Source organism: Leucopleurus acutus (assembly GCF_964270905.1).
Source record: "Leucopleurus acutus genome assembly, chromosome: 2".
Lineage (NCBI taxonomy): Eukaryota > Metazoa > Chordata > Mammalia > Artiodactyla > Delphinidae > Leucopleurus > Leucopleurus acutus.
The window spans coordinates 53,520,875-53,665,053 of NC_139143.1; the positions used below are offsets into that span (position 1 = coordinate 53,520,875).

The 144,179-nt window shown below is 37.7% G+C and overlaps 1 protein-coding gene across 4 annotated transcripts; it reads left to right on the forward strand.

Moving 5' to 3' along the window:
- Nucleotides 1-201: 201 nt before the first annotated feature.
- Nucleotides 202-97,234, forward strand: EDEM3 (ER degradation enhancing alpha-mannosidase like protein 3). 4 transcript variants are annotated; one of them, XM_082833488.1, is made up of 21 exons: nucleotides 202-530; nucleotides 4,848-4,893; nucleotides 17,936-18,036; nucleotides 18,569-18,608; nucleotides 22,881-22,993; nucleotides 23,967-24,120; nucleotides 28,790-28,924; nucleotides 31,656-31,761; nucleotides 44,298-44,395; nucleotides 46,013-46,138; nucleotides 46,344-46,427; nucleotides 47,508-47,591; nucleotides 48,131-48,255; nucleotides 51,936-52,101; nucleotides 52,354-52,508; nucleotides 53,786-53,942; nucleotides 55,992-56,183; nucleotides 57,493-57,658; nucleotides 59,739-59,924; nucleotides 93,298-93,728; nucleotides 94,325-97,234. In XM_082833488.1, the coding sequence occupies exons 1-20, from the start codon at nucleotides 370-372 to the stop codon at nucleotides 93,705-93,707; spliced, it is 2,805 nt and encodes a 934-aa protein (XP_082689614.1). In that variant the 5' UTR covers nucleotides 202-369; the 3' UTR covers nucleotides 93,708-93,728; nucleotides 94,325-97,234. The 4 variants fall into 4 exon arrangements, with proteins under 4 accessions (XP_082689614.1, XP_082689613.1, XP_082689615.1 ...); XM_082833487.1 differs by having other exon boundaries at nucleotides 93,298-97,234; XM_082833489.1 differs by having other exon boundaries at nucleotides 53,789-53,942; nucleotides 93,298-97,234.
- Nucleotides 97,235-144,179: the final 46,945 nt, after the last annotated feature.

Consider the following 144,179-nt stretch of genomic DNA (forward strand, 5'->3'; position numbering starts at 1 on the left):
AGTTCTCCCAGCCAATGCTCTCTCCTGTCCCCCGGGCCAGCCCCTCTCCGATCCGGCCCCCATTGGCCTTGAGGCTCAGCGTCTTGGGCCCTACCCGGAAGTAGCGTTTGGGGAGGTGGTTTCCTAGACTACGACACCGGAAAGCTGGGGGAGGCGCTCTGGGCTGCTGAGAGCGGAGGGCGGTGGCAGCGCTGGCGCTGGGGACCGGCTCAGTGGCTTCGGGAAGCAGCTCGGCGACGGCGGCCGCTCGCGTTCCTCCGCATCCCGGCCTCGACACGGCTCGCAGCTCCTTTGCCACCGGCGTCCGGCAATGTGTCCCACCGGCCGGGCGTAGCAGCTGCGCGTGCGCGTGCGCGGAACCGCGGGGCCATGAGCGAAGCCGGCGGCGGCCGGGGTTTTGGGTACTCGGTCCCCCAGCGAGCGCCATGGAGCCTGGTGGCGGCGACGGCCGCGCTCTGCCTGGTGGCGGCCACGTCCGTGTGGACGGCGGGGGCCTCGCCCATGAGTAGGGAGGAGAAACAGAAGCTTGGGTAAGGGTGCTTGGAAGCCTGGGGTGGGTTTCCTCGTGAGGCTGACCACGGGCCAGGTGCCTGTCATTGCGACCCGGGCGCCCAGTGGCCTCTCCTGTCGCGATTGGGACGGCTGTTGCCTCGAGAGAACCCTGGCGGGGTGGACAGGGTCCGGGAAAGTGGGGGTCGCCGCCCGCGATGCTACCTCGCGGGACTGTCGGGGTGTCGCCCGGGCCGTCTGTGACACGTGCAGGCTCCTTAAGGCCAGCCGCGGTGTGTCAACGCGGCTGCCATGTCACTGGCCCGTGAAGGGGGCTACACACCGTTTCCCTGCGCGCGAGAGTTCCGAGGTTGCCTTTCATCAGAGACGTGGTTAGATTTCTTGCACAAGTGAGCTCCCAGGTGGGAAATGTTGCTGATCTCACAGCAGTTAAGGAAATCATGTTTACACCTGTTACGGAATAGGGGGCGTTCATTGGAACTTGAACTTTACACATTTTACCATTTCCTTGCAGTGGTTTTTTGCACTGCATTTTCATAGTAGAACAATATTTGATGGTAGTATTGAAAAGCCTCAATTAAATATACCTATTCACTTTACTCAAAGTAGTTTTATCAGTCTTGAAAGTCATGAAATCATCCGTTATATGTACAGCATTTAATTTAGAGTAAGTGTTCCTAATACACACCAGGTCCCACAAATGAATAAGGAAAAAGCCAAGAACCAGTAGAAAATGGGCAAAGGGCGTAAAGAGTTAATTCACACAAGAGGAAATGCAAATGGTCAATAAACATGAAGTTACTCAACCTCATAAATGTGAGAGATGCAGACTAAAACAATGAAATAGCTGGGTTTTTTGCCATCAGGCTGGTAAATACAAAACACAATACATGGATGGAGTACTGACTGGATAGTTGAGGTGTGAGAAGAAACTTGGTGGGAGTGTAAATTGCTGTAATTTATTGACAGTCTCCTAAAATTTAAATTGTATGTATTCTTTGATTCATTAATCCCATCTCAGGGAATCTATCCTACAGAAATAAAAGCACTGTTAAAGTGGAGATAGGTGTACAGGGATGTGCATTTTGAAAGAACAGAGCTGTTCCTTGGAGCATCCATATTATGGAATAATATTCAGATATTAAGGAGGAGTTAGGTCATCGGAAGGCTACCCAGAATATACTCCCAAGGCCAAAAAGATGTAAGCTGTAGAATACTATCTGTAGTATCCCATGTTTAAAAAAAAACACAAAAAAACGGAGAAGAAATTGCTTAAGCTGAGAAAAACATGGAAAGATGACTACCTCCCAGAGTTACAATGGAGGTGAGGTCAAACCATCAGGTTTTATTTTATCGACATATACAGACTTCCATATTGTTTAAATTGTTGCAAGAGTCTTGTATTAGTTTTTAAATAAAACAGCAGTAAAAGACACTAGTTGGAAAATTTAAAGTGTCAGTTATCAAAACAAAATTACCAGTAAACTCTAATAAGTGTCTTAAATTTTCTCTTTGTGAATTTAATGTATCACTGATAACTGCTTTACTGAATACCCTACTCTGTGCCAGGCACTTTACATATACTATCTCTGTAATCCTCTCTACTTCTTAATGAGGTGGATGCGATCCCCATTTTGCAGATGAGGAAATTGAGACTCAAGGTTGACTTGTTCAACGTTACAGAGCTAAGTAAATGGTGGAGCCAGTATTCAAACCCGGGTCTGTATGACTTCAGAGCCTGTGCTCACTCCACTCTGCTACACTTCCATAAGACTTGGAGAGAGAAGCTTCAAGTCTGTTAAGGACAGCAAGTATTTTTATTTGATCACGACTCCCCTTCCTCCTTTTTTTGTTAAAAATGTTTGTTTGAAGAAAAGTCATTGGATAACTCATTTTTGACCAAAATAAATTTTTAACTGTAGAGCTCCAACCAAATTGGCTTGAGATTTCAGCTCAAATTTTGAGATCATTTATGAAAGTGAAGTTACAATTATTTAGGCTTGTTAATTTAGATTGCCTTACTCTAGGGTAAGAGTAGAATAAGAGTCTATAGCTACAAACCACAAATAAACATTGCTTGACTGCTTTCTCATCCAGGAATTTTCAGGAAACGGAACTATGATTTATTAGGTTTACCTGTACAATTTTTTTTGAAAATCCAAATAATGATTTGTGATAAAAAACAGAAAATGCCTATCCCTTTCCCTACCCCCTGCCCAAACTAAACTGATGATAAAGACTGAAATTATCATGAATAGTAATAGCAATTGCTCGGTTGCTTGCAGTTTATAGTTTATGGAATTATTTACCTGGTTATATGTAGTCTTATACTTCCTGGAATTCATTTTTTGTTTTTGTGTTTTAAATGTTACAAAAGTTGTTAATGTTTTTACTTAAAAAAATGAAGTATAAAACAGTTCAATTTCTGTAGCATGTTGGCAAGCAATGTAACTATAGAAAAAGATGATTTATAGATCTAATTTCCAATACATTTTTATCCAGTTGTTGAATAGATATAAAACCTTATAGAAAAAAAATCTCTGTATAATATAGTAATTATTCTACCATTCTGTATTTAAATGAGTGTTAGGACTTATATGTGTAATTAGGAAAGAGAGAGAGCTCAACTGGATATTAAATACCTCCACTTTGAAGTATTTGTTGTGAAATTTGATGATCATGTGCTACATAAATGTAAGGATTGGAAAATAGTGTGTCCTTGTTTGCAGTCGTGATTTATTCATAGTCTTGAAGCTTGAATGCTTGCAAAGTTGGGTTAACAAGTTAAAGCTTATGTTACCTGTAATACACGTGTCTAGGCACTACTATTACCAGTTACAGAAATTTACTTCTTGACAATAATTTTGTATTCTATTTCAGGGGAAGGAAAAAAGAATTTCCATATTCCATTTATTGATATCAGTGCTTGAAGGGAAAATTTAGCTCCTTTTATTTGTTTGTTTATTAGCTAATTTGAGAGCTCTTTATCACCTGCAATATAATAAAAAAAAAGTCTAGAAGGATTTTTTGAGATACTCTGTAATTTTCTGAGATAACTTGATCCATATTCTATCATACATATAAACATATAAAGAATTAGTGTTTTGGCAAAGTGACTTATCACCTTGTTAATGATTAGGTGTTTTTAAATGATTATTATTTGTAAAAAGTTGTCAGGACTTAGCTTGTTCAGTTCACAAGTTTGAGTGTACTTGATTCTGCTGGTTATTATAGCCAGGATCTGGAAATAAGTCCTTTTCTGTCTGCTAGCTATATTATTACCAGTATTTCATCATCCATGATTACAATTTTTAAAATGATAATTGCAATATAACCGGAGGTAAAGTAAAAATATATCCAGCCATTTTCTTTAATATTCTCTTCAATTCTTGCCATTAGTGATTGGAACTTTGGGGGAATAATAGTAAGAATTAATAAAAGATTATTAAAATATTTTTCTTCTGCTAATTATTGAGAGACTTGGCCTTGCCTAGCCATAACATTTTTTGCAGTTTTTCCTATAACCCTCACTCCCCCAATTTGAGAGTGTTTAATTGAAAGACTGATTCCTTGGTCCCAATCTTGCAGGTTTTGACTTAGTAAATCTGGTGTGGGGATCAGAAATTTCCATTTTACACAGTCATTTTGGGGATTTTGAGAAACAGAGTTAGCCAAAATACACAGATCTCTTTTCGAGGATTAGTTTTCTCGTATCGGGGTGAATATTGTTTATTTGACTTTTGACAGAGTTTTTTAAAGGAGCCAAAGGTACATCATAAAATGTATCTTTTGGAAATACGACAAACATTAACAGAAATGTGTTAAACTAGGCATTAGTGATCTTATTCATTTAAGGGGAAAGGCAGAGGCTTCATAGAGTATCGTTATTTCATAGCAATACACACACCAACCCCTTTCTTTTGGTAGAATGTATAGTATAAGCAATAAATGGTAACAGTTATTTCTTTTGGGTCTCTTCAATATTTTCCCCTTTCAAGACATTTATGTTAAATAATTTTGTTAAGAGGTAATTGTTTTTCATCATCATATTTTCTTCTCTCTGCATGGCATGTATCATTCAGCAGTTTTCTTAGGAAATATTATAAAATGACTTTTACATAAATTGCTAGAATAGGAAAAGTTTGGCTCATCTCTGCGTGATTCATGAAAGCTTGTCTACTAACATAGGTGTATTTCCTGACCCTTTTTATGTTCCTTCCTAACTAAATTTTCTTTTGTTTCTTATTGGTATAAGTTTATGAAGGAGCATTAACTTTTTGAAAGACAATAAATAGAATATACTTAACTTTTTCCCATTTCTGCTCTTTTAAAATTAGGAATCAAGTACTGGAAATGTTTGATCATGCTTATGGTAACTACATGGTAAGTAGAAAGCTTATCTTTATATACCATTTATGAGAGCTGATTATTATGTGAGCACAGTCAACTGGGAATTTTAAAACCTGAATTAATAAGTTTTATTTCCTTTAAAAAATTGTTATTAATTTTTTAAAGGAAGTTTTTAAAAAATAGTACAAACATAGGCTAACAGAGTATTCCTGATATTGGTTCTTAGAGAACCAATTTATTGAATAGGTAAGAATAAATTGAATTAGATTATGAAACTTTGTATTTAAATAGTTTCCTTTGATGCTGTCAACAGTGTTTATTAAATATATAGTTAAGGTGGATGTAAACATGAATAAGATGTTATCTCTGGCCTTAAGGAAAATGATTCTCTTAATTAAAAAAAAAACTATTTACAAAATTACTTTATTCACTCTGAAAAAAACAATTGCTTAAGAGAGTCAAACTGTCACCTAGTTTCTGTCCAAATTATATCCTCATAGTATGCCTTGATTTGAATATATTTTGCTTTCTAGATATGCTGATCCATATTGTTTTAAAATGTCTTAGTGCTCACTTGAGATGAAGTAGCAAGTTCAGTTTTACAAGATGAAAAAGTTCTGGAGACCTGTTGCGCCATGGTGAATATACTTAATGCTGCTAAACTTACACTTAAAGATGGTAAATTTTCTGTTACATGTTTTGAACCACAATTAAAAATTTAATCCCCCTATAGTACAGGGGTAGGAGGTGGGGAAGGACATCTGTAGCTGCTCCCCCGCCCTGGCCACCTCTTGCCACTCAATAAAATGATCTTAAACTGCAAAAACATAGTGCTAATAATTTTTAAAAGATAACTAGCCAGCAAATTTTAGAGTTCAAGACATAATTTTACATGTAAATCTGTGTAATTTTGAAGAGTTTAATCAAATTATTCTGAGAATTACTTCTTATGCCTTGTTATGTCAGCAGATCTTCTTTTATGATTAAGGCCTATAAAATGTAGTTGGGAAAAGTTTGGCAGAGAACTAACTTTAATTGATTCTGCTTTAAGAATTTTTCAACTGATTCTGAGTCTATTTTTCTGTTACCCAAAAATCTTTATATATTGACATTATCTTTATGAACATGTAAGTACATATGCTTTTATGCATTTTTGTATTTTTTAAACATGTCTTATATTTGATAATTCTTATTCCCTTTTATACTGTACAGTTTTTAAGAGTACATACTGAGTTCTTAAATGTTTTTAGGACATGATGGAGATGAAGTTTCAGGTATTTTTAACCATGTTGAAAACACAGTTTTGAATTCATTTCTCAAGACTCAGCCATTCCCTTAACATTTCTTTCAAAATCATTTATCCCTGGTTAATTCAGTTCGGGCAAAGCATAATTTAACAAACCTAAGCTAGTAGTTTTAAGGCGGCCAAGTGGGTCCAGGATACACCCTCAAACCTAAGCCATGTCATAAATGCGTACTTTTCGTTCCACAGTTGAATGCAGTGGTGTACAGCTGGATTAATTCAATACATCTCACTCTGAATAGGGTCCTCTCTTTGTAAAGCACGGTATCTTTAACATCTTGTTCCTTATTAGGTAAACAGCTGAAAGTTATATCAGTACATTTTTTCCTACTATAGAAATGGGTTTCTGACAGAGCAGCTACCAAGGGCAGCCCTCAGAGGACTTCCTGGTCCAATTCCTATTTATTGGACCCTAACTGGGTAACTTTCTATTATACCTACCTGCCTACAAGATCTAAAAGAGAGGGATTTCAATTCCAAAGACTGGAAACTCCTGGAATTAACACCCCTCTCCATTTTTCCAGTGGAGTCACACCCATCTGCAGTCTACTGCAATATGTATTTTAAAATATTCAACTGTCTTACAACATGAGTGACTCTTGCAATGTACTTGTGCTATGCTCAATTTATGTGAGGTTTGTAACCCAAGATTTAGTCTAGAATTCACACTTCCCCTTTTCAAGTTCTCAACTAACATGAAACAGTTCTAAAATATTAAACAGAGACCAGGTGCCCTGTACTTGTTATATGAAGTCAGCTGAAAATTTTTTCTAGTTCCTATACTCAGAAACACTGTTAGCTTGCTGTAGAGTAAAAGTGTATAGAGGTTTTATAGTGAGACGGGTTTGAGTTCAAATCCTATCTCAGCTATTTAGCTTGGACCCTAAACAGATCATTTAATCCCCCTGAGCAGTGTCTTCCTATGTAAAATGGGGATAAGTACAAAGGATTATTGTAGATTCTAGGATTTTTGAGAACAAGAGACCATTTTCTTTAATTTTTAATAAATTCATCTTCTGTGCCTGTGCCTAGCTAGCATCATGCCTGGTACATAAATGTCTTATGTTTTGGTTTTTTGGTTTTGAAAGAACTGAATTGAATTCTTGTGAAGGTGTAATCAGATTTTTTTTTGCATTTGATTATTGTGATATATCTTTGCCTTTTAAAATCAAAGAAATCATTTAGTAAATTTTATTAAAAATACAAGTTAACGGTAAATTTGGGGATCTATAACTGTTTACTTTGGTGTAGTCAGTTGCCTAGTATGCTAAAATGTAAAATGCCTGGCACATGGTAGGCATTTAATAAATGTTGAAAACTTCATTTCTTACTAGTTTTTAAAAATATTTCTCTCCAGTCTAGTATACAATTACAGCAATTCCTTTTAACTTTCTTGGTTCCCGGGAAAACACTGTTATTTTCCAAAGATTAAGAGCAAGAACTCTGGAAATGAAGCAGGACACCCTGAGGTGGCTCTGCCACCTACCAGCTGGGTTACAATGGGAAAGTTACCAAATCTCCCTGAACCTATTTCTTCATCTCTCTAAAATGGTTCACCTGCCTCACAATGTTGTTGTAAGGATTAAACAAGTTAATGCAATTAAAGTGCTTAGAACTTGTGTCCAGCAAATAGGAAGCACTGTGTAAGAGTTTACTGCTACCAACTGCTGCTGCTACCATCACTGCTACTAGTAATTCATTCTCTACCTGAGATTGAAATTGCCCTCCTAAAATTTGTCGAGGCTTTAACTCAGAACTCATTCCCCAGATTGTGCATAGAACTTTCTTCAAACACACTCATTCTTTCCTTGTTCTAGGCATGCAGCCTTCGAGCTTTTTTTTTTTTAATGACTCCCCAGGTTCTATTAATGCTGTTTTTCAATAACAATGCCCTGCCAGCCTTAGGTAGATTACTGCATCTCTACCATCTCTTGGTGTTACATCCAGGAATTTCCTGATTTTATCAATTAATAGCATAAGTACCGACAATCGTAACAACTGTACTTGACAGATCTCTAGCCCCAATTAGACTGCAGTTTATCCACAATGAATTGCACAGATGGCTTTCTCTTTTCCCCAAATAGCATGAAATTAAATGTTTGTTTTGGCAGTTCTTGAGTGACCTTATTTACCTTAGACCACAGCTACTTTAGGGCTTCTATTAGCATGTTTTTAGTATTTGTACTGAGGTCTGTTTGCAGATTAATTTAGATGACAAAATACATGTATTTAGGCCACCAAATAACCATTTTTTATCTGAGCTCTCTGATCTGATCTTTGTCTTGTAATGTTTTTCCTGTCTACTGTAGATAACTCAGTTATTCACTGTTATAAGCAGAAACTACTTTGGTAGAGCCCTAAACATTATAAATAAACTCTAAAATCATTGGTAAGCACAGTTTCCTTTAACTAATAGCATCATACCAATAACCACTTTTAAGCTTGATTTTGTGAGTGCACAGTTCAGAGAAAGAGATCAGTCTTTATCATTTAAATAAAAGGAACTGTTTTAAAATGTAACTTTCTTGTGGATTTCTAGATTTATGTAAGTTTTCTTAGAATTATTTTTTTTCTAATTTTTTAAAAACATTTTTTATTGTGGTAAAATATACATAACATAAAATTTACCATTTTAACCGTTTTTAAGTGTACAGTCCTATGGCATTAATTACATTCACATTGTTGTGTAAATATCACCATCCATCTCTAGAACTCTTTCATATTTCCTTTTTGAAACTGTGTACCTAATGTTTCTTTTTGATAGTTTCTTCATCAAAAAGAGTACTTCTGTAAATAAAGTAGTTTAGAAGTGATATTAATAGTTGGGAGGAGGGAAGATATAAATGTATGTACATTTTTTTGCATAGACGATTGTAGGACTACCTTTTATTAACCATTGTTCCTTGGCCTCTACTTATAGAACATCCTAATAATCTGCCAAAATGACTTAAGAAATTCTCTAGTATCCTCTCATAGTTTTTGTTTTTTTAAATCACACTCTGATACTCCATGTAGGATTTTAATAGAACCAGGTCTTTCTATTTATTTAGGTAGAATTTATAGAGAAAAAGATTTCCAATTTCAAATGCATGGTTCTGAGTCAGACAGTTGTATATAGTTGTTTAACCACCACCACATTTATGATCTAGAACATTTCCATCACCCCAAAAAGCTTCCTCATGCTCCTATGCAGTCAGTTCCTTTTCTCCACCTCTGACCTCTAGCAACCATTGTGATTGGCTCTTTGTCACTAGTTTTCCCTTTTCTAGGATTTCATATCAGTGGCATCTTAAAATATGTATGTAGTGTTTTGGTTCACATTCTTTCCTGTAGCGTGCTGTTTTTGAGATTTGTCCATGTTGTTGGAGATATTGTAGTTCCTATTTATTGCTCAGTAGTATTCGTTGATTTGATAGAACACAGTTTATTTATTCATTCACCAGTTGATAAATATTTAGCTTGTTTCTGGTCTTTGGCTATTACTAAAAGACTGCTGTGAACCTGTGAATGCAAATTTTTATGTGGACATACATTTTCATACTTAGGAATGGGATTGCTAGGTCATATGGGAAGGTTAAGTTTAACTTTTTATAAGAAACTGCCAAACTTTTCTAAAGTGACTGTAACATTTTGCATTCCACACAAGCAATTATAAGAATTTTAGTTGCTCCACACCTTCTCCAACACTATGTATTTTCAGTCTTTTTAATTTTAGCCATTCTAGTGGGTGTGTAGTGGTATTTTGTTGTGATTTTAATTTGATTTTTTTCTGATGACTAATGATGTTGAAAATCTTTCCATGTGCTTAGTAAATCTTTTTTTGGTGAAACATCTGTTCAGATCTCTTGCCATTTTAAAATCAGGTCATTTGTCCTGTTATAACTGAGTCATAAGAGATATATACTTTCTGGATATCAGTCCTTTATCACATATGTGTTTTGCAGGTATTTTCTCCCCGTCTGTACTTTGCCTTTTAATTTCTTAATGTCTTTTGAAGTGCAAATGTTTTAAATTGTGACCAAGTCCAATTTATCCTTTTTCTTTTATGATTCATCTCTTTTATAGCCTACCTAAAAAAATATTTGCCTAGCCCAGGGTCACAAAGATTTTCTTGTTTTCTTCTAGCTGTTTTATAATTTTAGCTTTTTCAATGAGATCTGTTACCCATTTTGAGTTAATGTTTGTATATATGATGTGAGGTAAAGGTTTCTTTATATATATTTTTTTTCTATGTGGATATCCAATTATTCCAGCACTATTTGTTGAAAAAAGTATTTCCTTGCCCCACTGAATTACTTTGGCACCTTTGTAAAATCAATTAGCTGTATATGCATGGATCTGTTTGTAGACTCTGTATTTTTTTCCCACTGGTAAATATCTATTTGTACATCGATATCACCCTGTCTTGAGTTTCGTGATATTAAGTCCTGAAATCAGGCAATGTAAGTCTTTCAGCTTTGTTCTTTTTCAAAATTGTTTTGAATATTTTAGGTTCTTTGTATTTCCATGTAAATTTTAGAATCACGTTGTCAGTTTCTACAAAAAAAAGCCTATTGAGCTATTGATTGGGATTATGTTGAAATCTATAGATCAATTTGGAGAGATTGACTTCTTAACAGTATCAAGTCTTTCAATCCATGAACATGATGTCTCTGTCCATTTATTTAGTTCTTAATGTTAGCAATGGTTTGTACTTTCCAGTGTACAGGTCTTGCACATCTTTTGTTAAATTTATTCATAATTATTTCACATTTTTTATGCAATTGTAAATGGTAGTTTTTCAAATTTTAATTTCCAATTGTCCATGTTATACAGAAATACAACTTTTTTCTGATAACCTTAGATCCTTGCTAAATTCACTTATTTCTAGTAGCTTTTTTGGTAGATTCCTTAGGATTTCCCACATGGTCAATCATGTCATCTGCAAACAAAGACTTTTCGTTCTTCCTTCCTCCAAACTATGTGCCTTTTATTTCTTATTATAGCAGTGGCTAGGACTTACAGTATTATGTTGAAAAGAAGTGGTGAGATCCTTGTCTCATTCCTAATCTTATGGAGAAAGCCGTTAGCCTTTCACTGTTAAGTATGATATTGGCTGTAGGTTTTTCATAGATGCTCTATATTAAGTTCCTTTCTATTTCTAGTTTGCTGAGAATTTTCATCATCACAGGGTATTTATTGAATTATGCCAAATGCTTTTTCTGCATTATTGATAACAATCTTCCTAAAACAATCTGTTGGTAGCAGGACTTTATTTCATTATAACATTATTTATTATCATTTATTTATTTCATATAATATTATTTCATAAGTTCAATTAACTTTATCATTGATCAAAACCAAATTGATTAACATATATTGAAGAATTTGGAAACTTTTGTTCTCATCGTATTTTGATTAGAAACTTTTAAAGCATGCTAACACTCTACTCTGTTGTGATTAATTTAAAATTTTATGAGACAACTGCAGTTTTGTTACTTATTTCTCCTCAGCGCTGAGAAACATTCCAGAAAATATGTTACCTCCAAGGATCATATGTTCAATGTAGAAGTATTAATAATTTAATAGTTTAGATAAATGGAATCCTTAACACCTGAAAAATGGTTTAAGAAGTGAGTATAAATAGTGAACAAAAGGAAAAAGGAAAATTTGACTTGGAGTGAAAAGAGAACTGAGAAATTATGCAAGTTCAATCAGTAATTAGCATATGCTATCAATATATGATACATCTATCTTTTATTAAGTATCATTTAGTTTTTATTTTAGGAAGGAATACCTTACCTGCCTCAAGGAGGGAGGTGTTTAACAATAAGGATCTGGAATAAACCATTTGAAATGTATGTAACTTTATGGGAAATTAAATAGATTTGATATCTTCAATAACTCACTATTATAAATAATACTTTTGTCTTATTAGTAGAATGAAGTCTCTTTCCTTTGCCTAGTTTTTGGAATTGGTTTTACTAAAAAGTCAGTTTTGGATGCCACTTTGATTTGAGTGTTTTGAAGCAGAGTTACATCAAAGTGGCAGTAAATTTAGAATCTGATGTGGAGAGTCTACTATGTTTTGTTTTACTTTATGTTTTTGCTCTTACTTTTAGCTAGGCACCTGTTCTACTTAATTGATATAGGACTCTTTTATCACCTGAGTTTTATTTTGAGTGATAATTTTTAAAGGTTTTTTTTTTTTCTGGCTCTGAGTCATAGCAGTATGAATTTCTTATCCTTTGTCTTGGCAATACATTGTGAAGAGAAGGCATTACTGTAACCTCAAATAGCCAGGATGTTTGAAGTGTAATACAGCTGTTTATGTGCCATGTATGCATTTCTCTGAATTTATGCAAACCAACTGTAGTTAGCTTTGTGGTTAACCCAAAGAAAAGGCTGTGGTTTTGTTTCTATCGTTAATGTTGAAACAGGGACATAAAGTATTTTTACACCTGGTTCAGAACTCCCTTATTTGATTATTCTGGTTTGCAGTTGCTATTAATATTTTTCTTACCTGGATGAGCTTCGGGTTTGAGTTTATTTCAGACAAAGGTGTTTGTGTATGTTTGTGAGTGTTTTGCAAAACCCTAAAAATAGTAGTATTAAGCTTTATAAGCAGCAGTTGAAAAAGTCAAGAGCTCTTTACAATCAGATTAACATTTGAATGATCTCTTACAAAGTACCTTGCAAAATATATCAGCAAGTTTTAAAAAATATTACTTATCTTTAGTTACTTCTAAGTGTTGTTTATATGTGTTAGATATAAAACTATAAAGCAGGTGGGATAGGGAGGGTGGGAGGGAGACGCAAGAGGGAGGAGATATGGGAACATATGTATATGTATAACTGATTCACTTTGTTATAAAGCAGAAACTAACACCATTGTAAAGCAATTATACTCCAATAAAGATGTAAAAACAAAAACAAAACTATAAAGCAATAAAAACATTGTGCATTCTGATAAATCACGGTTCTATTGGAATTAACTGAAAAAGTAGTTAGGAACTTGACATCTAAAAGACACATGTAAAAGTAATTAGGAATTTATACTAAAAATATATGTATAGTATTAATATTATGAAATATTGAATTCAGAATTTAGTAGCTGCATGTGGATTCTAATTATATCAAAACATTTGTTGCCTGGAATCCTTTCCTCAGGAAATAAATCATTGTAGAGCACAAAACTTTTTAAAATACCTGAAGGATTGCAGTCTGCGGTGCTTTTTGTATTTAGTCTACTTTAATTAAAAAAATTTTTAAATTAATTTATTTTTGGCTGCATTGGGTCTTTGTTGCTGCACACAGGTTTTCTCTAGTCGCGGCGAGTGTGGGCTATTCCTCGTTGTGGTGTGCGGCCTTCTCATTGTGGTGGCTTCTCTTGTTGCAGAGCACGGGCTCTAGGCACGTGGGCTCTAGAGCGCAGGCTCAGCAGTTGTGGCACATGGGCCTAGGTGCTCCGTGGCATGTGGGATCTTCCTGGACCAGGGCTCGAACCCGTGTTCCCCGCATCGGCAGGCGGATTCTTAATCACTGCACCACCAGGGAAGCCCTTTAATTTAAAAAAATTATTTTTGATCTTTCCCTTTGTGTTCACCATGTGTTTAGTGTTCCTGACCTCTGTTCTGTTTTTCTGCTGCTAATGTGCTGTGAGTTTGGAATCTAGATAATCGAGTTTAGTGAGAGGCAGTAGGATAGAGTTGGACATTGGGAATCAGGAATATTTTTGCTGAATTTTAAGAATTAAGAATCATGTGGACATACAGGTATAGGAGGAACAAGTCATCTTCAAGGTACAAAAGATCAGACTAGTCTTAGAAACTTTGCCAAGGTGATACTTAATGAACAAGAAGGTTGTGGAATAGTATTTTCAAATTTCTGAAGCAAAGAACATATGTTGCAGGCATTTTATAACCATTCAGATTGTTCTTCAGGTATAAGGCAAGAGCCAGCCTAACCCAGAAGTACCAGAAAAATAACAGTACTGATGACACTATTTTAAAATAACTAAACAAAAATAACTTACATGAGAACAAAGTTCAGGCAACCAAGAGATGAATCAAAATAAAAACTCAAGAATGGAGAAAAGAAGCCAAAGAAAAATGGTGTGTGTTGACTCCATTTAAGTAGAATTCTAACACTAGCAACTGTGGGAATTATAGTTCAAGACCAGAATACAAATGTTATAAACCTTTTAAAATCTTTGTCAAACATTAAAACTTTTCTTTCTGATGAATATAAATGTACAGAGAAATTTTTTAAATAGCTGAAACTATTATTTAGTATACCATAATTCAAAATATTAGAGACTTTGAAATTTAAAATGTTATTTCTTTGCAAAAACTTCACTAAGTTAGAACAGTGCTTGCCTTGCTTGCCTTCTTCTCATTGTATAACTCAAGATATGGACCATACATCGCTGCTATACCTTGTATAGAAGGTATAAAAATTTCAATATTTGGATCAGCTTCAAAAATTTTATCCTTTGCCCTCTGTGTCATGAAATACCTCTGGGAATTCCTTTAATGGGGAGTTTTCTGCAGGCAATATTTCCTCTGCAATGTCTTTATCCTTTTATGTCACAACCAGTTTTTTCATCTACGTGGATAATTTGGCCTTCACTAAATTCCTCTGGCTGCATATCTAGATACTGTTTGAATGGCGGCAGTATCAACATTCCATGGTCAGCTGTTTCTTCTATAACCCCTTTTATGTTCAATTTGAATTTCACTTACAGTGTTATCACTTTTCATTTCTTTGTGAACTTTCATCCTCGTTGGTTAATTTCCTCTTTTGATTATTTATTTTTATAAATTGTCAAACTGTCATGTAGGATTATCACTAGGTGAAAGGAGGCACATAACTTCATGCTTGCTGTCTGTGAACTGAACAATAGATACACAGTGATCAGTCACTAATTCCACTTTGAAAGGAGTTGTGTGATTGATCACTGATTATTTACATAGTGATCTGTGGATTGAAGAACAAGCATCAAAGTTTGCATCCTGTGCAATTACTTAATAATACAGTGGTACCTGAGATTTGAACTATGTTTTTGAGAGTTTATTTAAGTAAATTGTGGATCTCAATTTTTAAGTGTATAGTGAAAACATGCAAAGTGAAAACTGCCTATAATAATATAATTGATAAAAATCCTGAGTTGAATTGGGGAAAGGTATGAGTATATTAATCCTATTATTCTTGTCAAGTAGTCAGTAAATAGTGTCTAAAGTTGAAATATGTAAATACAGTGATTCTAGCTTCTAAATGTTTCTCATAGTCACATTTTATTAATTTTAGAAGAATCTTTTAGGGACACTCCCCTGGTGAAGAAAATACAAACTTCAGCAGGTTTTTCTTATTTCCCTGCTTTTCTGTTAAGACCCTCAACCAGTAGGTGGAGATATTCTAGTCCAGTTTCATTGAAGCAACTACCCAACTTAAAGAACCTACTTCACTGGCTTATGGCCATGCATGCAGGGCCAACAGCATCAAATCTCATACCCTTTGGGCATTAACATATTTCCCACTAAGGCCTGTCTTTTTCTTCCTAATGCCCATGTTGTGGTCAGTGCAGCTTCACCTTCTACACTCAGCTGTTCAGTTTTAGTACTTGAACATTTCTTTCCTCATTCTCAAGCTCAGCTATGTATTAAAAAGAATTTTAAAAATTTATACAACATTTCACTGTGTGTAGTAGACAGGAGGGAGGATTCTTGCATGTGCTTCATTATCACCTAGACTAGAAGTACTGTGTCATGATCATTCATTAAAAAAATCTATTCAATAGTATGCCAGACTATAAAGTGCCTATTAGTTGAATCACTGTTGTACATCTGAAACTGACATAATTTTGTACATTAACCTATTTCAATAAAAGAGCACCTATTAAGAAATATTAAGAAATATGTGAGACCTATATGAGGAAACTGAATTCATAAAAGAAGATCTGAATTAATACATTGATGTAGTATTCCTAGATTGGAAGATTTAATTGGTAAAGATATCAATTCTCCCCAATTTAAGCTCTTCCAATTGAACTCTCAATGGAATTTTAAGGAAATTTTAAAGTTATCCAGAAGAGGAAACTTGAAAAAGTCGCTAAGAAAATTTAGAAGAAAATAATTGAGGGGAGTGAACTGCTTAACCAAGTAGCAAGGCATGTTGCAAAGATAGAATGATTAAGATAATGGTTTTGAAGCAGGAAGTAGGTTTGTGGAACAAAGTAGAGGCTACACAACTGTATGTTTGTGTAGACACTTTTGAACTAATAAGCTGTATTTCAAGCAATTAAGGAAAGGATGAATATTTTAAAAGGTGATATGTAAGAAATTGGCTATTTGGGGGAACAAATACAGTTACATCCCTATTTCACATCATAAACAAGATTAGATTCCAGGTGGAGTAAATATCTAGACATAATAAAAATAAAATTATAAGAGTACTGTTTTCAGAGACTCAAGATAGCCTTCTTAACCATACCTGAAATTTAGAAACTATGAAGAAAGAGACTAATAGATATAACTACCTATATAAAGCTTAAAGTAAAAAGTACCATAAACAAAGTCAAAAGCCAAATGAAAGACGGGAGAAAAATGCTTACTGTGTATAACAGTGTATAAGGAGTCTCTTGGCTAATAAGACAACCAATAGAAAATGAACAAAGGGTATAAACAGACATTTCAAAAAAAGAAATAGCAATGGCTAATACAAAAAGATATTTATCCTCATTAATAATGAAACTTGAGATACCATTTTTTATCCACGGTATTGGCAAAATGTAAACTATTGATCATCTCCTATGTTAGAGTATTGTAGGAGTGTAAATCGGTGTCTTCAGTTTGATAGTAGCTATCAAAAATTAAATATCCATACCTTCGACCCTGGGTCTGGCTTTAGGGATTTAATCCGTAGAAATACAAGCATATGTACAAAAGACATGGGCATATAGCTGTTTATTGAAGCATTTTTTATACAGTGAAAAATTGAGTTCAACCTGCACATTCATCAGTAGAGGAATAAATAAATAAATTTTAGCATATTCATTCTTTGGAATAGAATATGAGGAGCAAATACTATGAAGTAAGTGTATAGGCTCTGGAGTCAGGTTGCCAAGTTCGAATTCTGGATCCATCATTTACTAGTTGCATAACATAGGCTTACTTAACTTTTCTGGGCCTCAGTTTTCTCATCTATAAAATGGAAATAATTGAATCTGTTTCAGAGGGTTGTGTGATAAATAAAGTATATAGAACAGTGCTTAGCACATAAGTACTCAATAATACTAACTAATATTAAATTATCACTTTGCAGTTATTAAAAAGAATAAAATAACATCTGTAAAATTCCAGCGTGGAAAACCCCATAGTGATTTAAGTAAACAAATTTTAGGACAGTGTATGCATATGGCATGAGTACCTATTTGTAAATGAAATTTTTCAGTGATATATGTGCATGTATTTCAGTGTGTGTGGATAAATCTGGAGGGATAAATGCCAATTGTAACAGTAATTATCTCTGGGGAGTGAGATTAGGTGGAGGGGAAACGGATTGTCAGATTTTCAAAGAAATATTTTCCTGTATTTTTTTTCCAAGCATGTATTGTATTTATAGCTAAAAAGTTTTTTTTTTCTTTTAAGGTTCCATACACTGTAAGGATAGTAGAATTCTTGATTAACTTTTATTTTACTTAAAAAAAAAAAAAACCTGTGAAAAGTTGTGTTCTCTAAATGATGGGTGCTTTCTCTTGTTTTCCTTAGTGACTCACTGAGATTTTCCTTGCAGGAACATGCGTACCCAGCTGATGAACTCATGCCTTTGACCTGCAGAGGTCGAGTTAGAGGCCAAGAGCCAAGTCGGGGTGATGTTGATGATGCCTTGGGAAAGTGAGTATTAACAAAGGGATGGCATGGCATCTGAGAGTTCCCAAGTCTTAAGACATCTCAGAGGCAGTGTACAGTTGTGTATCTGGGGATTGGTTAAATTTCAAAGACTGCTTTAAGTATTACATTAAGTTCCTTTATTCCTTTCTGTTATCTTTTGTAAAATATTAATCAGTTTACCTCTTAGATCAGTGAAAAGTTGAGTAGTTTGTTAAGATGGTTGTAACTTTTAGAATGTATATAAAGTCATTGATGTGTTATAAGATGTTGATGCTTTAGTATTTTTATTTGCTTTTAAAAGAGCTAATGAATATTTCTGTTCATTTTGAAAGATATGTAGTTATGCTGAACATAAATGTGATGTTAAGGCTTTTCAGGTTCTTTCAGTGTTTTACAAGTTACACGGTACTGTAGGTTCATGGAAGTCCTAGTTAATGGAAGCTTCCAGTCAGTAGGATGTAGATATGTCTGCTTATACATTCATGGGTAAGATATTCAGAATTCTAATGTGTATCTTACTATACTTGTTTCTTAGATTTTCCCTGACACTGATTGATTCTTTGGACACTCTTGTGGTAGGTTTGATTCTTCTTGAATTATTTTATATATTTCTTAATATATGCACTCAAGTATTACGAATATAATTGTTACACAGTAAGTCTGAAATAGAAGCCTTCAAAATTTAAGATGATTTGATCTTTGCTTCTAAATAAATCTTTCACACTCTTGAATTGATAACGTCATGTGAATGTCAAGTGAAATTATGTAGAATCATGGAGATACTCAAATAATTTATAGGTATTGTCAGTTTATGTGATGGCCCCTTAATCAGGAAAGTTGTTTCCCTTTGGACAAGGAGGTTGATGATATTGGAAGAAAGTAATTCTAGAAAATGCCCTTGATATTCTTGTTCCAGAAAGACGTGCCACAATCATACTAAAATTGTTAAATTAGAATTTTTATGTGTTATGTTCATTAAAAATTAAATTTTTTATCAGAAGTGATTTTTAGCACCAAGTGATCACTACTTGGCACTCCTTTTAAACCTCATGGGATACAAAATCATTTAAATTAATTCTAGTTGGGGACAGTTTGTGATGGCAGAGGGGAATGATTGAATTCCAGATGTCATGATTTCTAAAGGTAGTATCTTTCTAGTTCTTCACTCTCAGATCATTTATGGTATAAAAATTAGGCTTGTTTCAGGATTTTCCTTAAGGCATAGTTCTCAACTTTGAGTTAATGTCTGAAGTATTGATTAATATTTTTTAAAAAAGACAAAAAACCTTTGTGGTGGCAGAAATTTTTCAGAACCTGGCTTCTCTTCCCAGTATTGATTCTACATTCTTCTTTCACTGGGTGATTCTTTTTTCTTTTTCTTTTTTAACCAGAGACTGTCAACTATATCAGCACCTTGGAAATATTACCTGTGAAGTTTTAAAAAATATACTTCTCTCCCAAGTTACTCTGATTTAATTTTCCTGGAGTGGGACTGGGCATTATTATTTATTCCTCTAAAGCTTCTTCTTGCTTATAAAATTCAGCCATGGTTGAGAAGACCTTTTTTGTTGAGAAGACCGTGGTTGTTTAGACCTTTTTAGCTGTATCAGGGCTTTGAAAGTTGTGACTTCATTTTTCAGAGATTAAAGGAACGTGTGAACCATGTTGTAATGGCTATGAGAATGAGAGAGAATATTGTGTACCTTATTTTTGGTTTAGTGGTCTTATTTTTGGTATAGTGTTCTGCTGTAATAGAAGAGAAAAAGATAAACAAGTATCCCAGGAGGCACAAATTACCACCCTGGGAGAAACTAAGTGGTGTTATTTGTTTATAAGGATAGCTGGATGATGCACATCAGCTCGATCTTGATATGGTAGGGTGAGTGAGGAGCAGTAGCTGTGTATTAGGAAAGACCATAGGTGGACTTAAGTTTGTTTCTCATTCTGTCATCCTTATATACAGTAGGTTCTCCATCATCTCTCTGTAAGCTCTTATTGATTTTTATGAACATGGACCTCAGATATTCTCTATGTTTTTAAAATTTTTATCAGAAATGAAGGAGAAAATGTGGTTCTAGGCTGCCTAACTTTCCTATATTTAGAAACCTATTGGTCTCTAATTGAGCAGCCATTATTATAAAGGTTCTATTCTGCTTTGAAGTTATACCACTTCGACATTGGTTCTCAAAATATGATTCCAGCACCACCAGCATCAGCATCACTTGGCAGCTAGTTAGAAATGCAAATTGTAGGGCCTCATCCCAGACATCATTGAATCAGAAAGTCTGGGAGTACGGCCCAGCAGTCTGTTTTTTTAACAAGCTTCCAGATGATTCTAACGTGTGCTAAACTTTGAGAACCACTGTGTAAAAATGCAGTGCTTTTTAAACTTCAGTGTACTACAAGTCATCTGGGGATCTTGCTAAAATAAAATGCAGATTGTGATCCAGTAGACTGAAGATGGGGCCCAAGGACATGTGTTTCTAGTAAGTTGCCACTTGGTGGTGCTGTTGCTGCTGGTCCGTGGACCACACTTTCAGTAATGTTTGGTGTAACTTGAGTTCTAACTCCTCGTAGCCGGGAGTACCAAGAAGTGATCACCTAATATTGATATGTGACCTTGGCCAAATTATTTAGCTTCTCTGGGCCCCTGTTTTCACTTCAGAAGGACCTAGATTAGATATCTAAGATATCTATCAATAGATACCTATTTAAACAGAAGTAGTAGAAGAAATTAAAGTAGTTTGGAAGTTGTTTCCTACGTTTAGAAGGAAAGTTATCTTGTACATTTTATCAATACAACTATTAATATTTCTAATTTACTTTGTGATCTTTTTTTTTAGATGTTGGGAATAGGATTTTATTAATTAATTAATTAATTATTGCTGTGTTGGGTCTTCGTTTCTGTGCAAGGGCTTTCTCTAGTTGTGGCAAGCGGGGGCCACTCTTCATCACGGTGTGCGGGCCTCTCACTATCGCGGCCTCTCTTGTTGCGGAGCACAGTCTCCAGACGCGCAGGCTCAGTAGTTGTGGCTCACGGGCCTAGTTGCTCCGCGACATGTGGGATCCTCCCAGACCAGGGCTCGAACCCGTGTCCCCTGCATTAGCAGGCAGATTCTCAACCACTGCGCCACCAGGGAAGCCCCTGTGATCATTTATTGATTTGTGGTTTGTTTATTTGAAAATCTTAGAGGACATATCACTTGGGACAGGATGCAACCTTATTGTTTTTATTTTGGTCATACCATAATATGTTAAGTAGAACTTGTCTTGTCATAGTTTGATCTTTCAATTTAAACTCTTGTTCATAATTCTAGCCATCTAGTTTCTATTGATTGTAATGAAGTCAAGCACTAAAACTTTAAATTTACCACTAAATTCAACATGGCCATGAAATCTACAGAAAGAAAGATATTGAACAAATTAAAGATAATAGGGGAAGGGAAGAGACCTGAATTTGTTCTTTGTTATCAGCTAGGTGCTTAAGAAACTCATCAACTAATGGAGATGTTAGAATGAATTTTTAGCTAATTATGGACAAAGAACTCTCTTCCCATTTTTATTCTCCTTTGAAACAAATAGCGTTGGTACTATTCTTGGGAACAGTTCTCGGGAGATAGACTTTGGAAGAATAAAATGAACAAAATGATACTAAGAAGGGGTGTGTGTGTAAGGAGTGAGTAGAACAGTTGTGTTTCCTTCTAGAAGTGATAGAGGGCTGTGCGCATCTGCATTTGTGGCTGCAGAATTTACACGGACTTTGAGATTAAGAAGGGAAAGCACTCAATTTAAAATCAGGTTTTATATTATATTTTACTCAAGGCTTACCCTAAATTTTACTTGAATTTTAGTCAGACGCTCTTATGGAATGTTTAATACCTAAATTAGAATTTTTAGTGAAGTATCAAATCAAGTGAGAAAGCACTATAAAATATTATCAAACAAAAAGATTAAACAGTCAAGTAAAGGGAAACCACTTTTAATGGACCTGGGATCTAAGTAACATCTACTTGTGCAGCCTTAATTTAGACTGAAAAGTTAAAGCAACCTGTGTAATGACAGTGACCCCCCCCCTCCCTTCATGGAGCTCATTGCAAGCATCCAGAGTTCTTAACTTAGGATTGTAGACCCTTATGGTAATAATGGTAATAATAGTAATGATATCAAGCACTTAACTAAGTCAGGTGCTCTACTAAAAGTACTTTACATACATTACCTCATTTAGGAAAACAAACCTATGAGAGTAGGTGTTCCCTCTTTTTGTAGATGAAGAAATAGGCTCAGAGATAGAAGTAAGAACCACAATTCAAATCAGGGCTTGGTCTTGACCCCAACATTGCACTGCCTCCTTAGTTAGGGGCTGCGGTATCCATGGGGTGAAGACGGCAAGTGGTGTGTGATTTAGGATCAGTTGAAGGATGTGCTTTCTTCTGAGACTAAGCAACTTTTTAAATGATGTTTGGTGAATAGGGCGGTTTTTGTTTTGTTTTGTTTTGACTTGGAAGCCAAATCCCAGTAGAGCTCACCTCTTGTAGCTCTAAGTCATGGGTCATACACACCAGCTAACAGTTCGGATGATGATTGTTTTAAAGTCCTAGTGATATTTCAGTGTGTCTAAAAAAAGAAGTGTGTCTAAATAAAGATTCCTTGCAATATAAATAAGCATTTAATTTTTTTCAGTTTTCGATAGTATCACATTTTTATAATAGGTTTAAGAGAAAAGTTTTTTGTATGTGTTACTTTTTAGAGTCTTAAGGTATTAACTTGCTATTAGCAGCTCATTTTGAGGGTATTTCTCTATGTCTTGGTCAAAAAAGACTTTGTTTTCAATAATTTTCTTCTCCTAGGTATTAAATAAAACTAAAGAATTTGAAGATGCGGTGAGAAAAGTTTTAAGAGATGTTAATTTAGATAATGATGTAGTTGTATCAGTCTTTGAAACAAACATCAGAGTTCTTGGGTAAGTATGTGAGACACTAAAGCTCTAATTTTAATAACAGAAAAGCCAAGGGTACACTCTTTATTTCTTGATGGTAATAAAGCAAGAAATTTCTTATGTTTAAAAGATAAAAGTTGGGGTATTATAAAACACAGAGGCTGTGGGATGACCCTGCATTATATGAGGCACAGAGAGCAACAGGCTTTGGGAATAGTTGTAGACTCAAATCAAAGGCAATCTTTGTTTGTTGTTAAAAAATGACTGACTATAGGTTGAATATTTGAGTATTAGCTATGTCGCAGGTTTTTCGCCAGATTATCTAGTTTACTAACCGTAAGCAGCACCGCTTCAAGCCAAATGAAACTGAATTTATAGGATTACCTTTGAACTAAACAGTTTGAAATATTCTTGGAACACAGGAATTACAGGATTTATTAGTTCACGTTTCAACATGTAGTTTTATATTTAATGGTTACTTTTGTGTTATTGTAACTCATTTCCTTTTTCAGACAAAGTGAATCTATTCTTCAGTTAAATTTAAGAAATAGCTTTGTAGTTTTTCACAGAGTGTATTAGTCTATTACATTTAATACAGAGTGGGGAGTTGTTTTTTTTTTTAATGTTATGCTAAGAGTCAGAGATTTCATGATACTATAATTAAATTTAAAATTTCTTAAAATCAAATCTGTTAAATTTGTTAAGATAAATGATTTCTAGGATGTTTTTTATTTTAAGAAAATTTAAGGTATTTAAGAATGCCAAACACTTTACAAGAGATAAAACATCTGATTTTTATTTTTATTTTTTTTTAATACTGGCTATGTAATATGGTTTGCCACAAAATGAGTAGCCAGAGTTAGGGAAAAAGTTAAGTTCTTCTGTGATCTTTGCTTATGTACTCTAAATTGTTGATAATAAGATACCCACATCTTTTTAGGTGATGATGTTTAAGTATCTGTACAATGTGGCTAATGTTTCACCTCTGTGATTTTAGGGGTCTTTTGGGTGGACACTCATTGGCCATCATGCTGAAAGAAAAAGGCGAGTACATGCAGTGGTACAATGATGAACTTCTCCAAATGGCAAAGCAATTGGGTTACAAACTTTTACCAGCTTTCAATACTACCAGTGGCCTTCCTTATCCAAGAGTAAGTAATTCTGAAAAATATGGCAGTCTTTGTATCCTTCTTCACTATTGTAAAAAAAAATCAATCTTTGTGATCCAGCCATTGTTCCTCACCTGCTTGAGGCTGGGAAAAAAATTCTTCAAGCTATATAAGAAATTTATATTGACATTTCAGTTAGTTTGCATTTGAATGGTGTGAGAATTTAGATTAGTTAAAGCCTTTTATGTGTCATTGCATAACACAATAGATTATGCTGCAGAAGGAAGAAACAGATGCCAGACTGGAATTTGGGCACAGAATTATTTGTGCAGGAGATACGGTGGAAGCGTAAGAGTAGGTGTTAACTCTCCAGAGGAGAGGGTATAAAGAGAATATAGAACAGAGAGGAATGAGGAGGAAGTAGAGCAGTGAAAAGGAGATTGTTCGGAGACTGAGGAGGAGAACCACGAAGTAGTGTAAGGTATTATAAATTCCTAAAAAGAGAGTTTCAAAAGGAGATGTTCCAGCAAACATTAGGAGAATTAGGTGCGAACAGAGCCTTGAAGGATATAATGTGGCAGAATAAAGGGGGAAGAAGGATTCAAAGTAGGTGGAATCTCATTTTGAGATTTCCTCTATGTTGGTAGTTAAAGAGAGTTGGCAGCAGAGTCAGTTGAGGGAGTTTTGTTGTTATCTGCCCAAGAAAATTGTATATTTAAGGCAGAGGGAAAGAAGCCATTGAGATGGAAAGAACGCTCTCCTGGTATATTTCATTCTTTATTAACACTATTACTCTTTCCCTCTTATCCAGGCCAGACACCTCAGCCATTACCAAGCTCTATTAATTTTTTTCTCTTCTTACTGCTGCTATGCTTGTTGAAACTAATATAATTTTATTCCTAAGCTATTATAAATACGTATTTTACTCTTTTCTCTCTGGTTTTTGCTTCAGAGACTTAAAAAATTAATCTTACTAAAACATAACTTTTATCAAGTTATACTACCCTCAGAATTTTACTGACTCTGCCTATTGCACTGAATGTCCTTTAGCTTTCAGGTTTCTTTATGGTTTGACAATAGACTTTCTTTCTGAAGTTCTTTCATACCCCATACTCCAATGAAATGAATGTCCCATTTCAGCCAGAATAATCTGTGTTCCCCAAAGCACCTAGGGATTTTTTGTTTTTGTTTTTGTTTTCATTTCCATGCCTTTTGGCTTGCTGGAGTAAATTCTCTACCAATATAAATAAGACTCATTTCCTCCATCAGGAAATCTCTGACTGGAGATCCAGCATGATATAGCGTGCTTTTCAAACGGGGAGGTCACAGCTCATTCGTTTACCCATTGATTTAGTGGATCGTGACCAACACCATTTTTTATTTTTTTTAAGAAACAGACTAGTATTAAATTTCTTATTTAAATTTCTAGTTTGTGATATTTTTAAACAGCTCTTCTTTGAATATCCTTATATACATCTTTTAAACTTATTTCTCCCTTAGGATAAATTACTAGAAGAGGAAATAATAAGTCATAAAACGGGGAGAGCTTTTTAAGGCTTTGTGTACTTACTGATCAGTTGCTCTCCAGAAAGGTTCTACTTTTATACTTCCTGTGTTGTGTAAAAGTGCATGTGTCGTACTGCTGCCCACACTGTATATTATCATTCTTTTGCGAATTTAAGGAGGAAAAAACTGGAAACATGTTCTAATTTGAAATTTCTTTGCTTGTGTGGTTTAAAATTTGAAATTTCTTTGCTTATTAGTGTGGTTTAAACTTGTTAATCTTTTTGTTTTCTTAGCATATTAAAATTGAAAGCAAAGTTATTTTAAACCATCTGATGTTTATTTAATTAAATTTACTTTTAGTAAATATATTTAGTTTTTGTTATAAATGGAGGCACTGAATTTTGAAGAATCTGGCATGTCTTCACTTTTGCCATAACATGAGAAGCAGACAAGAAATTGAAACAGAAGCTACTAAGAGCACTATAGTAAAACAAAGAAAATTGTATTATTTTCTTATCCTCTGAAGTATCAAGAAAATTTTTTTTTTATGAAACTCAATTTATCTATTTTTATTTTTTTTAACATCTTTATTGGGGTATAATTGCTTTACAATGGTGTGTTAGTTTCTGCTTTATAACAAAGTGAATCAGTTATACATATACATATTTTCCCATATCTCTTCCCTCTTGCATCTTCCTCCCTCCCACCTTCCCTATCCCACCCCTCCATGTGGTCACAAAGCACCGAGCTGATATCCCTGTGCTATGCGGCTGCTTCCCACTAGCTATCTACCTTACATTTGGTAGTGTATATATGTCCATGCCACTCTCTCACTTTGTCACAGCTCACCCTTCCCACTCCCCATATCCTCAAGTCCGTTCTCCAGTAGGTCTGTGTCTTTATTCCTGTCCTACCCCTAGATTCTTCATGACATTTTTTTTTTCTTAAATTCCATATATATGTGTTAGCATATGGTATTTGTCTTTCTCTTTCTGACTTACTTCACTCTGTATGACAGACTCTAGGTCTATCCACCTCACTACAAATAGCTCAATTTCATTTCTTTTTATGGCTGAGTAATATTCCGTTGTATATATGTGCCACATCTTCTTTATCCATTCATCCAATGATGGACACTTAGGTTGTTTCCATCTCTGGGCTATTGTAAATAGAGCTGCAGTGAACATTTTCGTACCTGACTCTTTTTGAATTATGGTTTTCTCAGGGTATATGCCCAGTAGTGGGATTGCTGGGTCATATGGTAGTTCTATTTGTAGTTTTTTAAGGAACCTCCATACTGTTCTCCATAGTGGCTGTACCAATTCACATTCCCACCAGCAGTGCAGGAGTGTTCCCTTTTCTCCACACCCTCTCCAGCATTTATTTTTTCTAGATTTTTTGATGATGGCCATTCTGACTGGTGTGAGATGATATCTCATTGTAGTTTTGATTTGCATTTCCCTAATGATTAATGATGTTGAGCATTCTTTCATGTGTTTGTTGGCAATCTGTATATCTTCTTTGGAGAAATGTCTATTTAGGTCTTCTGCCCATTTTTGGATTGGGTTGTTTGTTTTTTTGTTATTGAGCTGCATGAACTGCTTGTAAATTTTGGAAATTAATCCTTTGTCAGTTGCTTCATTTGCAAATATTTTCTCCCATTCTGAGGGCTGTCTTTTGGTCTTGTGTATGGTTTCCTTTGCTGTGCAAAAGCTTTGAAGTTTCATTAGGTCCCATTTGTTTATTTTTGTTTTGATTTCCATTTCTCTAGGTGGTGGGTCAAAAAGGATCTTGCTGTGATGTATGTCATAGAGTGTTCTGCCTATGTTTTCCTGTAAGAGTTTGATAGTGTCTGGCCTTACATTTAGGTCTTTAATCCATTTTGAGCTTATTTTTGTGTATGGTGTTAGGGAGTGATCTAATCTCATACTTTTACATGTCCCTGTCCAGTTTTCCCAGCACCACTTATTGAAGAGGCTGTCTTTTCTCCACTGTACATTCCTGCCTCCTTTATCAAAGATAAGGTGACCATATGTGCGTGGGTTTATCTCTGGGCTTTCTATCCTGTTCCATTGATCTATCTTTCTGTTTTTGTGCCAGTACCATACTGTCTTGATTACTGTAGCTTTATAGTATACTATGAAGTCGGGGAGCCTGATTCCTCCAGCTCCGTTTTTCGTTCTCAAGATTGCTTTGGCTATTCGGGGTCTTTTGTGTTTCCATACAAATTGTGAAATATTTTGTTTTAGTTCTGTGAAAAATGCCAGTGGTAGTTTGATAGGGATTGCATTGAATCTGTAGATTGCTTTGGGTAGTAGAGTCATTTTCACAATGTTGATTCTTCTCAAGAAAATTTTAAAGATTACTTTCTTAGAAGAGGACTACAGGTAGAATATAACTGCCTTCCCATCCTTTCTTAAACACGCTTAGGAAATACTTCTTTTGCTCATGAAAATTTGTACAATCAACCTCTTGGATATGAATACATAATTGATAGCATTTGCATTAATGGGTTTAACTCAGAAGTGTTTGCTGGATAGAAATGCTACTGTAATTGTCAATAATCATTTTTAAAACTCACATAAAACCTTAAAGCTAGTTTCTGGTCAGGTTGGTTTTGGTTAATCCAGATTTATATTGTGGTATTATTTGGCCGGCTGAAAAAGTTTTCTTTGTGTTATTTGTTAGTCTATCAGCAAGGTAATATACTCTATATTTCAAAATTATTTAAACCTGTAAATAAAATTTTAATCTCCTTTTAAATATATACTATAACAATTAGGTTTTTCTCTGTGAAAGACTATTTAATATAGTACTGCTTTTTCACAAATTCTCAATTAAACCTAATTTCTCTTAGGACTGGTATGGTTTCCTATTCTGGTACTAACTAGTTCAAACTGTCCAGAGAACAGGATTGTAATAGAAGGTATTTCCTCTGTGTAATTATTATAATGATATTGAATTTTGATATCATTGAGGAAGGAGCTAAGTGAAAACTTATTTATCCCATGAATATTATGTGCTTAGAATGTACTTCCCTAGATGTTAATTGGGTCACAGTGATCATCAGATAAAATTTCAGTGTTTAGTTATTTTATCAGTTATTTTCATGACTTGATTAAAAGTCTTGTTTGAAAAATGGTTTCTTATCCAGAAGTCATTATCTCTTGATAATTGCTAATGATAATCTTCTGATTTTATTTAGATTAATTTAAAGTTTGGTATCAGAAAACCAGAAGCTCGGACAGGAACTGAAACAGATACCTGTACAGCTTGTGCAGGTACCTTGATCCTTGAGTTTGCTGCTTTAAGTCGATTCACGGGAGCAACGATATTTGAGGTTTGCTTTTCATAGTCTTTGATTTCCTGGGTATTGGGCATAACTAACTTTATAGCTTTTCTTCATTGATCAAGTATTAAGATAATGAACTGGATGATTTCTGTTATTTTAGTGAACTTTTTGTCTAAATTCCAGCACATAGTTTTTAATTTTGAAAAACATAGAAGTTATATTAAGTACAAATTTGCTTTTTGTTCACGAACTATAAAGTAAATTTTTAGATTTATTCTTACAAAATGTTTTAGCCATATTACCTATATGAAATTTGATATCACAAATGTCTTACATGAAATACTATCTGTGTTTTATTGTTAGACTTCTAGATGGTCTATTTCATTTCTGAAAACTTCACTTATCTTCTAAAACATAGTGAAATTTTTGCACTTAAGTCTCAATGAGTTTGTTTTTTGCACTTAAGTCTCATTTAAGTGCAAGTTTGTTTACTCCAAGGGGAAATACTATTCATCATCCAAAGACTTAATATCCCCCAAATAGTTTGTTGTGGACTAGCTGTGTCTTGCAGTTTTTATTTTAGCTAATTGTTTAACCATGTCATTGGAGTGCAATAGTAACAGCCAATTTTTAAAACATATAACTTAGAAGAATTTATTTTTTTTCTTTTTTTTTTTCTTTTTTTTTTGCGGTACATGGGCCTCTCACTGTTGTGGCTTCTCCCGTTGCGGAGCACAGGCTCAGGACGCGCAGGCTCAGCAGCCATGGCTCACGGGCCCAGCCGCTCCGCGGCATGTGGGATCTTCCCGGACCGGGGCACAAACCCGGGTCCCCTGCATCGGCAGGCAGACTCTCAACCACTGCGCCACCAGGGAAGGCCTAGAAGAATTTTTTTAAATTCAGCAAATGGTACACATAGAACAATCAGAAATAGGGACTATATACTAGCATTAGAGACCTTGGATCTGAGTGTAAATAAAACAAGTTAAATGGTCTTTGTGTGGTTGTATGTTCAAAGTATCTTAAGGACAAGTTTATCTTGTTTGGTTTAATTTTTGTTCTATAACTTGCTGACTGATATTTTCCCTTCATTTACAAAAATGTCATTTTTGCATACTTTCTAATTTAATTTGACCTACAGACTCTGAGATACTGATGCATTTACACGTGAGGAAAGTGAGGTTCAAAGATATTTGACTAAAGGGTGAATGAGTGGAACCAGAATTAGAATCCATGCCTTTCTGAATTCAAAGCCCAACCTTTTTTTCACTGGGTTATTTTATATTTTAAAACTGTGATTTTTCTTTAACTTCTTGAATGTACAGTGATTTATTATGAGAGAAGCAACCTAATGCAGTTGACAGAGACTCAAGCTAATACAGGGCTGGTAAACTACAGTCTGAGGTGAAGTCCAGCCACTGCCTGTTTTTGTAAATAAAGTGTTATTGGAACACAGCCACACTCATTTATTTATTTTTGTCTATGGCTGTATTTATGCTACAGTGGCAGAGTTGAGTAATTGTGACAGTGACTGAATGGCCCATAATGCCTGAAGTATTTACTGTCTGGCCCCTGTCAGAAAAAAGTTTGTTGACTTTTTGGTCTAATATATTGCTATATAAAGAGATCTGAATTCTCATATTAGTTGTCCTATTATTCAGTTTTAAACTTTTGTTAAATCTTTGATTTCACTGGGCCTCTTTCCTTAGCTATAAGATAGGAATAGGGAAATGTAATCTTTATGAAACTTTCCAGCTCTGAAATTATACCATTAAGTAAAGTTGCAACCTGCCTTTGTTTAAAAAATTCAGCATAAATAGTCAAGAATTAAGACTATTTTACATCCTATTCTTCAATCTGCAGAGTGACAAATTGGTTTAATGATTTCTTTTATAGAAGTACTTCTGCAATGCTGAGTAGATTCATGCTCTGAAATTAATTTTAACGTAGAAACTCTTTTGTACATGTTCTTTGCTTTTGTTTTGTAACATCTTTTCATCCAAAGCCAAGAATTTGACCAGAAATAATTTTAATTTAGTGTCTAAGTGACAAAAATAAATGAAAAAAGAAGAGAAAAATATTATTATAAGGTTATAATTTTGGTATTGTCAAATGAATACTAGTTGATTTACTTACTCTTCACTAATGAAGTTGCTGGCTGTTTAAAATGTAGGATGTGAAATGTCTATTCTGTTTCAAAGATGGCATACCAGCTTTGAAATTCTCTTCCAGTTTTGTAAATTAGAGTATCTAAGGAGATTTTTACTTTGCATTTGAAAGATAGAAATTGAGTCTGCCTGCTGATGCAGGGGATGTGGGTTCGTGCCCCGGTCTGGGAGGGCCCCCGCATGCCGCGGAGCGGCTGGGCCCATGAGCCATGGCTGCTGGGCCTGCGCACCACAAAAAAAAAAAATAATAATAAAAAAAAAAGATAGAAATTATTTTAATAAGTTAATTTAATTATGCCAGTTCTTTTTACTTTAATAATACATGTGTGTGAATGCAGACCTGTACTACAAGAGTAGATGAACAAGGATGGTCTCAAAGTGAGATCATTGGCACTAAATAGCATTTTTAGAGTCATTCTTTTTAACTAAACTCAATTGGCTGAAAGAGCCAGTAGTTTTGACTTGCAAGGAAATTTAATGTATGTTATAAGTATCTTTGGAATTTTTCTTAATCCTTGAAATATACTGTGGGCCTTTGATTTTTGTTTCTTTGTTTCCTGTTTGCCAAAGATATGCAGTTCTTCAAGTATACTTTTCTTTTTTTATTATAGGAATATGCAAGAAAAGCTCTTGATTTTCTCTGGGAGAAAAGACAGCGAAGTAGTAATTTAGTGGGCGTGACTATAAATATTCATACTGGAGATTGGGTACGAAAAGGTATGTAAGTTGGGCTTTTCAAATTAAGCCTTGTCATCCTCAAAATGATTGGGAAATAAAGGATTTTTATTTGTTAAAATAGTCTTTATGACAGTATAAAGCATAGTTTCTCAACAAGATTGCTAGAATTTTAACCAGTGTAGCCAAATTTTCTTCCTTGGTGCCAAATAATAATAGCACACTTAATTTAGATGGCTAAGTGTACTATTTCATGCCTTATAGCATTATAGATGAAACAATAGAACTAATTTCTTTGAAGATTAGAGGATCAGAATACCTCAGCCATCTCATATCAAGGTGTAATTAAGTGGAAATCTGTATTTAATAATGTTATCACCAACCCTTATGTTTTTTCTTCCTACCTCCAGAAGTAGTATATAGCATGGTAGCTAAGAGCATAGACCCTGGATTCATATTGTTGGAATTGAAGCCATGTGATCTTGGGCAAGTTATTTAACCTCTGTGTGCCTCTGTATCTGTAAAATGAGGATAATAGTACTTACTTCATAGAGTTATTATGATTTTTGTTTTTTTTTTTATATAATCTTTATTGGAGTATAGTTGATTTACAATGTTGTGTTAGTTTCTGCTATACATCAAAGTGAATCAGTTAGAATTATGATTAAATGAGTTAATGTAAAGAACTTATAACAGTGCCTGGCATATGCTACACTTACTATGAAGTAAGTGCTCACGATGTTAGTTCCTTTGATTAAGAATTTCACTTTTGGACATCTAGCCTGAGGAAACAATATAAAAGGTAGAAAATCATTTGTTCCCAAAGATGTTAATCACATAAAATTATTTGTAGTAGTGGAAAACTTGGAAACAGTCTAAGTGATCACCAGTAAAGAATAACATCAGTGTTTGAGAATTATTTCGCATCAGTGTTGAAACAGTAAGTTTTTAAATTGAATTGGATCAGGGGACAAAGCATTTAACAATGTTTTATGAACAAACAGGATGTAAGATCATATAAAAAATATTTTATCTTTATAAGACACTCCTATAAAACAGGCATAGACAAATGGAAATATACTAGACTATTCCTAATGAGATTTGATTGTCTAATTTACACATTTCTCTGTTTTCCTAAAGGCTTATGTTATATATAAAATAAATAACTGCATATATTTAAATGAATGAAAATGATATAAATATTAATTTGAACATATTAAAATAAAATTATTGCCTCTATTCACTAATAGAGGCAATATTGTCTAAAATTTTTCAAAGTGTTATCTAAATGGTCCCTTCCTGAAACTGATCTGAATCCTGGCTTCAGAATTTTATAATTTCTTTTGTTAATTCTTATTTCACTCTCCTCATTGGCCCATGCATGGCCTATTTTATTTAGTCATTTTTAATAATGTAGTAACCACCCACAGATGGACCATCCATTATAAAAGCAACTAACTTAATAACATACTACTTCTGCATATGGTCCTTGACTCTCCATACCTCTGTAATCTCATACCTCTGTCTCTAACTGAAATAACCATCATTCTGATATTGTATTGATCATTCCCTTGCTTTCCTTTCAGTACAGTTTTATTGCATCTATATGTATTCCTTAAAAATATATTTTTTGTTTTGTTTTTAACTTACAAAACGGCATCATGTCGTATGAGACATTTTGAGACTTTTCACTTAAAATTATATTGCTACAATTCTTGCACATTGTTGCATGTAGTTCTTTCTTTTTGACTGCTGCATAATATTTTATTGTGTGAATAAACCATTATTTATGAGCATTTAGATTGTTTCTACGATTTTACTCTTGTGAACCCTAGTGCCATGAATATTTTTGTTTCTTCTGTTATACATGTATAAAAGTTTCTTTTGTCTGTATATCTAGGAGTAGAATTTTTAGGTCATAGGATAAGTTAAAGTTCAACTTCAGGAGACATGTCAAATTGTTTTCTAAAGTTGTTTCACCACTTTACACTTTCACCTGCAACATAAAAGAGATCCTGTGGATCAGCATCCTCTCCCAACACTTTGCATTGTCATACTCAAAGATTTTGCCAATCAGATGGGTGTACAAATGATTTCCCATAGTGGTTAGATTTGTATTTCTTTGATCACCAATGATGTTGAACACTTCTTCGTATTTATTGGCTATATATGTTTCCTTTTTTTTTTAATGTGGATGTTCTTATATATTGTCCATTTTCTATTGGGTTACTTGTGTTTTTAAAAAATATTATTGATATTATATGATACTTATGATCTATGTGATACCTATACCTTTGAAATTTATTAAGGTTATCTTTTTGCCCTAGAACATGGTCAGCTTTCACTTGTGCTTAAGAAAAAATATATATATTTTCTAATTTTTGGTTATAAAATTCTATATATGTCAGTTTGTTCAGTTAATAATGCTGTGCAGGTCCTTGCTGATTTTCTGTTTGCTTGACATATCAAGAATTAAAGAAGGTGGATAAAATTTCTGATAATGATTGTGGACCTATTAGTATCTCCTTTTAGTTGTATTTTTGCTTTATACATTGGGTGCATTCATTTAAAATTGCTGTCTCTTCTTAGTTGAACCTTTCATCATTATGCAGTGACCATCTCTAATAATACTGTGTTAAAGTCTATTTTATATGTTGGTAGTGCAGCTACACTGGCTTTATTTTGCTTAATATTTGCCTGATAAGTCTTTTTCTGTCCTTTTACTTTCAATTTTTGCAGGGGCTCATGCCATAAGTGTAACTTTTGTAAAATTTATAGATTTTACAGATTTACTGACAAAAATCCATTTGTCAGTCTTTGTCTTTTAATTGGTAAATTTAGTCCATTCTTGTTTATTGGTATTTTAAATATATTTGGGTTTATTTATACTACCTTATTATTTCAGTGTGTCTCACCTTTTCTGTTTCCTTTTAATCCTTTTGTTTTTAATTGAAAGCTATATTTACCTTCTAGTGAGACATGAACTTTAGCATGCTCTCCCATCCTTTTGTTTCCTTCTGTTCAAACCCTCATCCTCTGTTATGTTGATATCATATAGATATTTAGTTCTTTTTGATTATGAATGTTTTCTTTTTTTCTTATGCTCTTAGTGCTGCCCCCTCCCTCTTTCTTTAAAGATAATAAACTTTAACAAGGTGTTTTGTCACCTGTACTTTGTATATTTCTTGCAACATCTCTTAGATTTGCCTCTCTTCTTATATAAGTATTTATCCCAAACTGTTCTCAGTAGCTTTTAATAGCTTCTGAGGCCTTACATGTCTAACAATAATTTTATTATGCTTCATATTTGAGAGACTGTTAGGCTGTAAATAATTTTCTGTTCAAGTTCTTTTCTTTCAAGTCTTTGAAAATATAACTGTATTGTTTTCTTACATCCTGTTAAAAAATCTGTTATTCTGATTTTTATGCCCTTATTTGTGATCTTTTTCTCTGGAAAATTAAGAATATCAGTGACAAAGAGAAATTTCTGAAAATGTCACAATAATTTTATGTGTAGAATTTTCTTTATCTCTCCTTTTGATATTCTGTGGGCCCTTTCAATATATAATTGGTGTTTTTAATTGCTGAAAGTTGATCTTTTTTTAGAAGTTATTTTATCTCTTTCATTTTTATATATCTCTTTTTGCAATTCCTTTTATTACATGCAGTCTTATAGTTTGCTAATTTGTTCTTCAGCTGTATCCTAGATGCTATGTATCGCATCTATTATGGAATTTTGTTATATTTTTATTCCATAATTTCTTCTCAATTAATGATTTATTTTCTTCTCCTTTTGTGTTGCTGATATCTTCCCTATCTCTTTAGTGTGTTTATTACACTAATTTTATTCTTTTTATTTATTTTATTTATTTATTTATTTTTACATCTTTATTGGAGTATAATTGCTTTGCAATAGTGTGTTAGTTTCTGCTTTATAACAAAGTGAATCAGTTATACATATACATATGTTCCCATATCTCTTCCCTCTTGAATCTGCCTCCCTTCCACCCTCCCTATCCCACCCCTCTAGGTGGTCACAAAGCACCGAGCTGATCTCCCTGTGCTATGCGGCTGCTTCCCACTAGCTATCTATTTTACGTTTGGTAGTGTATATATGTCCATGCCACTCTCTCACTTTGTTACAGCTTATCCTTCTCCCTCCCCATATCCTCAACTCCACTCTCTAGTAGGTCTGTGTCTTTATTCCTGTCTTACCCCTACGTTCTTCATGACATTTTTTTTTCTTAAATTCCATATATGTGTCTAGCATACGGTATTTGTCTTTCTCTTCCTGACTTATTTCACTCTGTACGACAGACTCTAGGTCCATCCACCTCATTACAAATAGCTCAATTTCGTTTCTTTTTATGGCTGAGTAATATTCTATTGTATATATATGCCACATCTTCTTTATCCATTCATCCAATGATGGACACGTAGGTTGTTTCCATTTCCGGGCTATTGTAAATAGAGCTGCAATGAACATTCTGGTTACATGACTCTTTCTGAATTATGGTTTTCTCAGGGTATATGCCCAGTAGTGGGATTGCTGGGTCATATGGTAGTTCTATTTGTAATTTTTTAAGGAACCTCCATACTGTTCTCCATAGTGGCTGTACCAATTCACATTCCCACCAGCAGTGCAGGAGTGTTCCCTTTTCTCCACACCCTCTCCAGCATTTATTGTTTGTAGATTTTTTGATGATGGCCATTCTGACTGGTATGAGATGATATCTCATTGTAGTTTTGATTTGCATTTCTCTAATGATTAACGATGTTGAGCATTCTTTCATGTATTTCTTGGCAGTCTGTATACCTTCTTTGGAGAAATGTCTATTTAGGTCTTCTGCCCATTTTTGGATTGGGTTGTTTGTTTTTTTCTTATTGAGCTGCATGAGCTGCTTATAAATTTTGGAGATTAATCCTTTGTCAGTTGCTTCATTTGCAAATATTTTCTCCCATTCTGAGGGTTGTCTTTTGGTCTTGTTTATGGTTTCCTTTGCTGTGCAAAAGCTTTGAAGTTTCATTAGGTCCCATTTGTTTATTTGTGTTTTTATTTCCATTTCTCTAGGTGGTGGGTCAAAAAGGATCTTGCTGTGATGTATGTCATAGAGTGTTCTGCCTGTGTTTTCCTGTAAGAGTTTGATAGTGTCTGGCCTTACATTTAGGTCTTTAATCCATTTTGAGCTTATTTTTGTGTATGGTGTTAGGGAGTGATCTAATCTCATACTTTTACATGTCCCTGTCCAGTTTTCCCAGCACCACTTATTGAAGAGGCTGTCCTTTCTCCACTGTACGTTCCTGCCTCCTTTATCAAAGATAAGGTGACCATATGTGCATGGGTTTATCTCTGGGCTTTCTATCCTGTTCCATTGATCTATCTTTCTGTTTTTGTGCCAGTACCATACTGTCTTGGTTACTGTAGCTTTGTAGTATAGTCTGAAGTCAGGGAGCCTGATTCCTCCAGCTCCGTTTTTCGTTCTTAGGATTGCTTTGGCTATTCGTGGTCTTTTGTGTTTCCATACATATTGTGAATTTTCTTTTCTAGTTCTGTGAAAAATGCCAGTGTTAGTTTGATAGGGATTGCATTGATTCTGTAGATTGCTTTGGGTAGTAGAGTCATTTTCACAATGTTGATTCTTCCAATCCAAGAACATGGTATATCTCTCCATCTATTTGTATCATCTTTAATTTCTTTCGTCAGTGTCTTATAATTTTCTGCATACAGATCTTTTGTCTCCTTAGGTAGGTTTATTCCTAGATATTTTATTCTTTTGTTGCAATGGTAAATGGGAGTGTTTTCTTGATTGCACTTTCAGATTTTTCATCACTAGTGTATAGGAATGCAAGAGATTTCTGTGCATTAATTTTGTATCCTGCTACTTTACCAAATTGATTGATTAGCTCTAGTAGTTTTCTGGTAGCATCTTTAGGATTCTCTATGTATAGTATCATGTCATCTGCAAACAATGACAGCTTTACTTCTTCTTTTCCAATTTGCATTCCTTTTATTTCCTTTTCTTCATTGATTGCTGTGGCTAAAACTTCCAAAACTATACTGAATAAGAGTGGTGAGAGTGGGCAACCTTGTCTTGTTCCTAATCTTACTGGAAATGCTTTCAGTTTTTCACCATTGAGGACGATGTTGGCTGTGGGTTTGTCATATATGGCCTTTATTATGTTGAGGAAAGTTCCCTCTATGCCTACTTTCTGCAGGGTTTTTATCATAAATGGGTGTTGAATTCTGTCAAAAGCTTTCTCTGCATCTATTGAGATGATCATATGGTTTTTCTTCTTCAATTTGTTAATATGGTTTATCACATTGATTGATTTGCGTATATTGAAGAATCCTTGCATTCCTGGACTAAACCGTACTTGATCATGGTGTATGATCCTTTTAATGTGCTGTTGGATTCTGTTTGCTAGTATTTTGCTGAGGATTTTTGCATCTATGTTCATCAGTGATATTGGCCTGTAGTTTTCTTTCTTTGTGACATCCTTTTCTGGTTTTGGTATCAAGGTGATGGTGGCCTCGTAGAATTAATTTGGGAGTGTTCCTCCCTCTGCTATGTTTTGGAAGAGTTTGAGAAGCATAGGTGTTAGCTCTTCTCTAAATGTTTGATAGAATTCATCTGTGAAGCCATCTGGTCCTGGGCTTTCGTTTGTTGCAAGATTTTTAATCACAGTTTCACTTTCAGTGCTTGTGATTGGTCTGTTCATTTTTTCTATTTATTCCTGATTCAGTCTTGGAACGTTGTGCATTTCTAAGAATTTGTCTATTTCTTCCAGGTTGTCCATTTTATTGGCATAGAGTTGCTTGTAGTAATCTCTCATGATCTTTTGTATTTCTGCAGTGTCAGTTGTTACTTCTTTTTCATTTCTAATTCTATTGATTTGAGTCTTCTCCCTTTTTTTCTTGCTGAGTCTGGCTAATGGTTTATCTGTTTTGTTTATCTTCTCAAAGAACCAGCATTTAGCTTTATTGATCTTTGCTATTGTTTCCTTCATTTCTTTTTCATTTATTTCTGATCTGATTTTTATTATTTCTTTCCTTCTGCTAACTTTAGGGGTTTTTTGTCCTTCTTTCTCTAATTGCTTTAGGTGCAAGGTTAGGTTGTTTATTCGAGATGTTTCCTGTTTCTTAAGGTGGGATTGTATTGCTATAAACTTCCCTCTTAGAACTGCTTTTGCTGCATCCCATAGGTTTTGGGTCGTCGTGTCTCCATTGTCATTTGTTTCTAGGTATTTTTTTATTTCCTCTTTGATTTCTTCAGTGATCACTTCGTTATTAAGCAGTGTATTGTTTAGCCTCCATGTGTTTGTATTTTTTACAGATCTTTTCCTGTAATTGATATCTAGTCTCATAGCGTTGTGGTTGGAAAAAATACTTGATACAATTTCAATTTTCTTAAATTTACCAAGGCTTGATTTGTGACCCAAGATACGATCTATCCATGAGCACTTGAGAAAAATGTGTATTCTGTTGTTTTTGGATGGAGTGTCCTATAAATATCAGTTAAGTCCATCGTGTTTAATGTATCATTTAAAGCTTGTGTTTCCTTTTTTATTTTCATTTTGGATGATCTGTCCATTGGTGAAAGTGTGGTGTTAAAGTCCCCTACTATGAATGTGTTACTGTCGATTTCCACTTTTATGGCTGTTAGTATTTGCCTTATGTGTTGAGGTGCTCCTATGTTGGGTGCATAAATATTTACAATTGTTATATCTTCTTCTTGGATCGATCCCTTGATCATTATGTAGTGTCCTTCTTTGTCTCTTCTAATAGTCTTTGTTTTAAAGTCTATTTTGTCTGATATGAGAATTGCTACTCCAGCTTTCTTTTGGTTTCCATTTGCATGGAATATCTTTTTCCATCCCCTTACTTTCAGTCTGTATGTGTCTCTAGGTCTGAAGTGGGTCTCTTGTAGACAGCATATATATGGGTCTTGTTTTTGTATCCATTAAGCTAATCTGTGTCTTTAGGTGGGAGCATTTAGTCCATTTACATTTGAGGTAATTATCGATATGTATGTTCCTATTCCCATTTTCTTAATTGTTTTGGGTTCGTTATTGTAGGTCTTTTCCTTCTCTTGTGTTTCTTGCCTAGAGAGGTTCCTTTAGCATTTGTTGTAATGCTGGTTTGGTGGTGCTGAACTCGCTCAGCTTTTGCTTGTCTGTAAAGGTTTTAATTTCTCCATCAAATCTGAATGAGAACCTAGCTGGGTAGAGTAATCTTGGTTGCAGGTTTTTCTCCTTCATCACTTTAAATATGTCCTGCCAGTCCCTTCTGGCTTGCAGAGTTTCTGCTGAAAGATCAGCTGTTAACCTTATGGGGATTCCCTTGTGTGTTATTTGTTGTTTTTCCCTTGCTGCTTTTATTTTTTTATTCTTTATTTATTTATTTAGGGCTGTGTTGGGTCTTCCTTTCTGTGCGAGGGCTTTCTCCAGTTGTGGCAAGCGGGGGGCCACTCTTCATCGCAGTGCGTGGGCCTCTTACTATTGCGGCCTCTCTTGTTGCGGAGCACAGGCTCCAGACGCGCAGGCTCAGTAGTTGTGGCTCACGGGCCTAGTTGCTCCGCGGCATGTGGGATCTTCCCAGACCAGGGCTTGAACCCGTGTCCCCTGCATTAGCAGGCAGATTCTCAACCACTGCGCCACCAGGGAAGCCCCCTTGCTGCTTTTAATATGCTTTCTTTGTTTTTAATTTTTGACAGTTTGATTCATATGTGTCTTGGCATGTTTCTCCTTGGATTTATCCTGTATGGGACTCTGTGTGCTTCCTGGACTTAATTAACTATTTCCTTTCCCATATTAGGGAAGTTTTCAACTATAATCTCTTCAAATATTTTCTCAGTCCCTTTCTTTTTCTCTTCTTCTTCTGGAACCCCTAAAATGCGAATGTTGGTGTGTTTAATGTTGTCCCAGAGATCTCTGAGACTGTCCTCAGTTCTTTTCATTCTTTTTTCTTTATTCTGCTCAGCAGTAGTTATTTCCACTATTTTATCTTCCAGGTCACTTATCCGTTCTCCTGCCTCAGTTATTCTGCTATTGATCCCATCTAGAGTATTTTTAATTTCATTTATTGTGTTGTTCATCGTTGCTTGTTTCATCTTTAGTTCTTCTAGGTCCTTGTTAAATGTTTCTTGCATTATGTCTATTCTGTTTCCAAGATTTTGGATCATCTTTACTATCATTATTCTGAATTCTTTTTCAGGTAGGCTGCCTATTTCCTCTTCATTTGTTAGGTCTGGTGGGTTTTTATCTTGCTCCTTCATCTGCTGTGTGTTTTTCTGTCTTCTCATTTTGTTTATCTTACTGTGTTTGGGGTCTCCTTCTTGCAGGCTGCAGGTTCGTAGTTCCTTTTGTTTTTGGTGTCTGTCCCCAGTGGCTCAGGTTGGTTCAGTGGGTTGTGTAGGCTTCCTAGTGGAGGGGACTAGTGCCTGTGTTCTGGTGGATGAGGCTGCATCTTGTCTTTCTGGTGGGCAGGTCCACGTCTGTTGGTGTGTTTTGGGGTGTCTGTGGACTTATTATGATTTTATGCAGCCTCTGCTAATGGGTGGGGTTGTGTTCCTGTCTTGCTAGTTGTTTGGCATAGGGTGTCCAGCACTGTAGCTTGCTGGTCGTTGAGTGAAGCTGGTGCTGGTGTTGAGAATGAGATCTCTGGGAAATTTTCACCATTTGATATTATGTGGAGCTGGGAGGTCTGTTGTGGACCAGTGTCCTGAAGTTGGCTCTCCCACCTCAGAGGCACAGCATTGACTCCTCGCTGCAGCACCAAGAGCCTTGCATCCACACGGCTCAGAATAAAAGGGAGAAAAAGAAGAAAGAGAGAGGGAGGGAGGGAGAGAGGGAGGGAGGGAGAGAGAGAGAGAGAAAGAAAGAAAGAAAGAAAGGAAAGAAAGAAAAGGAGGGAGGGAGTGAGGGAGGAAGGAGGGAGGGCAGAAAGGAAAGAAAGAAAGAAAACAAAATAAAGTAAGATTAAATAAAATAAGGTTATTAAAATAAAAAATAATTATTAAGAAGAAAAAAATTTTTTTAAAGAAAAAAGAAAACCCCCAAAAACAACAACAGAAAAAGGTCAGATAGAACCCTGTGACAAATGGTGGAAGCAAAGCTATACAGACAAAATCTCACACAGAAGCATACACATACACACTGACAAAAAGAGGAAAAGGGGAAAAAATCATAAATCTTGCTCTCAAAATCCACCTCCTCAATTTGGGATGATTCGTTGTCTATTCATGTATTCCACAGATGCAGGGTACATCAAGTTGATTGTGGAGCTTTAATCCGCTGCTTTTGAGGCTGCTGGGAGAGATTTCCCTTTCTCTTCTTTGTTCTTACAACTCCCAGGGGCTCCGCTTTGGATTTGGCCCCACCTCTGAGTGTAGGTCGCCGGAGGGCATCTGTTCTTCACTCAGACAGGACGGGGTTAAAGGAGCAGCTGCTTCGGGGCCTCTGGCTCACTCAGGCCGAGGGGAGGGAGGGGTACGGAGTGTGGGACGAGCCTGCGGCGGCAGAGGCCAGCATGACGTTGCACCATCCTGAGGCGTGCCATGCGTTCTCCCGGGGAAGTTGTCCCTGGATCCCGGGACCCTGGCAGTGGCGGGCTGCACAGGCTCCCCAGAAGCGGGGTGTGGATAGTGACCTGTGCTCGCACACAGGCTTCTTGGTGGCCGCAGCAGCAGCCTTAGTGTCTCATGCCCGTTTCTGGGGTCCACTCTTTTAGCCGCGGCTCGCGCCCATCTCTGGAGCTCCTTTATGCAGCGCTCTTAATCCCCTCTCCTCAGGAAACAAAGAGGGAAGAAAACGTCTCTTGCCTCTTCGGCAGGTCCAGACTTTTCCCCGGACTCCCTCCCGTCTAGCCGTGGCACACTAAGTCCCTGCAGGCTGTGTTCACGCCGCCACCCCCAGTCCTCTCCCCGCGCTCCTCCGAAGCTAGAGCCTCAGCTCCCAGCCCCGCCCGCCCCGGCGGGTGAGCAGACAAGCCTCTCGGGCTGGTGAGTGCTGGTCTGCACCGATGCTCTGTGCGGGAATCTCTCCGCTTTGCCCTCCGCACCCCTGTTACCGTGCTCTCCTCCGCGGCGCCGAAGCTTTCCCCCTTCGCCACCCGCAGTCTCCACCGGTGAAGGGGCTTCCTAGTGTGTGGAAACCTTTCCTCCTTCACAGCTCCCTCCCACTGGTGCAGGTCCCATCCCTGGCCTTTTGTCTCTGTTTATTCTTTTTTCTTTTGCCCTACTCAGGTACGTGGGGACTTTCTTCCCTTTTGGGAGGTTTGAGGTCTTCTGCCAGCGTTCAGTAGGTGTTCTGTAGGAGTTGTTCCACGTGTAGATGTAGTTCTGGTGTATCTGTGGGGAGGAAGGTGATCTCCGCGTCTTACTCTTCACCCATCTTCCCCTCGTCCCCCCATTAGATTAATTTTAAATTCTTGGTTTGCCTGTTCTAATATGTTCTTCCTCTGATAAACTCCTACTCCAGTACTTACTTCTTCTTTTCAAAAAGTCATGCATCTTAAATGTTTTTGTCCTATAAGTTCATGTTCACTTGTCACCTACTTTGTGGGGAGGTCAAATTCCAATCCCTGTCAGCCCCAGTTATCTTAGGGATGAATTCTAAGAAGTTTTTAAAAATACCAATGCCTTGACGCCTAGAGATTCTGATTTGATTGGCCTGGAGTGTGCCCTGAGTATAGGGATTTCTAAGATTGTAATTGTAATTATAATTTAGATTGTGATTCACCAGCCTTAAGAGTTTGGAGGGGAAAGGGTGGGGAAGAGAATGTCTAAAATTAGTTCCCACCTCTTTTTGAGTTCAGTTCCTCACACAGGACTTCTGTGGTGCCCTGATTTTATTCCTGAGGCTACCTGGAGCATAGATCTGAGTTGTAGCAGGCATGGGAGGAGACTTTGTATCTTAAGGCAGTGGTAGGAGAGAGGCAGGAGCAAAGCTCCAGCAGTTTTTCTACTGTTTGATCCTTCCATAGCTATGCCTGGCTGCTTCTGCTCCAGAACAAAGCCCTCCCCCTCCATCCCCCACCAAGTTCTTAACAGTTTTCTTCTTGTTATTTTCTTTCTTTGGTCCTCTATGATGATCTTAGAGGAAGAAGCCAGCAGTTGTGCTAGCTTCAGCAATTAGAACTGTCACCTTCAAACAGCAGCAGTGTTGTTTTCATATATATTATAACTGTAAAGATTGATGTCTAACTGATTAAGGATCCAGTAATTGCATAATAATACCTGCTAGTGCTTTCTCTTTGAAGTTCCTCATTAAGAAAGTAAGCTTTAAAAATATTCTTAAAACTAGTATCTTCTGCTTTTAAATAAGACTTTAAAATAAGACTTCTGTAGCCAATTTTGCAAAGCAAGATTTTTTTTTTAACATACAAACTATTGTCAACAAAGGAACTATTATTCATGTAGTAAGGTTAATATTTCTGTAAATGTGTAAGTTTTACTTTCAACAATTTCATGTTTAGACTAAGTTTTCATTCTTAGTGTACTGGTACCTTTACTATATTCTATGAAGAATTTTTAAGACTTGTTTAATAAAAAAATCACATTTATATGTATTTTCCATAGATAGTGGAGTTGGAGCAGGGATTGATTCATATTATGAATATCTGTTGAAAGCCTACGTCTTGCTTGGAGATGACAGCTTTCTGGAAAGATTTAATACAGTAAGTTGTTCCAATTTTGTATTAAGTTTAGAACCAATTTAATTTGCCAGATTTTGATAGAAACTCAATCATCTAAGTGACATTCTGAAAAATTATTTTTAAATGTGTAGTAGTTTTTTGGTCAGTATTCCCTGATGATGTTGGACAGGGACAGGGTAAACACTACATACATTGCAAAAACTAGATTACAAAGTAGTTTTATTTTCATCTATCATCAGAAGTTTTCAAGATTTTCCAGTGAGTAATATGTAGATTTGAGTTTTACCTAATCTTTTACACAAGGAAGGGAATTTATTGAAATCCAAAGCCTTCTCCTTTGGATTCTAATTCTTTTTGGAATAGTTTGGAAGTTTGGCCTAGTCCTTGACCACACCAAGTGTGCAGGGCTTTGGAGACTTGAACAAACCAGTGGGTATTCATTTCAAAAGAAGGTCTGTTAAGTCTTAAGTGTGGATCAGACTCACAGGCATGTTTTTAGGGGAGAAGGGAGAGATTATTGAACCCTATTGGATCGCCTTTGTCTGTAATTAAAGCAAATTGAAATTAACTGTAGTAAACTCATCAGCTGTGTCAGTACATTCTTTTCAAAATAATTTACCATTTCTTTGCCCACCCATGAGTTCACCCACATTATTGTGAGATAGTACAATATAGTGGTTAAAAGTATGAGAGTTCTCCTGTGTGGGTTTAAATCCTGGTTGTGCCACTGGTTTTGTGGCTTTGGGCAAGTAACTTAGATATTTTCCTCTATTCCTTATCCACAAAATGGGAATGCTAGTACTATTTATTGGGAGGATTAAATGAGCTAATGCATGTGAACTGATTAGAACAGTGCTTTAAGATCTGTCAGGTACTCAATAATAGTTAATAAATAATAGATGAGTTAGGGGAAAACCTGGTAAAAGTCCTAATAGGTCATCACTGAATACTTTTAGAAACACTATTACATATATCATTTAATATATCATTTATTAGATTATAACAAGATTTTCTTGAGGTGCATGAGGACAGATTTTTTTTTATTGGTTTTTTTTATCAGTCATTGACTCTGACAGCTCAACCTGTTGTCAAGGCTGAGAAATATCTAGGAGAAGATAAAAGAAGGGGAAAAGAGTTTTTAAGACCATAAAAGGCAGAAGTAGTGGACCGTAAGAGTGGCAACAGTGATGGGATGCATTAGTTTAGGTAGACAAGCACCAGAATGTTATGTTAGCTGCCTAGGGAGCAAACTTCCTAGACAAAGGAGAAAATGAATCTAATTCTGTGATATAGAAGCCTGTAACTATATTTCAAGAGGACGTAAGAGCATCCTTGGGCCACAATCCTGCAGGATAGTGATGTTCAGGTCTATACCCTTCAGAAGGTCCCATTTTATCTATAGTTTTTAGTACTCTGCATCAGAGTTTAAGAGCACAGGGGAGTATATATAGTATATTTTACAAAGATTTCCATCTAAAGGAATTTAACTATTTCCATAGTTAATTAACAGTTACTTAGTAAATTTATTCATATGTAAATTCAGGTTTCATTTCTTCATATATTTAATGATATGCTGTGTTTAGAATAGTACAGCTTTTTTCATCTACTTTCATGAACACATATTGTGATCTTTTTTAGCACTACGATGCCATAATGAGGTACATAAGCCAGCCACCTCTTCTACTTGATGTGCATATCCACAAGCCAATGCTGAATGCTCGGACTTGGATGGATGCTTTGCTTGCCTTTTTTCCAGGTTTGCAGGTAAAAAAAAAACCTCTTTTATTTCTCTTAATATTAAAGTAAAATGATTATAATTCAGTGCATTTGTGATCTCTAAAATTGAATTACCAAAACAGAGTCACACTTCAAAATTGTATTAATCTACATTTTTCTGTTTATATAATGATTATAGATAAAGTCAACTCATATTTTACTGGATAATTTTGTTGTTATTGTTGGTTTCTAGGTCTTAAAGGGGGATATTAGACCTGCTATTGAAACTCATGAAATGTTGTATCAGGTGATTAAAAAACACAATTTTCTACCAGAGGTAAGCAAATCATCTTTGGAATTCTAGTTTACATATACTATAGATTGCTAGTTTAAAGGTAGAAAATGCCATCTTCAAGGTTGGTTTGTTCTTTTTCATTTTTCCTGGTTAAATAGCTTATTTAATATATTTTTGGTTTACACAGTATTGTATATGTTTTTCCTTTTCCTCATGTATTAAGAGAAGTCTAGTTTAGGATAATGCTGATAGTTTACTAATTTAATGTTAAAAAAAATCCCAAATTGGTATTTCTCAACCTTTTCTAATCCATGCCATTGCATAGTGTCTCATTCTAACTTTTACACTTATCCACCAGCTAGGGAGACTTTTGTACTTTTTATTTTCTAAAGCTTATTTTATGAAAACAGTATACATTGAACATACTCTTGCTGATCACACATGCTCCCTGGAAATTTGGAAATGTTAGCTCTTCTTCACGCTGCTTAAGAATTATTCTCCCTGGTTTTTATATGTTAGTAATAAGTATTCTTGCTAGCTTGATACCATAAGATTTTAACAGCAGACCTTTTGGCTTTCCAGAAATGTACCATTAAAAATTTCCAAATTTGTGTATGGCCTTGTTCTATCCCTACTTATTGACTACCCTCTGTGAGATATCTAAGCATCTCACCAATTTAGAAGGCTTCCTAAAGTGTTTGTTTCAAGCCACAGAGGATTTGAGACTCATAAAAAAGCATATGCTAAAATAGAAATAGGAGAGTGAGAGACTTAATAACTAAGAGAAAAAAGTGGAGATAAGAAAAAAGAAGAGAACACAATTATGCAGACAATGAGGACCTGTGTGGTGGCATTAATGAGGTCATAGCTTTTCCTAAGCTTCCTAATAAGCCAAAGTGATCATTTAAAAAAGGAATTCCATTTAATTAGTAAAAATAACAGCCTTCACAAAAATGAATTGTGATTTTAAGCAGTGATAATTTTCATTTTATATATGAAAATTGTTATCAATATTTTAACTATTTTTTCTTGTTTGTGATCTAATTTATATACTATATATTCTACAACTACATACTTTTTTAAATCACATTTTTATGCCTATTTATGTGTTGTTTTGTCTAGGCATTTACCACAGATTTCAGGGTGCATTGGGCTCAACATCCTTTAAGGCCAGAATTTGCAGAAAGTACCTACTTCTTGTATAAAGTAAGCTAATTTAACTCTCTTTTTGCTATTTAGCTCCTGTTCTCTGTTGGATAACTCACTATCTTATAGTAATAGTATCGGCTTTCAAAGTTCTTGTTTAATATTATAATGATTGGATATATCATGGTTCTTATTCACCCAGTTCATAGAGTTATTGAAAGATTCAAGAACTGACATCTAAGTTTTATGCCTTTTCAAAATACTTACGAAGCATTTCTTTAAAGAGAAATTTTATATTCTAGAGCTGCTTTCTAAAGCATGTCTCTTGCCTTCCTTTAATCAGGCAACCTTTCTGGGCATTAGAAATTTCATCCAAAGCCTAAGATGTACAGTTGTGCAGCTTTCCAGCTGTGTATTTAAGAAATCCATAAAGCAGATCCATGACTTACTTTCAGAGCTAGGTTCTATGTAACATGTGTTCTAGTGCCTGATATAATGCCTGGCACCTGGTAGGTACTCAATAAATATTTGATAAATAAATGGTTATATGGTACTATGTAAGCTATGTATATGTATACATATATTCTCCTTTTTAATAGGCTACAGGAGATCCTTACTACCTTGAAGTAGGGAAAACACTTATTGAAAATTTAAATAAATATGCTAGAGTGCCTTGCGGATTTGCTGCCATGAAGGATGTTCGTACTGGAAGTCATGAGGACAGGTAAAACAATTCCTAACCTCCCCTTTCCTCAGGGTAACTCTGAAACAACACAAAATATTTTGAGTCAGATTTCAGATCAGCTTAATGCTTTTACAAAGGGTATTTGAAGATGCAAACCTTAGTTCATTGTGCTTATTTTTTAAACTCTCTTGAATAGGCTTATTTTAAATTGTTTGAAAAGTCTGTGTTTTTACCATGGTGCCTGGCATATAGTTGGTGCTCAAATGATTTTTAAATAGATGAATAAATGATTGTTAAACCTCAGAACCTTGGTCTTTGGAGTTTTAGGAAAGTTGGGGTTTTCTTCTTTGTTAATAGTTTTTTATATTATGTAAAATGTTAGAAATTATCAAGATGATGACTAATGATCTGGATTATGATTCCTGTTCAGTCAGGAATTCCTCAAAAGCAATATCGTGGTTAATGTGTATATTCTTATTCTGTTGTCGTGGTTAATGTGTATATTCTTATTGTGTTGCTGATTTGGAGAGCTGGGGAGGCCCAGTGGCAGTTTCTGTTTCATTGGATGCTGGATAGATGTAGTCGACATGGAATATTCAAGATATGAAAAGCACCCTTTGGTTAATACGATATTCACTAACATTCCAGTTATTCTGAGATCATTTGGTTCTGTTATTTTAACTGTCCAGAACATAGCAACACATTTCTAAATGAACACTAAAGTTTGTTCATTTGGTTAGCAAGTGTTCATTCCACAAATATTTACTGAGGTGTCTTATGTGCCAGAGTTATACTAGGTTTTGAAGATTAAAGATAAAAAGACATGTCTTTTCTATCATTGAATCACGGGGGCAGGCAGATAAACAGGCTTTAAAGCATTGTATATGTGCTATGAAACATACTAAAGGGACGTGAAATGCAGATTGGGATATGACAGTCACTTGAGCGTCCTGTGTCCTGAAGGATCAGGACTAGAAAACTAGAAAAAGGAAAGTAGTAAAAGGAGTTTCCGGCAGAGGAACTAGGGACAGGTGAAATACAACACTCATTATCTACTCACAGAATTGACCCTCAGTCCTTCTCTTGGAGCATTTAGATAATAGTTAATTAGGCTTGGGACCTCCTTCCCCGACCACAGCTGATAAGAAATGGATAGGTTTCTGGAAGCAGACACACAGAAAACAGCAAGAAATGAAAGCAGATAGCTTTTGTATTTATCTGTAACATTTACTGGCTGCTTCCTACATTTCAGGCACTCTTCTAATTAAGCACTTTCTATGTTTAATTCATTTGATCCTTTACAGCCACCCTCTGAAGTATAATTTCTATTATTATCTTCATTTTATAGATGAAGAAACCAAGGCACAGGGAGTTGGGGAGCTTGCCTGAGGTCACACAGTTAGTAAGGTTAATTCTAATCAAGGCAGATAGGCTTTTGACTATATGCTCTACTGGCAGCTCATTCAAGGAACAGTAAATTAATCGCCCGCTGTGCGCCAGACGCTGCACTTGGGTAAGAGGATGAAAAGATAAATTAGAATCAGTCCCTGCCCGCCTGTGACTTATGGTCAGTGAAGAAGATAGGTATGTAAAGAAGTAATCACAGCCACGTGATGAGCGCTAGAGCAGAAGGAAACGTAGCAGGTGGAGGAATTACAGAGGAAGACGTGATTTGCTCTGTTCAGAGTTCCGTGTTTCTAAATTCAGCCTCCTTCCTCTTCCTCCTGCTGAGTGTCCCTCCCGCGGCGCTGTTTCTGCATCTCTGACGGCCCTTGCTGCACTCTGGTTGCACAGTCCAGTGTGCAGAGTGCCCCTTGAAGCATCACGTCCAGCGTTAAGGATGCCCGAGGTGCACTTGGTGCAGCAGCGCTGTTGCCGTTTTTTGTGTGTGTGTGTATGCGTTTCTAGACCAAAAAGAAGGCTTAAATTTCATCTCAGTCATCTAATGTATTAGCTAAATTACTGTTTTCAGGGATCTGGGGTTTAGATAATTATGCCTTAAAATTTTCCATGTAATGCTCTTTGCATTTGGTTGCTTGTTCCCCTACGGAGCTACCAGTGCTGTTGTCTGGCTCACCCGTGTCTCCATTCCCTGGCCCCCCACACACAGTTTTCAAAAAAGAAATATCTGTATTTTTCTTATAATAAATGATCAGTTAAAGAATTTAAATGGCAAAAAAAATATGAAAATCTTCCCTACGATACTTTCCCCACTTGCCATCCTAAGATAATCACTGTTGGCAGTTTTAGAAACAGTCTTCCAGACATTTTTCATGCCTGTGTGTTTGCATTTGTGTACATATTTATGGTTTTAAAGTACAAAATAGATTATGTGATATGATACCCAAACTTGCTAGCTCTACCCAACTCATACTGCAGTGATCTTACCATGTCTCTAGTCTTTTCTAAACATTTACAAATCATCTGTTTCAGAATCACTTGTGGAATTTGCCAAAAATCAAAATCTTGCACATCAGTTTACAGTTCTTAAGCTAACATTTGCTTATGGTAATAACCGTCAGTCCTCCAGAAAAAGTTAAATTACCGTAAGTGTATTGCGGATTGACAGGGAAGTATTTTATCCGTTATAAAATGATTAACATCCGAAATGTTCAAAGAAGTGTTGAAACGTTACAGTTGTTGTTCCAAAATAAAACATCATTTATGTCTGGGAAAAATAATGATAGCGCTGTTTTTGAGCTCATACGCATGCCGGGTGCTATGCTAAATAGTTGACATTATAGTATGTCATTTAGTCTTTGCACCACTGTTAGGCATGTATTGTTATTATGTCCTTTCAGAATAAACTGAAGCTCACAGTCCTTATATAATATCCCCCTTGGTCACATAGCTCGTCATCAGAAGTTCTTTTCTATTTCCAAAGCCCCAGCTCTTTACCGCTATGTCCAGCTGCCTCTCCAGTTCATTCTTTAGTAATGCTGGTTAAACTTGCATTCGCAAACATTTATCAAGTGCCAGCTGTGTGCCAGGAATTGTGCTTGGCCAGTTACGAAACTATGCAGCCTGTCTAGTAACTGCTAAAAGCTAGGATGCTTTGGGAAGTAGCACATATAATTAAATTCCTTGTTATTGTAACTCCATCTAACGACTGTGCTCTTTTCCTATACTTTTTATAAAAGCTTTCCTTTAAAGTGTTTATTAAAACGTTACAACATTAAATCATTTGTAAAGTCACACTGGGCAGGTATTTAAATGTTTACAAAGTTATCATCATAGTCCATGTGATTTTGTGTTGTACTTTTTTCATGTAACGTTTTGTAAATGATTACTTTTAAGCCTTCTTGATTATCACTTAAATGGCTGCATCAAAATCGTATTACTTTATCCAGTTCAATTAATATTAATTGAAGATTCTTATGTGGTCCTCAGTAGTAAAGATCATCTGTGTTACCTCCCTGCTATTGGTTCCCTGTAGAAGAAATGGAAAACTCCCTCAGAAGGTCCATAGAAAAACCTTGTCTGCAGTATTGACAAGATTTAGTGCACCTGTGTGGTAGGCAGCCCTTCTGGTCTTTTTCATTTCCTTGGAATATGCTTGGAGTCAAGGCTATTACCACCAGGGGATAGATACATTCTATAGTTCTTTGGATGTCTGTACTGGTGTAGACAGGTTTATTGACCTTGATTCTGTGGCTTTCAGATAGTTGACATTTGGATATTTTTATGTTCTTAGATTTATTTGTAACCTTTTATTTTAGAATGGATTCCTTCTTCTTGGCCGAAATGTTTAAATATCTTTACCTGTTATTCGCGGATAAAGAAGACGTTATTTTTGACATAGAAGATTACATTTTTACAACAGAAGCTCATCTGTTACCTCTTTGGCTCTCTACTACAAATCAAAGAATCTCTAAAAAAAACACAGTAGGTTATGTTTTTCAACTAAATGTCTTACTCTCTTTTTTACTCCTGTGTGTGTGTTTTGTTTTTCCAAGGAAAAAGTAATCCATGACTAGAATTCTGTAAATATAGTGTGGTAGGAGAAGTACCCTTGATGTTTTCTTATTTTGTTTTCTTGTATTACATCCTGTGTATACTTACATTTCACTTAATGTTTCCTTTGAACAAACTATAAAGTAAAATAATTATTTACATAACATTCTTTTATATTTTTAGACTTCAGAATATACAGAACTGGATGACAGTAATTTTGATTGGACTTGTCCAAACACTCAGATTCTCTTCCCTAATGACCCACTGTATGCTCAGAGCATTCGTGAACCCTTGAAAAATGTGGTGGACAAGAGCTGTCCTAGAGGCATCATCAGAGTGTAAGATGTCTTATTTTATATTTGTTAATATCAAAATTAATTCTTAGTAAATGACAGAGAATGTAAGGAACATATAACAGCCAAGAAGATATTCATTTAGATTTAAAAAATATTGAGTATGTACTTATCACTGATTAAAATTAAAAATTGGTGAGTAAAGTTAGATAGCAAAGTTTATTCTGCAGTAATGTCTTTTTATTATTATGGAAATTTTCTGTGTATCTTTTGTTTAATGAACCAAGTAATAATGGCAGCGTATGATAGTTTGTAAGTTCCACAGCACATTTTTTTTTAACATCTTTATTGGAGGATAATTGCTTTACAATGGTGTGTTAGTTTCTGCTTTATAACAAAGTGAATCAGCTATACATATACATATATCCCCATGTCTCCTCCCTCTTGCATCTCCCTCCCACCCTCCCTATCCCACCCCTCTAGATCCAGAGCACATTTTTACACAACAGTTTCATCAAATATTTCCACGTTTTATATATGTAGAAAATATTTTTCCTTTCATCTGTAGTTTCTGTATAGGAAAAATAACAGTGTTTTGATTTGATTTTTTTGACGAGGTACTTATTCTTGGTTGTTGAATAAAACTTTTTGCCTTAATGAGTGCATTTTCTTCCAAATAGTTACATTAGAAAAACCATTACTAGGAAATTTTAAAAAATTATTTTTCTTAAGTGAATGTTATTGTTCACTGATATAAGTATTGTTTTGCTTTTAAAATATTGAGAGAAACATCTGTTTTTTTTTGGGGGGGGGGGGTTGTGGTTTTTTGCGTTACGCGGGCCTCTCACCGTTGTGGCCTCTCCCGCTGCGGAGCACAGGCTCCGGACGCGCAGGCTCAGCAGCCATGGCTCATGGGCCTAGCCGCTCCGCGGCATGTGGGATCCTCCTGGACCGGAGGAACCCAGTCCCCTGCATAGGCAGGCAGACTCCCAACCCCTGCGCAACCAGGGAAGCCCCAACATCTGATTTTTGAGGGAGAAATAAATAGTAATAAATCTCTAAGCCAACCTATTGTGTACCTTCAAATAATTGTAATGCTGTTGATTAATACTGCCTTATAGATAATATACAAGCTTTTGTAACTGTAAAATATATTTGAAAGCTATACCACTTATTAAAAACCTAAGTTATATGTAGGTAAGTAACTCTTTCTAGTTATTCCATTTTTCACTAGTTTAAAACTAGCAATTTGTTTGCCTTATGCTTTTTTTCCCAATTCTGACTTGTGGGTTTTTTTAAGCCTTGCCTATAATTACTTTTAGCAGAGAGGAGAGTTTCAGGAGTGGAGCTAAACCCCCTCTGAGAGCCAGAGATTTCATGGCCACTAACCCTGAGCATTTAGAAATCTTGAAGAAGATGGGGGTGAGTTTGATTCACCTCAAAGATGGGAGAGTCCAGTTGGTTCAACATGCAATCCAAGTAAGACATTGCTGTACTAATTAGCTACCATCTCTGTCCTCTTTGGTCTCAGTAGCTTTAATAAGATAATGACATTTGGCTTTTTAAAAACCTTCAGTGTGTGGTTTAAAGTCAGAGTATCAGAATTTTAGGACTTGGAAGTATTTTGGAAAGCCATCTGATTAAACCCCTTTGTAGTATAAATCAATCAAGTCACAAGTAGTTTGCTTACGTTAATATGGTCAAATATAGGACTCAGATCTAAGTTTTCTGTTTCTCAGTCGCTTGTCTTTCCACTATTTTATTTAGAACATAATCTTAAAAGCTAATAATTCGTTTTAATATTTATATCTCTATTTTATACTATTTTAGTTTCCAAAGAGCTGAATTTAAATACTTTTATTCATTATAGAAATCAAAATATGCATTTATTTATCTATGCCTAGGAAACATAACATACCTCTTCGGGAAATTTTTATTGATTTTTGCTTTAAAAGCTTTCATAACCCGAGGGCTTTAAATTATTCACCTTATTACTGCATTAATTCTGAGAAAACTACAGTTTGAGAAATAATTTCAACGTAGAACCATATTCGGATACCCCATAATCTCAGATTCAGCCTTCCCACCACCTTGCCTTCTCCTCACCTTGCCTTCCCCTCAGGTTTCTGTCTCATCATCCCTATTCTTGCCACGTCATCCCTCCTTCCCTAACAAGACTCTGTCTGCTTCCTTACGTTTCACTCATCCTCACTCCCCAGCGGTGGGAATGACATCCCTGATGACATTGCTTTCACATGGGTCACCAGTGACATAATTGCCAGCCAGTAGCCCCTTAGTCCTCCTCTGATTGAACTTTTATGTAACTATTGGCTGGCCTCTTTTTAAAACCTACCCCTTTCTTGGCTTCCAGGGTATTCCAGCAACACCTTTCCAAATACTCTGTGCAATATTTTGTAGATTCCTTTGCAGCTCTTCTCGGCACGACTCAGTGTAGGCACTACCAAAGAATCTGGATCGTATGTTTTTCTTACTATACTCTTCTTCAATAGTGTCATCTATTTCTACAAGCTCTGCTGTCATCTTTGTACACGTGATACATGTATGTAATCCTGATTTTACTTTACTTCTTAAACCCAACTTTACTTTACTTTTTAAACCCAGCTATAATCTACCTGTCATACATTTCTGCATCTCAATCTCAATCTGTCCAAACCTGTTCTGTCTCCCTGCTCCCACTACAGTCTGTCTCTCTGCCCTTTCGTTCTCCATCTCAGTCAACCCTATCATCATTCTCTAAGTCACCAAAACTAGAAATCTCAGAATGGGCTTGCATTTCTTTCTCCCAGCTCCTTTCCATTCTCCTCTATCCTCTATCCCTTGTCAGGTTCCATTGACTTTTTCTATAAGGTGTTAGGAATTCATCCTTTTCCTCCTGTAGTCAGGCACTCTTCAACTTTTCCTCTATTAAGATTCAATTTGAATCATTCCGAATATTTCCCAGATACACACTGACAGAATCAGTCCTTCCTTTGTCTATGTTACTAGTCCACTTTCCCACTCGAGAATTTTTTTCATAGCTAATTTTACATGTCTCTCTCCTCTAGATACAAACTTCTTAAAGTAAAAGATTATGTCCCTAGTGCCTAGTCAAGTACTGAGATGTAATAGGTGCCTGATACTTATGTTTTGAATTTAATCTGGTTGTTGGTTCATAATTTCGAAGAAGGTGGGGAATATGGGTCAGTTATGAGGTTTATTTCTTAAAAGGGCAACCAGAGGAGAGAACAAGCAAAGTGAGCATTTAGTGGAAGTGCACTTCTCAATTTGTACCAAAAGTGGTTTATAGGACAGTGGAAGAGACATTAATAAAAATTACAGATGTTATATTCAGAAAATATTTCCAGAAGTAATATTTTTGAGAACAAATAAGGCCATAAACATTTGGTAGAGACCAAAACTGATAGGATAAATTTTAGAGTAGAAAACTATAGTGCAGTAGTATTTAAGAAATCAAAAAGTTGAAAGTTTCCAGAAAGAAAGGATAAAATTAATTTGTTTCTTTCCTAGGCTGCTAGTTCAATTGACGCGGAAGATGGGTTGAGGTTTATGCAGGAGATGATTGAATTGTCAAGTCAACAACAAAAAGAGCAGCAGCTGCCTCCACGAGCTGTACAAATTGTTTCTCACCCATTTTTTGGCCGGGTAGTGTTAACTGCTGGTCCAGCTCAGTTTGGGCTAGATCTGTCTAAACATAAAGAGGTATGTACACCTATAATATGCTTGTTGAAATTGAACTCGAATATTATTTAAGTATTGTCTAATTTCTTAGTCTCTTTTCTAATTTAGTAGTTTTAACTTATTTAAAACACCTAAATATTTAATCTCCCAGATTAAAGTAGATTAAAATTAAAAGTGTATCTTGAAAATACTGAGTCATAATTTATGTATGCAGTATGGTTATAGAATTTTACTTAAAATGTTCAGATATTGTTCTCTAATTCAATGCCTGTAACTTATCTAAAAATGGTTTTCAAACTTTTTAACTACTGAAACCTTTCTTTGAACAAAAATCTAACTCAGAGGCTTAATGTAGGGAACAGCTAAAGCAGAGGTGCTTCCGGACAAGTGGCTGTGGAGAGCATCAGACACTGAGGTTCCCCTGAGCAAATTTGGAAGGCCATTAAGCTAGTCTATCGTATTAGTTTTACTGTAGGAAATGAAGTTCACAGGTTCAACTGTCTGACTAACTGGTAGCAAAGCTAGCCACTAGACCAGAACCCAAGTATTCTGATCATCTAAAGCCAGTGGCCTTTGAACTCTGTTACCCCCAATTTAAACTTTTTCTAGTGTATATTTTAAAGCTATGTAGGTTTATAGTTGATTCATTTATTCAGTAACTCTTATTCTAGGTAGTATTTTAGATATTTGCTATGTATCAAGTTTACAAAAACCAGTGAAGATTTATGCCCTCATGGAATTTACCTTCTAAGAGAGAGAAGGATCTTAAAACATCTTTACACTCACATCTTTAAAATCAGTTCTCTGGTGGATTTAATTTTTCTAGGAAGAAGAACTGCTTGCAGATTCATGTAGATTAAATCCATTTTTCCCCTCTTTTCAAAAATTTTTCCTGTTACCAGTGATGGTTTAAAAATGGTTCCCAGCTTCTTGTAAGTGTAGGTATGGGTACGTAGTGAGTCAGCCTGAGGTTCCAACTTTACCACTTACTAACATAGTGACTTTGAGCAAATTATGTAAACTGAATCTCCGTTTTCCCATACGTAAAATGGAAATATCATCTGTATTACTTCACTCAGAGTCATTATAAAGATCTGGTTTAGTAATTTACGTAAAAATGCTTCATAAACTGCAAAGCACAGTAGAAATATTGGTTGGGTACTATAATATACAAAATGTTCAAAACAAAAATTTATGCTAAATATATATTGTATATGTTATCATTAGAAAAGAAGTGAGGTCTACTTAAAGCTCTAGATATTGAATTTTAATGACTAGGTAGTGATTGGAGAAGATAAAAGATGACTTAAGTTACTTATATTTCTGCCAGACAAGAGGATTTGTTGCAAGCAGTAAACCGTACAATGGTTGTTCAGAGCTTACTAACCCTGAGGCAGTGATGGGAAAGATTGCTTTGATACAAAGAGGACAGTGCATGTTTGCAGAAAAGGCACGCAACATCCAGAATGCTGGAGCCATTGGTGGCATTGTTATTGGTAAGTAAGCCTCCATGTCATTGTGTTGACTAAGACATAATTTTTAGGATTTTTCCTTTCATTTTCCAAACTTTTATCAGAGTTTGGCATTATTTTTACTTCACTAGCTGGCATAATGGATAGGTAATCCAATAACTCTCTTAAGAATGTGTATATATCTCATATCTTGTTTGAAAGTCTAGATTTGGGTTTCTGTATATTAATGCCAATAAAAGTACTTGGGGTCCGGTGTGAAGGTGCAGTAGGAGTGAGTGCTAAAAACACCCAATACCACGGATAAAAAAATGGGCCCATGAGATCCAAAGCCCCCTAGGAGCAAGAATTACACCCTGCCACCTCCAGTGGGGAGTCACTGAAAGTATCCATGACTCCACATAGGTGCCAGCTGTGGAGTCAGACACGTGGGGTTGTAGTTCCTGGCTCTACCACAAAATCATGGTGTAACCTTGGCCCAGCTTTAGTTTCTTTATCTGTTTATTCCATAGCGTATTTTTTAGCTCCAGTGAAAATGGTAATAAATATCTTTTAGGTGGTTGTAAGGTTTGAAGATAGTATATATAAAATTTCCTAAAATAACTGACATATCATGGGTATAAGCACTAGTTGCTAGCAAGTTTTTATCTCCTTGGGTCTTTTTCCACTGAAATTACAAACTTCAAATTATTTTACGCATGTATTTCAACCAGTGTGTTTGCCTTTTCATTTTCCACAGAAAAATCACTGATATCGTGACAAGCAGGGCATGACTATCAGGGAAAATATAAATTTTTCTATGCTTTAAGTAAATATGAGTTTACATTCAGAAAGAACTGGAAAACCTGAGGTCACATCCTATTTGTGAAGTTAGTTCTTCTGTATAGATTGTCTCCCAGGGGAACTCCATTTTGAATTTGTTCTTTCTAATTAGGATAGATTTCCTTTTTGAACTCAGGGTAAATAAACATTAAGAGATTTAAAATAAAACAGTAGGATTTATTTCAGTGAAACATTGTTTACTATGCCCTTTGCTTATCTCATATCGGCACGCCAGTGTTAATTTAATGAATGCATGAATTTCATTAGTCTAAGTAAGTATTAGGAGAAATTCTGCTTCATAACTTAAATGAGTGGTTGGCAAACTACAGCCTGCAAGCCAAGTTCAGCTCACTGCCTGTTTTTGTAAATGAAAGTTTTCTAGAACACAGTATGTCAGTTTGTTTCCATGTCATCTATAGCCACTTTCAAGCTACAGTGGTGGAGTTGAGTGGTTGTAACAGTGACAAGCAGCAGAGAGACTGAAGGTCAGGTAACCATCCTTTGTCTAGTCAGTTACTGCTAAGGGGATGGGTTCTACATGGTATTCTCCACTTAGAAGGGCCTATCCACGCAAGCCGTCTGTGAAGGGATGGGCAAGTTCTCCAGGGAGACTGGCATGTAAGATTAGGGCTGGACGTAACTGGCATCACCAGTAAAACAGTATTTAGCAGTCGTACTCCTATTATTTAGCCGGCATAAAGTAACAATAGTGTTTCATTCAACTTACAGAGGAAAAAACAGTATAGTCATAATTATTCCTTGTGCACAGTATCTTAAAAAGAACCGTCAATTTGTAGTTTGGTAAAACAATATAATGCCATTCGAAGAAATCCTAAACAACAATAAAATTTCATAGTTCTATCATTGTAATTCAAGTCTTTGAATTTTTCCATTTTTAGGCTTTTTCATAAGCATGTGAAATCTTTATAGTCATAATCTAGAATTTTGTGTTCTACTTTTTTTATGTAATAACAACATTTTGTTTTTCTGTGTGTTCCCTCAGGTAGTTCGTTATAATTTACTTATAATAGTTTACAGTTATTGACAGTTACAAAAAGCACTCCAGTAAACTTTTTCAGGCATAGATCATTTTCCTTCTTTTGAATTATTTCCTCAGGATAGATTTCTAGGAGTAGAATTAGTGGGCCCCAAAAGTATGAGTGTTTCTGTGGTTCTTGATGCAGAAAATTAATGCTGTCAACAGGTAAACAACAGTAAAGATTGGTAGCTAGACCTTTTTAATGGATGAACGTTTTTATGTTTGCTGTATTCATTTTCTGGCTAGATGACAATGAGGGGAGCAGCAGTGATACTGCCCCTCTGTTCCAGATGGCAGGTGATGGAAAGGACACAGATGACATCACAATTCCCATGCTGTTCTTATTCAGTAAAGAAGGAAGTATCATATTGGACGCCATCCGGGAATATGAGGAGGTAGAGGTCCTCCTTTCTGACAAAGCAAAAGATCGAGGTAAGGGTAGAAAATCATTTGTATTCAGCTTAGCATTAATTTTCCTAACTTGATAACAAAAATGAGTTACAAAAAGATTATTTATGGTTCACTGGTTAAAAGAAGTAAACTTTTTAGAAGATGGTTTCAAAATATATTTTTCTTTTGGAAAAAAGGGTAGTAAAATGTTTATTTTGCTTTGTTCGCTGAGTTAGAATGTTTCTAGAATTATATTTTTGTATGTAATTTATAATTTTTGCTATAATTCTGCCCAGTGATAAAAATATAAGAGATTACACTGAGTCATTTTTAATATCCACAGATGTTCACCATTCAATTTCACTGATACTACATCTTCTATTTTTTTAATAAGGAATAATAAGAGATTGTATAGAAGGGTGTTATATACAATATAATAGTAGTGGGGTTTTACCAGGCCACCTATAATCAAATGACCACTGTCTTGATGAAGGCAATAGAAATCTAGCAGCTTCTTTCCATTGAGATCCAAGTTCATCACATAGGTATTTATAAGTTACAAGAGTTATACATGGCTGATGCCTGAAGAACAAGATAGCATGCCTTAATTCATGATATAGTCCTCTCTAGGCCAAAATGTTTGTTAGTAACTTGAAAGCTCTTTGAAACCCAAATTGCTGTATAAATGCAAGGTCTTAACTAGTATTCTTTCATAGTTTCACATCTAGGAATAGAGGAGAAATGAGGGAAAGTGAACCATCAGATATAGACTGAAATCCTGCTTATAACAGCAGTCTTTCTTATCCACTGGAGATACCTATAGAGAGAGCAGTACTCCTCCCACCCCCCCTTAAATGGATAAAGTTGTATAATCTGCACAGGGTTGTTGATGTTGGGATGTTTGCTTGGTAGATAGGTAGGAAACTTATTCATTTCAATTCAGTATATCTTCCAAGTGGAACAATAAAAAAAAAAAGTTTAGCAATAATCTAGTGCTAGCCAAATTAATGTTTTGTCTTGTCTTCTTGTATTGCTTTATTCTTTGAGATTCATTGAGATGTCAACTATTTAAGGACTGTGGAATGAGTAGGATGTATGTAAGGATGTATAAATAGAAACAGTAGAAAGGATTTCTGATCTTCTTAAATCCGCCTATGTGCCTGTTTTTTTTTTTTTCTGAGCCCTTTTTTCCAACTCAGATCTTCTTTCCTATATACATGCATTTAAGCACGTCAAACACAGGCAAAATATTATTCCATATAACTCTTTAATGCCTTTGCTTTTTTCCCCCCTATTTTGTGCTACCATTGGAATTTCAGCAGCAATATTAAAAGGTAAAATGATTCCGAGCTACATTATTAATAGTAGTAAGTATCTTTAATAAGCCTTAAATTACATATATGTATGTGTATATATACATGTATGTACACACATGTGTGTGCACATATATATATTTCAGTGGCTACCATGATAATATCTGGTTTAAAGTAATTAGATTATTTTCATGTCTAGTCAGCTGTCCCATAATGATGATTCTTTTTTTTTTTAATTAATTAATTAATTTATTTATGGCTGTGTTGGGTCTTCGTTTCTGTGCAAGGGCTTTTCTCTAGTTGTGGTGAGCGGGGGCTACTCTTCATCACGGTGCACAGGCCTTTCACTGTCGCGGTCTCTCTTGTTGCGGAGCACAGGCTCCAGATGCTCAGGCTCAGTAGTTGTGGTGCACGGGCTTAGTTGCTCCGTGGCATGTGGGATCTTCCCAGACCAGGGCTCGAACCCTTGTCCCCTGCATTGGCAGGCAGATTCTCAACCACTGCGCCACCAGGGAAGCCCCCATAATCATGATTCTTTATTGATCTATAAATTAGTTTATTTATGTATAAATGAAATATCTAATAGGTGAACTCAGTAGTCCATAGCAATGCAAGAGTCACTCTAACAAAGACGTTGTATGGCACGTGTTATTTTTGATTACTTTTTATTTGAATGCAGTGTAAAATATTTAAAAGATCGACTTGTTTAAAAAACCCGTGTATGTGTAGGAGTGTGTGGGGTGAGGACTGGAAGACTGTGGTAAAGCATGTGCTGCTTATACCAGAGAAAAGATATGAAAAAAGATCAGTTCTACTATTTAAAAAAAGTCTGAACAGCGTAACAGTATTCCCTTAAGGACCTTGAAATAAAAGGGCTTTATTTAAATTATATATTTTTTTTAAGTTTTGATAGTCAATTTTTTGAACTGTATTTCTGTTATAGAGTGATATTTTGACAAAAAGTCTTGAAAAATTGCCCTTTTGGTATAGCTTTTTAAAGAACTGTACGGCATTATTAACTATCAGCAATGAGTTATAGTATAATTGTTAATATTTATCAGTGTAACTAAAGTCAATGATAATAGTTTTATTAAATCAACTGCTTTATTCACTTAGGAAAATACTCTAAGTTAACGTCTGTAGTGGTTATCATTAATTTGTCCTTTGCCATTACTGCGTGCATCAGTGTTTCTCTTCTGCATCAGAATCAGCTGATGTAGGAGTTAAAAGTGTAGATTCCTGAGTCCTACTCCAGAGTATTGAATCAGACTCTCTGAAAGTGGGGGATCAGAATCTGAAATTTTAAACAAGCATCCCAGTTAATTGCACACAGCTATACTTTGAGAAACACTAAACAAGACCAAGAAGGCACCCCACGCACCTCTTTTTTTATCTCCTAACTCTGTATCTGGCCGTATTGTGCCATCAGGGGTACTAGGTGGGATTATATAAGTACACCAAATCATAGCAGCCTTAAATCCGAACGATCACATGTCATCCAGATTGGCTTTTCTAAAAATCTCATTCCACAGATACGTATTTCCCTTAAAAAGTCACACAGTTTTGATTGAGGCATTCTTCCCACGTATTAAGACAGAAAACAGAAACCCCAGAACAAGCCACTACTCCCACCTTCTAATTCTGATAAGTCCCAGCTATTAATATAGAAGTATCTGCAACAGTCCTATCTGCTAGCAAAAATGTCCAGATAACTTACTACACATTCTTCTTCCGAAATAAAGCATTAGTAATTTATTAAGTGGAAATGCTGCTTCCTCAGATCAAACCAGTCACACTTCTAAAAATTAAGTTATCCATAGGAGTGTTAATATCGTGTCTGTCATGTGTCCGTTTCCAAAATTTCAAGAATTTGTAAAGGTACTTAATAATAATTCCCACCCTGTGCCCACAAACAAAGGACACTGTGTTGTTTACCCTTAGATCCAAATTGAAACAATTTACAATTGAGATTCAATTGACTTTTCCCAGTAGTATTTCTCAATGGGGAAAAAAAATCAGCATTTAAAAATTTCAATACATTGTCATACTTACAGTTTATAGCGTAGAATTCCAATGCCTTAAGAGCTATAGACAGATATTCTCAGGGCTACTCCTATATTTGTGTCTGTCTGGTAAAGAGGCAGACAGAGAAAACAGGAAATAAAAGAAAGGTCTCATGGTTTGAACTGCTCAAGATTTAAGTGTGGCAGTGTTACTTTTCCTAAGATTATCCTCCACTCAACTTGATTGCAGTGAATCTGTCCTTTGGTTGATCTGTAGAACTTAGATTGCTATTGGAAGGAATTTGATTATGAGGAGACAAATCTAGTATGCAAACAGATGGCATCTTTGCCTGGAAAGGGGCAACTGAAACACTAGCAGAATTAATACTTACCTACCCCAGCTTCTCTTCTCCAACCACCGCGTGTTTTCTCATGCACTTTTGCATTTGCTCATCTCTTCCGTCTTTCTGGAAATGCCTTGTTAATCCCTATCCCACTCCCACAACCTTTTCTTCTTTAAAAACGTTCAGTCATTGTAAATACCAAGTATTTTAAATGCTATCTTTTCTATGAACTTTTCTCTTATTTTCTTAGATAAAATGTATGGACATCTTAATATGGTTGCACAGATACTTTGACATTTATATTACATTGTACTTCTTTACCTGTGTGTCAGCTCTGTATTCCTTGCTTTCAGTAAATGCTGGTTGTGTGGATGAATGAATGATTGTAGAACATCCAGTCTCGAAGTCTTTGCCAAGGCTCCTTTGTCTTCTCATTATTAAAACTTAGTACTTTTCTTTTTTTTTGGTATCTTGAGATTTTTTTCATTTTTTTTTTTTTTTTTTTGCTTCCTGTGTTTCTGATACACCATTCCTGAATGTAATGATGTAGTCATTACACTCTTAGGACTATGATACTCCATACTGTGACAGCAGGCACCTTAGAATGAAGATTTGTAGTGGTGTGGTAGATTCTTTCTTCCTTTTTGTACTTTTCCAACTGCCATTTTTATTTAGCTGGTTGTTGCCACTTTGCTATATATCAGATATTCTTATATATTCAATCTGTTTTTGGACTTGCTCTTCTTTTCCACTAATCTGTTTATTCCTGTGCCAATAATAAAAGTTTGCTATTTTGAATAAATTTTATTATCTGATAAGGCAACTCTCCTGTCACTAATACTTTTCAGAATTTCTTGACTTCTCTGTGATGTATACTCTTCCATAGGAATTTAAAAATAATTCTATCTGGTCCCAAAAGAAAAGAAAAAGAAGTAGAATTGGGATTCATTTTGGAATTGTATAATTGCACACCTTACATGTAAACAGGAAAATTTTGTTAAATATTGACTTTCCATCCAGGAACATACACTTACCTGTAAATTGAATCAGATCTTGTTTTAAGTTTTCATTGAGATTTTATAGTATTAAGCAATAAGATTTCTTAATAAATTTAATTCTGTGTTGTAGCTTCTACTTTTATTGGGGTTATTTGTATTTTATTAGCGTTATTTGTATTTTATTGGGGTTATTTGTATTTGCCTACTTATTTTTACCCTCCTTATCAAATTCTTTTATCTTGATAGTGTTTTTAAAAATTGAGTTGCTTTGAGTTTAAGTATAAAACACAATTTGAAAATACACTTGATCTTTCCTTTTCCTATATTACACTGTTACTTTTTTAAATTGAAGTATAGCTGATCTACAATGTTGTGTTAATGTCTGTTGTACAGCAAACTGATTGAGTTATATATATATATATATTCTTTTCCAATATCGTTTATCAGAGGATATTGAATATAGTTGCCTGTGCTATACAGTAGCACCTTGTTTCTTTATCCATCCTATATATACTAGTTTGCATATGTTAATCCCAAACTCTCAGTCCTTCCCTCCACCACCTCCCCTCTCCCTTGGCAACTAGAACTCTGTTCTCTATGTCTGACAGTCTTTTCTGTTTTGTAGATATGTTGATTTGTGTCGTATTTTAGATTCCACATGTTAAGTGATATCATATGGTATTTGTCTTTCTCTCTCTGACTTACTTCACTTAGTGTGATAATCTCTAGGTCCATCCATGTTGCTGCAAATGACATTATTTCATTCTTTTTATGGCTGAGTAATAGTCCATTGTGTGTGTGTGTGTGTGTGTGTGTGTGTGTGTGTGTATACACACACACACCACATCTTTTTTTTTTTTTTTTACATCTTTATTGAAGTATAATTGCTTTACAGTGGTGTGTATACCACATCTTCTTTATCCATTCATCTATTGATGGACATTTAGGTTGCTTCCATGTCCTGGCTATTTTAAATAGTGCTGCAATGAACATTGGGGTGCATGTATCTTTTTTTTCTCTTAACAACTTTATTGGAGTATAATTGCATTACAATGTTGTATTAGTTTCTGCTTTATAACAAAGTGAATCAGCTATACATATACATATATCCCCATACCTCTTCCCTCTTGCATCTCCCTCTCTCCCACCCTCCCTATTCTACCCCTCTAGGTGGTCACAAAGCACTGAGCTGATCTCCCTGTGCTATGCAGCTGCTTCCCACTAGCTATCGATTTTACATTTGGTAGTATATATATGTCCATGCCACTCTCTTACTAAGTCCCAGCTTACCCTTCCTCCTCCCCATGTCCTCAAGTCCATTCTCTAGTAGGTCTGCGTCTTTATTCCCGTCTTACCCCTAGGTTCTTCATGACCTTTTTATTTTTTTAGATTCCATATATATGTGTTAGCATGCAGTATTTGTTTTTCTCTTTCTCACATAACTCTGTATGACAGACTCTGGATCCATTCACCTCACTACAAATAACTCAATTTCGTTTCTTTTTATGGCTGAGTAATATTCCATTGTATATATGTGCCACATCTTCTTTTTTTCTTTACATCTTTATTGGAGTATAATTGCTTTACAATGTTGTGTTAGTTTCTGCTTTATAACAAAGTGAATCAGTTAGACATATACATATGTTCCCATATCTCTTTCCTCTTGCGTCTCCCTCCCTCCCACCCTCCCTATCCCACCCCTCTAGGTGGTCACAAAGCACTGAGTTGATCTCCCTGTGCTATGCGGCTGCTTCTGACTAGCTATCTACCTTACGTTTGGTAGTGTATATATGTCCATGCCTCTCTCTTGCTTTGTCACAGCTTACCCTTCCCCCTCCCCATATCCTCAAGTCCATTCTCTACTAGGTCTGTGTCTTTTTTGCTGTCTTACCCCTAGGTTCTTCATGACATTTTTTTTCTTAAATTCAATATATATGTGTTAGCATATGGTATTTGTCTTTCTCTTTCTGACTTACTTCACTCTGTATGACAGACTCTAGGTCTATCCACCTCATTACATATAGCTCAATTTCGTTTCTTTTTATGGCTGAGTAATATTCCGTTGTATATATGTGCCACATCTTTATCCATTCATCTGTCGATGGACACTTAGGTTGCTTCCATGTCCTGGGTATTGCAAATAGAGCTGCAGTGAACATTGTGGTACATGACCCTTTTGGAATTATGGTTTTCTCAGGGTATATACCCAGTAGTGGCATTGCTGGGTCGTATGGTAGTTCTATTTATAGTTTTTTAAGGAACCTCCATACTGTTCTCCATAGTGGCTATATCAGTTTACATTCCCAGCAGCAGTGCAAGAGGGTTCCCTTTTCTCCAAACCCCTCCAGCATTTATTGTTTGTAGATTTTTTGATGATGGCCATTCTGACTGGTATGAGGTGATACCTCATTGTAGTTTTGATTTGCATTTCTCTAATGATTAGTGATGTTGAGCATTCTTTCATGTGTTTGTTGGCAATCTGTATATCTCCTTTGGAGATATGACTATTTAGGTCTTCTGCCCAGTTTTGGATTGGGATTTTTGGTTTTTTGCTGTTGAGCTGCATGAGCTGCTTATAAATTTTGGAGATTAATCCTTTGTCAGTTGCTTCATTTGCAAATATTTTCTCCCATTCTGAGGGTTGTCTTTTCATCTTGTTTATGGTTTCCTTTGCTGTGCAAAAGCTTTGAAGTTTCATTAGGTCCCATTTGTTTATTTTTGTTTTTATTTCCATTAGTCTAGGAGGTGGGTCAAAAAGGATCTTGCTGTGATTTATGTCATAGAGTGTTCTGCCTATGTTTTCCTGTAAGAGTTTGATAGTGTCTGGCCTTACATCTAGGTCTTTAATCCATTCTGAGTTTATTTTTGTGTATGCTCTTAGAGAGTGTTCTAATTTCATTCTTTTACATGTAGCTGACCACTTTTCCCAGCACCTCTTTTTGAAGAGGCTGTCTTATCTCCATTTTATATTCTTGCCTCCTCTATCAAAAATATGGTGACCATATGTGTGTGGGTTTATCTCTGGGCTTTCTATCCTGTTTCATTGATCTATATTTCTGTTTTTGTGCCAGTACCATACTGGCTTGATTACTGTAGCTTTGTAGTATACTCTGAAGTCGGGGCGCCTGATTCCTCCAGCTCCGTTTTTCTTTCTCAAGATTGCTTTGACTATTCAGAGTCTTCTGTGTTTCCATACAAATTGTGAAATTTTTTGTTCTAGTTCTGTGAAAAATGCCAGTGGTAGTTTGATAGGGATTGCATTGAATCTGTAGATTGCTTTGGGTAGTAGAGTCATTTTCACAATGTTGATTCTTCCAATCCAAGAACATGGTCTATCTCTCCATCTATTTGTATCATCTTTAATTTCTTTCATCAGTGTCTTATAGTTTTCTGCATACAGGTCTTTTGTCTCCTTAGGTAGGTTTATTCCTAGGTATTTTATTCTTTTTGTTGCAGTGGTAACTGGGAGTGTTTCCTTAATTTCACTTTCAGATTTTTTATCATTGGTGTATAGGAATGCCAGAGATTTCTGTGCATTAATTTTGTAACCTGCTACTTTACCAAATTGATTGATTAGCTCTAGTAGTTTTCTTGTAGCATGTTTAGGATACTCTATGTATAGTATCATGTTGTCTGCAAACAGTGACAGCTTTACTTCTTCTTTTCCGATTTGGACTCCTTTTATTTCCTTTTCTTCTCTGATTTCTGTGGCTAAAACTTCCAAAACTATGTTGAATAAGAGTGGTGAGAGTGGGCAACCTTGTCTTCTTCCTGATCTTAGTGGAAATGGTTACAGTTTTTCGCCATTGAGGATGATGTTGGCTGTGAGTTTTTCATATATGGCCTTTATTATGTTGAGGAAAGTTCCCTCTATGCCTACTTTCTGGAGGGTTTTTATCATAAATGGGTGTTGAATTTTGTCAAAAGCTTTCTCTGCATCTATTGAGATGATCATATGGTTTTTCTTCTTCAATTTGTTAATATGGTGTATCACATTGATTGATTTGCATATACTGAATAATCCTTGCATTCCTGGGATAAACCCCACTTGATCATGGTGTATGATCCTTTTAATATGCTGTTGGATTCTCTTTGCTAGTATTTTGTTGAGGATTTTTGCATCTATGTTCATCAGTGATATTGGCCTGTAGTTTTCTTTCTTTGTGACGTCTTTGTCTGCTTTGGTATCAGGGTGATGGTGGCCACATAGAATGAGTTTAGGAGTGTTCCTCCCTCTGCTATATTTTTAAGGAGTTTGAGAAGGATAGGTGTTAGCTTTCCTCTAAATGTTTGATAGAATTCGCCTGTGAAGCCATCTGGTCCTGGGCTTTTGTTTGTTGCAAGATTTTTAATCACAGTTTCACTTTCAGTGCTTGTGATTGGTCTGTTCATATTTTCTGTTTCTTCCTGGTTCAGTCTCAGCAGGTTGTGCATTTCTAAGAATTTATCCATTTCTTCCAGGTTGTCCATTTTATTGCTATAGAGTTGCTTGTAGTAATTTCTCATGATCCTTTGTATTTCTGCAGTGTCAGTTGTTACTTCTCCTTTTTCATTTCTAATTCTATTAATTTGAATCTTCTTCCTTTTTTTCTTGATTAGTCTGGCTAATGGTTTATCAATTTTATCTTCTCAAAGAACCAATTTATAGTTTTATTGATCTTTGCTATTGTTTCCTTCATTTCTTTTTCATTTATTTCTGATGTGATCTTTATGATTTCTTCTGCTAACTTTTGGGGTTTTTTTTCTTCTTTCTCTAATTGCTTTAGATGCAACGTTAGGTTTGTTATTTGAGATGTTTCCTGTTTCTTAAGGTAGGATTGTATTGCTATAAAATTCCCTCTTAGAACTGCTTTTGCTGCATCCCATAGGTTTTGAGTCATTGTGTTTTCATTGTCATTTTTTTCTAGGTATTTTTTGATTTCCTCTTTGATTTCCTCAGTGATCTCTTGGTTATTAAGTAGTGTATTGTTTAGCCTCCATGTGTTTGTATTTTTTACAGATTATTTCCTGTAATGGATATCTAGTCTCATAGTGTTGTGGTTGGAAAAGATACTTGATACAATTTCAATTTTCTTAAGTTTACCAAGGCTTGATTTGTGACCCAAGATATGACCTATGATGGAAAGTGTTCCATGAGCACTTGAGAAGATAGTGTGTTCTGTTGTTTTTGGATGGAATGTCCTATAAATATCAATTAAGTCCATCTTGTTTAATGTATCATTTAAAGCTTGTGTTTCCTTATTTACTTTCATTTTGGATGATGTCCATTGGTGAAAGTGGGGTGTTAAAGTCCCCTACTGTAGTTGTGTTACTGTCCATTTCCCCTTTTATGGTTGTTAGCATTTGCCTTATGTACTGAGGTGCTCCGATGTTGGATGCATAAATATTTACAATTGTTATATCTTCTTTTTGGATCGATCCCTTGATCATTAGGTACTGTCCTTCTTTGTCTCTTGTAATAGTTTTTATTTTAACGTCTATTTTATCTGATATGAGAATTGCTACTGCAGCTTTCTTTTGATTTCCATTTGCATGGAATATCTTTTTCCATCCCCTGACTTTCAGTCTGCATGTGTCCCTAGGTCTGAAGTGGGTTTCTTGTAGACAGCATATATACCGGTCTTGTTTGTGTATCCATTCAGCCAATCTATGTCTTTTGGTTGGACCATTTAATCCATTTACATTTAAGGTAATTATTGATATATAAGTTCCTATTACCATTTTCTTAATTGTTTTGGGTTTCTTATTGTAGGTCTTTTCCTTCTCTTGTGTTTCCTGCCTAGAGAAGTTCCTCTAGCATTTGTTGTAAAGCTGGTTTGGTGGTGCTGAATTCTCTTAGCTTTTGCTTGTCTGTAAAGGTTTTAATTTCTCCATCGAATCTGAATGAGATCCTTGCTGGGTAGAGTAATCTTGGTTGTAGTTTCTTCCCTTTCATCACTTTAAATATGTTCTGCCACTCCCTTCTGGCTTGCCGAGTTTCTGCTGAAAGATCACCTGTTAACCTATGGGGATTCCCTTGTATGTTATTTGATGTTTTTCCCTTGCTGCTTTTAATAGTTTTTCTTTGTATTTAATTTTTGATGGCTTGATTAATATGTGTCTTGGTGTGTTTCTCCTTGGATTTATCCTGTATGGGACTCTCTGTGCTTCCTGGACTTGAGTAACTATTTCCTTTCCCATATTAGGGAAGTTTTCAACTATAATCTCTTGAAATATTTTCTCAGTCCCTTTTTCTCTTCTTCTTCTGCGACCCCTATAATTTGCATGTTGGTGTGTTTAATGTTGTCCCTGAGGTCTCTGAGACTGTCCTCAGTTCTTTTCGTTCTTTTTTCTTTATTCTGCTCTGCAGTAGTTATTTCCACTATTTTATCTTCCAGGTCACTTATCCGTTCTTCTGCCTCAGTTATTCTGCTATTGATTCTTTCTAGAGAATTTTGAATTTCATTTGTTGTGTTGCTCATCATTGTTTGCTCTTTAGTTCTTCTGGATCCATGTTAAATGTTTCATTCTGTTTCCAGGAGTTTGGATCATCTTTACTATCATTACTCTGAATTCTTTTTCAGGTAGACTGCCTATTTCCTCTTCATTTTTTTGGTCTGGTGGGTTTTTATCTTGCTCCTTCGTCTGCTTTGTGTTTCTCTGTCTTCTCATTTTGCTTAACTTACTGTGTTTGGGGTTTCCGTTTTGCAGGCTGCAGGTTCGTAGTTCCCGTTGTTTTTGGTGTCTGTCCCCAGTGGCTAACGTTGGTTCAGTGGGTTGTGTAGGCTTCCTGGTGAAGGGGACTAGTGCCTGTGTTCTGGTGGATGAGGCTGCATCTTGTCTTCTGGTGGGCAGGTCCACGTCTGGTGGTGTGGTTTGGGGTGTCTGTGACCTTATTATAATTTTAGGCAGGCTTTCTGCTAGTGGGTGGGGTTGTGTTCCTGTCTTGCCAGTTGTTTGGCATAAGGTGTCCATCACTGTACCTTGCTGGTCCTTGAGTGGAGCTGGGTCTATCGTTGAGATGGAGATCTCTGGGAGATTTTCACCATTTGATATTACATGGAGCTGGGAGGTCTCTGGTGGACCAATTTCCTGAACTCGGCTCTCCCACCTTAGAGGCACAGGCTTGACACCAGCCAGTGCACCAGGACCCTGTCATCCACATGGCTCAGAATAAAAGGGAGAGAAAAAAAAAGAAAGAAAGAATAAATAAATAAATAAAATAAAGTTATTAAAATAAAAAATAATTATTACAAATTAAAAAGTAATTTTAAAAAAGGATGAAAGAAGAGAGCCACCAAACCAAAAAACAAATCAACCAATGATAAGAAGCGCTAAAAACTATACTAAAAAAAAACGGACAGCCAGAACCCTAGGACAAGTGGTAAAAGCAAAGCTATACAGAGAAAATCACACACAGAAGCGTACACATACACTCTCACAAAAAGAGAAGAAGGAAAAAAATATACATATCATTGCTTCCAAAGTCCACCACCTCAATTTGGGATGATTCGTTGTCTATTCAGGTATTCCAGAGATGCAGGGTACATCAGGTTGATTGTGGAGATTTAATCCGCTGCTCCTGAGGCTGCTGGGAGAGATTTCCCTTTCTCTTCTTTGTTCCCACACCTCCTGGGGTTCAGCTTTGGATTGGCCCCACCTCTGTGTATAGGTCACCTGAGGACATCTGTTCCCACTCCGACAGGATGGGGTTAAAGTAGCAGCTTATTAGGGGGCTCTGGCTCACTCAGGCAGGGGGTAGGGAGGGGTACGGAATGCAGGGTGAGCCTGCGGCGGCAGAGGCCGGCGTGATGTTGCACCAGCCTGTGGCACGCCATATTTTCTCCCAGGGAAGTTGTCCCTGGATCCTGGGACCCTGGCAGTGGCGGGCTGCACAGGCTCCTGGGAGGCGAGGTGTGGAGAGTGACCTGTGCTCGCACACAGGCTTCTTGGTCGCTGCAGGAGCAGCCTTAGTGTCTCATGCCCATCTCTGGGGTCCTTGCTGATAGCCACGGCTTGCACCTATCTTTGTAGCTCGTTTAGACGGTGCTCTTAATCCCCTCTCCTCACGCACTGCAAAACAAAGAGGCAAGAAAAAGTCTCTTGCCTCTTCGGCAGTTGCATACTTTTTCCCGTACTCCCTCCCAGCTAGCTGTGGCACACTAGCCACCCCCCCCAGGCTGTGTTCATGCAGCCAACCCCGGTCTTGTCCCTAGAATCTGACCTCGGAAGCCGGAGCCTCAGCTCCCAGCCCCCACCTGCCCCGGCGGTTGAGCAGACAAGCCTCTTGGGCTGGTGAGTGCTGGTCAGCACCTCGGGAATCTCTCCCTCTCCGCTTTGCCCTCTGCACCCTGTTACTGCACTCTCCTCTGTGGCTCCGAAGCTTCTACCCCTCTCCGCCACCCGCCGTCTCCACCAGTGAAGGGCCTTCCTAGTGTGTGGAAACTTTTCCTCCTTCACAGCTCCCTCCCACTGGTGCAGGTCCCGTCCCTATTCTTTTGTCTCTGTTTTTTCTTTTGCCCTACCCAGGTACGTGGGGAGTTTCTTGCCTTTTGGGAGGTCTGAGGTCTCCTGCCAGCATTCAGTAGGTGTTCTGTAGGAGTTGTTCCACATGTAGATGTATTTCTGATGTATTTGTAGGGAGGAAGGTGATCTCCACATCTTACTCTTCCACCATCTTGAAGGTCTTCCCAGGGTGCATATATCTTTTAGAATTATGGTTTTCTCCAGATATATGCCCAGGAGTGGGATTGCTGGATCATATGTAGTTCTATTTTTGTTTTTTTAAGGAACTTCCATACTGTTCTCCATAGTGGCTGCACCACCAGTAGTGTAGGAGGGTTCCCTTTTCTCCACACCCTCTCCAGCATTTATTGTTTGTAGACTTTTTGATGATGGCCATTATGAACTGTGTAAGGTGACACCTCATTGTAGTTTTGATTTGCATTTCACTAATAATTAGCAATGCTGAGCATCTTTTCATGTGCCTGTTGGCCATTTGTATGTCCTCTTTGGAGAAATGTCTGTTTAGATCTGCCCATATTTTGATTGGGTTGTTTGGTTTTTGGTATAGGGCTGCATGAGCTGGTTGTGTATTTTGGAGATGAATCCCTTATCAGTAGCATCATTTGCAAATATTTTCTCCCATTCTGTGGGTGGTCTTTTCATTTTGTTTATGGTTTCCTTTGCTGTGCAAAAGTGTTTAGGTTAAATTACATCCCATTTGTTTATTTTAGTTTTTATTTTCATTACTCTAGGAGGTGGATCCAAAAAGATATTGCTACGATTTATGTCAAAGAGTGTTCTGCCTGTGTTTTCCTCTAAGAGTTTTACAGTGTCCTGCTTTACATTTAGGTCTTTAATCCATTTTGAGGGGTTTTTTTTGGGTCGTGTTAGAGAATATTCGTATTTCGTTCTATTATGTATAGCTGTCCAGTTTTCCTAACACCACTTATTTAAGAGACTGTCTTTTCTCTGTTGTATATTCTTGCCTCCTTTGTCATAGATTAATTGACCATAGGTGTGTGGATATATTTCTGGGCTTTCTGTCCTGTTTCATTGATCTGTATTTCTGTTTTTGTGCCAGTACTGTACAATTTTGATTACTATATCTTTGTAGTATAGTTTGAAGTCCTCCAACTCAATTTTTCCTTCTCAGGATTGCTTTGGCTATTTGGGGTCTTTTGTATTTCTATACAGATTTCAAATTTTTTTGTTCTAGTTTTGGGAAAAATGCCACTGGTAATTTGATAGGGATTGCACTGAATCTGTAGATTGCTTTAGGAAGTATAGTCATTTTGACAATATTAATTTTTCCAATCCGAGAACATGGTATATTTTTCCATTTGTTTGAGTCATCTTTGATTTCTTTCATCAACATCTTATAGTTTTCAGAGGACAGGTCTTTTGCCTCCTTAGGTAGGTTTTTTCCTAGGTATTTTATTCTTTTTGGTGTGATCATAAATGGGATTGTTTCCTTGATTTCTTTTTCTGATCTTTTGTTGTTAGTGTATAGGAATGCAAGAGATTTCTATGTTTTAATTTTGTATCCTGCAACTTTACTGAATTTATTGATGAGCTCTAGTAGTTTTCTGGTAGCCTCTTTAGGATTTTCTATGTATTGTATCACGTCATCTGCACACAGTGACAGTTTTACTTCTTCTTTTCCAATTTGGATTCCTTTTATTTCTTCTCTGATTGCCAAAACTATGGACTTCCAAAACTATGTTGAATAAAAGTGGTGAGAGTGGACATCCTTGTCTTGTTCCTGATCTTAGAGGAAATGTTTTCAGCTTTTTACTGTTGAGAGTGATGTTAGGTGTGGGTTTGTCATATATGGCCTTTATCACGTTGAGGTAGGTTCCCTCTCTTCCCATTTTCTGGAGTTTTTATCATAAATTCGTGTCATATTTTGTCAAAAGCTTTTCTTGCATCTATTGAGATGATCATATGGTTTTTATTCTTTAGTTTGTTAATGTGGTATATCACAATAATTGATTTACATATGTTGAAGAATCCTTGCATCCATGGGATAAATCCCACTTGAACATAGTGTCTGATCCTTTTAAGGTATTGTTGGATTCAGTTTGCTAGTATTTTTGGAGGATTTTTGCATCTATGTTCATCAGTGATATTGGCCTGTAATCTTTTTTTGTGGTATCTTTGTCTGGTTTTGCTATCAAGGTGATGATGGCCTCATAGAATGAGTTTGGGAATGTGCCTTCCTCTGCAGTTTTTTGGAAGAGTTTCAGTTTCTAAATGTTTGATAGAATTAGCCTGTGAAGCCATCTGGTCCTGGACTTTTGTTTGTTGAAAGTTTTTTAATCACAGTTTCAATTTCAGTACTTGTGATTGGTCTGTTCATATTTTCTGTTTCTTCCTGGTTCAGTCTTGGAAGGTTGTACCTTTCTATGATGTCCGTTTCTTCTAGGTTGTCCATTTTATTGGAATATAGTTGCTTGTAGTAGTCTCTTATGATCCTTTGTATTTATGTGGTATCCATTGTAACTTCTTTTTCATTTCTTATTTTATTGACTTGAGCCCTCTCCCTTCTTTTCTTGATGAGTCTTGCTAATGGTTTATCAATTTTGTTTATCTTCTCAAGGAACCAGCTTTTAGTTTCATAGATCTTCTCTATTGTTTTCTTCATCTCCATTTCATTTATTTCTGCTCTGATATTTATGATTTCTTTCCTTGTAACTTTTAGTTTTGTTTGTTCTTTGTCTAGTTGCTTTAGGTATAAGGTTAGGTTGCTTTTTGGAGATTTTTCTTGTTTCCTGAGGTAAGATTACTATAAACTTTCCTCTTAGAACTGTTTTTGCTGCATCCCATAGGTTTTGGATTGTCATGTTTTCATTGTCATTTCTCTTGGTATTCTTTGATTTCCTCTTTGATTTCTTCAGTGATCCATTGGTTGTTTAGTAACATATTGTTTAGCCTCCACGTGTTTGTGTTTTTTACAGTTTTTTTCTTGAAATTGATTTCTAATCTCATAGTGTTGCTGTTTGAAAAGATGCTTGATATGATCTCAATTTTCTTAAATTTACTGAGGATTGATTTGTGGCTCATGATGTGATCTAGTCTGGAAAATTTTCCATGTGCACTTGAGAAGAAAGTGTATTCTGCTGCTTTTGGATGGAATGTTCTGTAAATACCAAGTCTGTTTGGTCTAATGTGTCATATAAGGCCTGTGTTTCCTTTTTGATTTTCTGTCTGGATGATCTGTCTGTTGATGAAAGTGGGGTGTTAAATGCCCCCACTATTATTGTGTTACTATCGATTTCTCCCTTTATGGCCGTTAGCGTTTGCCTTACGTATTGAGGTGCTCCTATGTTGGGTGCATATATATTTACAATTGTTATATCTTCTCTTTTGATTGATCCCTTGATTGTTATATAGTGTCCTTCTTTGTCTCTTGTAATAGTCTTTGTTTTAAAGTCTATTTTGTCTGATATGAGTATTGCTACTCCACTTTTCTTTTGATTTCCATTTGCGAATATCTGTTTCCATTCCCTCCCTTTCAGTCTGTATGTGTCTCTAGATCTGAAGTGGGTCTCTTGTAGACAGCATATATAGGGGTTTAGTTTTTGTATCCCTTCAGCCAGTCTATGTCTTTTGGTTGGAGCATTTAATCCACTTACATTTAAGGTAATTATTGATACGTATGTTCTTACTGCCATTTTGTTAATTGTTTAGGAATTGTTTTTGTAGGTCTGTTTTCTTCCCTTCCTCTTTTGCTCTCTTCTCTTGTGATTTGATGACTGTCTTTAGTGTTATGTTTGGATTGCTTTTTCTTTTCTGTGTGTGTATCTCTTGTGATTTGATGACTATCTTTAGTGTTATGTTTGGGTTGCTTTTTCTTTTTTGTGTTTGTATATATTGTAGATTTTTGGTTTGCGGTTCCCATGAGGTTTTGATGTAGGAGTCTATATATATATATATATATATATGTTTACACACAAGACTTTTTAAAAGTTGTTGGTCTCTTAATTTCAAATGCATTTCCAGTATCCTGCATTTGTACTGTCTTCTCATGATTGCTGGTTTTGATATCATATTTTTGTGTGGATGATTTCCTACCTTTACTTAATGTTTGTCTTTACTGGTGAGCTTTCCCATTCATAATTTTCTTGTTTCTAGTTGTAGGCCTTTTCTTTTCCACCTAGAGAACTTCCTTGAGGATTTGTTGTAGAGCTGGTTTGGTGGTGCTGAATTCTCTTAGCTTTTGCTTGTCTGTAAAGCTTTTCATTTCTCCATCAAATCTGAACGAGAGCCTTGATGGGTAGAGTATTCTTGGTTGAAGGTTCTTTCCTTTCATCACTTTAAGTATATCATGCCACCTTTCTTCTGGCCTGCAGAGTTTCTGCTGAAAAATCGGCTAATAACCTTATGGGGATTTCCTTGTATGTTATTTGTTGCTTTCCCTTGTTCCTTTTAATATTTTGTCTTTAATTTTTGTCAGTTTGATTAATATGTGTCTTGCTGTGTTCCTCCTTGGGTTTGTCTTGTATGGGACTCTCTGCACTTCCTGGAGTTGAGTGAATGTTTCCTTTCTCATGCTAAAGAAGTTTTCCGCTATCATCTCTTCAGATATTTTGTCAGGTCCTTTCTCTCTCTCTTCTCCTTCTGGGACCCCTATAATGTGAATGCTGGTGTGTTTAACGTTGTCCCAGAGGTCCCTTAAACTGTCGTCACTTCTTTTCATTCTTTTTTCTTTATTCTGTTCCACGGCAGTGATTTCCACCGCTGTGTCTTCCAGCACACTTATTTGTTCTTCTACCTCATTTATTCTGCTATTGTTGCCTTCTAGTGTATTTTTTCATTTCAGTTATTGTATTATTCATCTCTGTTCTTTAAGTCCTCTTTGTCTTTGTTAAACATTTCTTGTATCTTCTTGGTCTGTGCCTCCATTCTTTTTCTGAGATCTTGGACCACCTTTACTGTCATTACTCTGAATTCTTTTTCAGGTAGATTGACTATCTCTAATTCACTTAGTTGTTCTTCCGAGTTTTTATCTTGTTCCTTAGTTTAAAACATATTTCTCTGCCGTCTCACTTTGTCTAACTTACTGTGTTTGTGGTCTCCTTTCCACAGGCTGCAGGATTGTAGTTCCTCTTGCTTCTGGTGCCTGTCCCCTGGTGGATAAGGTTGGTCCAGTGGCTTGTGCAGGCTTCCTGGTGGGAGGGACTGGGGCTCTCCACTGGCTGGTGGAGCTGGGTCTTGTCCCTCTGGTGGGCAGGACCGTGTCAAGGGGTGTGTATAGAGGTGGCTGTGAGCTCAGTATGACTTCAGGCAGCCTGTCTGCTGATTGGTGGAGCTGTGTTCCACCCCTCCTGATTGTTTGGCTTAGGCGTTCCACCACTGGAGCCTGCAGGCTCTTGGGTGGGGCCAGGTCTCAGTACCAAAATGGTGACCTCCAGGAGAGCTCAGCCGACCAATACTCCTTGGAGCCTCCACCACCAGTGTCCTTGCCCCCACAGTGAGCCACATCCAACCCCCACCTCCCCAGTAGACCCTCCAAGATCCTCGTGTAGGTCTAGCTCTGGCTCCTATGGAGTCAGTAGTTTGTGCTGGGTTCTAGTGCACATGAAATCTTGTGTACACCCTCAAGAGTGGAATCTCTGTTTCCTCCAGTCCTGTGGAGCACCTGCACTCAAGTCCTGCTGGGCTTCAAAGCCAAATGCTCTGGGGGCTCCACCTCCCAATGCCAGCCCCCCAGGCTGGGGAGCCTGACAAGGGGCTCAGAACTTACTGCTGTGGGAGTACCTCTGCCATATAATGATTTTCCAGTTTTGTGGGTTGCTCACCTAGTGACTATGAGATTTGATTATATTGCAAAAGCTCCTCCTACCATCTCATTGTAGCTGCTTCTTTGTCTTTGGATGTACCTTTTTTTGTAGGTTCCAGTCTTTTGTTGATGGTTGTTCAGCAGTTAGTTGTGGTTTTAACGTTTTCATGAGAAGAGGTGAGCTCAAGTCCTTCCACTCCACCATCACGTCCAGAATCAAGGGGTGCTTTTGGTTTGGATGCTTGCTGCTTCTTTCCTAAGCGTGTGCTGGCCATTACCCCTTGATATGGGATGTTTAGGTGCGGTGGCCTGTGTGCATTCCCTGTACGGCGGGGCACAATTCGTGCCCACCTGTGGGACTCCCAGCAGTGGCAGTGGGCTGTGAGTGCCCAGAACAGCAGGGGCAAGTGCTTGCAGTCTGCTCGTGGGTCCCCTAACTGTGGCGGCGGCCCACGCACCCATGGAACAGCAGGGGCAGCAACTGGCGCCTGCTCCTGGGTCGCCTAGTGTCAGCAGCTGCCCTTGCACTCCCAGGACAGCAGGGGCAGTGCTTGGCACCCACTGCTGTGTCTCCCAGCAGTGGCGACGTCCCGGGGCAGCAGGGAAAGTGATTGGCGCCTGCTTGCAGGGTTCCCAATGATGGAGGTGGCTGGCACACTCCCGGGACAGCTGGGGTAGCACTTGATGCCTGCTCACAGGTTGTTTAGCTGTGGCAATGGCCCATGCCCATCTCTGGAGCCCACAATGGCAGCAGTGGCTTGTGCCTGCACCTGGAGCTCGTGTAGGTGGCATCCTGTTGCCTGAGAGCCCACACGCACAGAAAGAAGCTCCTATGGCAGTCCCGTACCTCTCCTCGTGTGCCCCCCAACAATGGTGCCTTGCCTCTCTGTCAGGTCCAGACCTCTTCCAAGTGTATCCTCAGCTGCCACACTCCAGCCTCTTCAGGCTGTCTCCCTGCAGCCAACCCTTGGTCCTCTCCCTGGGTCTGACCTCCAAAGCCAGAGCTTCAGCATCTAGGCCCTGTCCATACCAGCAGATGAGCATCTCAGGCTGGGGAATGTAGGGTGGTGGTACCAACCATCTGTGCAGGTCTCTGTCTGTTTTGCCTTCTGCAAACTGGTTGCTGCACTTTCCTCTGAGTCTCCAAAGCATCCCCTCTGTCCAGGCTGATCTCTGCACTGGTGAGGGGACTTCCCAGGGTGGGGGAACGTTTCCTTCTTCACAGCTCCCTCCCTGGGGCACAAGTCCCATCGTGATTCCTTTCTCTCTTTTTTTTTTTCTTTTTTCTTTCATCCCACCTGTTTACGTTGAGGTTTTCTTGCCCTTTCGGAAGTCTGAGTTCTGCCAGCATTCAGTAGATGTTCTGTGTGAGTCGTTCCACTTGTAGATGTGTTTTTGATGTATTTGTGGCAGAAGGTAAGCTCCACGTCCTACTCCTCTGCCATCTTGATTCCTCCCTGATTATTTTTTTATTGTTTTTTCTAATCTCTATTTATTTCCTCTCTGATCTTTATTATCTCCTTCCTTCTGTTGACTTTAGGTTTTGTTTGTTCTTTTTCTAATTCTTTTAGGTGGTGGGTTAGGTTGTTTATTTGAGACTTTTCTTGTTTCTTAAAGAAGGCCTGTATCACTATGAACTTCCCTCTAAGAGCTGCTTTTGCCACATCCTATGTTATTTGTATGGTTGTGTTTTCATTGTCATTTACCTCAAAGTATTTTATTTTTTTATTTTTGGCTGTGTCAGGTCTTAGTTGAGGCACGCGGGATCTTCATTTCAGCAAACGGGCTTCTCTCTAGTTGTGGCACGCGGTCTTCTCTCTAGTTGTGGCGTGTGGGTTTTCTCTCTGTAGTTATGACACTCAGGCTCCAAAGTGTGTGGGCTGTGTAGTTGTGGCACATAGGCTCTCTAGTTGAGGCCCATGGGCTCAGTAGTTGTGGCACCCAGCTTAGTTGCCCCACAGCATTTGGGATCTTAGTTCCCTGACCAGGAGTTGAACCCACGTCCCCTGCATTGGAAGGCAGATTCTTTACCACTGGACCACTGGGGAAATGCATCAAAGTATTTTTTAATTTTTTTTCATCATTGTCCCATTGGTTTTGTAGTAGCATGTGGTTTAGTCTCCATGTAATTATTTTTTCTCATTTCTTTTCTTGTGATTGTTTTCTAGTTTCATGCTGTTGTGGTCAGTAAAGATGCTTGAAATAATTTTTATACTCTTAAATTTGCTGAGGCTTGTTTTGTGGCCTAGTATGTGGTCAATCTTAAGAGAATGTTCCATGTGCACTTGAAAAGAATGTGTATTCTGCTTTTTTGGGGTGTAATGTCCTGAAAATATCAATTAAGTCTAACTGTTCTATTGTATTATTTAGGATCTCTGTTGCCTTATTGATTTTCTGTCTCAAAAGATCTTTTCATTGATGTGAGTGGGGTGTTAAAGTCTCCTACCATTATTGTATTCCCATCAGTTTCTCCCTTTATGTCTGTTAGTGTTTGTTTTATGTATTTGGGTGCTATATTGAGTGCATATGTGTTGATAAGTGTAATATCCTCTCCTCGTATTGATCCTTTTATCATTACATGGTGTCTTTCTTCATCATTCTTTATAGCCTTTGTTTTGAAGTCTGTTTTGCCTGATAAAAGAGTATTACGACCCCTGCTTTCTTGTCATTTCTGTTTGAATGAAATATCTTTTTCCTCTGCTCATTTTCAATCTATGTGTGTCCTTTGCTCTAAAGTGGGTCTCTTGTAGACAGCATATTTTAGGCCCTTGTTTTTCTAATCTAATCTGCCACTCTGTCTCTTGATTGGAGCATTTGATCCATTGACATTTAAGGTAATTATTGATAGATATGTATTTATTGCCATTTTATTTTATTTTATTTTCACCAAAAATTTTATTTTATTTTATTTTTCTTTTTAACATCTTTATTGGAGTATAATTGCTTTACAATGGTATGTTAGTTTCAGCTTCACAACAAAATGAGTCAGTTACATATATACATATGTTCCCATATCTCTTCCCGCTTGCATCTCCCTCCCTCCCACCCTCCCTATCCCACCCCTCCAGGCGGTCACAAAGCACCAAGCTGATCTCCCTGTGCTATGCGGCTGCTTCCCACTAGCTATCTACCTTACGTTTGGTAGTGTATATATGTCCATGCCTCTCTCTCGCTTTGTCACCGTTTACCCTTCCCCCTCCCCATAGCCTCAAGTCCATTCTCTAGTAAGTCTGTGTCTTTATTCCTGTTTCACCCCTAGGTTTTTCATGACATTTTTTTCTTAAATTCCATATATATGTGTTAGCATACGGTATTTGTCTCTCTCTTTCTGACTTACTTCACTCTGTATGACAGACTCTAGGTCTATCCACCTCACTACAAATAGCTCAATTTTGTTTCTTTTTATGGCTGAGTAATATTCCATTGTATATATGTGCCACATCTTCTTTATCCATTCATCTGATGATGGACACTTAGGTTGTTTCCATCTCTGGGCTATTGTAAATAGAGCTGCAATGAACATTTTGGTACATGACTCTTTTTGAATTATGGTTTTCTCAGGGTATATGCCCAGTAGTGGGATTGCTGGGTCATATGGTAGTTCTATTTGTAGTTTCTTAAGGAACCTCCATACTGTTCTCCACAGTGGCTGTATCAATTTACATTCCCACCAACAGTGTAAGAGGGTTCCCTTTTCTCCACACCCTCTCCATCATTTATTGTTTGTAGATTTTTTGATGATGGCCATTCTGACTGGTGTGAGATGATATCTCATTGTAGTTTTGATTTGCATTTCCCTAATGATTAGTGATGTTGAGCATTCTTTCATGTGTTTGTTGGCACTCTGTATATCTTCTTTGGAGAAATGTCTATTTAGGTCTTCTGCCCATTTTTGGATTGGGTTGTTTGTTTCTTTGTTATTGAGCTGCATGAGCTGCTTATAAATTTTGGAGATTAATCCTTTGTCAGTTCCTTCATTTGCAAATATTTTCTCCCATTCTGAGGGTTGTCTTTTGGTCTTGTTTATGGTTTCCTTTGCTGTGCAAAAGCTTTGAAGTTTCATTAGGTCCCATTTGTTTACTTTTGTTTTTATTTCCATTTCTCTAGGAGGTGGGTCAAAAAGGACCTTGCTGTGATTTATGTCATAGAGTGTCCTGCCTATGTTTTCCTCTAAGAGTTTGATAGTTTCTGGCCTTACATTTAGGTCTTTAATCCATTTTGAGCTAATTTTTGAGTATGGTGTTAGGGAGTGATCTAATCTCATACTTTTACATGTCCCTGTCCAGTTTTCCCAGCACCACTTATTGAAGAGGCTGTCCTTTCTCCACTGTACATTCCTGCCTCCTTTGTCAAAGATAAGGTGACCATATGTGCGTGGCTTTATCTCTGGGCTTTCTATCCTGTTCCATTGATCTGTATTTCTGTTTTTGTGCCAGTACCATACTGTCTTGGTTACTGTAGCTTTGTAGTATAGTCTGAAGTCGGGAAGCCTGATTCCTCCAGCTCCGTTTTTCGTTCTCAAGATTGCTTTGGCTATTTGGGGTCTTTCGTGTTTCCATACAAACTGTGAAATTTTTTGTTCTAGTTCTGTGAAAAATGCCAGTGGTAGTTTGATAGGGATTGCATTGAATCTGTAGATTGCTTTGGGTAGTAGAGTCATTTTCACAATGTTGATTCTTCCAATCCAAGAACATGGTATATCTCTCCATCTGTTGGTATCATCTTTAATTTCTTTCATCAGGGTCTTATAATTTTCTGCATACAAGTCATTTGTCTCCTTAGGTAGGTTTATTCCTAGGTATTTTCTTCTTTTTGTTGCAACGGTAAATGGGAGTGTTTTCTTGATTTCACTTTCAGATTTTTCATCCTTAGTGTATAGGAATGCCAGAGATTTCTGTGCATTAATTTTGTATCCTGCTACTTTACCAAATTCATTGATTAGCTCTAGTAGTTTTCTGGTAGCATCTTTAGGATTCTCTATGTATAGTATCATGTCATCTGCAAAGAGTGACAGCTTTACCTCTTCTTTTCCGATTTGCATTCCTTTTATTTCCTTTTCTTCTCTGATTGCTGTGGCAAAAACTTCCAAAACTATGTTGAATAAGAGTGGTGAGAGTGGGCAACCTTGTCTTGTTCCTAATCTTAGTGGAAATGCTTTCATTTTTTCACCATTGAGGACGATGTTGGCTGTGGGTTTGTCATATATGGCCTTTATTATGTTGAGGAAAGTTCCCTCTATGCCTACTTTCTGCAGGGCTTTTATCATAAATGGGTGTTGAATTTTGTCAAAAGCTTTCTCTGCATCTATTGAGATGATCATATGGTTTTTCTTCTTCAATTTGTTAATATGGTGTATCACGTTCATTGATTTGCATATATTGAAGAATCCTTGCAGTCCTGGAATAAACCCCACTTGATCATGGTGTACAATCCGTTTAATGTGCTGTTGGATTCTGTTTGCTAGTATTTTGCTGAGGATTTTTGCATCTATGTTCATCAGTGATATTGGCCTGTAGTTTTCTTTCTTTGTGACATCCTTGTCTGGTTTTGGTATCAGGGTGATGGTGGCCTCGTAGAATGAGTTGGGGAGTGTTCCTCCCTCTGCTATATTTTGGAAGAGTTTGAGAAGGATAGGTGATAGCTCTTCTCTAAATGTTTGATAGAATTTGCCTGTAAAGCCATCTGGTCCTGGGCTTTTGCTTGTTGGAAGATTTTTAATCACAGTTTCAATTTCACTGCTTGTGATTGGTCTGTTCATATTTTCTCTTTCTTCCTGATTCAGTCTTGGCACGTTGTGCATTTCTAAGAATTTGTATATTTCTTCCAGGTTGTCCATTTTATTGGCATAGAGTTGCTTGTAGTAATCTCTCATGATCTTTTGTATTTCTGCAGTGTCAGTTGTTACTTCTTTTTCATTTCTAATTCTATTGATTTGAGTCTTCTCCCTTTTTTTCTTGATGAGTCTGGCTAATGGTTTATCAATTTTGTTTATCCTTTCAAAGAACCAGCTTTTAGTTTTATTGATCTTTGCTATCGTTTCCTTCATTTCTTTTTCATTTATTTCTGATCTGATTTTTATGATTTCTTTCCTTCTGCTAACTTTGGGGTTTTTTTGTTCTTCTTTCTCTAATTGCTTTAGGTGCAAGGTTAGGTTGTTTATTCAAGATGTTTCCTATTTCTTAAGGTAGGATTGTATTGCTATAAACTTCCCTCTTAGAACTGCTTTTGCTGCATCCCATAGATTTTGAGTCGTCGTGTCTCCATTGTCATTTGTTTCTAGGTATTTTTTGATTTCCTCTTTGATTTCTTCAGTGATCACTTCATTATTAAGTAGTGTATTGTTTAGCCTCCATGTGTTTGTATCTTTTACAGATCTTTTCCTGTAATTGATATCTAGTCTCATAGCGTTGTGGTTGGAAAAGATACTTGATACAATTTCAATTTTCTTAAGTTTACCAAGGCTTGATTTGTGACCCAAGATATGATCTATCCATGAGCACTTGAGAAAAATGTGTATTCTGTTGTTTTTGGATGGAATGTCCTATAAATATCAATTAAGTGCATCTTGTTTAATGTATCATTTAAAGCTTGTGTTTCCTTATTTATTTTCATTTTGGATGATCTGTCCATTGGTGAAAGTGGGGTGTTAAAGTCCCCTACTGTGAATGTGTTACTGTTGATTTCCCCTTTTATGGCTGTCAGTATTTGCCTTATGTATTGAGGTGCTCCTATGTTGGGTGCATAAATATTTACAATTGTTATATCTTCTTCTTGGATCGATCCCTTGATCATTATGTAGTGTCCTTCTTTGTCTCTTCTAATAGTCTTTGTTTTAAAGTCTATTTTGTCTGATATGAGAATTGCTACTCCAGCTTTCTTTTGGTTTCCATTTGCATGAAATACCTTTTTTCATCCCCTTAGTTTCAGTCTGTATGTGTCTCTAGGTCTGAAGTGGGTCTCTTGTAGACAGCAAATATATGCGTCTTATTTTTGTATCCATTCAGCCAATCTGTGTCTTTTGGTGGGAGCATTTAGTCCATTTACATTTAAGGTAATTATCAATATGTATGTTCCTATTCCCATTTTCTTAATTGTATGGGTTCATTATTGTAGGTCTTTTCCTTCTCTTGTGTTTCTTGCCTAGAGAAGTTCCTTTAGCAGTTGTTGTAGAGCTGGTTTGGTGGTACTGAACTCTCTCAGCTTTTGCTTGTCTGTAAAGGTTTTAGTTTCTCCATCAAATCTGAATGAGATCCTTGCTGGGTAGAGTAATCTTGGTTGCAGGTTTTTCTCCTTCAACACTTTCAATATGTCCTGCCACTCCCTTCTGGCTTGCAGATTTCTGCTGAAAGATCAGCTGTTAATCTTATGGGGATTCCCTTGTGTGTTATTTGTTGTTTTTCCCTTGCTGCTTTTAATATGTTTTCTTTGTATTTAATTTTTGAAAGTTTGATTCATATGTGTCTTGGCGTATTTCTCCTTGGATTTCTCCTGTATGGGACTCTGTGTGCTTCCTGGACTTGATTAACTATTTCCTTTCCCATATTAGGGAAGTTTTCAACTATAATCTCTTCAAATATTTTCGCAGTCCCTTTCTTTTTCTCCTCTTCTTCTGGAACCCCTATAATTCGAATGTTAGTACGTTTAATGTTGTCCCAGAGGTCTCTGAGACTGTCCTCAGTTCTTTTCATTCTTTTTTCTGCTCTGCAGTAGTTATTTCCACTATTTTATCTTCCAGGCCACTTATCCGTTCTTCTGCCTTAGTTATTCTGCTATTGATCCCATCTAGAGTATTTTTCATTTCATTTATTGTGTTGTTCATCATTGTTTGTTTCATCTTTAGTTCTTCTAGGTCCTTGTTAACTGATTCTTGCATTTTGTCTATTCTATTTCCAAGATTTTGGATCATCTTTACTATCATTATTCTGAATTCTTTTTCAGGTAGACTGCCTATTTCCTCTTCATTTGTTAGGTCTGGTGGGTTTTTATCTTGCTCCTTCATCTGCTGTGTGTTTTTCTGTCTTTTCATTTTGCTTATCTTACTGTGTTTGGGGTCTCCTTCTTGCAGGCTGAAGGTTCGTAGGTCCTGTTGTTTTTTGTGTCTGTCCCCAGTGGCTAAGGTTGGTTCAGTGGGTTGTGTAGGCTTCCTGGTGGAGGGTACTAGTGCCTGTGTTCTGGTGGATGTGGCTGGATCTTGTCTTTCTGGTGGGCAGGTCCACGTCTGGTGGTGTGTTTTGGGGTGTCTGTAGACTTATTATGATTTTGGGCAGCCTCTCTGCTAATGGGTGGGGTTGTGTTCCTGTCTTGCTAGTTGTTTGGCATAGGATGTCCAGCACTGTAGCTTGCTGGTCGTTGAGTGAAGCTGGGTGCTGGTGTTGAGATGGAGATCTCTGGGAGATTTTCGCTGTTTGATATTATGTGCAGCTGGGAGGCCTCTTGTGGTCCAGTGTCCTGAAGTTGGCTCTCCCACCTCAGAGGCACAGCACTAACTCCTGGCTGCAGCACCAAGAGCCTTTCATCCACACGGCTCCTTAATTTGGGATGATTCGTTGTCTATTCATGTATTCCACAGATGCAGGGTACATCAAGTTGATTGTGGAGCTTTAATCCGCTGCTTCTGAGGCTGCTGGGAGAGATTTCCCTTTCTCTTCTTTGTTCTCACAGCTCCCAGGGGCTCAGCTTTGGATTTGGCCCTGCCTGTGCGTGTAGGTTGCCGGATGGCATCTGTTCTTTGCTCAGACAGGACGGGGTTAAAGGAGCCGCTGATTCGGAGGCTCTGGCTCACTCAGGCCGGGGGTAGGGAGGGTCACGGAGTGCGGGGCTGGCCCGCGGCGGCAGAGGCCAGCGTGACGTTGCTAGCCTGAGGCGCGCCATGTGTTCTCCGGGGGAGTTGTCCCTGGATCCCGGGACCCTGGCAGTGGCGGGCTGCACAGGCTCCCTGGAAGGGGGTGTGGATAGTGACCTGTGTTCGCACACAGGCTTCTTGGTGGCGGCAGCAGCGGCCTTAGCATCTCATGTCTGTCTCTGGGCTCCGCACTTTTAGCCGCGGCTCGCGCCCGTCTCTGGAGCTCTCTTAAGCAGCGTTCTTAATCCCCTCCTCTCGTGCACCAGGAAACAAAGAGGTAAGAAAAAGTCTCTTGCGTCTTCGGCAGGTCCAGACTTTTCCCCGGACTCCCTCCCGGCTAGGCTAGCTGCGGTGCACTAACGCCCTGCAGGCTGTGTTCACGCCGCCAACAGTCCTCCTCCTCAGGCTGTGTTAACGCCGCCGTCAGTCCTCTCCTGGCTCTCTCCGCTTTGCCCTCCGCACCCGTTGCTGTGCTCTCCTCCACGGCTCTGAAGGTCCCCCACTCTGCCACCCGCAGTCTCCGCATCCGAAGCTCCCCCACTCCGCCACCTGCAGTCTCCGCCCGTGAAGGGGCTTCCTAGTGTGTGGACACTTTTCCTCCTTCACAGCTCCCTCCCGCTGGTGCAGGATCCGTCCCTATTCTTTTGTCTCTGTTTATTTTTTTCTTTTGCCCTAACCAGGTACGTGGGGGGTTCCTTGCCTTTTGGGAGGTCTGAGGTCTTCTGCCAGCGTTCAGTAGGTGTTCTGTAGGAGTTGTTCCACGCATAGATGTATTTCTGGTGTATCTGTGGGGAGGAAGGTGATCTCCGAGTCTTACTCTTCCGCCATCTTCCCGGAAGTCTCCTATTGCCATTTTAAACCTTGTTTTCCTGTTGATTTTATATTTCTTCTTTGTCCCTTTCTTTTTCTTTCCATTTTTCCTTTTGTGGTCTGATGATTTTCTTTTGTTTTATGAATCTGTTGTATGTGATAGATTCATAAAATCTGGTTTTGGTTTTTGTGTATCTATTGTATGTTTTTGAGTTGTGGTTACCCTGTTTTTCAAGTATATTAACCCCTTCCTATATCTGCTTGCTTTAGACTGGTAGTCATGTAGGCTCAAATACATTCTAGAAAAAGTAAATCTACATCTTCTTACTCTCCTCCCCCACATTTTATGATTTTGATGTCCTCTTTTACATCTTCATCCTTTTGCTGTTCGTTGTGGTTATCATTGCTTTCACAGAAAATTTTTTTTAATTGTGATTTTTAAAAATCTGTGTATTGGCTTATTTAAATGATTTACTTTCCATTTATGATTTTTTTCCCTAAAGATTCTAACTTTTTTTCTATTTAGAGAACACCTTTCAATGTTTCCTTTAGGATAGGTTTAATATTGCTATATTCCTGTAGTTTTTGCTTGTCCAGGAAATTCTTTCTCTGATTTTAAATTTGATAATCTTGCTGGACAGAGTATCCTACATTTCACATTTTTCCCTTTTAGGACTTTGAATGTATCTTGCCACTCCCTTCTGACCTGCAACGTTTCTGTAGAGAAAGCAACTGATATATAGCTTTATGGGGGTTTCCCTTCTAATTAACTCTGTTTTTCTCTTGCTGCCTTTAGAATCCTCTTTAACTTTTGCCATTTTTATTATAATATGTCTTGGTGTAGGTCTGTTTGAGTTTATCTTGTTTGGGACCCTCTGTGCTTCTTGTACCTGGATATCTGTTCCCTTTGTTAGGTTTGGGAAGTTTTCAGCCATAATTTCTTCAAAGACATCTTCAATCCTGTTTTCTCTCTCTTCTGGGATCCCTACTAAGTGTACATTGGCATGCTTTATTTATTCTTATATTGCTTTCTTATATTGCTTTCATTTTATTTTTCATGTGGCTTTCTGTTGTTCTGACTGGGTGATTTCCATTATTCTATCTTCCAGATCACTTATTTGTTCTTCTGCATTTTTTCTGCTATTCATTGCCTTTAGCTCAGCTTTTGTCTCAGTGAATGAGTTCTCTAATTTTTCTTGGTTCCTTTTTATAGTTTCTAGTAATAGTAATCTGCATTTCTATCAATAGTCCTTCTTATCTCCTTTTTGAACTCAATGTCTATTAGACTGAAGAGGCCTGTTTCATTGTTTGTTCTTTCAGGGGAATTCTCTTGATCTTAATAATTGGGAGTGGTTCCTCTGCTTCTTCATTTTACTTATACTTCTCTTGCTCTATGAGTTTAGGAGAAACAATTATCTATGCGGTCTTGGAGAGCTGTTTTTATGTGGGAGCATCCCTGTATAGCCTGTGTGGGTTTAATATTTTTTGGTGTGAGGGCTGTTTTTAGTGTGGATGCCTGTTGCCTCTTTCCTGTGTATGCTGGCTGTTATCCCCTTGATAGGAGGTGTGACTGGTGGTGTGGTGACCAGAGCCTGCACTGGATATTGATCGGGGCCTCCTCTTTTGCTCTGTGGTTGTTACTTCCCTGTCAGGGGCTGGGTCTGTTCCCTAGCTGTTGGAGTAGAAGCCCCCAGATCCGTTTCTGAGCTGCAGTGTGAGGTAGGTGGGATTGGAGCGTTCCCACAGGGAGAGGAGCCACTGAGTATTCCTCTACCAGAGCTGTTCACCAGTGAGTGTGCTCTGTTGTGTCACCTGTCACCCATTGTGTGGGCTCACAAAGTATGCTGCCCTCAGCCCCGTCTCAACCTTGGGAATGCTGGCAATCAGCCCTGGTGTCCCTCAGGTGTTGTTTTCACAAGGCCACCAGCACAGATCCACTAAAGCCGGGTCCCAGGACTGTAGTAGTTGCACACTTGGACCTGCTGTGGGAGCTATGGAGGCAGCTCAAACCCAGGCCCAGCCCAGCCCCCATGTGCACGCGCCTGCAAAGCCCACAGCTGCTAAGGCCAGACCCGTCCCAGCATGGGAGCACCTATGGTCTACTCGGATGTCCTGCAGATGCTGAATTTACAAAGCCAGCAGCGAAGGTGTAAATACACGGCTCACACGGCTGCAGGGGGAGATTGCAACCCTGTATCCTAAGTCACGTGGCCCCTGGGTCTCAGCTGTGGTTTCAGGCCTGTTTCTGTGTATGGGCAGCTCACTGGTATCTGCTCCTGGGGCCTGCCGAGGTGGTGGTTGGTGCAGGTGCCAGCCTAGGCGGTGGCTGGGACCCCTGAGCCGGCCCAGGTGGGAGCCTGAGGCGGCAGCTGGGTTGCAGTAATCTGCTGAGTCTGGAGCCCCTGAGGCTGTGGCTGGTGTGCAGTGTCCCGGAGTCTGTGGAGGCAGAGGCTGGCATGTGGAGAAAGGGGCTGCCATGGCCCCCTTCCCTTTGTGCCCCACTTGACAATGGCTCTTCAGTTCTGTGGCAGGTCTGGGCTTCTGCAGACACCCCCGGCTGTAGCCATACCACACTCCAGCCCCTTCAGGCTTTCTCTGAACATCCAACAGTAGTCCTCTCCCTAGGTCTGTCCTCTAAACTCTGAGTATCAGCACTCAGCCCCTGCCTGTACCAGCGGGCACATGTCTCAGGCTGGGGCACGCAGGGTAGCGGTACAGCAGTCTGTGTGGGTCTCTCCTGCCTGCCACAAACTGGTTGTTGCACTCTCCTCTGCGCCTCTGAAGCTGCCTTTCTGTCCCAGCTGATCTGAGGGGGCTTCCCAGGGTGCAGGAACCTTTCCTCTTTTCAGCTCCCTCCCAGGGGCATAGGTCCCGTCCCACTTCCTCTTTTTTTTCCCACTTCATCCTACCTGGTTACGTAGAGCTCTTTCTTGTCCTTTCAGGTGTTTGAGGTCTTCTGCCAGTGTTCAGTAGGTGTTCTGTGAGAATTGTTCCATTTGTAGATGTATTTCTGATGTATTTGTGGGAGGAGGTGAGTTCCACGTTCTTCACCGCTGCCATCTTGATTGGAGCCTATACTATTCTTATTCCATTTTATTAACTAGATTTCCAAAATAATATATAACATGTAACCCTAGAGTGATTTTTTGCCAAAATCAGTCTTTATTACTAGAAGAAATAACCTTACACTTTTTCCTATTCTTCTAAGCTAGATTAATGCAATCTAGAAACAAAGTTGAAGGTTCTTCTCCCTTCTCCCTCAAACTTAGGGTAGCCTAGCATAAATGAGCCCTAAGCAGCCAGACACTGCTTTCTCTTCTTTGGGCCCCACCATAGTTTGCCTTGATGTCAAATTAAAATGTACCCTTTCCACAGCTGAGAGAATGTGTGGGGACTCCTCCCCCTTGCCCTCCTTCCCCCTGACAAACCCCACCTAAGAACTATCTTAAACTTCCCTAGTCAGGTAATCCTACCTAATTAGGGTATATGTATACACACCCTCCTCTACCTCCCTGAATGCCTGTATTTTCCTTCAGTTTTTCTGGTTTTATAATAAGTCCATCTTCCCTTTCTTCTTTGACTAATTAACTCTAATTATCTTTTATATCACAGTTAAGTATCACTTTCTGAAGGAAGCCCTCAAATCTCCATATTCTTTCCTAACAAACACCATGACATGTGTCACAGAGTCTTCTATTGTGTGATTATTCCTAAACGTTGTTTTCCCCAGCTGGACTATAAGATTCAGAAGGGCAGGTCAGATGTTTGTTTTCACCTCGTTTTATCCCTAGCACCTTACACAGTGTCTGCCACACGGTGGACACTCGGGAGATCTTTACCAACTGACTGCAGAGTCTGAGAATGCAGCATGTGGGTGTCGACGCTAATATTTAAGCACTTTGTTGTAGGAACCCTAAATAAAATGCCTCTAGTGGTTTTATTTTATATTCATTACAAGAAGTTTAAACTGCTTTTCATCTTTCCAGTGGATTTGATGATTATATCTTAGAATTCATAGATCTCCAATAATGAAATAGAAGTTTTGTAAATAATCTGGTTTTATGAAAATATTGTATTTGATCAATCACATTGATATCCATGAATCATTCGAAGTTTTGTATTATCTGCATTTTCATGGTTTACTGAGTGGGAATTTCATTTTTCAAAGAATATTGTCTTAAAATACAGCAATGTCATGTGCTGTTTAAAATGTATTCTATTTATAAAGACGCAGTTGTAGAGAATGGACTTGAGGACACGGGGAGGGGAAATGTAAGCTGAGACAAAGTGAGAGAGTAGCATTGACATATATACACTACCAAATGTAAAATCGATAGCTAGTGGGAAGCAGCTGCATAGCACAGGGAGATCAGCTCGGTGCTTTGTGACCACCTGGAGGGGTGGGATAGGGAGGGTGGAAGGGAGACGCAAGAGGGAGGGGATATGGGGATATATGTATACATATAGTTGATTCACTTTGTTATACAGCAGAAACTAACACAACATCGTAAAGCAGTTATACTCCAATAAAGATGTTTAAAATAAATAAATAAAATGTATTCTATTTAATATGTTCTCATGTGCAGGCTTTCCTGAACTTAAATATTTAATAAATCTGAGACATAATACAAATTTATATGCATTTTCATAGTATTATTGTTTAGTATATTTCTTGGCACTTACTAATACCCATTGAAGGCAGTCTTATTAGTTATTAGAGTCATTCTGCATTAACATGATTTTCTTTAACTTTTATTATCAAAACCAGTATGGTTTTGAGACTGTGATAGTAATGCTTTGTGGGGAAAGTAGCATGAAGTTTGTTTCTTTCATCTACAGATCCTGAGATGGAAAATGAAGAACAACCGTCCTCTGAAAATGATTCTCAGAATCAGAGTGCTGAACAGATTGCATCAGGTTCTCAGGAGGTTGATTTGGTTGGTCAGGAGTCTCCTGAGGAAGGTTCTCTAAACTCTCACCCAGAATCTTTGTCTCCAGCAGATGCGGACAATGCTGCAAGCATTTCTCCTTCTGAACAGAATTCTAATCCCACGGAAAACCATGAGACTACAAGTCTTGATGGTGAATGTACAGATTTAGATAACCAACTTCAAGAACAATCAGAAACTGAGGAGGATTCCAATCCTAATGTTAGCTGGGGTAAAAAGGTCCAACCTATAGACTCCATATTAGCAGACTGGAATGAAGATATAGAAGCATTTGAAATGATGGAGAAGGATGAGCTCTGACTCACTAAAGTCTACCTGGTGGTAGGTATTTCAAAAGAAAAGGTAAACTGTGGATGATAGATACCCTGATACTAAGCAGGCTCTCTCATGGGAGGCTCTGAGTATGGTGATGAACAACCACGTTCTGACTGGGAGAGTTAGTTATCATAGGAATCTGGAACATGCTGTGTTAGAACTGACCTTGTTTATAACTGTCCCATCAAAAATGCAAACTCACAGTTTCCCCCTCAGGTGACAGCATTGCACCATCCTGCTGCATCTCAGGCCAGGAAAAGATTATTGGGCGTTTCTAGGAACTAGATTTCTGCACTCTCTAGACGGTAGATAAGAAACAAATTCAGTTAACTGTGAGGTGGGGAATACAAATTTGTACAACTTTCTAATTGAAGGAAGCTCTCGGTTTTCTTGGTTCTGGGGTTAGAGGCTCTTTGGGGAAAACACATAGGAGTATTTTGGGCATTCTGGTTATGCTGCCTTCACAGAAACACTCAAAAGTGACCTAAGTGGTTATGAAGCAAATACATTCATGGTGAAAACAGTCTTTGCTCATCATTTTCACTTGCTTCATTGTGTAACATGATCAAGATGACTTGATTTTTTTTTTCCCTCTTTAACAGTGTCCTTTTCATTTAAACCAAAGGTGAAGCCAGTGTACTTTCTCAGTGAGTTCTCTGCATAAAGACTAATCATTGGGACCAGGTAAAAAGGTCATATATCGTGGAAATTGGTTACTTAATACTTTTGAAAAATGGAGCAAGGGAGAAACTATAATGTTGCAATATGAACTTGCCATTGGGCCTTCCGTAAGGAAAGCTGTGACTACTCTGAAATGGAACTTAAAGTTATATCTTTGTAGGGTAAATTATAAATCTTTTCCAGTTCATTTCATTGGAGGTGATTACCTCTAGCCATCAGCCTTACTCCATCCCATGTTTAGAATGCATTTTGAGCCACAAGGCCTATGTTGCCAATAGCTGAATACATTTTGTTCCATTTTTCTATCTTAGGGAGCCATGATAAAACTGTGGTAGTGATCTAAAAATTCTGGAGTAACTACTATTTTTCCTCCTTTGAAACTAGTTTCTAAAGTTGCACGTAAGGAGTCTGTCACATTTTCTGTTGAATCATGGTTTTTTTAAGTTTGCTTTTTGTTTAAACAAATATTCCTTTTGATATGGACTTGAAAATTAGTCTACAGTAACCTGTGTAAAACACACAGTAGCAACTAACATATAGCCATATAGCTTAATGAGAATTTTTTTTTCCTTTGCGTGAGTGAGTGTGTGTGTGTGTGTGTGTGTGTGTGTGTGGCAGTCTGGTGCTGGCCACATTTAAGTTTTAAAAACTTTGTTGTTGATATCTGTAGACAGCCCTGTAATTGAAATCATGGCTTTACTCATTTTATTTATTTTTTTAAACTTACCTGAACCAGTTCTAAAGGAATATTTGAGACTTAATTTCTTTTTTCTGTACCATGACATTGTATAACAACCCTTTTTCTTAAAACATAGTTTTTGAGGTACTGATGAACTTAAACTGTATATGGAGCTGTTAAAAGAACAGCAGTGCTGTATTGTAGTTATGTATATTCATGTACAGTATGTCTTAGATCCCAGGTAAACATGTTATTTTATAAGGGGATAAATAGCTGCTTTCAAAAATTCCAGCTAAACTTAATTGGGTCAGTGAGTAATAAACCTAATAGAGAATTCACTTTGAGGGGGGGAAAAAAGAGTAGTATACCAGACCTTTATTGGCCCTTAATTAAACCTGACACCAAAATGGATATTTTTAGTCTCTCTGCATGTGAAATTTGGTGTAAGAAGATAGAACTATAATACATATAGTATACAGAAGGATAGACATAGTGCTTTGTTCATCTTAGTTGCAAAGCTGCCAAAATAGCTGAAGCTTAATTACTTGACTTGCCTTGATTTATAGGACTGGGGCTTGGAGAAAAGGAGATGTTCCTTTAAGACTTGGATTACAGAAGCCTTATATACATTGATTTGATTTTCTTTTTGTATCTCAGAGCCATTGTTGTCTAAATCTAAATTTTCTAAGTTATCAAAGCAACATAATTTTATTTCCAGCAGAGATCTTGTGGCATACAAGGAAAAGCCAGCTTACTGCCACTTACCCTTTCTTTGGCCATTAGGGGGAGTTGTTGCAATTCATTGTGGTTTAGAAGCAAATTGCTGGCTTGTTTAGAAAAATGAATCCTTAAAAAAAAAAGAAAGGAAAAAAATTTAACAAATTATACTTAATACCCAGAAGGAATTATATGTGATTTTTTTCCCTAGCTAGGAAAAGAAGGTATAGTGTTCAGCTTCAAAACTCCAACATTGTCATTGACCCTCCATTCTTAATTGACATACTGCCACAAAGTTTTTTATTTCATTAAAAAATTTCAACATCATTAGGCATTTTTTAAAATGTTTTGTTTTTAAATCTTTTATAGCATTTTATTTACTTCCTAAAGGTTCAGGGGATTCTATGTAACCCTGAATTTTAGAAACATCTGGTCTACCTCAGTTAGATGTTGACTGCATAGAGATAGAGCTGAAGTGATCACCACAGCCATAAGATTGATTGACTAAGAAGGATTTATACAATGTTTACAAACCCGGAATCAAGTAAGGATTTTATCTGAAAGTTAAAAGTTAGATATTAGAGAAAGTATTTAATTCAGGTATTTTCAAGTTTTAAAACTTCACTTGTTTACCTACTAAAAATAGTTATAGTTTTTTCTGCTTAGGAAGGTCCATTAAAATGATATACCCTAATTTGCAGTGCTTTTCCCATAAAGTTTTAGATGTGAAAGAATTGTAATTTACCAGATATGTTTGGGATGGGATATTTTGTTGGGTAGGTTTTCTTTTTTCTTTTTAACTTCTTTTAATAGGCTTCCAACAAGAATACAGTTGTTTCAGAACAATTTTTTTTTAACATTATACTTTTCCCTTTTTCTTCACAGTGTTAAGAGGGTAAAATAAAAAATTGTGCACTCTGTGATTTTAACTTCTCTAATATGCTCTCGAGATTTTTTAAATTTAAATTACCATCTCACAGCCCTTATAATAGTAAAACCAGCATTTGTTCCCTCACCAAACCCCATGCCAAATTCATCATAAAGAAAGCTCAGCGTCAGTAATTCAAATAGTGCTTATAATTGTAGAGGCGGGGGTGGGGGCATTTAATAAATATTCCAACCGGTCGTTTTATGCACAAGGCTTCAGTCAGAACATAGAAAAAAATAACATTCTGTGAATGAAATATTGTATGTTCAGATTTTATAAAAGACATTTTTAAAAGCCCGATTTACAGCCGTATATTTTCTTATGATGTAATTTATGAAAAAGATGTCTGTACTAACAGGTGCTGTAACACTACTGTTGTTGGATTTTATTGTTTGGTGATAAATGTATACAATATTTCTAAGGGAAACTATGTACTGTGATGTAAAAGTCTGGGCAAAATGTATATAATCCTTGTATATAATTGTGTATTTGATTATAATGACTGATTGTAAAGATTAATAAAATATGTAAATATCCTGGTCTAGTTTTAATTTTAATTTTTAGCATCACTTTGCATATCTTTATACTTTGATATCTTTAAATTTTTTTCACCACTGTCTTCCCTTTAATTTTCATTTTACCCTACGAGAGTAAATTTGGGGGACAACTTAGAGTATAGACATGCAAACATATGTTGAACAGTTCCACAACTCAACTAGGACCCTCAGAGTGGAGTTAGTAATTCACAGTGTCAATATTGGTAACGTGTTTATTTTTTGAGTTTACTAATATTTAATAAAATCATTTGTCCTTTTAATATTGTCATCAAGAGTAATACTGACCTCTCTCGTTAATTCCAGTGAGACCATTTCATTTAGCAGCCACTTTCAGATACTGTGATACTATGCTTTTCATCTGTACTGTTCCAGGGTTTCTGAACACAGATATCTTGAAAGATCTGATAATAATCACTGTTATTTATTGATAATTGTTTTAAGATCAGCAAACTGAGAGTTGAACAAGTTCTAAGCATCTTACGTGAAGTCCGACATTTTGTGCCTGGAGCCCTGGTTTATTTCCAGAGCCTATGCTCCTTCCAGTGTGCCACCCTCTCTCTTCCTTTCTCAGTCCTTCTCACCCCTCCTTCCACCCCCATTTCAGTTTCTGCTCACCTTTTGCTCAGCCACTACCTTCCCACCTGACCACTTTCTCCCCACCTGGGATTGAAGTTTAGAAATGTTAGCATCCATTCTCAGGTTCTCTGGGCATTAATTCCAGTCTCAGCGTGCCTCCATTCCTCTAGGACAAAGCACCGCTATTTCAGGAAGAGTTAAAGGATCCAGGAGTATCTCTTGGAAGATTTCAAAGGGGAGGTTGCTTCTCTTTTCTGGGTAAAGCAAGCTTTAAGAGGTCTGTCTACTAAGAGAAGCTAAGTAATTTAAGGGTTGAAACGAGTAAGTGTCAGCATCTACCTGCTAGGAAGGCTTATACTTCTCAAAGCCTTGCTCTTAACTTAGCCTAATAAGCCTGGAGGTCTATAGTTTCTATCCATCCTTTACAGTGAAGTAGTCAATGGGAGGCCAATGATTGATAGAACCCTGGTGATTCTCTTAATCCATAAAAGAATGCACTCATCATCCCAGATGATAGTGGGAGAAATAACTTTAGAAGTCCTATGGTGTTAGAGTGCATTTCTATCCTTGTTTCAGTCTCAGCTGTCTAAGAAGTGGTACTGTCTTAAGAAATAGCAGCAGCAGGTAATAACGAAAAAATACTTTGGATGTAATAGTAGGATGGGGTTTCTTAAAAGATTGAAAACCTTCCTCACAGGTTAAGGGAGAGAACCAAAGTCATTAAATACAGGAAGAAGAACTTAACACCAAGGGACTGGCTGCTACCCTCCCACCACCATCACCACCACCACGCTGGTGTTGGGAGTTGTGCAGCAACTGGAGGCACATCCTACAAAAGAACCCCCTACTTTATCTTTTCCCAATTTCTGGGAAAAGCCATTGGCCTTGGGTCAAGAGGCAATCTGACAAACACTGCCAGCTAGCTTGTCCTAAACCTTTCCCCACTCTCCCATCCAGCTTCCTCCACTGTAGAGTAGATGAAGTTCTCAAGGCAGTCCTAGACAGCTGCTACCTTTAGAAGGACTAATCTGTTCATTAGTCCTTTATTACCTGAGGTCTTAAGCTAAGAGAATTCCAGCCCCAATTGTCTTATTATATTAATAATAAAATATGTAAATATTTTTAAGCCCTGTGATCTCAGTCTCTAATCATTACTTTCAACTCAGTCTTGTCCACTCACTCGGATAGTTCTTCAGGACCTCCAATCCACTGATTCTTACAGTTTCTCAGAATCCATCACCCCTCCCCATGACCTCACTTCCCAATTTACCCACCATTAATGTCTCTTCTTCTTTTGAACAAACTTGGCAAAACTTTAAATCTTATTAAACCCAACTACTCACTGATTTTCACCTCAACTTAAGTAGCTGTTGGAACTGGATGAAATCACACCACCAGTGCTGACTGGCCTGACTTTAAATCATGAACACAAATCTCAAATGAGATTCAATACTTCCTGCAATTCCAACCACATTTCTCTAGCTAATTTATTTTCCCACTCTGAGACTACAGTTTCACACCACCTTTCTTTTCAAATATCCTATGCTCCTCCCGTCACTCACGTGATGACCTCACCACATATATTTCATTGAGAAAATAGATGCAGATGAGAATGACTTCAACTTCCACCAACTTCTCTACCTACTGAATCCACATGACTTTATTTGCATTTATTTTGATGGAAATTTCCCTACACATATTCTAGGACAATCATCCACTTTTTCTACTTTGATAATTGGAGAGCAGGAACCCCCAGACTCGAACTAGAGGTACTGAAAAATAGAAGAATCAGGCCGCTAGACTCGAACACAAAGGTGAAGGAATTCCCACCCACCCCTGCCTTACTATTCCCTATGTGTATTTTAATACTGAAGGGAGCATTAAATTATCTCCATCACTGGGAGTTGCGAAAATAAATATCGGACACCATACATACACAGGGATGCCTCAAGATCCAGAAATCTAATTCTCCCCCAAACCTACAAAACAGATTTACATTCCTTTCTGAGAAACTGGGCAATAAAATATTCACCAAAATTTTATTTAACAAGCTCTTTTCCATATACTTTTCATCAGTTTATGCTTATTTTTGTTTTATTTTTTACTGCTAACAGAAGTATTAAGTTCGTTCAGTCTTTTTAGAAATCAACTCAGCAGTATACATTAAAGCCTTAAAATGGTTTATTTCCTTTTAACTCAGTTTACCTATTACTAGGAATCTAAGGAAATAGAGGGACAGATACAGATTTCCATCCTAATATTGTGAATAAGAGTAAAAATTTGGATATAATACAGATGTCTATGGGGTAAATATTAAGAACAGTAGGGCCCATCAATAAAAATAATGTGCATTCATTAAAACAATGTTTATAAAAAGTTTTTTAATATCTAAGAGCATGCTCTTCAATTTGGATTAATTGAGCAAAGATTTATTGCCCTTCCTATTCACCATGCACTGAACTAAGCTCTGGGAAGAAGGTGATGTTCAACACAGTTCCAAGTCTTGTTCTCATGTATTTTACAGTCGAATCCAAAAGGCAGACATGGAACAAGTAATTACAAATGTGATGAGGGTTGTGTTTTTTTTTTTTTTTGTAGTACGTGGGCCTCTCACTGTTGTGGCCTCTCCTGCTGCAGAGCACAGGCTCCGGACGCGCAGGCTCAGCAGCCATGGCTCACGGGCCCAGCTGCTCCGTGGCATGTGGGATCTTCCCGGACCGGGGCATGAACCTGTGTCCCCTGCATCGGCAGGCAGACTCTCAACCACTGCACCACCAGGGAAGACCGTGATGAGGGTTTTAAAAGGGGATGACACTGATGCTATGGGAGCATATAAAGTGGGGACCTAGTCTGGTCGCTGTCATGGAAAAGTTGTCTGAAAGTGAAATTTAAGCTGAGATCTCAAATAAGAGGAGAGACAGAAGGAACAACTAGTTCAAAGCCTTGTGTTATGGGTTGAATCATGTACCCCAAAATCTTATGTTGAAGTTCTAATCCCAAATACGTCAGTCTGTGACTGTATTTGGACACAGGATCTTTAAGGAGGTAATTAAGGTTAAATGAGGTAATTAGAGTGTCTGGTGTCCTCATAAGATGGGGAGATTGGGACACAGATACGCATGAGGAAAGACCATGTGAAGACATGAAGAAAACAGCCATCTATAAGCCAAAAAGAAAGGCCTTGGAAGAAATGAACCCTACCGACACCTTGGTCTTGGACTTTTAGCCTCCAGAATTGTGAGAAAATAATGTCTGTTGTTAAGCCACCCAGTGTACTTTTGTTACAGCAGCACTAGAAAACAAATATGCCCCAAGACAAGAGAGGGTATGGTGTGTTGGTGGAAATTATAAGGAGCCCAGCATGGCTGGAAGGGAGAAAATGGGAAGGAAAGCCTGGAGCTGGGCTATGTTGATTCTGAGGATTTGAGATGCTGTAGCTCCAAAGATAAGGATTGTGTGTCTTTCCAAAGACCAGCATCTTTCAGGATGTAGTAAGGATTTTAGGCTTTGCTCTAAGGGTAATGAGAAAGGGTTTTAAACCCTTCACTGAAGGGTTTTAAACTAGTCAGTGGCATGATGAAATATAATGCTAAATGAATAAAAATTTAGACCTGTATGTAAAGTATGACCTCAGCTCTGTTCTATATATAAAAAGAGACTCATTTATTCAACAGAAACTTACTGAGCACCTCCCGTGTCCCAGTCATTATTATAGGGCCTGGGGTTTGCAGCAGTGGGCTAAACATAGTAAAGAAGATAGAAAATAAAGTAGTAAGTAAATATGATAATGAGCTCATGAAGAAAAAGAACTTACAGTGAGAGGATAGTGATGGATATCAGCATAGCAAACAATTCTCCTTTAAATAACCAAAATATTAATAATGGTTATCTCTGGATTATAGGCAATTTCTGTTTATTTATAACTAGCTGTGTTTGGATAAATTTCCAAAATGAACATTATGATCTTAAAAATAAAAACAGTCTAGGTCAAAGGAGTTGAAAGACTTATATGCTGAGAACTATAGAATATTAATAAAGGAAACTGAATATGATTCAAAGATGTGGAAAGATATCTCATGCTCTTGGATTGGAAGTGTTAATATTGTTAAAATGGCTATATTACCCAAAGCAATCTACACATTTAATGCAATCTCTATCAAATTACCCATGACATTTTTCACAGAACTAGAACAAATAGTCCTAAAATTTATATGAAATGATAAAAGACCCAGAATTGGCAAAGAAATCCTGAGGAAAAAGAACAACGCTGGAGGCATAACCTTCCCAGACTTCAGACAATACTACAAAGCTACAGTAATCAAAACCGCATGGTATCGGCACAAAAACAGACAAGGATCAATGTAAAAGAATAGACAGCCCAGAAATAAACCACTCATCTATGGTCAATTAATATTCAACAAAGAAGCCAAGAGTATACAGTGGAGAAAAGACAGTCCATCACTAGCAAGCAGTGTTAGGAAAGTTGGACAGCTGTATGTAAATTAATGAAGTTAGAATACACCCTCACACCATACAAAAAATAAACTCAAAATGGCTTAAAGACTTAAAGACATGACACCATAAAACTAGAAGAGAACATAGGCAAAACATAAACTTACATAAATTGTACCAATTAATTCTTAAGTCAGTCTCCCAAGGCAATAAAAGCAAAAGTAAACAAATGGGATCTAATCAAACTTACAAGCTTTTGTACAGTAAAGGAAACCACAAACAAAATGAAAAGACAAACTACAGAATGGGAAAAAATTTTCAAATAATGCAACCAAAAAGGGATTAATTTCCAAAATGTACAAACAGCTCATACAGCTCAATAACAAGAGGTGGAGGAGAAGATGGCTGAAGAGTAAGATGCAGAGATCACCTTCCTCCCCACAGATACATCAGAAATACATCTACATGTGGAACTGCTCCTACAGAACACCTACTGAACGCTGGCAGAAGACCTCAGACCTCCCAAAAGGCAAGAAACTCCCCACGCACCTGGGTAGGACAAAAGAAAAAAGAAAAAACAGAGACAAAAGAATAGGGATGGGACCTGCACCAGTGGGAGGGAGCTGTGAAGGAGGAAATGTTTCCACACACTAGGAAGCCCCTTCGCGGGCAGAGACTGTGGGTGGCGGAAGGGGAGCTTTGGAGCTGGGGAGAAGACTGCAGCAACAGGGGTGTGGAGGGCAAAGCAGAGAGATTCCCACACGGAGGATCAGTGCCGACCAGCACTCACCAGCCCAAGAGCTTTGCTCACCCACTAGGGCAGGCGGGGGCTGGGAGCTGAGGCTCCGGCTTCGCTCGGATCAAAGGGAGAGGACTGGGGTTGGAAGCGTGAACAGAGCCTGAAGGGGGCTAGTGAGCCACGGCTAGCCGGGAGGGAGTCCGGGGAAAAGTCTGGACCTGCCAAAGAGGCAAGAGACTTTTTCTTCCCTCTTTCTTTCCTGGTACACGAGGAGAGAGGATTAAGAGCGCTGCTTAAAGGAGCTCCAGAGACGGGAGCGAGCCGCAGCTATCAGCTCGGACCCTAGAGACGGGCATGAGACGCTAAGGCTGCTGCTGCCGCCACCAAGAAGGCTGTGTGCGAGCACAGGTCACTATCCACACCTCCCCTCCAGGGAGCTTGAACAGCCCACCACTGCCAGGGTCCTGTGATCCAGGGACAACTTCCCTGGGAGAACACATGGCACTCCTCAGGCTGGTGCAATGTCATGCTGGCCTCTGTGGCCGAAGGCTCGCCCTGCACTCCGTACCCCTCCCAGCCCCCGCCTGAGTGAGCCAGAGCCCCTGAATCAGCTGCTCCTTTAACCCCATCCTGTCTGAGTGAAGAACAGACGCCCTCAGGTGACCTACACGCAGAGGTGGGGCCAGATCCAAAGCTGAACCCCGGGAGCTGTGCGAACAAAGAGAAAGGGAAATCAATCCTAGCAGCCTCAGAAGCAGTGGATTAAAGCTCCACAATCAACGTGATGTACCCTGCATCTGTGGAATACATGAATAGAAAACCAATCATCCCAAATTGAGGAGGTGGACTTTGAGAGCAAGATTTATGATTTTTTCCCCTTTTCCTCTTTTTGTGAGTGTGTATGTGTATGCTTCTGTGTGAGATTTTGTCTGTATAGCTTTGCTTTCACCATTTGTCCTAGGATTCAGTCTGTCCGTTTTTTGATTTTTTTTTTTTACTTTTAAAATATTTTCATAATAATCATTTTTTATTTTAATAACTTTATTTTATCCTACTTTATTTGATTTTATTTTACTTTATCCTCTTTCTTTCTTTCTATTATTCCTCCTTTTTATTCTGAGCTGTGTGGATGAAAGGCTCTTGGTGCTGCAGCCAGGAGTCAGTGCTGTGCCTCTGAGGTGGGAGAGCCAACTTCAGGACACTGTTCAACAAGAGACCTTCCAGCTCCACATAATATCAAAAGGTGAAAATCTCCCAGAGATCTCCATCTCAACACGAGCACCCAGCTTCACTCAACGACCAGCAAGCTACAGTGCTGGCCATCCTATGCCAAACAACTACCAAGACAGGAACACAGCCCCATCCATTAGCAGAAAGGCTGCCTAAAATCATAATAAGTCCACAGACACCCCAAAACACACCACCAGACGTGGACCTGCCCATCAGAAAGACAAGATCCATCCTCATGCACCAGAACACAGGCACTTGTCCCCTCCACCAGGAAGCCTACACAACCCACTGAAGCAACTTTAGCCACTGGGGGAACTACAAAACAACGGGAACTACGAACCTGCAGTCTGCAAAAAGGAGACCCCAAACACAGTTAAGATAAGCAAAATGAGAAGACGGAAAAACACACAGCAGATGAAGGAGCAAGATAAAAACCCGCCAGACCTAACAAATAAACAGGAAATACGCAGTCTACCTGAAAAAGAATTCAGAATAATGATAGTAAAGATGATCCAAAATCTTGGAAATAGAATAGACAAAATGCAAGAAACATTTAACAAGGACCTAGAAGAACTAAAGATGAAACAATCAATGATGAACAATGCAATAAATGAAATTAAACATACTCTAGATGGGATCAATAGCAGAATAACTGAGGCAGAAGAACGGATAAGTGACCTGGAAGATAAAATAGTGGAAATAACTACTGCAGAGCAGAAAAAAGTAAAACGAATGAAAAGAACTGAGGACAGTCTCAGAGACCTCTGGGACAACATTAAACGCACTAACATTCGAATTATAGGGGTTCCAGAAGAAGAAGAGAAAAAGAAAGGGACTGAGAAAATATTTGAAGAGATTATAGTTGAAAACTTCCCTAATATGGGAAAAGAAATAGTTAATCAAGTCCAGGAAGCACAGAGTCCCATACAGGATAAATCCAAGGAGAAATACGCCAAGACACATATGAATCAAACTGTCAAAAATTAAATACAAAGAAAACATATTAAAAGCAGCAAGGGAAAAACAACACATAACACACAAGCGAATCTCCATAAGGTTAACAGCTGATCTTTCAGCAGAAACTCTGCAAGCCAGAAGGGACTGGCAGGACTTATTTAAAGTGATGAAGGAGAAAAACTTAAAACCAAGATTACTCTACCCAGCAAGAATCTCATTCAGATTTGATGGAGAAATTAAAACGTTTACAGACAAGCAAAAGCTGAGAGACTTCAGACCACCAAACCAGCTTTACAACAAATGCTAAAGGAACTTCTCTAGGCAAGAAACACAAGAGAAGGAAAAGACCTACAATAACAAACACAAAACAATTAAGAAAATGGTAATAGGAACATATATATCAATAATTATCTTAAATGTAAATGGATTAAATTCTCCCACCAAAAGACACAGACTGGCTGAATGGATACAAAAACAAGACCCGTATATATGCTGTCTACAAAAGACCCAATTCAGACCTAGGGACACATACAGACTGAAAGTGAGGGGTTGGAAAAAGATATTCCATGCAAATGGAAATCAAAAGAAAGCTGGAGTAGCAATTCTCATATCAGAGAAAATAGAGTTTAAAATAAAAACTATTACAAGAGACAAACAAGGACACTACATAATGATCAAGGGATAGATCCAAGAAGAAGATAAAACAATTGTAAATATTTATGCACCCAACATAGGAGCACCTCAATACATAAGGCAAATACTAACAGGCATAAAAGGGTAAATCTACAGTAACACAATCATAGTAGGGGACTTTTAACACTCCACTTTCACCAATGGACAGATCATCCAAAATGAAAATAAATAAGGAAACACAAGCTTTAAATGATACATTAAACAGGATGCACTTGATTGATTTTTATAGGACATTCCATCCAAAAACAACAGAATACACATTTTTCTCAAGTGCTCCTGGAACATTCTCCAGGATAGATCATATTTTGGGTCACAAATCAAGCCTTGGTAAATTTAAGAAAATTAAAATCGTATCAAGTACCTTTTTGGGCCACAATGTTATGACACTAGGTATCAATTACAGGAAAAGATCTGTAAAAAATACAAACACATGGAGTCTAAACAATACATTACTTAATAATGAAGTGATCACTGAAGAAATCAAAGAGGAAATCAAAAAATACCTAGAAACAAATGACAATGAAAACATGATGACCAAAAACCTATGGGATGCAGCAAAAGCAGTTCTAAGAGGGAATTTTATAGCAATACAATCCTACGTTAAGAAACAGGAAACATCTCAAATAACAAACCTAATGTTGCATCTAAAGCAATTAGAGAAAGAAGAACCAAAAAACCCAAAGGTTGGAAGCAGGAAAGAAATCATAAAGATCACATCAGAAATAAATGAAAAAGAAATGAAGGAAATGATAGCAAAGATCAATAAAACTAAAACCTGGTTCTTTGAGAAGATAAACAAAATTGATAAACAATTAGCCAGACTCATCAAGAAAAAAAGGGAGAAGACTCAAATCAATAGAATTAGAAATGAAAAAGGAGAAGTAGAAACTGATACTGCAGAAATACAAAGGATCATGAGAATTTACTACAAGCAACTCTATGCCAATAAAATGGACAACCTGGAAGAAATGGACTAATTCTTAGAAATGCACAACCTTAGAAAAGTCCAAGACTGAACCAGGAACACAAAATATGAACAGACAAATCACAAGCACTGAAAGTGAAACTATGATTAAAAATCTTGCAACAAACAAAAGCCCAGGACCAGATGGCTTCACGGGCAAATTCTATCAAATATTTAGAGAAGAGCTAACACCTATCCTTCTCAAACTCTTCCAAAAAACTGCAGAGGAAGGAACACTCCCAAACTCATTCTATGAGCCCACCATAACCCTGATACCAAAACCAGACAAAGACGTCACAAAAAAAGAAAACTACAGGCCAATATCACTGATGAACATAGAGGCAAATGTCCTCAACAAAATACTAGCAAACAGAATCCAACAGCACATTAAAAGGATCATACACCACGATCAAGTGGGGTTTATTCCAGGTATGCAAGGATTCTTCAATATATGCAAATCAATCAACGTGCTACACCATATTAACAAATTGAAGAATAAAAACCATATGATTATCTCAATAGATGCAGATACAGCTTTCCACAAAATTCAACACTGATTTATGATAAAAACCCTCCAGAAAGTAGGCATAGAGGGAACTTTCCTCAATATAATAAAGGCCATATATAACAAAGCCACAACCAACATCGTCATCAATGGTGAAAAACTGAAACCATTTCCACTAAGATCAGGAACAAGACAAGGTTGCCCACTCTCACCACTATTATTCAACATAGTTTTGGAAGTTTTAGCCACAGCAATCAGAGAAGAAAAAGAAATAAAAGGAATCCAAATCAGAAAAGAAGAAGTAAAGCTGTCACTGTTTGCATATGACATGATACTATACATAGAGAATCCTAAAGATGCTACCAGAAAACTACTAGTGCTAATCAATGAATTTGGTAAAGTACCAGGATACTAAATTAATGCACAGAAATCTCTGGCATTCCTATACACTAATGATGAAAAATATGAGAGTGAAATTAAGAAAGCACTGCCTTTTACCATTGTCACAAAAAGAATAAAATATCTACAATAAACCTACCTAAGGAGACAAAAGACCTGTATGCAGAAAATTATAAGACACTGATGACAGAAATTAAAGATGACAAAAATAGATGGAGAGATATACCATGTTTTTTGATTGGAAGAATCAATATTGTGAAAATGATTCTACTACCAAAGCAATCTACAGATTCAATACAATCCCTATCAAACTACCACTGGCATTTTTTCACAGAACTAGAACAAATAATTTCACAATTTGTATGGAACCACAAAAGATCCCGAATAGCCAAAACAATCTTGAGAAAGAAAATGGAGCTGGAGGAATCAGGCGCCCTGACCTCAGACTATACTACAAAGCTACAGTAGTCAAGACAGTATGGTACGGGCACAAAAACAAACATGTAGATCAATGGAACAGGATAGAAAGACCAGAGATAAACCCACGCACATATGGATACCTTATCTTTGATAAAGAAGGCAAGAATATACAGTGGACAAAAGACAGCATCTTCAATAAGTGGTGCTGGGAAAACTGGACAGCTACATGTGAGAGTATGAAATTAGAACACTCCCTAGCACCATACACAAAAATAAACTCAAAATCGATTAAAAACGTAAGTGTAAGGCCAGACACTGTCAAATACTTAGAGGAAAACATAGGCAGAACACTCTATGACATAGATCTCAGCAAGATCCTTTTTGATCCACCTCCTAGACAAATGGAAATAAAAACAAAAATAAACAAATGGGACCTAATGAAACTTCAAAGCTTTTGCACAGCAAAGGAAACCATAAACAGGACTAAAAGACAACCCTCAGAATGGGAGGAAATATTTGCAAATGAAGCAACTAACAAAGGATTAATCTCCAAAATTTATAAGGAGCTCATGAAACTCAATATCAAAAATATAAAAAACCCAATCAAAAAACGGGCAGAAGACCTAAATGGACATTTCTCCAAAGAAGATATACAGACTGCCAACAAACACACGACAGAATGCTCAACATCATTAATCATTAGCGAAATGCAAATCAAAACTACAATGAGATATCATGTCACACCAGTCAGAATGGCCATCATCAAAAAATTTAGAACAATAAATGCTGGAGAGGGTGTGGAGAAAAGGGAACACTCTTGCACTGCTGGTGGGAATATAAATTGATACAGCCACTATGGAGAACAGTATGGAGGTTCCTTAAAAAACTTAAAATAGAATTACCATATGACCCAGCAATCCCACTACTGGGCATATATCCTGAGAAAACCATAATTCAAAAAGAGTCAGGTACGAAAATGTTCATTGCAGCTCTATTTACAATAGCCAGGACATGGAAGCAAGCTAAGTGTCCATCAACAGATGAATGGATAAAGAAGATGTGGCACATATATACAGTGGAATATTACTCAGCCATAAAAAGAAACGAAATTGAGTTATTTGTAGTGAGGTGGATGGACCTAGAGTCTGTCATACAGAGTGAAGTAAGTCAGAAAGAGAAAAACAAATACCGTATGCTAACACATATATATGGAATCTAAGAAAAGAAAAGAAAAAGGTCATGAAGAACCTAGTGGTAAGATGGGAATAAAGACACAGACCAACTAGAGAATGTACCTGAGGATATGGGGAGGGGGAAGGGTAAGCTGTGACAAAGCGAGAGAGAGGCATGGACATATATACACTACCAAATGTAAAATAGATAGCTAGTGGGAAGCAGCCGCATATCACAGGGAGATCAGCTCGGTTTGTGACCACCTAGATGGGTGGGATATGGAGGGTGGGAGGGAGGGAGACGCAAGAGGGAAGAGATATGGGAACATATGTATATGTATAACTGATTAACTTTGTTATATAGCAGAAACTAACACACCATTATAAAGCAATTATACTCCAATAATGATGTTTACAAATATACATATATATATACACACACACAACTGAAAAACAACAACAAAAAACCGAACTCAATCAAAAAACAGGCAGAAGCCCTAAATAGACATTTCTCAAAAGAAGACATACAAATGGCCAATAGGCACATGAAAAGATGCTCATCATCGCTAATTATTGGAGGAATGCAAATCAAAACTACAATGAGGTACCACTTCACACCTATCAGTATGGCCATCATTAAAAGTCTACAAATAACAAATGCTGGAGAGGGTGTGGAGAAAAGCAAATCTTTCTACACTGTTGCTGGGAATACAAATTGGTGCAGCCACTATGGTAAATAGTGTGGAGCTTCCTCAAAAAACTAAAAATGGAAGTGCTATATGGAGGAGAGGAACCAAGATGGCAGAGTAGAAGGACATGCTCTCACTCCCTCTTGCGAGAACACCAGAATCACAACTAGCTGCTGGACTATCATCAACAGAAAGACACTGGAACTCACCAAAAAAGATACCCCACATCCAAAGACAAAGGAGAAGCCACAATGAGATGGTAGGAGGGGCGTAATCACAGTAAAATCAAATCCCATAACTGGTGGGTGGGTGACTCACAGACTGGCAAACACTTATACCACAGAAGTCCACCCACTGGAGGGAAGGTTCTGAGCCCCACGTCAGGCTTCCCACCCTGGGGGTCTGGCAACAGGAGGAGGAATTCCTAGAGAATCAGACTGTGAAGCCTAGTGGGAATTGATTGCAGGACTTCAACAGGACTGGGGGAAACAGAGATTCCACTCTTGGAGGGCACACACAAATTAGTGTGTTCATTGGGACACAGGGGAAGGAGCAGTGACCCCAGGGGAGACTGAAGCAGACCTACCTGCTAGTGTTGGATGGTCTCCTGCAGAGGTCGGGGGCGGGAGGGAGGGCTGTGCTTACTGTGGGGACAGGGAACTGGTGGCAGAACCTCTGGGAAGTACTACTTGGCATGAGCCCTCCCAGATTCTGTCATTAGCCCCACCAAAGGGCCCAGGTAGTCTCCAATGTTGGGTTGCCTCAGGCCAAACAACCAACAGGGAGGGAACCCAGCCCCACCCATCAGCACTCAAGTGGATTAAAGTTTTACTGAGCTCTGCCCACCAGAGCAGCAGCCAGCTCTACCCACCACCAGTCCCTCCCATCAGGAAACTTGCACAAGCCTCTTAGATAGCCTCATCCACCAGAGGGCAGACAGCAGAAACAAGAAGAACTACAATACTGCAGCCTGTGGAACAAAAACCACATTCACAGAAAGAGAGAGAAGATGAAAAGACAGAGGCCTATATACCAGATGAAGGAACAAGATAAAACCCTAGAAAAACAACTAAATGGAGACAGGCAACCTTTCAGCAAAAGAACTCAGAATAATAATAGCGAAGATGATCCAGGACCTCGGAAAAAGAATAGAGGCAGAGATCGAGAAGATGCAAGAAATTCTTAACAAAGACCTAGAAGAATTAAAGATCAAACAAACAGAGATGAACAGTACAATAACTGAAAACTACACTAGAAGGAATCAATAGCAGAATAATTGAGGCAGAAGAACGTATAAGTGACCTGAAAGACAAAATAGTGGAATTCGCTGCTGCAGAACAGACTAAAGAAAAAGAATGAAAAGAAATGAAGACAGCCTAAGAGACCTCTAGGACAACATTAAATGCAAAAACATTCGCATTATAGGGGTCCCAGAAAGAGAAGAGAGAGAGAAAGGACCCGAGAAAATATTTGAAGAGATTGTAGTCGAAAACTTCCATAACATGGGAAAGGAAATAGCCACCCAAGTCCAGGAAGGACAGCAAGTCCCATACAGGATAAACCCAAGGTGAAACATGCTGAGACACATAGTAATCAAACTGGCAAAAATTAAAGACAAAGAAAAATATTTGAAAGCAGCCAAAGAAAAATGACAAATAATATACAAGGGAACTCCCATAAGGTTAACAGCTGATTTCTCAGCAGAAACTCTATAAACCAGAAGGGAGTGGCATGATACACTTAAAGTGATGAAAGGGAAGAACCTACAACCAAGATTACTCTACCCAGCAAGGAACCCATTCAGATTCGATGGAGAAATCAAAAGCTTTACAGCCAAGCAAAAGCTAAGAGAATTCAGCACCACCAAAACAGCTCTACAATAAATGCTAAAGGAACTTCTCTAGGTGGGAAACACAAGAGAAGAAAAGGACCTACAAAAACAAACACAAAACAATTAAGAACATGGTCATAGGAACATACCTATCGATAATTACCTTAAACGTGAACAGATTAAATGTTCCAACCAAAAGACACAGGCTTGCTGAATGGATACAAAAAAAAGACCCATATATATGCTGTCTACAGGAGACCCACCTTAGACCTAGGCATACACACAGATTGAAAGTGAGGGGATGGAAAAAGATATTCCATGCAAATGGATATCAAAAGAAAGCTGGAGTAGCTATATTCATATGAGATAAAATAGACTTTAAAATAAAGAATGTTACAAGAGACAAGGAAGGACACTACATAATGATCAAGGGATCAATCCAAGAAGAAGATATAACAATTATAAATATATATGTACCCAACATAGGAGCACCTCAATACATAAGGCAACTGCTAACAGCTCTAAAAGAGGATATCGGTAGTAACACAGTAATACTGGGGGACTTTAACACCTCACTTACACCAATGGACAGATCATCCAAAATGAAAGTAAACAAGGAAACAGAAGCTTTAAATGACACAATAGACCAGATAGATTTAATTGATATTTATAGGACATTCCATCCAAAAACAGCAGATTACGCTTTCTTCTCAAGTGCGCATGGAACATTCTCCAGGATAGATCACATCTTGGGTCACAAATCAAGCCTCAGTAAATTTAAGAAAATTGAAATCATATCAAGCATCTTTTCTGACCACAACACTATGAGATTACAAATGAATTACAGGGAAAAAAAAAAAAAAACAGGGCTTCCCTGGTGGAGCAGTGGTTGAGAGTCTGCCTGCTGATGCAGGGGACATGGGTTTGTGCCCCATTCTGGGAAGATCCCACATGCTGTGGGGCGGCAGGTCCTGTAAGCTATGGCCACTGAGCATGCCGTCCGGAGCCTGTGACCGGCAGCAGGAGAGGTCACAACAGTGAGAGGTCCGCATACCAGAAAAAAACAAAAAAAAGTAAAAAACACAGACACATGGAGGCTAAACAATACGTTACTAAATAACCAAGGGATCACTGAAGAAATAAAAGAGGAAATCAAAAAATACCTAGACACAAGTGACAATGAAAACACGATGATACAACACACATGGGATGCAGCAAAAGCAGTTCTAAGAGGGAAGTTTATAGCTATACAAGCCTACCTCAAGAAACAAGAAAAATCTCAAGTAAACAATCTAACCGTACACCTAAAGACTCTAGAGAAAGAAGAACAAACAAAACCCAAAGATAGCAGAAGGAAAGAAATGATAAAGATCAGAGTAGAAATAAATGAAATGGAAACAAAGAAAACAGTAGCAAAGATCAATAAAACTAAAAGCTGGTTCTTTGAGAAGATAAACAAAATTGATAAACCATTAGCCAGACTCATCAAGAAAAAGAGGGAGAGGACTTAAATGAATAAAATTAGAAATGAAAAAGGAGAAGTCACAACAGACACCATAGAAATACAAAGCATCCTAAGAGACTACTACAAGCAACTCTATGCCAATAAAATGGAAAACCTGGAAGAATTGGACAAATTCTTAGAAAGGTATAACCTTCCAAGACTGAACCAGGAAGTAACAGAAAATATGAACAGACCAATCACAAGTAATGAAATTGAAACTGTTATTAAAAATCTTCCAACAAACGCACGCCCAGGACCAGATGGCTTCACAGGTGAATTCTATCAAACATTTACAAAAGAGATAACACCCATCTTCTCAAACTCTTCCAAAAATTGCAGATAAAGGAACACTCCCAAACTCATTCTATGAGACCACCATCACCCTGATAGCAAAACCAAAGATACTACAAAAAAAAAAAAAAATTACAGACCAATATTACTGATGAATATCAATGCAAAAATCCTCAACAAAATACTAGCAAACAGAATCCAACAACAGATTAAAAGGATCATACACCATGATCAAGTGGGATTTATCCCAGGGATGCAAGGATTCTTCAATATATGCAAATCAATCAACGTGATACACCATACTAACAAATTGAAGAATAAAAACCATATGATCATCTCAATAGATGCAGAAAAAGCTTTTGACAAAATTCAACACCATTTATGATAAAAGCTCTCCAGAAAGTGGGCATAGAGGGAACCTACCTCAACACAAAAAAGGTCATATACGACAAACGCACAGCAAACATCATTCTCAATGGTGAAAAACCAAAAGCATTTCCTTTAAGATCAGGAATGAGACAAGGATGTCCACTCTCACCTCTATTATTCAACATAATTTTGGAAGTCCTAGCCATGCCAATCAGAGAAGAAAAAGAAATAAAAGGAATACGAATTGGAAAAGAAGAAGTAAAACTGTCACTGGTTGCATATGACATGATACTATACATAGAGAGTCCTAAAAATGCCACAAGAAAACTACTAGAGCTAATCAATGAATTTGGTAAAGTTGCAGGATATAAAATTAATGCAAATAAATCTCTTGCATTCCTATACACTAATGATGAAAAAATCTGAAACAGAAATTATGGAAACACTCCCATTTACCACTACAACAAAAAGAATAAAATACCTAGGAATAAACCTACCTAGGGAGACAAAAGACCCGTATGCAGAAAACTATAAGACACTGATGAAAGAAATTAAAGATGATACCAACAGATGGAGAGATATACCATATTCTTGGATTGGAAGAATCAATATAGTGAAAATGACTATACTACCCAAAGCAATCTACAGCTTCAATGCAATCCCTATGAGATTACCAATGGCATTTTTTACGGAACCAGAACAAATCATCTTAAAATTTGTATGGAGACACAAAAGACCCCAAATAGCCAAAGCATTCTTGAGGAAAAAACACGGAACTGGAGGAATCAGACTCCCTGACTTCAGACTATACTACAAAGCTACAGTAATCAAGACAATATGGAAAAAAAGACTAAGGATGGAGAGGGAGAAGATGGCAGAAGAGTAAGACGCAGAGATCACCTTCTTCCTCACAGATACACCAGAAATACGTCTACACGTGGAACAACTCCTACAGAACACCTACTGAACGCTGGCAGAAGACCTCAGACCTCCCAAAAGGCAAGAAACTCCCCCACGTACCTGGGTAGGGCAAAAGAAAAAAGAATTAACAGAGACAAAAGAATAGGGATGGGACCTGCAACAGTGAGAGGGAGCTGTGAAGGAGGAAAGGTTTCCACACACTAGGAAACCCCTTCGTGGGTGGAGACTGTGGGTGGCGGAAGCGGGAAGCTTCACAGCCGCGGAGGAGAGCACAACAGGGGTGCAGAGGACAAAGTGGAGAGATTCCCACACAGAGGATCGGTGCCGACCAGCACTCACCAGCCTGAGAGGATTGTCTGCTCACCCGCCAGGGCAGGAGGGGCTGTGACCTGAGGCTCAGGATTCGGTTGGAGCGCAGGGAGAGGACTGGGGTTGGCTGCCTGAACACAGCCTGCAGGGCGTTAGTGCACCACGGCTAGCCAGGAGGGAGTCCGCGGAAAAGTCTGGACCTGCCAAAGAGGCAAGAGACTTTTTCTTCCGTCTTTGTTTCCTGGTGTGCAAGGAGAGGGGATTAAGAGCACTGCTTAAAGGAGCTCCAGAGACGGGCGCGAGCCGCGGCTAAGAGCATGGGCCCCAGAGACGGGCATGAGACACTAAGGCTGCTCCTGCCTCCACCAAGAAGCCTGTGTGCGAGCAAAGGTCACTATCCACATCTCCCTTCCGGGGAGCCTGTGCAGCCTGCCACTGCCAGGGTCGCGGGATCCAGGGAGAACTTCCCCGGGAGAATGCACGGCGCGCCTCAGGCTGGTGCAACGTCATGTTGGGCTCCGCCGCCGCAGGCTCGCCCCCCATCAAAATCCCTCCCTCCCGCTGGCCTGAGTGAGCCAGAGCCCCTGAATCAGTGGCTCCTTTAACCCCGTCCTGTCTGAGCAAAGAACAGACACCCTCCGGCGCCCTACACACAGAGGCGGGGCCAAATCCAAAGCTGAGTCCTGGCAGCTGTGTGAACAAAGAAAAGAAAGTGAAATCTCTCCCAGCAGCCTCAGAAGCAGCGGATTAAAGCTCCACAATCAACTTGATGTACCCTGCAACTGTGGAATACATGAATAGACAATGAACCATCCCAAAATGAGGAGGTGGACTTCGGAAGCAAGATTTATTATTTTTTCCCCTTTTCCTCTTTTTGTGAGTGTGTATGTGTATGCTCTGTGTGAGATTTTGTCTGTATAACTTTGATTTCACCATTTGGCCTAGGGTTCTATCCGTCCATGTTTTTTTTTTTTCTCACTTAGAAAAATTTTTTTTCTTAATAATTATTTTTTATTTTAATAACTTTATTTTTTCTTACTTTAATTTTCTTTTATCCTCTTCCTTCCTTCCTTTCTTTCTTTTCTTTCTTTCTTTCTATGTTTTCTCCCTTTTATTCTGAGCCGTGTGGATGAAAGGCTCTTGATGCTCCAGCCAGGAGTCAGTGCTGTGCCTCTGAGGTGGGAGAGCCAACTTCAGGACACTGTTCAACAAGAGACCTTCCAGATCCACATAATATCAAATGGTGAAAATCTCCCAGAGATCTCCATCTCAACACCAACACCCAGGTTAACTCAACGACCAGCAAGCTACAGTCCTGGACACCCTATGCCAAACAACTACCAAGACAGGAACACAGCCCTACCCATTAGCAGAGAGGCTGCCTAAAACCATAATAAGGCCACAGACACTCAAAAACACACCACCAGACGTGGACCTGCCCATCAGAAAGACAAGATCCAGCCTCATCCACCAGAACACAGGCACTAGTCCCCTCCACCAGGAAGCCTACATAACCCACTGAAGCAACTTTAGCCACTGGGGACAGACACCAAACACAACGGGAACTATGAACCTGCAGCCTGCAAAAAGGAGACCCCAAACACACTAAGACAAGCAAAATGAGAAGACAGAAAGACAAATAGCAGATGAAGGAGCAAGATAAAAACCCACCAGACCTAACAAATAAACAGGAAATAGGCAGTCTACCTGAAAAAGAATTCAGAATAATAATAGTAAAGATGATCCAAAATCTTGGAAATAGAATAGACAAAATGCAAGAAACATTTAACAAGGACCTAGAAGAACTAAAGATGAAACAAGCAACAACAAAAAACACAATAAATGAAATTAAAAATACTCTAGATGGGATTAATAGCAGAATAACTGAGGCAGAAGAACGGATAAGTGACCTGGAAGATAAAATAGTGGAAATACCTACTGCAGAGCAGAATAAAGAAAAAAGAATGAAAACAACTGAAGACAGTCTCAGAGACCTCTGGGACAACAATAAATGCACCAACATTCGAATTATAGGGGTCCCAGAAGAAGAAGAGAAAAAGATAGGGACTGAGAAAATATTTGAAGAGATTATAGTTGAAAACTTCCTTAATATGGGAAAGAAAATAGTTAATCAAGTCCAGGAAGCACAGAGAGTCCCATACAGGAGAAATCCAAGGAGAAATACGCCAAGACACATATGAATCAAACTGTCAAAAATTAAACACAAAGAAAACATATTAAAAGCAGCAAGGGAAAAACAACAAATAACACACAAGGGAATCCCCATAAGGTTAACAGCTGATCTTTCAGCAGAAACTCTGCAAGCCAGAAGGGACTGGTAGGACATATTTAAAGTGATGAAGGAGAAAAACCTGCAGCCAAGATTACTCTACCCAGCTAGGTTCTCATTCAGATTTGATGGAGAAATTAAAACCTTTACAGACAAGCAAAAGCTGAGGGACTTCAGCACCACCAAACCAGCTTTAAAACAAATGCTAAAGGATCTTCTCTAGGCAAGAAACACAAGAGAAGGAAAAGATCTACAATAACAAACCCAAAACAATTAAGAAAATGGGAATAGGAAAATACATATTGATAATTACCTTAAATGTAAATGGATTAAATGCTCCCACCAAAAGACACAGACTGGCTGAATGGATACAAAAACAAGACCCATATATATGCTGTCTACAAGTGACTCACTTCAGACCTAGGGACACATACAGACTGAAAGTGAGGGAATGGAAAAAGATATTCCATACAAATGGAAATCAAAAGAAAGCTGGAGTAGCAATTCTCATATCAGACAAAACAGACTTTAAAATAAAGACTATTAGAAGAGACAAAGAAGGACACTACATAATGATCAAGGGATCAATCCAAGAAGAAGATATAACAATTGTAAATATTTATGCACCCAACATAGGAGCACCTCAATACATAAGGCAAATGCTAACAGTCATAAAAGGGGAAATCAACAGTAACGCAACTACAGGAGGGGACTTTAACACCCCACTTTCACCAATGGACATCATCCAAAATGAAAGTAAATAAGGAAACACAAGCTTTAAATGATACATTAAACAAGATGGACTTAATTGATATTTATAGGACATTCCATCCAAAAACAACAGAATACACATTTTTCTCAAGTGCTCATGGAACATTCTCCAGCATAGATCGTATCTTGGGTCACAAATCAAGCCTTGGTAAATTTAAGAAAATTGAAATTGTATCAAGTATCTTTTCCAACCACAACGCTATGAGACTAGATATCAATTACAGGAAAAGATGTGTAAAAAATACAAACACATGGAGGCTAAACAATACACTACTTAATAACGAAGTGATCACTGAAGAAATCAAAGAGGAAATAAAAAAATACCTAGAAACAAATGACAATGGAGACACGACGACCCAAAACCTATGGGATGCAGCAAAAGCAGTTCTAAGAGGGAAGTTTATAGCAATACAATCCTACGTTAAGAAACAGGAAACATCTGGAATAAACAACCTAACCTTGCACCTAAAGCATTTAGAGAAAGAAAAACAAAAAAACCCCAAAGTTAGCAGAAGGGAAGAATTCATAAAGATCAGAAATAAATGAAAAAAAAATGAAGGAAACAATAGCAAAGATCAATAAAACTAAAAGCTGGTTCTTTGAGAAGATAAACAAAATTGATAAACCATTAGCCAGAGTCATCAAGAAATAAAGGGAGAAGACTCAAATTAATAGAATTAGAAATGAAAAAGGAGAAGTAACAACTGGCACTGTAGAAATACAAAAGATCATGAGAGATTACTACAAGCAACTCTATGCCAATAAAATGGACAACCTGGAAGAAATGAACAAATTCTTAGAAATGCACAACATGCCAAGACTGAATCAGGAAGAAATAGGACATATGAACAGACCAATCACAAGCACTGAAAGTGAAACTGTGATTAAAAATCTTCCAACAAACAAAAGCCCAGGACCAGATGGTCTTCACAGGTGAATTCTATCAAACATTTAGAGAAGAGCTAACACCTATCCTTGTCAAACTCTTCTAAAATATAGCAGAGGGAGGAACACTCCCAAACTCATTCTATGAGCCCACCATAACCCTGATACCAAAACCAGACAAAGACGTCACAAAAAAAGAAAACTACAGGCCAATATCACTGATGAACATAGATGTAAAAATCCTCAGCAAAATACTAGCAAACATAATCCAACAGCACATTAAAAGGATCATACACCATGATCAAGTAGGGTTTATTCCACGAATGCAAGGATTCTTCAATATACACAAATCAATGTGATACACCATATTAACAAACTGAAGGAGAAAAACCATATGGTCATCTCAATAGATGCAGAGAAAGCTTTCGACAAAATTCAACACCCATTTATGATAAAAACCCTCCAGAAGTAGGCATAGAGGGAACTTTCCTCAACATAATAAAGGCCATATATTATAAACCCACAACCAACATCGTCATCAATGTTGAAAAACTGAAACCATTTCCACTAAGATCAGGAACAAGACAAGGTTGCCCACTCTCACCACTATTATTCAACATAGTTTTGGAAGTTTTAGCCGCAGCAATCAGAGAAGAAAAGGAAATAAAAGGAATCCAAACCGGAAAAGAAGAAGTAAAGCTGTCACTGTTTGCAGACAACATGATACTATACATAGAGTATCCTAAACATGCTACAAGAAAACTGCTAGAGCTAATCAACAAATTTGGTAAAGTAGCAGGTTACAAAATTAATGCACAGAAATCTCTGGCATTCCTATACACTAATGATGAAAAATCTGAAAGTAAAATCAAGAGAACATTTGCTTTACCACTTACCACTGCAACAAAAAGAATAAAATATCTAGGAATAAACCTACCTAAGGAGACAAAAGACCTTTATCTAGAAAATTATAAGACACTGATGACAGAAATTAAAGATGATACAAGTAGATGGAGAGATATACCATGTTCTTGGATTGGAAGAATCAACATTGTGAAAATGACTCTACTACCCAAAGCAATCTACAAATTCAATGCAATCCATATCAAACTACCACTGGCATTTTTCACAGAACTAGAACAAAAAATTTCACAATTTGTATGGAAACACAAAAGACCCCGAATAGCCAAAGCAATCTTGAGAAAGAAAAACGGAGCTGGAGGAATCAGACTCCCTGACTTCAGACTATACTACAAAGCTACAGTAATTAAGACAGTATGGTACTGGCAAAAAACAGAAATATAGATCAATGGAACAGGATAGAAAGCTCAGAGATAAACGCACACACATATGGTCACCTTATCTTTGATAAAGGAGGCAGGACTGTACAGTGGAGAAAGGAAAGCCTCTTCAATAAGTGGTGCTGGGAAAACTGGACAGATACATGTAGAAGTATGAGATTAGAACACTCCCTAACACCAAACACAAAAATAAGCTCAAAATGGATTAAAGACCTAAATGTAAGGCCAGAAACTATCAAACTCTTAGAGGAAAACATAGGCAGAACATTCTATGACATAAATCACAGCAAGATCCTTTTTGACCCACCTCCTAGAGAAATGGAAATAAAAACAAAAATAAGCAAATGGGACCTGATGAAATTTAAATGCTTTTGCACAGCAAAGGAAATCATAAACAAGACCAAAAGACCACCCTCAGAATGGGAGGAAATATTTGCAAATGAAGCAGCTGACAAAGGATTAATCTCCAAAATTTACAAGCAGCTCATGCAGCTCAATAACAAAAAAACAAACAACCCAATCCAAAAATGGGCAGAAGACCTAGACATTTCTCCAAAGAATATATACAGACTGCCAACAAACACATGAAAGAATGCTCAACATCACTAATCATTAGAGAAATGCAAATCAAAACTACAATGTGATATCATCTCACACCAGTCAGAATGGCCATCATCAAAAAATCTAGAAACAGTAAATCCTGGAGAGGTTGTGGAGAAAAGGGAACACTCTCGCACTGCTGGTCGGAATGTGAATTGGTACAGCCACTATAGAGAACACTATGGAGTTTCCTTAAAAAACTAGAAATAGAGCTACCATATGACCCAGCAATCCCACTACTGGGCATATACCCTGAGAAAACCATAATTCAAAAAGAGTCATGTACCAAAATGTTCACTGCAGCTCTATTTACAATAGCCCGGAGATGAAACAACCTAAGTGTTCATCATCGGATGAATGGATAAAAAAGATATGCCACATATATACAATGGAATATTACTGAGCCATAAAAGAGACGAAATTGAGTTATTTGTAGTGAGGTAGATGGACCTAGATTCTGTCATACAGAGTGAAGTAAGTCAGAAAGAGAAAGACAAATACCATATGCTAACACATATATATGGAATTTAAGAAAAAAAATGTCATGAAGAACCCAGGGGTAAGACAGGAATAAAGACACAGACCTACTAGAGAATGGACTTGAGGATATGGGGAGGGGGAAGGGTAAGCTGTGACAAAGTGAGAGAGTGGCATGGACATATATACACTACCAAACGTAAAATAGATAGGTAGTGGGAAGCAGCCACCTAGCACGGGGAGATCAGCTTAGTGCTTTGTGACCACCTAGAAGAGTGGGATAGGGAGGGTGGGAGGGAGGGAGACGCGAGGGGGAAGAGATATGGGAACATATGTGTGTGGGTGACTGATGCACTTTCTTATGAAGCAGAAACTAGCACACCATTGTAAAGCAATTATACTCCAATAAAGAATAAAATAAATAAATAAATTAATTAATTAAAAAATGAAAGACAATATGCTACTGGCTAAAAACAGAAACATAGATCAATGGAACAAGATAGAAAGCCCAGAGATAAACCCACACACCTATGGTCAACTAATCTATGAAAAGGGAAGCAAAGATATACAATGGAGAAAAGACAGTCTCCTCAATAAGTGGTGCTGGGAAAACTGGACAGGAGAAAAGACAGTCTCTTCAATAAGTGGTGCTGGGAAAACTGGACATTTACATATAAAAGAATGAAATTAGAACACTCCCTAACACCATACACAAAAATAAACTCAAAATGGATTCGAGATCTAAATGTAAGACCAGACACTATAAAAATCTTAGAGGAAAACATAGGAAGAACACTCTTTGACATAAATCACAACAAGATCTTTTTTGACCCACCTCCTACAGTAATGGAAATGAAAACAAACAAAAAAAAAACAAATGGGACCTAATGAAACTTAAAAGTTTTGCACAGCAAAGGAAACAATAAACAAGACGAAAAGACAACCCTCAGAATGGGAGAAAATATTCGCAAACGAATCAATGGACAAAGGATTAATCTCCAAAATATATAAACAGCTCATGCAGCTCAATATTGAAAAAACAAACAACCCAGTCCAAAAATGGGCAGAAGACCTAAATAGACATTTCTCCAAAGAAGACATACACATGGCCAAGAAGCACATGAAAAGCTCTCAACATCACTAATTATTAGAGAAATGCAAATCAAAACTACAGTGAGGTATCACCTCACACCAGTTAGAATGGGCATCATCAGAAAATATACAAACAACAAATGCTGGAGAGGGTGTGGAGAAAAGGCAACCCTCTTGCACTGTTGGTGGGAATGTAAATTGATACAGCCTCTATGGAGAATAGTATGGAGGTTCCTTAAAAAACTAAAAATAGAATTACCATATGATCCAGCAATCCCACTACTGGGCATATACCCAGAGAAACCTATAATTCAAAAAGACACACGCACCCCAATGTTCATTGCAGCACTCTTTACAATAGCCCGGTCATGGAAGCAACCTAAGTGCCCATCGACACAAGAATGGATAAAGAAGATGTGGTACATATATACAATGGAATATTACTCAGCCATAAAAAGGAATGAAATTGAGTCATTTGTTGAGACGTGGAGGGATCTAGAGACTGTCATACAGAGTGAAATAAGTCAGAAAGAGAAAAACAAATATCGTATATTAACGCATTTATGTGGAACGTAGAAAAATGGTACCAATGAACCGGTTTGCAGGGCAGAAGTTGAGACACAGATGTAGAGAAGAAACGTATGAACAGCAAGGGGCGAAAACCGCGGTGGGGGTGGGGATCGTGGTGTGCTGAATTGGGCGATTGGGATTGACATGTATACACTGATGTGTATAAAATTGATGACTAATAAGAACCTGCAGTATAAAACAAACAAAAAAAACAACTAATACTAAACTTTCTTTGGGTTATTTATATGGAAATATGTTAATATAAATGTTTCAGACATTACATGAAATTTCTAAAAATCTTATATGTTCTAAGTCATAATTCTAGTTATTACTCTAAAATGTGTATCTCAGAAATAACTAAATTTCCTTGTCAGTTGCATTATGATGAACTTTCATCAAATGTTTAACCGTGGTCATTTCTAAGTCTTTTGTCATTTACAGGCAGTTCTGGGTGTACTCTGATGCTTTTGCAAAAATGTTCCTATAAAAGGGTTTCATCTTCAAGGAATTCATGGAAAAGACTCTGACAAGTACAGGTTTCTGGTAACTGACTATACTGCTGAACTGAATGATTAAGCATTTTCAGAACTCTAATGGAAAACTGATGAATTCATAAAAGTGCTAACAATAGATCAAGATGAAAAAAAATTAATTACTTTGGACTGAGTGAACTGATGAGGATGATTTTAATTTTTGTGACTTTCCTTTTGAATAAAAAAAAATCCCACAAGGACTCAGAGGCAAAAAATATACAAATCAATTTTCACTGCAAAGTAAAGGAGCTGCTACAGTGGAGGATTACTGGGCTGAATGTCAATATTATGACATAGTATGAGTGTGTTTCATGTTTGGTAATTGCAATCATTGCTTTTGCTGTGGTCATCCATTTACAATGCTTGGTGACAGTTTATTTATCTCTTGTAAAAATAAAATACAGTGTGTGTGTGTGTGTGTGTGTGTGTGTGTGTGTGAAAAAAAACCCCAAAAAACTAGTGTTTACAGAACAGAGCCCAAGAGATTGGCATGGCATTCAAGGCCCCCACGGTTTAGTTACTGCCAAGTTCCTTAGACTCATCTCTCACTCTACGGCTGCCCCGACCCCACCCCATGTCCATGCTGCAGCCATGCACTGGCTGTCATAAATGGTCAGGTGACCCATGGGCTCATGACCAAGGCTGGTCCTCACCAGTAGTCCTCAATGTGCCCTGAAGTTTCTGGCCTCCGTGTCTTTGCCCAGGCTGTTCCCTCAACCCAGAAAGCCCTTCCCCATCTGCCACATGAAAATTCTACTCAAGCCTCCAAACATCGACTTAGAGGCCATCATATCCATCGCCAGAGCAGAATCCCTGTTCCTTGCGGGCACCCCTACAGCACCCGGCCATACAGCTCTCACCACCTCTCACGCTCCGCCTCATGTAAAGACATTGATGAGTTATGTGCACCCACCCTTCCCCAGCTCCCACTCACATCGGCTCTGGTGTGAGATCCTGAAGGCAGGGACCAACTCTTATTCATCTTTAGATCCCCTCCCAGCACTTGGCAGTGTCTGACACAGAGACGTGCTCAGTGAATATCTGTATAATCAAAAGGATGCACAGATGTGTAACACCTGTCCTTACGGAAGGATTCTGTGATCACTCCAGCCAGGACCAACAGAGAGCCTCGTACCTGCTTTGGCTACTGTCCCATTACCTTGGGCTATAACTATGTATGTGTTGGGTTCCCTACGTCCTACCTACCTACCTCAACTCCTGGCAAGAGAGTGTGAATTCCGAAGGTAGTGATGATGCCTGATTTATCTGTGTGTGCACAACACAGACCCCAGCATGGAAATGATAAATGAATGAAGTCCATTAATGATAATAAATTAATCTATGTGGACAACTGTAAGAAAAAACAGAGTGCTATATGATCCAGCAATCCCACTCCTGGGCATATATCCAGACAAGACTATAATTCAAAAATATACATGCACCTCTATGTTCATAGCATCACTGTTCACAATAGCCAAGACATGGACACAACCTAAATGATATACACACACACAATGGGGTACTACTCAGTCACATAAAAGAATGAATTTATGCTATTTTCAAGAACATGGATGGATCTAGAAATTATCATACTAAGTGAAGTAAGTCAGACAGAGAAAGACAAATACCATAGGATATCACTTACATGTAGAATCTAAAATACTACACAAATGAACTAATCTTAGAAACAGACTCACAGACATAGAGAACAGACTCGTGGTTGCCAAGAAAGGGGGGTTGGCGAAGGGATGGATTGGGAGTTTGGGATTGTCAGATGCAAACAATTGATATATAGAATGGATAAACAACAAGGTCCTCCTATTGTATGGCACAGGGAACTATATTCAGTATCCTGTGATAAACCGTAATGGAAAGGAATATGAAAAAGAAAATACATATATCTGTAACTGAATCACCTTGCTGTACAGCAGAAATTAAACACAACATTGTAAATCAACTATACTTCAATAAAATAAAATTTTTAAAAAACAGTCTAGTGCTTCCCTGGTGGCGCAGTGGTTGAGAGTCCGCCTGCCTATGCAGGGGACACGGGTTCGTGTCCCGGTCTGGGAAGACCCCACATGCCGCGGAGCGGCTGGACCCGTGAGCCATGGCCGCTGAGCCTGCATGTCCGGAGCCTGTGCTCCGCAACGGGAGAGGCCACAACAGTGAGAGGCCCGTGTACCGCAAAAAAACATAACAACAGTCTAGGTCAGTTAAAGGATGAAAGGGAAAAAGAAAAACATCCCACCAGAATCCTCCTATCTTGTGCTTTTGCACAATTCAAGTCCCCTCTGTACCACATGCTACTGTGGACATCAGCAATGAAGGGGAGCAGAATATGCCACCCCCATAATATGCTGCTTTGGCAGCATATTGATTATTTTGAATTAAAGTCACTTAAGAAACAGTCAGTGCAAGGACACTCTGACCCTCCTTTGTCCTCCTGAAAGCAGGAAACAAATCTCCCATGTCAAAGCTACCCTCCCTGTACCAGGAGGGCACAAGACATCCTTATCGCCAAAGACAGGCAATTTAGGGACAAGAAAGGCTATATAAGCAAATCTTTTATTTTGTCACTAATTTGCTAACCCCAAGACCAAACCACTTTGTCTCGTCAATTCTTCACAAATTTGTTTCTGTGTCTAAAAGGTATAAAAGCTGCCTACTTTGGTCACTTCTTTGAGTCTCATATTTTTATGAGTTCCTGTACATAGGAATTAAATTTGTTTTCTCTACTGTTAATCTGTCTTATGTCAATTTAATTATTAGACCAGCCAAAGAACCTAGAAGGGAAGAAGGTTAAGGTTTTCCTTGCCTGTAGCCTCATATAGCTGGGATTCAAAACACTGGGAGGAGATGAGGTTTATCAAGAAAAGCATGTGGACTGGGGAAAAGAAACGAGGATCTGAAGCAGAGCCCTGAGATTGCCGGCATTTAAGGATTAGCAGAGGAAGAAGGGCTTGTATGAAACAGAATGGAAAAGCAGTTGGAGAGGGCGGAGGAAGATGAGGACAGAGCAGTGTTATAAAAACCACAAGAAATAATCATTTCAAGGAAGGAGCTGTGAATAACCTGAAACCCCAAAAGAGTTGGTGTCAGTGAACCTCTGGTGCACCAGAGTGTAGGTTCGGCGTAGCTCCACCTTCTAACATTTGAGAAAAGCCAGAAATCCCAGTGAAATCTTATTTTAAACACTGTTCAAGTCAAAACAGATGTGACAACAAAAGCCTCCAGTTTGCAACCTCTGAGCTGGCAGACCGTTACCTCCACCTGTCTAGGTGGAGAGAAGATTTCATTTTCAAGGGACCATTTGCCAATATCCAGTTCTGTATCTATTAGGGACACTGAAGGCCTCCTCCAACTGTTGACATTTTCTGATGGCTTAACGTCTCAGATGGTGATTATGTGGCTTTCCAAATACTATAGGTGATTGGCTTAATCAAGTAAGTCAATGGAAAAATGTGCCTCATCCATTCACCTTCCTACAGTTCTAATGTCAACCATGGAGGTACCAGTTCAGACTTTGCCTCCATCAACTGCTCTGGCCAGAATGCTGACTCAGCTTCACCTCAACGTCTTCCTTCTGTTGTTCCTGGGAGTTCCCCATCTCCAGGAGCCCCATCAGAGCCACATACCCACCTAGGATACCTTTATAAGCCTCTGCTCAGCTCAATGGTGATTCCCTCAAGTTCCAGCAACACTAAGAGAACTGATCCAGGTCAGCTTTCCTCTCACAGGTAGTGTGATGACTAATGCCCTCCTTGCAGACCTGATAATAAAAAGAACCGCCACTTTTTTTTAAAAACATCTTTATTGGAGTATAATTGCTTTACAATGGTGTGTTAGTTTCTGCTGTATAACAAAGTGAATCAGCTATACATATACATATATCCCCATATCTCCTCCCTCTTGCGTCTCCCTCCTACCCTCCCTATCCTACCCCTCTAGGTGGTCATAAAGCACCGAGCTGATCTCCCTGTGCTGTGCAGCTGCTTCCCACTAGCTATCTGTTTTACATTTGGTAGTGTATATATGTCCATGCCACCTCCACTTTTTGAATCCTCACTAGGTATTAACATATAGTGGGCACTCAATAGAGGTGATTCCTTATCCATTTGGCAACATTGTGAGATGTCTGTAATTTCATTTTATAGATAAGGAAAAATGAAATTCAGCAAAGCTAACTGGTTTGCCCAAAGCCCCAAAGCCAGTTAGATGGATCTGGGACTTGAGCCTAGATTAATCAGATTTCTATTACACAGGTTGCCTTTCCTATCTCTGTACAATGATCCATTTGAACCAAGTGTAATATGGCTGCCAAACGAGGCTGATTTAGAGATCCTTGTAAACAATGTCTTACTGCCAACCAGCCAGCCACCAAAAGGATCTGGGAATTGAAGGTATTTTGCACTTACTGAAGGGGTGGGAATAGAAGAAGGCACTGCTTACAGATTCAGGCGTTATGGTCTCTGAGCTAGAGGATATTTATAAGAAACCCTTCAAAATGGTAGGCAGGAGAGATAGTTCTCTCTCTTTCCAAGGCAGCTACTCGTTTTTCTAATCATTGGCTTAAACATTTTGTCGTCTTTAGTCAGAATGGCCAGCACTAGGAGACATCTATAAACCACAAAAGAAATTAATACAAGTGTGTTTCACCAGCTCAGCACTGGACTGGGACCCCCTTGAGAAAACAGAAAAGTCTGGCCTATTCACCTTTGTCTCACTTACACCAGTACCTGGCTCTTGAAAGGTACTCACCAAACCCTTGTGCAGAACTAAATGAAATACTTTGTCGATGAAAAAATTCATCAGTCAATCTAAGAGAAAGAAATGTAAAATTTTATTCGAGCCAAATTGAAGATTATAACCCAGGAACAGCTCAGAAAACTCAGAGAACTGTTCTGCCCATTAGAAGTCAAAACACTGTTATATAAGTTTGAGACAGAGGGTTATCCATTAAATGGTATATTATTGACAGTTTACACAATCTAGTGGGTTCTGGGTCATTGTGGCCCTTACAAGATTAGAAGGGAATGTTATCTTCTAAGGAGTTTTCTTGTCAATGCTAGGAGAATGTTGCTCTTTATGGATGAGCAGATATTTCTGCCAGTGGGGAGGTTTGGTCAATGCATAATGCAGATACACAATGCACAGTAGAGGGGAAAGAGAAGGCCAAAGGGCAGAGAAATCGTTTTATGTTTAAATTTTTCCTGTCTTGCCATAAAATATGAATTTCACAGTCTGGTTCTGAAATAGTGAATGTGGGGTTTTTTGTTTTTTTGTTTTGGGTTTTTTTGGTGGTGTTGTTTGCTTTTGTTTTGGTCAGTTCCAAAAATCACATTTATCCTGAATGAGCTAGGATTTGCAATCACTGAGAAATGTCAAAGAAATGATGTACCAGCTTTGAAGAGAGTTGTATAAAGATAATCCTAAAAATATTTTTTGCTAGAAGTAGACGTTGAAGAGAACAGGTAGTGGTCTCAGAGCTTTAGAGCCAAAAGATCTTTCTGATCATCACATCGCTGATTCTCATCCTTGGACAGAAAAGAAACAGAAGCCAGAGGTGGGAATTGACTTGACCAAGGTCACATATATCTAGGACTGATGTTGCCTTTAGGATGCAGGAAGGTTCTGGTTCTTCTGTTTCAATGACATTCCACATGCTTTATAGTCTCAGTATATTCATTCCTTTGCAAGTTAACATTCAGCCGGTAAGATAATTACTAACTTCAGCTCTGCCCCTGAGGTGCCTTTGCAAAACTCCAGGGCTCCACTGAACACAGTTTGAAAACTACAAACTTAGACAATTTATCGCTGGTTATTTAAACTTTTAGCGCATTCAAGCTAAAATGTCTTTTAATTCCCTGAAAACTGGCTATTCTTATTGGCAGCATTTATTCTCTTCCTTTCCTGATGAATAAACCCATTAATGAAAGAATGTGCTGTGTACTCTCTTTTGTGCTGTTATCCATCTGAATTAACATGTGTGTGGGCAGAGCTCAAGTGGTGAGACCAAGATCCTCTGCTGGGAGGACCCTCTTGTGGGTCTCAAAAACCCAAGGGGGCCCAAGCTTGCTTTGCGGTGATGGCAAAACGGTGCGCTTTAGACCTGAATCGCTGAGTCTGAAATTTCTAAGTTTGAAATTCTGAGTAAGACAGAGAGCTGCAGGAAAGAATGATAAACAACCTGATTATCTCTATATTGGTAAAGCAGTGATGGAGAATTCTAGACTAATGAAGCCAGAGACATCTCATTTTAAGCCAGTATTTTCTGTAAAACTTCCTAATAGCTTGTAATAACAAGGATCATTTATTGGATGCTTACCCCATGCTTAGAATTTACACAACCATATGAGACAAGTACCATTATAATTCTCATTTTACCAATGAGAAAACTGAGGCTTAGCAGTTGGAGTTGTTAACTCAAAGAAACACACTCTGGCGAAATAAAGCAGAGTTGGGGTGGAGAGATACTGGAGAGGAGAGATATCTTGAAGGGTTTTAGTGGTGACACCAAGGGGAGCTGGGGGAGGGAAGATTTTCTCAATCTTTATTATGTAGGATGTGGAAGCTGAGTATAGACTCTGGAGCCAGACTGCTGAGATTAGAATCCTGGCTCTACCCCTTACTCTATGTGACCTTGAACTGGGTCTCTCAGTTTCCCCATCTGTAAAGTGGGTATAATAATAGAACCTATCTCAAAGAACAGCTGTGTTTAAAAGCAGTTAGCTCAGTGCCATACTCACTGTGGGATCTCAACATGATAGTTATCATCAGCTAATGTATAAAGTGCTATGTACTGGGTTGGCCAAAAAGTTTGTTTGGGTTTTTCAAAACATCTTACAGAAAAACCTGAACAAAGTTTTTGGCCACCCCAATAAATGTGCTTTCAAGTCCCCTCCTTGCGTCAGCCTCTCTCCCAGCAGATTGCTGCCCTTGAATTCCACCTATATACTCTAACTGTATTAATCAGTTCTGGTCATCACTAGTGGCAGCTGTGGCCCAGTGATATGTCCTTCAACCTCTGATTGGTCCAGGCAGAGATGTAGGGACAGCATCCCACCAATGGAAACAGACCTAATCATCTCAATCTCTCAAAAAACACCAGAAAATATTCCTTGAAATCATAAGGATCTTTCAAAAGACAAGTATTTGGAGGATAAACAATAAGGAATGGCCTGGATTGTTTATACAGATCTCCTGTGACTGGAGACTGGAGTCATAAATTGAATCCTGGCATGAAACAAAGTACACACGAGGGAAGGCTTGAACTGGGGACATCAGCTTTTGTTCTCCAGTGTAGTTACTACACCACGAATCCCCAGGAGCCGGCCTGCCAAGCAGGGACGCTCACTAGCTCTCCAATGCAGTCCCTAAGGCTGCCTCCTAATAAGTCTGGCAGAGATGAACAGGGTGACCGCCCAAGCAACTGCATTATAGGGGAGAACCTCCACCCTGTAGAGAGGGTGGTATGACCACTGCCAGAGTGTCTGAGCTGCAGAGTGCTGGCCTCTTTGCACAAGCTCTAAAACCAGAGAAAGAGCCCAAATTTGCCAAAGAGCTATATGGGAACAGAGGAAGAAGAGACTTTAAAAAAAAGATAATTATTCTAATAAAACACTAAATTTACAAGGAAAAAAAAAAAACAAAGGTACTTTCCTAGGAATTCTAATCTCACCATCAAAAAAGGACTTTGCACAACTCATCTCCCCGGAAAAGGTAGGGGAAAGCATCTCCCCGGCATAACCTTGGGCCTTACAGATTCAGATCGGGACATCATTTTTCCTTGGCTCATGAGAGCTGCATATTTTTTGTTTTTGTTCCTAAATTTCCTCTTACATCAAAGAACCAAAATTCCTTCCTGAAGCCTCTGGTTCCCAGAACTTGCTTAGGAAGAATTTGCTGTTATAAATGCAGAACCACTTGCTTGCTTCATGACCTTGGCAAGTCACCAAACTTTAATGAGACTTGGTTTCTCCTCTATAGAGTCCTGGCTTTCTCCGCCCAACGTGCCTTCCTCCATTTTCTCTGTTAGGTGGGCTCCATCTCACAAACCATGGCGTTGCCGCTGTAGAAATCAAAGCTCTCTGATGCAGTCTTGCTTCTGCAGCCTCTCTTGCAGCCATGGGTGAACTTATAGTTTAAATTCTGTGAGTTGGAGCTTTGAATTCCAGGCAGATCTACCTGGAATCTATTCACATGAGAGTGGTGTCAGCCATTAAATTCAGTCTCTGGAGACACAGTGACGACAACTGGGCCCAGGGATGCTGGGGAAAGTGGTGATGCTGGGAGGCCTATGCCCAGTATGTGTGTGTGTGTGTGGCGGGGGGAGCACACATTTTCTACTCCATGTGTTTCCATGGGGAGGAGCCTCCCTAAGGTAACACCGGTCTTGCCTCTCCATGTCACCAGATCACTGAATTGCGAGCCAACTTATCTATGGAAAACATGATTCCCAGTCTACTTTCTACTATGTAGTAAAAGGAGTCTAAGCCTATGAGGGGAGAGGTGTGTGGATGAAGGGAAGTCTGGGTTTTCCTGCTGTGCCAGTCCTGGGGCAGGTAATTCTGCCTAATTCTGAAATGAGTTGTTAGCATTCCCGTATTAGTCCTAAAATCCATCTGCTTTTTTAAAAACTTCAATTTATTTCAGAAGGAAACTTTATATGATCACTAATGGAAAAAGATTCTTAACATTAAGCATGCATAAACTTTAAATACATGACTATTAAAAATAAATATACTTGTCTACCACTTAAAATCATCTTCAGATCAGTGGTATGTGAGTTTTATTTTGGAAAACACTCCATTATGCTATACTGCCTCTTTTTGTTTTGTTTTGTTTTTTAAATAGAGATAGGTCATTTTTGTCCTGAGGTAAGAAATGATAGACTGCACAGAAATGAGCCTTAAACAATACTTATACAGTCACACTAAATAGGTTCTTATGGCAATTATGCAAATTTCACTTTCTCTTTAATAATGTAGCTTTCTAGTTAGTGTTGGAATTAGGTAGTGTGAATCCTCCAGCTTATTTTCAAGATTGTTTTGGTTATATTAGGTCCTTGGCGTTTCCACATAAATTTTCGAATAACTTGTCACTTCAAAAAACAAGTCTGATGAGGTTTTGATTGGGATTGTACTGAATTTAGAGATGAAATTTTGGGAAAATGGACATTTTTAACATTGGGTCATCTTTTCTATGAACATGGCATATCTGCCCATTTAATTAGGTCTTTAATTCTCTCAGCAATATTTTGTAGTTTTTAGTGTAAAGTTTTTGCATTTCTTTGATTAAATTGATTCCTATTTTGTGTTTATGATATAAAATTGTCTTAGTTTTATTTACATTTAAAAAATTAATGTTATATATTGGTGCTAATATGTAGACATATGATTGATTTTTGTATATTGTTCTTATAACCTAGAGCCTTGTTAGATTCACCTATTAGTTCTAGTAACTTTTTGTACATTCCACAGGAATTTTTATGTAAACATTCATGCTGTCTGTGAAAAAATGACAACTTTTCCCTTTTCAATCTTGATGACTGTATTTCACTGTTTGGCCATATAAAACTGGCTAGTAGTAGAGGCCGTGAGAGTTGACATTATTGCCTTGTTCATGAAATTAGGGAGAAAGTACTCAATACTTCATTATTATATGTGATGTTAGTTTTTTTTAAGAGAGGCCCTTTTTCAGGTTGAGTAACTTCTCTCTGTTTCTAATTTGCTGAGAATTGTATTATGAATAGCTCTGAATTTTGTCAAATGCTTTTAATGCTATTTAAATGATCATGTGGTTTCTCTCTTATATTATTAATGGTGAATTACATTGATTGATTTTTGAATTCCAGGGATAAACCTCATGTGATAATGATGTATTTTTCTTTTTGAATTTGACTTATTAATATTTTGATAAGACTTTTTGTGTCACTATTCATGAGAGATATGTTTTTTTCTCTTTTCTTGTATTGTCTTTAAAAAACTTTTGTGTTGGGATTATTTTGGCCTCAAAACAAGTTAGGAATATTCCCTCTTCTAATTTTGGAAAGAATTTAAGATTGGTGTTATGTCTTCCTTCACTGTTTGTTTGATAGAATTTACTAGTGAAACCGTTTGGATCTGGAATCTTTTTGTGGAAAGGTTTTAATAAAAAATTCAATTAAAATAACAGATATATGGATATTCAGAGTTTCCATTTCTTCTTTTGTCAGTTTTGGTGAGCTGTTTTTCAAGGAATTTGTGCATTTTATTTAAGTTGTCGAGTTTATTGACAGTTGTGCACCATAATCCCTTATTATTCTGTTACTGTCTGTAAAATCTGTAATGATACTCCCTCTTTCATTTTCAGTATTGATAAATTGTTTCCTTTTTTTTTGTATCAGTCTCACTAGGGGTTTAGCAATTTTATTAAATTTTTCAATTAACAAATTTTGGGTTTTGTTAAATTTCACAGCTTTTTTTCTGTTTGATTTCTGTTCTTATCTTGGTCTCATCTCTTCCATGTATTTTGAGTTTAGTTTAGTTATTTTTTTAGTTTCTTAAGGTGGAAACTTAGGTTATTGGATTTAAACATTTCCCTTTCAGTTTCTGCCAGCTTTTAGTTTTTCTCTGGTGACTTTGAAACAGCTAGGTAAAATATTTTGTCCATAGTGTATAAGTGTTATCTTCAGAATAGTCATTCAGTATAAGCCCTTCTGCCACTGCTGAAACTGGAACTCAGTTTTGTTTTGTTTTTTAATTTTTGGCTGCACACGGGCTTCTTCTAGTTGCAGCGAGAAGGGGTACTCTTCACTGCACTGCACGGGCTTCTCATTGCGGAGGCATCTCTTGTTGCCGAGCATGGGCTCTAGGTGCATAGGCTTCAGTGGTTGTGGCTCACGGGCTCTAGAGGGCAGGATCAGTAGTCGTGGTGCATGGGCTTAGTTGCTCCGTGGCATGTGGGATCTTTCCGGGCCAGGGATCGAACCTGTGGTCCCCTGCATTGGCAGGTGGATTCTTAATCACTGGGCCACTAGGGAAGTCCCTGGAGCTCAGTTTTAAGCTTCATAATCTTGGGTAAGTATTCTAACCCGTGTATCAACTTCCTCATCTGTAAAGTGGGGGTGATTTAACATACCTTGAAGATTCATGGAAAGCAAATGAGATGATGCATATGAAAACATTTTTGAAAGAATAAACATGATATATAAATTATATTATCATTAATGCAACATAAAGTTAATAAAAATAAACTCCCATGGCATGCACTTGTATTTCCACTAAAAGTTAAGACACAATACTAAGTCTTCTAATTTCATAGCCTGGTAGATGAGGAAGATATTCGTTTATCCTTTTCCAATATATTCTAACTAACCTTGTAATTATATGCAGCTTCATATCCAACGGATACAAAAGGTCTATCATGTATATATTAGGCACGTTTATGTGCACTATCTTATTCAATTTCTCACAGAAATAGTGCCCTCCAATTTATCAACATGTGACAATAACTAAAAAATTTTCACACCTTGATTTTCCTCTTAAGAGTCTTAATGAAATCAGAGAAGGCACCTAGATTTATGTGCAAATTGCTCATTGCAGCTTTACCCATAACAAAAAGAGTGGAACCAAAATAAATGTGTATAAAGGATTTGTTAAATTATGATGCATACATATAATGTAATACTATTCAGCTCTGAAAAACATTCAGATTATTTTATCACATGGGAAAATGTATATAATATTAAGTGTAAAGTATAAGATTACTGTTTAAACATGATTACAATTTTGTTCAAAAATAGGAATTAGAAAAAAGTATCCAAAAGGAAATATACCAGCAGAAGCAAAAAGAACTACAATCCTGCAGCCTGTGGAAAGAAAACACATTCACAGCAAGACAGACAAGATGAAAGGCAGAGGCCTATATACCAGATGAAGGAACAAGATAAAACCCCAGAAAAACAACTAAATGAAGTGGAGATAGGCAACCTTCCAGAAAAAGAATTCAGAATAATGATAGTGAAGATGATCCAGGCCCTCAGAAAAAGAATGGAGGCAAAGATCGAGAAGATGCAAGAAATGTTTAACAAAGATCTAGAAGAATTAAAGAAAAAACAAACAGAGATGGACAATACAATACCTGAAATGAAAACTACACTAGAAGAAATCAATAGCAGAATAACTGAGGCAGAAGAACAGATAAGTGACCCGGAAGACAGAATGGTGGAATTCACTGCTGTGGAACAGAATAAAGAAAAAAGAAGGAAAAGAAGTGAAGACAGCCTAAGAGACCTCAGGGACAACATTAAACACAACAATATTCACATTATAGGGGTCCCAGAAGGAGAAGAGAGAGAGGAAGGACCAGAGAAAAGACTTGAAGAGACTATAGTCAAAAACTTCCCTAACATGGGAAAGGAAAGAGCCACCCAAGTCCAGGAAGCACAGCGAGTCCCATACAGGAGAAACATGCTGAGACACATAGTAATCAAACTGGCAAAAATTAAAGACAAAGAAAAATTATTGAAAGCAGCAAGGGAAAAATGACAACTAATATACAAGGGAACTCCCGTAAGGTTAACAGCTGATTTCTCAGCAGAAAATCTACAAGCCAGAAGGGAGTGGCATGATATACTTAAAGTGATGAAAGGGAAGAAACTACAACCAAGTTTACTCTAGCCAGCAAGGATCTCATTCAGATTCGATGGAGAAATCAAAAGCTTTACACATAAGCAAAAGCTAAGAGAATTCAGCACCACCAAACCAGCTCTACAACAAATGCTAAAGGAACTTCTCTAGGTGGGAAACACAAGAGAAGAAAGGGACCTACAAAAACAAACCCAAAACAATTAAGAGAATGGTCATAGGAACATACATATCGATAATTACCTTAAACGTGAATGGATTAAATGCTCCAACCAAAATACACAGGCTTGCTGAATGGATGCAAAAAAAAGACCCATATATATGCTGTCTACAAGAGACCCACTTCAGACCTAGGAACACATACAGACCGAGAGTGAGGGGATGGAAAAAGATATTCCATGCAAATGGAAATCAGAAGAAAGCTGGAGTAGCTATACTCATATGAGATAAAATAGACTTTAAAATAAAGAATGTTATAAGAGACAAGGAAGGACACTACATAATGATCAAGGATCAATCCAAGAAGATATAACAATTATAAATATATATGCACCCAACATAGGAGCACCTCAATACATAAAGCAACTGCTAACAGCTATAAAATAGGAAATCAACAGTAACACAATACTAATGGGGGACTGTAACACCTCACTTACACCAATGGACAGATCATCCAAAATGAAAATAACTAAGGAAACAGAAGCTTTAAATGACACAATAGACCAGATAGATTTAATTGATATTTATAGGGCATTCCATCCAAAAACAGCAGATTACACTTTCTTCTCAAGTGTGCATGGAACATTCTCCAGGATAAATCATATTTGGGTCACAAATCAAGCCTCAGTAAATTTAAGAAGATTGAAATCATATCAAGCATCTTTTATGACCACAATGCTATGATATTAGAAATGAATTACAGGGGAAAAAACCATAAAAACCACAAACACATGGAGGCTAAACAATACGTTAGTAAATAACCAAGAGATCACTGAAGAAATCAATGAGGAAATCGAAAAATACCTAGAGACAAATGACAATGAAAACACGACTATCCAAAACATACGGGATGTAGCAAAAGCAGTTGTAAGAGGGAAGTTTATAGCTATACAAGCCTACCTCAAGAAACAAGAAAAATCTCAAGTAAACAATCTAACCGTACACCTAAAGGAACTGGAGAAAGAAGAACAAACAAAACCCAAAGTTAGCAGAAGGAAAGAAATCATAAAGATCAGAGCAGAAATAAATGAAATAGAAACAAAGAAAACAATAGCAAAGATCAATAAAACTAAAAGCTGGTTCTTTGAGAAGATAAACAAAATTGCTAAACCATTAGCCAGACTCATCAAGAAAAACAGGGAGAGGACTCAAATCAATAAAATTAGAAATGAAAAAGGAGAAGTTACAACGGACACTGCAGAAATACAAAGCATCCTAAGACACTACTACAAGCAACTCTATGCCAATAAAATGGACAATCTGGAAGAAATGGACAAATTCTTAGAAAGGTATAACCTTCCAAGACTGAACCAGGAAGAAACAGAAAATATGAACAGACCAATCACAAGTAATGAAATTGAAACTGTTATTAAAAATCTTCCAACAAACAAAACTCCAGGACCAGATGGCTTCACAGGTGAGTTCTATCAAATATTTAGAGAAGAGCTAACAGGCATCTTCTCAAACTCTTCCAAAAAATTGCAGAGGAAGGAACACTCCCAAACTCATTCTATGAGGCCACCATCACCCTGATACCAAAAACAGACAAAGATATTACAAAACAAGAAAATTACAGACCAATATCACTGATGAATATCAATTCAAAAACCCTCAACAAAATACTAGCAACCAGAAACCAACAACACATTAAAAGAATCATACACCACAATCAAGTGGGATTTATCCCAGGGATGCAAGGATTCTTCAGTATATGCAAATCAATCAATGTGATACACCATATTAACAAATTGAAGAATAAAAACCAGATGATCATCTCAATAGATGCAGAAAGAGCTTTTGACAATATTCAACACCCATTTATGATAAAAAAAAACTCTCCAGAAAGTGGGCATAGAGGGAACCTACCTCAACATAATAAAGGCCATATACGACAAACCCACAGCAAACATCATTTTCAATGGTGAAAAACTGAAAGAATGAAAGAATGCTCAACATCATTAATCATTAGAGAAATGCAAATCAAAACTACAATGAGATATCATCTCACAACAGTCAGAATGGCCATCATCAAAAAATCTAGAAACAATAAACGCTGGAGAGTGTGTGGAGAAAAGGGAACCCTCTTGCACTGTTGGTGGGAATGTAAATTGATAAAGCCACTGTGGAGAACAGTATGGTGGTTCCTTAAAAAACTACAAATAGAACTACCATATGACCCAGCAATCCCACTACTGGGCATATATCCTGAGCAAACCATAATTCAAAAAGAGTCATGTACCAAAATGTTCATTGCAGCTCTATTTACAATAGCCCAGAGATGGAAAAAATGTAAGTGTCCATCATCGGATGAATGGATAAAGAAGATGTGGCACATATATACAATGGAATATTACTCAGCCATAAAAAGAAACGAAATTGAGCTATTTGTAATGAGGTGGATAGACCTAGAGTCTGTCTTACAGAGTGAAGTCAGAAAGAGAAAGACAAATACCATATGCTAACACATATATATGGAATTTAAGAAAAAGAATGTCATGAAGAACCTAAGGGTAAGACAGGAATAAAGACACAGACCTACTAGAGAATGGACCTGGGGATATGGGGAGGGGGAAGGGTAAGCTGTGACAAAGCGAGAGAGAGGCATGGACATATATACACTACCGAACTTAAGGTAGATAGCTAGTGGGAAGAAGCCGCATAGCACAGGGAGATCAGCTCAGTGCTTTGTAACCACCTGGAGGGGTGGGATAGGGAGGGTGGGAGGGAGGGAGATGCAAGAGATATGGGAACATATGTGTATTTATAACTGATTCACTTTGTTATAAAGCAGAAAGTAACACACCATTGTAAAGCAATTATACTCCAATAAAGATGTATAAAAAAAAAGAAAAAAAGAAAAACTGAAAGAATTTCCTCTAAGATCAGGAATGAGATAAGGATGTCCACTCTCACCACTATTATTCAACATAGTTTGGAAGTCCTAGCCACAGCAATCAGAGAAGAAAAAGAAATAAAAGGAATACAAATTGGAAAAGAAGAAGTAAAACTGTCACTGTTTGCATATGACATGATACTATACATAGAGAATCCTAAAACTGCCACCAGAAAACTACTAGAGCTAATCAATGAATTTGGTAAAGTTGCAGGATACAAAATTAATGCACAGAAATCTCTTGCATTCCTATACACTAATGATGAAAAATCTTAAACAGAAGTTATGGAAAGACTCCCATTTACCATTGCAACAAAAAGAATAATATACCTAGGAATAAACCCACCTAAGGAGACAAAAGACCTGTATGCAGAAAACTATGAGACACTGATGAAAGAAATTAAAGATGATACCAACAGACGGAGAGATATACCATGTTCTTGGATTGGAAGAATCAACATCGTGAAAATGACTATACTACCCAAAGCAGTCTACAGATTCAATGCAATCCCTATCAAATTACCAATGGCATGTTTTATGGAACTAGAACAAATCATCTTAAAATTTGTATGGAGACACAAAAGACCCCGAATAGCCAATGCAGTCTTGAGGGAAAAAAGCGGAGCTGGAGGAATCAGACTCCTGACTTCAGACTACAAAGCTACAGTAATCAAGACAATATGCTACTGGCACAAAAACAGAAACATACATCAACAGAACAAGATAGAAAGCCCAGAGATAAACCCACGCACCTATGGTCAACTAATCTATGATGAAGGAGGCAAGGATATACAATGGAGAAAAGACAGTTTCTTCAATAAGTGGTGCTGAGAAAACTGGACAGCTACATGTAAAAGAATGAAATTCGAACACTCCCTAACACCATACACAAAAATAAACTCAAAATGGATTTGAGACCTAAATGTAAGACCAGACGCTATAAAATTCTTAGAGGAAAACATAGGAAGAACACTCTATGACATAAATCACAGCAAGATCTTTTTTGACCCACCTCCTAGAGTAATGGAAATAAAAACAAAAATAAACAAATGGGACCTAATGAAACTTCAAATTTTTGCACAGCAAAGGAAACCATAAACTAGACGAAAAGACAACACTCAGAATGGGAGAAAATATTTGCAAACGAATGAACAGACAAAGGATTAATCTCCAAAATATATAAACAGCTCATGCAGCTCAATATTAAAGAAACAAACAACCCAATCCAAAAATGGGCAGACGACCTAAATAGACATTTCTCCAAAGAAGACATACAGATGGCCAAGAAGCACATGAAAAGCTGCTAACATCACTAATTAATAGAGAAATGCAAATCAAAACTACAATGAGGTATCACCTCACACCAGTTAGAATGGGCATCATCAGAAAATCTACAAACAACAAATGCTGGAGAGGGTGTGGAGAAAAGGCAACCCTCTTGCACTGTTGGTGGGAATGTAAATTGATACAGCCACTATGGAGAACAGTATGGAGGTTCCTTAAAAAACTAAAAATAGAATTACCATATGATCCAGCAATCCCACTACTGGGCATATACCCAGAGAAAACTATAATTCAAAAAGACACATGCACCCCAGTTTTCATTGCATCGGTATTTACAATAGCCAGGTCATGGAAGCAACCTAAATGCCCATTGATAGACGAATGGATAAAGAGGTTGTGGTACATATATACAATGGAATATTACTCGGCCATAAAAAGGAATGAAATTGAGTCATTTGTTGAGACGTGGATGGATCTAGAGACTGTCATACAGAGTGAAGTAAGTCAGAAAGAGAAAAACAAATATCGTATATTAACGCATGTATGTGGAACGTAGAAAAATGGTACCAATGAACCGGTTTGCAGGGCACAAGTTGAGACACAAATGTAGAGAAAAAATGTATGGACACCAAGGGGGGAAAGCCGTAGGTGGGTGGGGATGGTGGTGTGATGAATTGGGCCATTGGGATTGACATGTGTACACTGATGTGTATAAAATTGATGACAAATAAGAACCTGAAGTATAAAAAAAAAATCAAAAAAAGGAAATATACCAAAATGTTAATGATGATTATCTCTGGAGTGATACAATTAAGGATGAGTCTTTCTTCCATTCTTTGCCGAGGTTCTAAATTCTTCACAGGAATGTATGAGTTTAGCTTTCAGTTTCTCTTTCGGATGCAGAGACACTCTGAATTGGGTTAATCTTAATCAATTCAGTAAACAGTCTCCTCATTGGTCCATGCATAGCCATTATTTATTCATTTGTTTATTACAGTGTAGTAAGTACTCATATACACAATGCTAAATCTAAAAGCTAGGACTAAAATAAAAATTTGCATCTAGGCATGAATCTTCTCCTATCCCACTCACTACTTTTCTTTACTCAAGATAACCACTTTCCCAAATCTCACAATTCCCTTCTTTTCCTTTTAATAAAGTTGTATATGGATACATGCTTTTGTAAAGCTATATAAGCCATGTATTTTTTTATCTTGGTGGCTTCAACTTTAAGAGCGTAGTATGTTATATATTATCTTCTAGGACTTTATTCACTTAATATTGCTGAAATTCATCTGTATTGACGTGTATGCCACTGGAGATCATTTATTTTGATTACTATGTAATATTCTATTGTGCAACTATATTACTGTTCTTTCTGTATTTTAGGTTATTTCCAGACTTTTCCTGTTATGAACAGTACTATGGCTATTCTTGTACATGTCTTCCCAGTGTCCCTGTATACCAATTTGGATATAAACCTGTGAGTGGAAATGCTTGTCATAGGGTATGTGAAACTTCAAACTGTTTTTCCAAAGTGGTCGCATCAGTCCATACATATTCCCACCAGCAGTGTATGAGATCCTATGAATCTGTATCCTTACCAGCATTTGGTATTGCCAGATGTATTGCGTTTATATTCAGGAAAAGAAGGTTTCTAAAACAAACTAAGAACAAAAACAAAACTGCCTTGCCCTCCCTTCCCCCAAACTCCAGGAAAGATTCGGGGCACAGGAAGTGGTATATAAAACTATTCCTCCACTAACAGCTTTTCACCTTCTTCTAGCTCTAGAAACCCTCTTCTAGCAATGAGTTGGAAACAGTGTGGGGGTGTGAGAAGTAGGAAAACTGCAGAATTTTGTGTCATGAGGACTCTTTCCAGCAGATGGTGAAATTATTCTGAATAATTAGAATTAGAATTCTAATTAAAATTAAAAACCTCTTATTCTCTCTCTCTTTCTTTTTGTCTCTGTCTTTCCACCTCTTCCTCTTTCTCTCCCGAAATACAAACACTGGACCAGACATATCATTTTTATTCTCTGCAGTATGTTCCTAAAATACTCACCTTGCAATCCTCTGCAAATACCAGAGAACTGACCTGCTATCTAGTGTTTTCTTTTTTCTTGGCTACAGAGTAAGAACCTGCCGGTTACACTAAATGGGGTGAGGGGTCCCCTGAACAAGCATTGCAGAGAATGAGAAATTCAGAACCATAAGAGTTGGAAAACCTATTTCAAAAGCAGCACTGCTTGCCTCTCCCTTCAAAATTGAGTCCTAGTTTCTATCACTTTGCAGTAGCCTGTGACATGATACAGAACACCAGATGGACATGAGAATCTGTGATTTTGCCCATTGATTCTGAGAAAGGTAGGCAGCCCACTTTTAAATATACAGAAAAACAACCAGGATAAGCTTGAGGGCCAAACTGATTCTCAGCCTGGAATTATCATTCAGCCTAGAGGGCAGACCCCGGAGGCAGAGCTCCACAGCAATTTTACAAGGTAAATCAGCCTGCCTCAGGACAGTGGTTTTCCAACTAGGTTTAGCAGGGTCCTCTCAGCGCTCTGGAGAAAGGAGAGTCAGGGAGGCAGTTAGAAACCCACTTTGAGATAGAAATAGAGTAGCTTCAAAAAGTCTTTAACATATTTGGTCAAAATCAATTTTCTTATGAAAAAAAAATTTTTTTTTTGGCCATGCAGCTTACAGGATCTTAATTCCCTGACTGAGATCAAACCCGTGCCCCCTGCAGTGGAAGCACAGAGTCCTAACCACCGGACTGCCAGGGAATTCCCAATAGTCCTCTATTTTAAAGGAAGTTCAGAGACCATTGACAATGTTTAGATCTTAAGGTCTAAGAGTAACAGAGGTAGAGATCTGAAACACTTTGGAACAGCAGAGTTATATGAGATGAAGTTAGACGTGGATTCTATGTTGCAGAAGGCAGGTCCATGTGATTGCAAGACCAGGCAGGTGGGAAATAAGGCTTGACTCTTCTGATAAAAATTAAGGAGCTGAACATAAGACTCTTAATTCAACATGAGTAAAATTATTAGGGGGAAGGAATCTGTGCCACTTTTGTTCACCATTGTCTTGTGTGCCTAGCACAGTGCCTGGTACATAATGGCTGTTGAAAGACTTGAGAAAGGAAGAAAGAAAAAGGATGGAGGGAGGTATATCCTGTGGGCAGGACCAAGAGTCTTTTTATAAAATAATTAAGATTTTTCCAAAAAATACACACACACACACACAGGAGAATCTCAAGTTTTTCACCAGAGAGCACAATGAAGAAAAATTCAGAATACTAATTAGCAAACATTTACCTCATCTACA

Excerpts from the sequence above, each read along its gene's own strand:
- EDEM3 (XM_082833487.1), top strand. The coding sequence starts at position 370 with ATGAGCGAAGCCGGCGGCGGCCGGGGTTTTGGGTACTCGGTCCCCCAG. Across the intron at positions 28,925-31,655 it reads CGGGAGCAACGATATTTGAG|GAATATGCAAGAAAAGCTCT; the intron begins GTTTGCTTTTCA and ends TTTTTATTATAG. Across the intron at positions 57,659-59,738 it reads CATTGGTGGCATTGTTATTG|ATGACAATGAGGGGAGCAGC; the intron begins GTAAGTAAGCCT and ends TTTTCTGGCTAG.